General features: G+C 36.3%; 2 protein-coding genes and 2 long non-coding RNA genes across 17 annotated transcripts in view; 2 read left to right on the top strand and 2 right to left on the bottom strand.

Annotated features, from left to right (window-relative positions):
- The window catches only part of LOC101901611 (ribonuclease P protein subunit p20), a 38130-nt gene extending 21645 nt beyond the window's left edge, over positions 1–16485 (bottom strand). The window contains exons 1-2 of the mRNA XM_005175195.4: positions 16169–16485; positions 15926–16094 (exon numbers count right to left, since the gene is read on the bottom strand). Of these exons, the coding sequence (XP_005175252.1) occupies positions 15926–16094; positions 16169–16282 (283 nt within the window). The 5' untranslated portion in view covers positions 16283–16485. The remainder of the gene's footprint in view (positions 1–15925; positions 16095–16168) is intronic.
- A 37946-nt stretch (positions 16486–54431) lies between these two features.
- On the top strand, positions 54432–58570 carry LOC105261954 (uncharacterized). 6 transcript variants are annotated; one of them, XR_009341590.1, is made up of 7 exons: positions 54433–54791; positions 54841–54915; positions 54973–55121; positions 55355–55526; positions 55583–55750; positions 58180–58305; positions 58364–58570. It is a non-coding gene; the product is annotated as an uncharacterized LOC105261954 (long non-coding RNA). The 6 variants fall into 6 exon arrangements; XR_009341591.1 differs by having other exon boundaries at positions 54434–54791; positions 55608–55750; XR_009341589.1 differs by having other exon boundaries at positions 54432–54791; positions 55355–55750.
- LOC131800806 (uncharacterized) lies at positions 58184–60130 on the bottom strand. The gene is made up of 2 exons (XR_009341594.1): positions 60059–60130; positions 58184–59922 (listed from the first exon to the last, which is right to left on the bottom strand). It is a non-coding gene; the product is annotated as an uncharacterized LOC131800806 (long non-coding RNA).
- Positions 60131–60246: 116 nt separating this feature from the next.
- Positions 60247–125833, top strand: LOC101888456 (asparagine synthetase domain-containing protein CG17486). Of its 9 annotated transcripts, none has more exons than XM_059118504.1 (6): positions 60247–60440; positions 60524–60935; positions 60989–61206; positions 115124–115506; positions 115566–115749; positions 115828–116459. In XM_059118504.1, the coding sequence occupies exons 1-6, from the start codon at positions 60387–60389 to the stop codon at positions 116254–116256; spliced, it is 1680 nt and encodes a 559-aa protein (XP_058974487.1). In that variant the 5' UTR covers positions 60247–60386; the 3' UTR covers positions 116257–116459. The 9 variants fall into 9 exon arrangements, 6 of the variants coding, with proteins under 6 accessions (XP_058974487.1, XP_058974486.1, XP_058974489.1 ...); XM_059118503.1 differs by having other exon boundaries at positions 115097–115506; XR_009341583.1 differs by lacking the exons at positions 115124–115506; positions 115566–115749; positions 115828–116459 and adding exons at positions 91002–91787; positions 91860–92095.
- Positions 125834–144179: the final 18346 nt, after the last annotated feature.

The following is a 144179-nucleotide window of genomic DNA, read 5'->3' as shown; positions in this document are numbered from 1 at the left end:
AGAAAATCTCAATTTCATGATTTTTATCACTATATCTTCGGAGCTACAAAATTTATCAATATATATGGCACAAATAGGATAGGCAAGATTGTAGGCTATAATGTTGTATGTAGATTTTAATACCACATAATGTGTCTTTTTCGAAATACCTGTTTTTCTTTCTCCGGAACCGGCTCAAACAGCACTTTACGACTACTTGTTGGATAGGTACTTCCATAAGTTTTCGAATGATACTTATAGGTTTTGTACAACCGGATCTGAACTTTTGGGTCGAATAGATGGGTATTACTTTGCGGTAATCCGATTAAAGATACCTACATGTGATAAATGTGAGGACAATTCGAGCATAACCCCTATACTCAACTTAAGTTGCCGGTGTTGGAAATACCTAAAGCTTTATTCCCCGATCGAAGGGCGGCTACAGTAAAAGGACAAATTTAAGACACTTTCGTTCGCTCAATGGTAGACAACTTTTAAACGCCCGCTAAACTGGATTTGATATCTACCGGCCAGTCTACTTACTGGCCTTCAGACCTGCAAAAACGTCATGACATTATTGACTTTGCGGTAACAAGGATTATTACGAATTTGACTTGTCGCCAGACCATTCCCCAACTATAATAACATTAAAGGATATTCAATTCGCAACATGCCCGTATTATTTGCCAAATAAACATACAAACTGGATGAAGTACAAAAAAATGTGTCAGTACACGTGTAAATCTCAACACTTCCCTAAAGTCCGGAGAAGAAATTAGCAATGCAGTTAAAATATTTACTTTGGTATTCAACACCGCTGTCAATGTTGCCACTTCCTTTGACTTTCCTAAACCAGAGAAAAATTCCTACAATCCATCGACCATTCGAAAACTCGTGTCTGAATAAAGGTAGGCCAGAAGAGAATGGCAGAAGCACCGCTCCCTAGGCTTCAGAACAAATAAAAAGAATGTGAAAAACTACTAAAACAAGCACTCATATTAAATTAAGAGTGTTGGCAACCCTGTTGTGATTAGTGTCAACAATTGTGGTGCTCCGTGCTTTTGAAAAAATTATTAGTTATATGTTTTATTAAATTAATTAATCTGGTAAAAAAAGTGTTCAATATTGATTTTGTAACTCAAAGTGATAATTGGTGTAGTGTTTTAAAATCTTGTTTTGTCTTTTAAAGTAATATCAATTTTCAAATTGTGTAGTTTTACATTCTCCTTTTATCCTCTTTCTTTTGTTACATTAGCTAATTAGTTGTTGTAACATATCATCTTGTTTTGTTTGTCATCTCATAAGAGTTGCCAACATTTGAAAAAAAGAATAAAATAAATAAATAAAAAAAATCCAGCTACAGATCTAATATTCAAAAATATAGTTGTAACTTGTATATTAAAAAAGAAATAAATGTTGGTGTTCGTTGGTGTTGTGTGCAATGTAGGAAACCCTCTGCAGACTTTTATAATTTTGTAAAGGATTTGCAGTCGGAATTGACATCGATGAAAAAAGATTTTTACTCACTATCACTCCGAATTGAGAATTTATCTCCATTGTTTGAGAAATACCAAGAATTAGATGAGTTTGTGTCGTCACCGTCCAGAAATGCAAAAGGGCTGCAAAAAAGGCACCAGCTAAGGGAATGCCTAGTCGCAAAGCAATAGTTTCTGTTTTTCCACAACCGGTTTCAGTTAATATCACTGATACAACTGAGACTGGACGTGAACAGTCGTATGCCAGTGTTGTTACACACCCAGTTCTAGTAGATTCCGAGACTGCTACTGACAAAACTCAACCTGCAACAACAACAAGGTTTGCAACAGAAACAACGGCCGATGACATAAGCATTATATAAAATCAAAAATTGAGGGAGATTACTTTTTGAGATGTTATAAGCTCCGATCTGCATTTTCTGAAAGTAGATCTTCTTACAAAATCGTTGTACCTGAAAATATTTTTGTACAGTTGATTTTAAAAGAATTTTGGCCTGCTAGGGCATTTATTAAAGAATTTCAGGAGAGATCCGATAATTTAGCTCATTTGCCTTTTAGACCAAATTCGGTGCCAAAAAACTAAATGACTCATTTTCTATTTGCTATCAGAATGTAAGGGGGCTTAATACAAAATTAACCAGTTTATATACTGATAGCATTGGTTTCAATTATAATGTATTGGTTTACTCCGAAACTTGGTTAAAAATATCTATATTAAATAGTGAAATTTTATGTTCAAAATATCAAATATTTAGAAAAGATCGTGTTTGTAAAAATGGTGGTGGCGTCCTTATTGCAGTTGATACCAAATATAACACTAATTTAATTGATCTAAATGATTTTCTTAATATAGAATTTGTTGGTGTTTCCAATAAATTGGGCAAATCTAAATTGTTTGTAACTTGCTTTATATTCTCCTTTCATCTTCACTTGACATTTTTAATCAGCAGCATGAAGCTTTGATTCCTTTGCCATCCGAAATGAACAGTACCCAGTATACATTTGATGTCATAAATAGTTTGTGTGACTTAAATCTTTATCAAATAAACAGTGTGAAAAATTCCCACGTCAAAATTCTTGATTTGGCGTTTGTAAATATAACACAGCATTTTGATATATTCAGAATTCCTCCAATATGCACTCCTGAAGATATATACCATCCAACTTTATATATCTCCATGACTCACAGCTATGTAATTGAAGAAAGTCAGTCCGACTCATTTAAAACTGTCCTTAATTACAAAAAAAAAAACTAATTTTCGTAAATTGGGCTTCTGTGTGCCTGTGTAACAGCCAAAAAGATTTAGAAAATGTAATTGATAAATTTTATGATATTTTAAACAGATTTAAGCTGGAATATATTCCAACCACTAGAGTTAAAAATTCAAATAAATATCCATGGATAACCCCTGAGTTATTAAGTTTAAAAAATTCGAAAAATAAGGTTTTTCGTAAATATAAAAAATCAGGCTAATAATAGACTACACTAATTACTCTGTTGCTAGATCTAAATATACTTTGGAGTCTCATAGATTCTATAATCTTTACCTTAGACAAGATTAAAAATAATTATAAATTCAATCCCAATTCTTTTTATGAGTTTGTTAATCTAAAACGAAAAGTTTCCGCAAAGTATTGAAATATAACAATAAAGAATTTGTCACAGGCACAGATATTGCTGAATGTTTCGCAGATTTTTTGCCACAACCTATTCCATTACATCTTGCCAAATTAAAGATTCATATCCTCATAAGTTATCACAGGCTGATCAAATTTGTATGCCTTTTCTACAATGTCAGGATGTGTCCAATAGTTTGCGTAGTTTAAAATCGATTAAATGTCCAGGACCGGATAGAATACCTAATATAATTCTTAAATATTGTTCAGAAACATTAGCACTTCCGTTAACTATATTGTTTAAATTTGGTCACTTTCCTACTTCCTGGAAAAAATCTTATATTATACCTTTACATAAGTCTGGTATTCTTACTAATGTGTCAAATTATAGAGGAATTGCAAAACTAAGTGCCATTCCAAAATTGTTCGAAAAATTAATTACTATCCAAAACGATTAACGTACCACCAAATGGAGTTTTGGGTTTTGTTAAACGGTGGGCCAAAGAATTTTCTGATCCATATATAACAGTTATTTACGTCTCTTGTTAGACCTATATTAGAATACGGTTATGTCGTATGGGACCCTCCCTCAATATGCAATATAGTCAGATAAAATAGAATCCGTGCAAAAACAATTTCTGCTATTTGCCTTACGAGGTTTACATTGGAATAGTGATTTTGTTTTGCCTTCTTATGCTAGCAGTCTAAAATTAATTAGATTGCTTACACTTAAAATTATGTTGAACTCCATGTTTGTACTAAAAATATTAAATGGTAATATACCTTCAGATTTCCTAATCCCATATATTAGAATTAATGTTCCGTTTAGATCTAGTAGATACTACCAATTATTATATACTGATTTTCACCGCATGAATTATCCAATGGGCGAACCTCTTAGTAAAATGTGTGTTGACTTTAATTCTGTGTGCTGTAATGTAGATTTTGGTATGAGTTTAGAAGTTATTAAATCAAGAATAATTTTATTTTTAAACAATTACCATACATGTTTTATTATTTGACAAACTAGCTGATAAATTAGATTCTGTAGCTGGTTTTCAATTTCCTACCAAATTCCCATTATGATGCGTATCATGATGTGTACGCGATCCCTTCGTAAAGGGAGGTCGCCCCCTCGGTCGACAGGGGTAAGAATGTGAGGCGTGGGAACTTTCGACAAAAAAAGCGATATTTAAAAATATCCCTAAATAACCTAGAATCCTCAGAGAGAACTGATTACAGCTTACGGAAAACCACAAAAAACTTGAGAAGACCTATCGCCTACAAATCTTCAATTCGCCTAGAAAATGGGACCTGATCAAAAACTAGAGCAGTAAAAGTAGACGTAATTACCAAGCACCTTGAAATAGTATTTACTCCAAATACTGGACCATTGACATTTGTTAACCTCTTCTTGATGACATTGTTCCGAAACCAATACGATTTCCTCTAAAAGAAATCGAAAGTTCTATAGTCTCGACGAAACTAAAACAATCTCCTGGTAACATGCTCAATAAATTACCAACGGCTTGATACCATTCCTAGAGTAGGGTACTTCCCGTCTGCATAAAAAGAATCTCGAGTAGGGTATTTCCCACCTGCATGGAAAGAATCTGAAATAGTAATGATTCAGAAACCTAGAAAAGATCCAACGGAAGTCAAATCGTATAGACCCATCAACTTTTTACCTATACTCTCAAAGTTGTTCGAAACAACATTACTAAGAAAGTTAACTCCCCGTATTATATCTAGCAATATTATTCCCGACCACCAATTCGCTTCCCTAAGAACAACAGTACTATTGAGCAAGTGCGCCCCATAGTCAGAAACATTAGAATCGTATTCGTAAGGAAAGAATATTGTTCCGCGTTATATAGAAATTCCCAAGCCTTTGACAAAGCTTGCAATCTTGGAATTCTATAAAAAATTTGCGTAACTGTAGTTAAAAAGACACATACGATTTTTTGTGGCTATTGTTTTTGTTTATCGAAAAACGTACTTTACAAATTCAAGAAAAATATTGGCAGGAGTCCCACAGGATAGAATCTTAGGTCCAATTCTGTACGTGATATTTACTGCCGATATGCCCACAAACAATGAAACTCTCACCTCAACGTTTGCTGATGATACTGCTTTCATTAGTAACACAAGGATCCCATGATTGCGTCGGAAAAACTACAATACCATGTATATCTTCTCGGAAATTGGCTGACAAAATGGAGCATATCGGTAAATGCAAGCAAGGGTATAAACGTTACTTTTGTTCTAAGACCTGAACTTTGCCCCACAATAAAAATCAATACACAAGTTCCACAGAAAGATACCGTAAAATATCTCGGAAAGCAAATGGACTAAAGACTTACATGGAAGAATGGAACATCGACGCAAAAATCAAATTAAACTAAAAAGGTCAATGTTGACTGGTTAATTGGTATACGTTCTTCTATAGCATTTTCAGATTAAATGAAACCTTTTGCAATTCAAATGAAACTTTTTGCAGCGGAAATGAAACCTTTTGCAGTGGAATTGAAACCTTTTGCAGTGGAAATGAAACTTTTGCAGCGGGAATGAAACCTTTTGCAACCGAAATGAAACCTTTTGCAACCGAAATGAAACTTTTTGCAAATCAAATGAAACTTTTCGATTTTTAGAAGGAAAAATAACAAAACATTTTTATTTTTAGTAGGTTTAAAATTAAATCAACTAATTATAACTAATATATAGTTAAAGAGGAATTTTTATTGATTATAAATATCTACATTTATTTATATTATTTCTTAAATTTTCAATTATTGTAATAACAAATGGTTCTTTATTGATTTGATATAAATGCTTCCATATTATTAAATTCCAAATGCTTAACGCTAAAAAGAGAAATTTAAACAAATTTTGGCCTTTATAGGTATGGCCAGGACTGAAATGTGAAATTAAGCTTTACCACAATTTTTTATAGTTATAGCATACTATTAATCTTACCTAATAAAGGATTCCCGCTTCGCATCTTTATTGATTATGGAGATAGAGCAGTCGTGATTTCAAAAGACAGATAAGTGGAAATCATTAAATCAACTATGATCATGATTGTATATGCTTTATGGGGTCTACGACGAAAATTTAGAGGTGTTACAAACCGAATGACAAATTTAATATATCCTCCTTTCCATGGAGGAGATTATAAAAAGGTACCTAATTCGGGTCCTTTGAAAAAAATGCCTTGAAAAACTTTTTCAATCTATCTGCATCTACACTTGTGTTTTATGGAAGCTTTAAAAAAATTTATAAAAACATAGATATTAATAATCAATAAAAATTCCTCTTTAACTATATATTAGTTATAATTAGTTGATTTAATTTTAAACCTACTAAAAATAAAAAAGTTTTTTGTTATTTTTCCTTCTAAAAATCGAAAAGTTTCATTTGATTTGCAAAAAGTTTCATTTCGGTTGCAAAAGGTTTCATTTCGGTTGCAAAAGGTTTCATTCCCGCTGCAAAAGGTTTCATTTCCACTGCAAAAGGTTTCAATTCCACTGCAAAAGGTTTCATTTCCGCTGCAAAAAGTTTCATTTGAATTGCAAAAGGTTTTATTTAATCTGAAAATGCTATATTAAATTAGAATACAAAGACTTAATAAAGGCAATTTGGACTTATGGTATACAGCTAGTGCCTCTAACGTAGGTAAGCTACAAAGAAGACAATCGAATATTCTTTGATACATTACAGATGCACCTTAACGGACCTTAACGTACATACCGTTAAAGAAAAAATAAAGAAGCTTTGCCGAAAGTACTTGAGCAAACTATCCGTTCGCGCAAATAGTTTGGCCTGCTAACTCCTATTATTCGGAGGACACGATAGACTGCGTAGACGTGACACTCTTTCTATCACATACTTTTTATTTGTCTTACTTTTTCATTGTGTTTAGCTCTTGTCCTCGTCTACTTTTATACTTCTACAGGTAGTTGTATGCTAAAATAGAAGCCCTTCTGTGAAGAAATCCATTAAGACCATTACTAAAGTCCGCGAGATGATTAGATTAACTGTATCAACATGAAACTTGAAAAAAATAGAAAAAAAAATTAAAGCAAGGAAAAATTATAGAGTAATTGTTTAGACAACCCCCTATAAAAATAATAGTATTGAAAATATGAAAACTTGATATGTATCAATTATACATGAAAGATTCAATTAAGAACTAATATGTAGAAAAAAAGTTTATTTCGCGATTTTATTTGTTGGAATAATATATCTGGATTAGGAAACGTTAATCACAAATATTGTGGCATTTCGAAATGTTAGAGTGCTCAGCTATAATATAGCATGTATTGGCTTAAGTTGAGTTTAGGGGCTATGCTCGGATTGACCTGAAATTTTAAGGACGTGTAGATCTTTTTAACCTGATTACAGCAAGGTAATTTTTTGTGGGGGAAATACCCGGTTACCCAGTTATTGGACCCGAAAGTTCAGATGCAATATTCGGTTTTTATCCGGTTCTACTGAACCGACAATCTGGAGATCGTTTGAAAGCTTATGAAAATACCTATCCAACAAGGGGTCACCATTGAAAAACCCATCAAAACTTAAAAATGGACCCATTATGGGGTACTGAAAACTGCATACTACATTGTAGCCTACACTCTGGCCTTTCCAAAAAGGTGCTATTGGTATTGATATCTCTTATAGTTCCGAAGATATTAGTCTTGCAAATCATAAAATTGAGTTTTCACCCACTAATATGTATCTCTTATAGCTTTGTAGTTCCGAAGATATTGTCTTTAAAGTCGAATTCAAACTACTTACAAAAATTATAATATTTGGAAAAACAGAGTTTGGCTTGCTTGTTTGGGATACCATAGTATTTTGTTGTTGCAAAATCGTCAGGCGAAATCCCATTATTGTTGTTTTTATAAAAACAACGTTTGTTTATGAGTGGAGAACGATGGTAATGTTTACCAGGGGGTAAGGCAGGGAATACCTAGGTTTCGGAAAGAGCCACCAATCCTCATCAGTTCCCTTGTTTCTTGTCTGGGATATTCTCCCCAGAAGTTATTTAAAAAAATAACTTCTATGACAAAAAACATTTTTTTACCCAAGTGACGAGATCGTAAGCTCAATAGAAGAGGAACAAAAGAATCACATAAAACTAAAATTCTTTTGGAAAATCTTCTAAATCTTACAACCGCACTTATAAACATTTACATCTTTCTCCACTTTGTTATGCTTTCGTTCAACCTGAACGAAGTAACATAACCATGTAAGTTTGTTTTGTCTGTTACAACAAAAACCCCTTCGTCGACCGTGCCTGTGTCTATTAATAGAACAGAGTTTGGCTTGCTTGTTTGGGATACCATAGTATTTTGTTGTTGCAAAATCGTCAGGCGAAATCCCATTATTGTTGTTTTTATAAAAACAACGTTTGTTTATGAGTGGAGAACGATGGTAATGTTTACCAGGGGGTAAGGCAGGGAATACCTAGGTTTCGGAAAGAGCCACCAATCCTCATCAGTTCCCTTGTTTCTTGTCTGGGATATTCTCCCCAGAAGTTATTTAAAAAAATAACTTCTATGACAAAAAACATTTTTTTACCCAAGTGACGAGATCGTAAGCTCAATAGAAGAGGAACAAAAGAATCACATAAAACTAAAATTCTTTTGGAAAATCTTCTAAATCTTACAACCGCACTTATAAACATTTACATCTTTCTCCACTTTGTTATGCTTTCGTTCAACCTGAACGAAGTAACATAACCATGTAAGTTTGTTTTGTCTGTTACAACAAAAACCCCTTCGTCGACCGTGCCTGTGTCTATTAATAGAACAGAGTTTGGCTTGCTTGTTTGGGATACCATAGTATTTTGTTGTTGCAAAATCGTCAGGCGAAATCCCATTATTGTTGTTTTTATAAAAACAACGTTTGTTTATGAGTGGAGAACGATGGTAATGTTTACCATAATGTTTCTATTGAGCTTACGATCTCGTCACTTGGGTAAAAAAATGTTTTTTGTCATAGAAGTTATTTTTTTAAATAACTTCTGGGGAGAATATCCCAGACAAGAAACAAGGGAACTGATGAGGATTGGTGGCTCTTTCCGAAACCTAGGTATTCCCTGCCTTACCCCCTGGTAAACATTACCATCGTTCTCCACTCATAAACAAACGTTGTTTTTATAAAAACAACAATAATGGGATTTCGCCTGACGATTTTGCAACAACAAAATACTATGGTATCCCAAACAAGCAAGCCAAACTCTGTTCTATTAATAGACACAGGCACGGTCGACGAAGGGGTTTTTGTTGTAACAGACAAAACAAACTTACATGGTTATGTTACTTCGTTCAGGTTGAACGAAAGCATAACAAAGTGGAGAAAGATGTAAATGTTTATAAGTGCGGTTGTAAGATTTAGAAGATTTTCCAAAAGAATTTTAGTTTTATGTGATTCTTTTGTTCCTCTTCTATTGAGCTTACGATCTCGTCACTTGGGTAAAAAAAAATGTTTTTTGTCATAGAAGTTATTTTTTTAAATAACTTCTGGGGAGAATATCCCAGACAAGAAACAAGGGAACTGATGAGGATTGGTGGCTCTTTCCGAAACCTAGGTATTCCCTGCCTTACCCCCTGGTAAACATTACCATCGTTCTCCACTCATAAACAAACGTTGTTTTTATAAAAACAACAATAATGGGATTTCGCCTGACGATTTTGCAACAACAAAATACTATGGTATCCCAAACAAGCAAGCCAAACTCTGTTCTATTAATAGACACAGGCACGGTCGACGAAGGGTTTTTGTTGTAACAGACAAAACAAACTTACATGGTTATGTTACTTCGTTCAGGTTGAACGAAAGCATAACAAAGTGGAGAAAGATGTAAATGTTTATAAGTGCGGTTGTAAGATTTAGAAGATTTTCCAAAAGAATTTTAGTTTTATGTGATTCTTTTGTTCCTCTTCTATTGAGCTTACGATCTCGTCACTTGGGTAAAAAAATGTTTTTTGTCATAGAAGTTATTTTTTTAAATAACTTCTGGGGAGAATATCCCAGACAAGAAACAAGGGAACTGATGAGGATTGGTGGCTCTTTCCGAAACCTAGGTATTCCCTGCCTTACCCCCTGGTAAACATTACCATCGTTCTCCACTCATAAACAAACGTTGTTTTTATAAAAACAACAATAATGGGATTTCGCCTGACGATTTTGCAACAACAAAATACTATGGTATCCCAAACAAGCAAGCCAAACTCTGTTCTATTAATAGACACAGGCACGGTCGACGAAGGGTTTTTGTTGTAACAGACAAAACAAACTTACATGGTTATGTTACTTCGTTCAGGTTGAACGAAAGCATAACAAAGTGGAGAAAGATGTAAATGTTTATAAGTGCGGTTGTAAGATTTAGAAGATTTTCCAAAAGAATTTTAGTTTTATGTGATTCTTTTGTTCCTCTTCTATTGAGCTTACGATCTCGTCACTTGGGTAAAAAAATGTTTTTTGTCATAGAAGTTATTTTTTTAAATAACTTCTGGGGAGAATATCCCAGACAAGAAACAAGGGAACTGATGAGGATTGGTGGCTCTTTCCGAAACCTAGGTATTCCCTGCCTTACCCCCTGGTAAACATTACCATCGTTCTCCACTCATAAACAAACGTTGTTTTTATAAAAACAACAATAATGGGATTTCGCCTGACGATTTTGCAACAACAAAATACTATGGTATCCCAAACAAGCAAGCCAAACTCTGTTCTATTAATAGACACAGGCACGGTCGACGAAGGGGTTTTTGTTGTAACAGACAAAACAAACTTACATGGTTATGTTACTTCGTTCAGGTTGAACGAAAGCATAACAAAGTGGAGAAAGATGTAAATGTTTATAAGTGCGGTTGTAAGATTTAGAAGATTTTCCAAAAGAATTTTAGTTTTATGTGATTCTTTTGTTCCTCTTCTATTGAGCTTACGATCTCGTCACTTGGGTAAAAAAAAATGTTTTTTGTCATAGAAGTTATTTTTTTAAATAACTTCTGGGGAGAATATCCCAGACAAGAAACAAGGGAACTGATGAGGATTGGTGGCTCTTTCCGAAACCTAGGTATTCCCTGCCTTACCCCCTGGTAAACATTACCATCGTTCTCCACTCATAAACAAACGTTGTTTTTATAAAAACAACAATAATGGGATTTCGCCTGACGATTTTGCAACAACAAAATACTATGGTATCCCAAACAAGCAAGCCAAACTCTGTTCTACTAATAGACACAGGCACGGTCGACGAAGGGTTTTTGTTGTAACAGACAAAACAAACTTACATGGTTATGTTACTTCGTTCAGGTTGAACGAAAGCATAACAAAGTGGAGAAAGATGTAAATGTTTATAAGTGCGGTTGTAAGATTTAGAAGATTTTCCAAAAGAATTTTAGTTTTATGTGATTCTTTTGTTCCTCTTCTATTGAGCTTACGATCTCGTCACTTGGGTAAAAAAATGTTTTTTGTCATAGAAGTTATTTTTTTAAATAACTTCTGGGGAGAATATCCCAGACAAGAAACAAGGGAACTGATGAGGATTGGTGGCTCTTTCCGAAACCTAGGTATTCCCTGCCTTACCCCCTGGTAAACATTACCATCGTTCTCCACTCATAAACAAACGTTGTTTTTATAAAAACAACAATAATGGGATTTCGCCTGACGATTTTGCAACAACAAAATACTATGGTATCCCAAACAAGCAAGCCAAACTCTGTTCTATTAATAGACACAGGCACGGTCGACGAAGGGGTTTTTGTTGTAACAGACAAAACAAACTTACATGGTTATGTTACTTCGTTCAGGTTGAACGAAAGCATAACAAAGTGGAGAAAGATGTAAATGTTTATAAGTGCGGTTGTAAGATTTAGAAGATTTTCCAAAAGAATTTTAGTTTTATGTGATTCTTTTGTTCCTCTTCTATTGAGCTTACGATCTCGTCACTTGGGTAAAAAAAAATGTTTTTTGTCATAGAAGTTATTTTTTTAAATAACTTCTGGGGAGAATATCCCAGACAAGAAACAAGGGAACTGATGAGGATTGGTGGCTCTTTCCGAAACCTAGGTATTCCCTGCCTTACCCCCTGGTAAACATTACCATCGTTCTCCACTCATAAACAAACGTTGTTTTTATAAAAACAACAATAATGGGATTTCGCCTGACGATTTTGCAACAACAAAATACTATGGTATCCCAAACAAGCAAGCCAAACTCTGTTCTATTAATAGACACAGGCACGGTCGACGAAGGGTTTTTGTTGTAACAGACAAAACAAACTTACATGGTTATGTTACTTCGTTCAGGTTGAACGAAAGCATAACAAAGTGGAGAAAGATGTAAATGTTTATAAGTGCGGTTGTAAGATTTAGAAGATTTTCCAAAAGAATTTTAGTTTTATGTGATTCTTTTGTTCCTCTTCTATTGAGCTTACGATCTCGTCACTTGGGTAAAAAAATGTTTTTTGTCATAGAAGTTATTTTTTTAAATAACTTCTGGGGAGAATATCCCAGACAAGAAACAAGGGAACTGATGAGGATTGGTGGCTCTTTCCGAAACCTAGGTATTCCCTGCCTTACCCCCTGGTAAACATTACCATCGTTCTCCACTCATAAACAAACGTTGTTTTTATAAAAACAACAATAATGGGATTTCGCCTGACGATTTTGCAACAACAAAATACTATGGTATCCCAAACAAGCAAGCCAAACTCTGTTCTATTAATAGACACAGGCACGGTCGACGAAGGGTTTTTGTTGTAACAGACAAAACAAACTTACATGGTTATGTTACTTCGTTCAGGTTGAACGAAAGCATAACAAAGTGGAGAAAGATGTAAATGTTTATAAGTGCGGTTGTAAGATTTAGAAGATTTTCCAAAAGAATTTTAGTTTTATGTGATTCTTTTGTTCCTCTTCTATTGAGCTTACGATCTCGTCACTTGGGTAAAAAAATGTTTTTTGTCATAGAAGTTATTTTTTTAAATAACTTCTGGGGAGAATATCCCAGACAAGAAACAAGGGAACTGATGAGGATTGGTGGCTCTTTCCGAAACCTAGGTATTCCCTGCCTTACCCCCTGGTAAACATTACCATCGTTCTCCACTCATAAACAAACGTTGTTTTTATAAAAACAACAATAATGGGATTTCGCCTGACGATTTTGCAACAACAAAATACTATGGTATCCCAAACAAGCAAGCCAAACTCTGTTCTATTAATAGACACAGGCACGGTCGACGAAGGGGTTTTTGTTGTAACAGACAAAACAAACTTACATGGTTATGTTACTTCGTTCAGGTTGAACGAAAGCATAACAAAGTGGAGAAAGATGTAAATGTTTATAAGTGCGGTTGTAAGATTTAGAAGATTTTCCAAAAGAATTTTAGTTTTATGTGATTCTTTTGTTCCTCTTCTATTGAGCTTACGATCTCGTCACTTGGGTAAAAAAAAATGTTTTTTGTCATAGAAGTTATTTTTTTAAATAACTTCTGTGGAGAATATCCCAGACAAGAAACAAGGGAACTGATGAGGATTGGTGGCTCTTTCCGAAACCTAGGTATTCCCTGCCTTACCCCCTGGTAAACATTACCATCGTTCTCCACTCATAAACAAACGTTGTTTTTATAAAAACAACAATAATGGGATTTCGCCTGACGATTTTGCAACAACAAAATACTATGGTATCCCAAACAAGCAAGCCAAACTCTGTTCTATTAATAGACACAGGCACGGTCGACGAAGGGTTTTTGTTGTAACAGACAAAACAAACTTACATGGTTATGTTACTTCGTTCAGGTTGAACGAAAGCATAACAAAGTGGAGAAAGATGTAAATGTTTATAAGTGCGGTTGTAAGATTTAGAAGATTTTCCAAAAGAATTTTAGTTTTATGTGATTCTTTTGTTCCTCTTCTATTGAGCTTACGATCTCGTCACTTGGGTAAAAAAATGTTTTTTGTCATAGAAGTTATTTTTTTAAATAACTTCTGGGGAGAATATCCCAGACAAGAAACAAGGGAACTGATGAGGATTGGTGGCTCTTTCCGAAACCTAGGTATTCCCTGCCTTACCCCCTGGTAAACATTACCATCGTTCTCCACTCATAAACAAACGTTGTTTTTATAAAAACAACAATAATGGGATTTCGCCTGACGATTTTGCAACAACAAAATACTATGGTATCCCAAACAAGCAAGCCAAACTCTGTTCTATTAATAGACACAGGCACGGTCGACGAAGGGGTTTTTGTTGTAACAGACAAAACAAACTTACATGGTTATGTTACTTCGTTCAGGTTGAACGAAAGCATAACAAAGTGGAGAAAGATGTAAATGTTTATAAGTGCGGTTGTAAGATTTAGAAGATTTTCCAAAAGAATTTTAGTTTTATGTGATTCTTTTGTTCCTCTTCTATTGAGCTTACGATCTCGTCACTTGGGTAAAAAAAAATGTTTTTTGTCATAGAAGTTATTTTTTTAAATAACTTCTGGGGAGAATATCCCAGACAAGAAACAAGGGAACTGATGAGGATTGGTGGCTCTTTCCGAAACCTAGGTATTCCCTGCCTTACCCCCTGGTAAACATTACCATCGTTCTCCACTCATAAACAAACGTTGTTTTTATAAAAACAACAATAATGGGATTTCGCCTGACGATTTTGCAACAACAAAATACTATGGTATCCCAAACAAGCAAGCCAAACTCTGTTCTATTAATAGACACAGGCACGGTCGACGAAGGGGTTTTTGTTGTAACAGACAAAACAAACTTACATGGTTATGTTACTTCGTTCAGGTTGAACGAAAGCATAACAAAGTGGAGAAAGATGTAAATGTTTATAAGTGCGGTTGTAAGATTTAGAAGATTTTCCAAAAGAATTTTAGTTTTATGTGATTCTTTTGTTCCTCTTCTATTGAGCTTACGATCTCGTCACTTGGGTAAAAAAATGTTTTTTGTCATAGAAGTTATTTTTTTTAAATAACTTCTGGGGAGAATATCCCAGACAAGAAACAAGGGAACTGATGAGGATTGGTGGCTCTTTCCGAAACCTAGGTATTCCCTGCCTTACCCCCTGGTAAACATTACCATCGTTCTCCACTCATAAACAAACGTTGTTTTTATAAAAACAACAATAATGGGATTTCGCCTGACGATTTTGCAACAACAAAATATTTGGAAAAACTATGGATCGCGTAGCCGGTGTTGGACATACCTCAAGAGAAAAAATCTCAAGCCCCGGCTACATACAAAATTTTCAATGTTTACAAAAACTATGGATCGCGTAGCTGGTGTTGGACATACCACAGAGGAGAAAATCTCAAGCCCCGGCCGAAGGCCAGCTACTTACAACAACTATAATGTTTAGAAAAATTATGGATCGCGTAGCCGGTGTTGGACATAACTTAGAGGAGAAAATCCCAAGCCCTATAATGGGTCCATTTGAGTTTTTATGGGTTTTTCAAAAAGTACTAGTAAAAATATCAATTTTCTTGCATTACTCTGGAACCGGTTCTAGTATTTCCCCCACAAAAAATTACTTTGCCGTAATCAGGTTAAAAATACCTACCTGTGGCCCCTAAGCTCAACTTGCTCCAAATCGATAATTTAGATGAAGCTTTGAAAGCATTTAAGTAACACCATCAAGTTACTGTTCGTTGTTGGCTTTCAAATGACCTCAACATTGCCTATATCGGACTATAACCGAGCTTTAGGTATCCAGACCCCTCCCTGACGAAAATTTTAAATTTAAAAAAATCGGGTAGTTTTTACTAAACTAAAGTTGTTGTATAGATATAAATATATGTACAGAAATATACATACCTATTAGATGAATAGTGGATGTATTAATGGCGTAAGTTAAGGTATCATTTGAGTTTTGCACCAAGCTTAGTGCTAAGTTAAGGCCTCTGTTGATAGCATTGCCTAAACAATGCAAATATACTTCTTTCAACCCCGAATCCAAAAGATCTTTGCAATATTTCTGTTGAGCCTATTATACCGAACGAACAAGAAATAAATAAACTAGAGTTGTTCCAAAGTTGCTATAACTATACCACTACCTACTTTGAAATTAGATTTTGTGGTAATATATATATCGTTCTGTCGTTTCCTTGGCTTCGGAGGGTTTTTCTTCTTTTGGCGAAAGGACTTACTACTGGCCCCAAACTTTTTGTCCATAGTTCCAAACCCCGGTTGCACTTGGTAGATTTTTACCGAATTGGGTAACCTTTTTTAATGTTAGTAACTTGGTAAAATAGTTTTTGCTTCGATAACTTTTTTACTTTTCCGCATCCGACTTTCGCTTATTGATTCACTAAGCTAAGGAAAAAACAAAAACCAAAAGTGAAATGTCGACACCTGCGTGAAGTAAGTAACGTTGCTATCTATCGATAACATTGAATTTCACCAAAACTACAGGGTGACTCAGAACATCAAAATTTCATATTTAATACTTTCTTAACTGTGCGACAGATAAAAAAAATCTGGGCATCAATTCTTGTTCTATGAAAATGTTAAATGAAAAAAAACTATTATAAAGGAAAGAAATGTCAAATGAATAATTGTATAAAGGAAATATTTTTCATTTCTTATTTGCATAGAACAAGAATCCAGCCCCTGGAACCGATTTTAAAACAAAATTTATTTATAAAATTACGAATGAAAAAGTCCATGAAATAAACAAACGTTGTTCGATAGTGAGTTCTCATACCCCAGTTATTAGTTGTGTTTCAGAACCTACAAATTAGTACTAATTCTGCTACAACGCTTTCCCGTACTCCAAAAACTATCAAAACTTGCAGCTCTCTCTCTCTCTCTCTCTCTCTCTCTGCACATTGCATCTGCTTGTTTTAACTACATGAATTTGGCCGAGCATATATGTGCATATTGTAAATTTGACATTTAATTGGCAGGGCTAACAAGGTTGGTGAAATGTATTGATACATTTCAATGTTCGCGCGAGTTACATATACAAATACCTGCCAACCTGATAAATTCGAGGAATTTATTAACGAAATTAATAAAGCCAGAAAATAACCTAAATACCATTTCCGGTATTAAACATTTTCACATTGTACATTTCCAAATGAAAATCAGACCATAAATTATTCCAGGTAATCAGCTCATAATATTTTCTCACTTTAGCAAAACTACAATTTAGCCATGTAAGCACTTTATTTAACAATGTAAGTTAAAATATGATTTTCAATAAAGAAATACGTCAGTCTTAATTTGGCACTGACTTCGAACAAAACTAGTTTGATCTTTTTTTAATAACCGTCTCGTGGACTTACGTTGTTGGCGCAGTCGGTAGGATCCTCAAACAAAAAGTAAGGATTCAGTGATACGATCCTCGTTAACCGAAAAAAATAAATAAATATCGTTTAGTGAATAGGACAATTTGGTGAAGTGAATTTTTAAATATGTCCTTTGATTACACCACCAATAAACAGTGAAGTGTACAAACATATAAAAAAAAGACATCACGAAAATAAAAAATAATTTTTGCGCAGTGAATTTTTATACAAGGAGAAAGACACCGCAAAATAAAATTAAAAAGACAATTTTGTGCAGTGAATTTTTAACAAAAAAAAAAAAACCCAAACAGACTTATTCTTGAGTCTAATCTGATACGATCAAATTACGAAAATTCGGAGACAAAGAAGACAACAGAGTTTTGATAGAAGCAGAATGGCCGCGTTACAGACCCAACAACAACAAAATGAAGCTATGGTACAAGAGCTTGCTAGGCGGGAGCAACAACTAGAGGCTATGAGACAAGCATACATAGAATTCAAAAATAAAGCAGACAACGCAGACAGAGAAGCCTTGAGGAGAACAATAAACAATTTACAAACATTCACCGGAACGGAAGAGGTATCGATAAACCCCTTATTCAGCTGCATAGAATACCTTTTATCAACAATTACCAATGAAGAAACCGAAAAGGAAGCTGTACGAACAATCTTTTATAGGACTATTCAGGGTCAGGCGAAGAACACGATCATTAACATTCCAGAGACTGACAACTGGCAATTGATTAAAGAAACACTCAAACTAAGATACAGACTAGACGTGGAGCCGCATCAACTTTATAGAAGAGTGGGCAACCTGAAAGTCAATACGGTAAGTGAGCTTATGATTGAAGTCCAAGACATTAAATACAAGACGGACGAATTAACTGTATACTATAACGACGATCACTACATCGACCTAAGTAATATGGACGGTATACTAGTCAACACCATAAAGCAAATGACGCAAGGAGTTCTCTTAGATAAAATTTATAAAGAGGTCATTTTATATAACATTTTGAAAATAATGAGTAGTAGAAGATTTGAGAATAGCTGTATTATGCCATGTTTACGTTAGAACTTTTTGTAGGGTTAACATACTTTGAGAGGATTTATTTGAAGTAAAAGTAATGGATATGACAATTTAAATCCAAATCCAGTGGGTTAACCCTCATATATATAAACGTACTGTTAGACCCGAGTACAGAAAATCTAAACATGAAAAATTCAGGAATAATAACTATGACCATAAACATAAAAATGAAAATACAAATAATAATTCTGGACAGTATAGAAAATATAATAATTACAGCGAAAACAATTATAAATATTATTCGGGAAATAATAGAAATAGAAATAATAATAATGTTCTCCAAGTCTGTTTTGGCAGAACAATTTTTCCAATTTTCTTATATTCCGCTGGTTGTCAGGACGGAAATCTGGCTCTGGAAGTATGCAGATACGCGACGTTGAAATGAGCTCAATTCAAGGTTAGGTTACCAGGCTTTAGTTAGAACGTCGATTTAATGTTGTATCGACGAACCTTCTATGTTCGCCGTTATCTGAAATTGAAAAAAATATTAATGTTCTGACCCTGGAATATACATACTTACGTTTTATGAAGAACCTGAGTCACTAGCTGCCGTCAGTGTTCCACCCTCTTGATGCCCGCCATTAAAATCTAAAAACACAAGAAGGAAAGATTACTTTTCGAAATTAATTTGGAACATTTGCAAATTTTTATCCTTGTATTTTTACAATTCGCTGTTATTGGTTGTTAGTTTTTGATTTGAAATATGAATGAAATTGTTTTTCCCCAAATATCTATAATAGATTGAATAAATACGTACACCATTCGACTTAAAAAGATAAAAATGTTATCGGCTTAAGACCTATTAAAAAGTTGGCGGTTAGGACTTGAAAGCGGTAAGTTAAGGGACAAATATGGAACGTCAGAGGTTAGCAGACGTCATGACGAGAAGTGTTCTCGGTGGGAGTCTCCTGGTTGGTCAGCCGCCAGGAGTGCTGTTTCTATAGGAATAAACTAGGTTAAGATAAGTTTGGGATTGAGTGTAGTTTTGGTGAATGCTCTTTTGTTTTCTTTCTTTGACATGTTTCAGGTTCCTTTTACCCAATTTAATTTTTTTGCAAGTACGGTAGGATTTTTTTATTTGTTCAACCGAACATGGGACGCCATTTTGTAACAACCGCGTTCCAAGAAAAACGAATGAAAAATCGCTGTGTTGATCATTAAGTGGCAAAAACCAACCCACAATCCGACGAGTCATAGCCGCGCTAAAAGCCAGCATACCGTCAACGCCACTTAATGATCAACACAGCGACTTTTCATTCGATTTTCTTGGAACACGGTCAGGATGGAAATCTGGCTCTGGAAGCCTCCATACAAAAACGTCAAAAAAAAACTGTGAATGCCAAATATGTCTCCAAATAAAAAAACTTTGAATGCCAAATGAAAGTGGGAGCTTCTACGAGTATTTTGGCATATATAATGTTCTCCAATTCAAGGTTAGGTTGCCAGGCTTTAGTTGGATCGTCGATTTAATGTTGTATCAACGAACTAACAAACGAAACGAAAATTTTTATCCTTGATTTTTTTTCTTGATTCCTTGATTGTTAGTTTTTGATTCGAAATATGAATGAAATTTTTTTCCCCCAATATATAAAATAGATTAAATAAAAGTGTACACCATTGGTCTTAAAGAGATAAAAATGTTATCGGCTTAAGCCAAATTAAAAAGGTGGTAGTTAGGACTAGAAACCGGTAAGTTAAGGGACAAAAATGGAACGTCAGAGGTTAGTAGACGTCATGGCGAGAGGTGTTCTCGGTGGGAGTCTCCTGATTGGTCAGACGCCAGGAGTGCTGTTTCTATAGGAATAAACTAGTTTAAGATATGTTTGATGAATGTGTGCGAGGTTTATGTATTTTTTATTGAAACAAAGGCACATTTATATAAAAAATTAACAAAACTTATATTTGGTTTTGAAAGAAATACAAGAACTGAAAAAAAAGAAGAAGTGATGTAAGTTTACAAGCACAAACATTGTAAAGTGTACACCTACATTACCCCCTTCCTAGTGAAAACGATACAGATTTTTCTTTCGATTTGATAGGGGTGATTTCTTGATTTAAATCAATTTCTGAATGTTCAATTTCTGTAAATGCTGGTTTAAGTCGATCAATTGTGATGTTATCTGTCTTGCTTCCAATTTGAAGAGTAAAATATTTTGGAAATCTCTTCATCACTCTGTAAGGTCTATGAAACTTTTGTTCAAGAGGTTTAAGTACACGATCATTTCTTATCCACACATGGGAACATACATTCAATTCCTTGTTGATAAATATATTTGAACTGCTCTTATTTGAAGTTGTTGCTGGTTTAATTCTAGACATTAATGTTTGAAGATGTAATAGAAGATCATCTGAATCTAGAACGACATTACTTTCGGTGAACATTTGACCAGGAACATGAAGTGTTTTGCCATATACCATTTCGACTGGAGAACAATTAATAGTATCTTTTACCGAAGTTCTTAGCCCAAGCAATACTAAAGGCAAAATCCTTGTCCACTGAGTTTTGTTGTTGCATATCAATGCGGATTTAAGAGTTCTGTGAAGACGTTCAACTAATCCATTCGATTGTGGATGATAAGACGTCGAATGTTTTAATCGAGTTCCCAATAACTTTAATAGATTCCGAAAAGTATTCGATGTGAACTGGCGTTCTCTGTCCGTGTGAACAATATCGGGAGAACCAAAACGAGATACCCAGCCATTTAAGAAACTTTGGGACACAGTTTCAGTTGTAATATTCGGCATTGGTATTGCTTCCATCCATCGGGTAAATCGTTAAATGCAGGTAAGAATATAGCGATGACCATCTGATAGTGGAAATGGGCCAACTATATCTAAGTGCACCTCAGCAAAACGTCGCGATGATAATGGAAATGTCCGGATTGGACTTTTTGTATGGCGAGTTATTTTTGATCGTTGACAATCCTGACAAGATTTTGTCATTGTGCACAATCTCTTTTCATAAAAGGCCAGCAATAACGTTCAGTGACAAGTTTTACGGAAGATCTTGAACCAGGATGAGATAAATTGTGTAAACCGTAAAATACTGATTTTCGCAATTGAACTGGAACATATGGTCTTGGATTATTAGCTTGAGAGACATCACAAAATATCTTCGTATTTGAGGCAGGGATTGTAATGAGTTGTAAATTCATTGATGTTTCGGATTTCAACAAATCTTGAAGTTCTTGATCGCTTTGTTGAAGTTTTGAAAGTTCCTCAAAATCCAATAATGATAATGATTCTACACGGGAGAATGTATCTGCCACGTGGTTTTCATTACCCTTAATGTACCTTAAATCCCTTGAAAATTGGCCAATAAAATTTAATTGTCGAAGTTGACGAGGACTTGCTTTTTCTGGCTTTTGAGAAAAAGCGTAAATTAATGGCTTGTGATCAGTATAGATTGAAAACGAACGCCCTTCTAGGTAGTCCCGAAAATACTTAACAGCTTCATAAATCGCTAATAGTTCTCGATCGTAAGTACTATAACGTTGCTGAGTTTTGTTTAGCTTCTTTGCAAAGAAAGATAATGGTTGTAACTCACCATCGATTCTCTGTTCCAAAACAGCTCCTAAAGCATCAGAATCACTAACGGGATGAAATAACAACACTGCATTTGATAAGCTTGACTTACATTGCGAAAATGATTTTTCCGCTTCCTTAGTCCAAATAACAGATCGTTTATCATTTTTCACCACATTCTTGAGAAGTTGGTTTAGTGGGGCTTGTTCTGTTGCTGCATTAGGTAAAAACCGTTTATAAAAGTTTACCATTCCGAGAAAGCGTCGTAAGTCCTTTATAGTCGAAGGCTTAGGGATACTTTCAATTTCATCAACTTTGCTTCGAATGGGTTGCATTCCAGTTGATGATATTCGGAAACCAAGGAAATCAATTTCACTATTACCGAAAGAACATTTACCGTGATTGACGACAATGCCATATTTTTGAAACCTCAAAAACAATCTTTAGATGCTCCAAATGTTCAGCAGGCGACTTTGAAAATATAAGTACATCGTCAATATAGACAAATACAAAAGGTAAACCACGTAGTACTTCATCAATTAAACGTTGGAAACTTTGGGCGGCATTTCGCAATCCAAACGGCATTTTGACAAATACGTATAAACCAAATGGAGTAGTGATAGCAGTTTTTGGTACGTCGTCAGGAAATACAGGAATTTGATAGAATGCGCGTGCCAAATCCAATTTTGATAATATGCAGCTACCGGCTATGTTAATGTTGGCATCAGTGATAAAAGCTATTGGATAACGATCAGGTACCGTAATTTTATTTAAAAATCGGTAATCTCCAACACATCGCCACTCACCATTTTTCTTGGGAACCATATGAAGAGGGTTCGACCAATTACTACTTGATAATCTAATAATTCCATGTTCGATCATATAATCAAAATCCTTTTTGGAAATTTGAAAACGATTTTGATCTAAGCGCCGTGGTTTTGCATATACGGTCGTTTCAATATGATGATATATTCCATGTTCCGTTTTAATACCAGGAAGAGTGGCTTGACATCTGGATATTTCATTAACAATTTATTGTACACAGAGTCATCTTTCACCAATGTTGTTATGCCTAGTGACGGATATTTAGAAATTTTCGCTGAAACTTGCAGATCAGTTTTGCCATCAATCAATGCTTTACGCTTAAGATCAGGAAGAAGATGAAAATGTTTTAAAAAATCAGAACCAATAATGGGTTTTGTAACATCTGCTATAATAAAGGTCCAAGAAAAATTTCTCCGTAATCCAAAATCTATATGCATAACTTTCTGATTTTCTGATAATAATTCTGAAGAACCATTAGCAGCAAACATTTTAATACCACAGTCTCACGTTTTTGAAGTCTTGAAACTCGGAGGAATTACAGACACATCGGCTCTGGTGTTGGAAAGCTTATCTTTAACAAAAGGCGACACGAGATACCACTGTCGTCTGGAATTGTCGCAACTTCCGAGTGGTCCTCTAGTTCTTTGAGAAAGAGCATGGGGACACACACTTTGTTGCCTTTTCAGCGAACCGATTATGGTACCAACACCAGTCTCTGCGTCGTGATTTGCTGTTATTACCTGTCTCTGAACGAGTATTAGAGCGGTTTCTAGAAAAGTTGTTGAACTTCTTTTCTAAAGCTTCAGTTTGACGGGATATTTTGTTCAGATCAATACTGCAAGCTGCAGCAGTTACTTCATAAAGTTGTGGCGAACGTAGGCTCATGATCTTATCTGCTTGCAGAGCTAACGAAGACAAATCACTTACTTGACTTATTGTTAAAATAGACCAAACATCTTCTGGAAGTTGTTCCAAAAATAGCGTCTTTGAGAACAGCATCATTTAATTGACCAGAAGCAAGATTTTTCATAACTTGAAGCAAATGCGATGGTTTTTGATCTCCTAATTCTTGACTTTTCAGCAGTCTGCGGAGTTTTGATTCCTGAGATTCGGAAAAAGTTTCCATAAGGCGATTTTTAACGGCAACAAATCTACCATCAGCAGGAGGGGATTCCAAAATATCACAAATATGAGGAAGAAAATTTGAATCGATATTTTCTATAACGTATTGGAATTTGGCCTCATCGCGAGTGATACCAGAAATTGCAAAAATAGATTCAACCTGCATAAACCATAATTTTGGATTTTCTTTCCAGAATGGAGGCAGCTTGTGGACACTAGAAGCAGCAACATTACGGGCTTGAGATTTTTTATTCCGACCATCTGCTAATTGATCCGAATTGTCCGCGGAATTGGGCATTGTTACATTAGTTTTGTATTTGTTTTTTTGTATTCAACGGTTTAAAACGCGAGGTCACCAATTAATGTGCGAGTTTTATGTATTTTTATTGAAACAAAGGCACATTTATATAAAAAATTAACAAAACTTATATTTGGTTTTGAAAGAAATACAAGAACTGAAAAAATTATAATTTCAAAAAACAAAAAGTATTTTCTTGGCAATTTAAAATTCAAAGAAGAAGTGATGTAAGTTTACAAATACAAACATTGTAAAGTGTGCACCTACAAATGCTCTTTGGTTTTTATACCCTCCACCTTGGAAAGGAGGGTATATTAACTTTGTCATTCCGTTTGTAACATCCTTAAATATTCGTCTTTGACCCCATAAAGTATATATATTCATGATCAGCATAAAATTCTAAGTCGATTTAACGATGTCTGTCTGTTTGTCTGTTGAAATCACGATACAGCCCACATTATTTGACGTAGAGCGCCAAAATTTAGCAGAGCTATTTGCATTGTGTCTAGGATGGTTGGTATTGAAAATGAGATATATCGGTCCACGTTCTGGTATAGTCCCCATATAACGGTACCTCCCGATATTCGGTATTTTGATGACTTATGCCACATTTTTTCACGGATTTGTCTGGAAATTGGTATTTGTAGGCCATAACGGGTCCCTGAGCGTGTGGCAAAACATTGCATGTATAGGTCCACGTTGTGGTATAGCCCCCATATGATTTATGCACCATTTTTTCACGGATTTGTCTGGAAATTGGTATTTGTGGGTCATAATGGGTCCTAGTTCGTGTGGCGAAACATTGTAATTATAGGTCCACGTTTTGGTATAGCCCCCATATAACGGTACCTCGCGATATTCGGTAATTTGATGATTTTTGCCACATTTTTTCACGGATTTGTCTGAAAATTGGTATTTGTTGGTCATAATGGGTTCCAGCTTCGGTGGCGAAACATTGCATGTATGGGTCCATGATTTGACATAGCTCCCATATAACGGTACCTCCCGATATTCGGCATTTTTATGGTTTTTGCCACATTTCTTCTAATGTTTCTCTTACCCTAAGGTGGAGGGTATTAAAAGTTTGGCCCGGCCGAACTTAATGTTTTTTACTTGTTTTTCTTTGACATGTTTCAGGTTCCTTTTGCCCAATTTAGGTTTGTCGACGTCACGGCGAGAGGTGTTCTCGGTGGGAGTCTCTTGGTTGGTCAGCCGCCAGAAGTGCTGTTTCTATTGGAATAAACTAGGTTAACATAAGTTTGGGATTGAGTGTAGTTTTGGTGAATGCTCTTTTGTTTTCTTTCTTTGATGTTCTTTGAATGTTCAATTTCTGTAAATGCTGGTTTAAGTCGATCAATTGTGATGTTATCTGTCTTGCTTCCAATTTGAAGAGTAAAATATTTTGGAAATCTCTTCATCACTCTGTAAGGTCTATGAAACTTTTGTTCAAGAGGTTTAAGTACACGATCATTTCTTATCCACACATGGGAACATACATTCAATTCCTTGTTGATAAATATATTTGAACTGCTCTTATTTGAAGTTGTTGCTGGTTTAATTCTAGACATTAATGTTTGAAGATGTAATAGAAGATCATCTGAATCTAGAACGACATTACTTTCGGTGAACATTTGACCAGGAACATGAAGTGTTTTGCCATATACCATTTCGACTGGAGAACAATTAATAGTATCTTTTACCGAAGTTCTTAGCCCAAGCAATACTAAAGGCAAAATCCTTGTCCACTGAGTTTTGTTGTTGCATATCAATGCGGATTTAAGAGTTCTGTGAAGACGTTCAACTAATCCATTCGATTGTGGATGATAAGACGTCGAATGTTTTAATCGAGTTCCCAATAACTTTAATAGATTCCGAAAAGTATTCGATGTGAACTGGCGTTCTCTGTCCGTGTGAACAATATCGGGAGAACCAAAACGAGATACCCAGCCATTTAAGAAACTTTGGGACACAGTTTCAGCTGTAATATTCGGCATTGGTATTGCTTCCATCCATCGGGTAAATCGATCAATGCAGGTAAGAATATAGCGATGACCATCTGATAGTGGAAATGGGCCAACTATATCTAAGTGCACCTCAGCAAAACGTCGCGATGATAATGGAAATGTCCGGATTGGACTTTTTGTATGGCGAGTTATTTTTGATCGTTGACAATCCTGACAAGATTTTGTCATTGTGCACAATCTCTTTTCATAAAAGGCCAGCAATAACGTTCAGTGACAAGTTTTACGGAAGATCTTGAACCAGGATGAGATAAATTGTGTAAACCGTAAAATACTGATTTTCGCAATTGAACTGGAACATATGGTCTTGGATTATTAGCTTGAGAGACATCACAAAATATCTTCGTATTTGAGGCAGGGATTGTAATGAGTTGTAAATTCATTGATGTTTCGGATTTCAACAAATCTTGAAGTTCTTGATCGCTTTGTTGAAGTTTTGAAAGTTCCTCAAAATCCAATAATGATAATGATTCTACACGGGAGAATGTATCTGCCACGTGGTTTTCATTACCCTTAATGTACCTTAAATCCCTTGAAAATTGGCCAATAAAATTTAATTGTCGAAGTTGACGAGGACTTGCTTTTTCTGGCTTTTGAGAAAAAGCGTAAATTAATGGCTTGTGATCAGTATAGATTGAAAACGAACGCCCTTCTAGGTAGTCCCGAAAATACTTAACAGCTTCATAAATCGCTAATAGTTCTCGATCGTAAGTACTATAACGTTGCTGAGTTTTGTTTAGCTTCTTTGCAAAGAAAGATAATGGTTGTAACTCACCATCGATTCTCTGTTCCAAAACAGCTCCTAAAGCATCAGAATCACTAACGGGATGAAATAACAACACTGCATTTGATAAGCTTGACTTACATTGCGAAAATGATTTTTCCGCTTCCTTAGTCCAAATAACAGATCGTTTATCATTTTTCACCACATTCTTGAGAAGTTGGTTTAGTGGGGCTTGTTCTGTTGCTGCATTAGGTAAAAACCGTTTATAAAAGTTTACCATTCCGAGAAAGCGTCGTAAGTCCTTTATAGTCGAAGGCTTAGGGATACTTTCAATTTCATCAACTTTGCTTCGAATGGGTTGCATTCCAGTTGATGATATTCGGAAACCAAGGAAATCAATTTCACTATTACCGAAAGAACATTTACCGTGATTGACGACAATGCCATATTTTTGAAACCTCAAAAACAATCTTTAGATGCTCCAAATGTTCAGCAGGCGACTTTGAAAATATAAGTACATCGTCAATATAGACAAATACAAAAGGTAAACCACGTAGTACTTCATCAATTAAACGTTGGAAACTTTGGGCGGCATTTCGCAATCCAAACGGCATTTTGACAAATACGTATAAACCAAATGGAGTAGTGATAGCAGTTTTTGGTACGTCGTCAGGAAATACAGGAATTTGATAGAATGCGCGTGCCAAATCCAATTTTGATAATATGCAGCTACCGGCTATGTTAATGTTGGCATCAGTGATAAAAGCTATTGGATAACGATCAGGTACCGTAATTTTATTTAAAAATCGGTAATCTCCAACACATCGCCACTCACCATTTTTCTTGGGAACCATATGAAGAGGGTTCGACCAATTACTACTTGATAATCTAATAATTCCATGTTCGATCATATAATCAAAATCCTTTTTGGAAATTTGAAAACGATTTTGATCTAAGCGCCGTGGTTTTGCATATACGGTCGTTTCAATATGATGATATATTCCATGTTCCGTTTTAATACCAGGAAGAGTGGCTTGACATCTGGATATTTCATTAACAATTTATTGTACACAGAGTCATCTTTCACCAATGTTGTTATGCCTAGTGACGGATATTTAGAAATTTTCGCTGAAACTTGCAGATCAGTTTTGCCATCAATCAATGCTTTACGCTTAAGATCAGGAAGAAGATGAAAATGTTTTAAAAAATCAGAACCAATAATGGGTTTTGTAACATCTGCTATAATAAAGGTCCAAGAAAAATTTCTCCGTAATCCAAAATCTATATGCATAACTTTCTGATTTTCTGATAATAATTCTGAAGAACCATTAGCAGCAAACATTTTAATACCACAGTCTCACGTTTTTGAAGTCTTGAAACTCGGAGGAATTACAGACACATCGGCTCTGGTGTTGGAAAGCTTATCTTTAACAAAAGGCGACACGAGATACCACTGTCGTCTGGAATTGTCGCAACTTCCGAGTGGTCCTCTAGTTCTTTGAGAAAGAGCATGGGGACACACACTTTGTTGCCTTTTCAGCGAACCGATTATGGTACCAACACCAGTCTCTGCGTCGTGATTTGCTGTTATTACCTGTCTCTGAACGAGTATTAGAGCGGTTTCTAGAAAAGTTGTTGAACTTCTTTTCTAAAGCTTCAGTTTGACGGGATATTTTGTTCAGATCAATACTGCAAGCTGCAGCAGTTACTTCATAAAGTTGTGGCGAACGTAGGCTCATGATCTTATCTGCTTGCAGAGCTAACGAAGACAAATCACTTACTTGACTTATTGTTAAAATAGACCAAACATCTTCTGGAAGTTGTTCCAAAAATAGCGTCTTTGAGAACAGCATCATTTAATTGACCAGAAGCAAGATTTTTCATAACTTGAAGCAAATGCGATGGTTTTTGATCTCCTAATTCTTGACTTTTCAGCAGTCTGCGGAGTTTTGATTCCTGAGATTCGGAAAAAGTTTCCATAAGGCGATTTTTAACGGCAACAAATCTACCATCAGCAGGAGGGGATTCCAAAATATCACAAATATGAGGAAGAAAATTTGAATCGATATTTTCTATAACGTATTGGAATTTGGCCTCATCGCGAGTGATACCAGAAATTGCAAAAATAGATTCAACCTGCATAAACCATAATTTTGGATTTTCTTTCCAGAATGGAGGCAGCTTGTGGACACTAGAAGCAGCAACATTACGGGCTTGAGATTTTTTATTCCGACCATCTGCTAATTGATCCGAATTGTCCGCGGAATTGGGCATTGTTACATTAGTTTTGTATTTGTTTTTTTGTATTCAACGGTTTAAAACGCGAGGTCACCAATTAATGTGCGAGTTTTATGTATTTTTTATTGAAACAAAGGCACATTTATATAAAAAATTAACAAAACTTATATTTGGTTTTGAAAGAAATACAAGAACTGAAAAAATTATAATTTCAAAAAACAAAAAGTATTTTCTTGGCAATTTAAAATTCAAAGAAGAAGTGATGTAAGTTTACAAATACAAACATTGTAAAGTGTGCACCTACAAATGCTCTTTGGTTTTTATACCCTCCACCTTGGAAAGGAGGGTATATTAACTTTGTCATTCCGTTTGTAACATCCTTAAATATTCGTCTTTGACCCCATAAAGTATATATATTCATGATCAGCATAAAATTCTAAGTCGATTTAACGATGTCTGTCTGTTTGTCTGTTGAAATCACGATACAGCCCACATTATTTGACGTAGAGCGCCAAAATTTAGCAGAGCTATTTGCATTGTGTCTAGGATGGTTGGTATTGAAAATGAGATATATCGGTCCACGTTCTGGTATAGTCCCCATATAACGGTACCTCCCGATATTCGGTATTTTGATGACTTATGCCACATTTTTTCACGGATTTGTCTGGAAATTGGTATTTGTAGGCCATAACGGGTCCCTGAGCGTGTGGCAAAACATTGCATGTATAGGTCCACGTTGTGGTATAGCCCCCATATGATTTATGCAACATTTTTTCACGGATTTGTCTGGAAATTGGTATTTGTGGGTCATAATGGGTCCTAGTTCGTGTGGCGAAACATTGTAATTATAGGTCCACGTTTTGGTATAGCCCCCATATAACGGTACCTCGCGATATTCGGTAATTTGATGATTTTTGCCACATTTTTTCACGGATTTGTCTGAAAATTGGTATTTGTTGGTCATAATGGGTTCCAGCTTCGGTGGCGAAACATTGCATGTATGGGTCCATGATTTGACATAGCTCCCATATAACGGTACCTCCCGATATTCGGCATTTTTATGGTTTTTGCCACATTTCTTCTAATGTTTCTCTTACCCTAAGGTGGAGGGTATTAAAAGTTTGGCCCGGCCGAACTTAATGTTTTTTACTTGTTTTTCTTTGACATGTTTCAGGTTCCTTTTGCCCAATTTAGGTTTGTCGACGTCACGGCGAGAGGTGTTCTCGGTGGGAGTCTCTTGGTTGGTCAGCCGCCAGAAGTGCTGTTTCTATTGGAATAAACTAGGTTAACATAAGTTTGGGATTGAGTGTAGTTTTGGTGAATGCTCTTTTGTTTTCTTTCTTTGACATGTTTCAGGTTCCTTTTACCCAATTTAATTTTTTTGCAAGTACGGTAGGATTTTTTTATTTGTTCAACCGAACATGGGACGCCATTTTGTAACAACCGTGTTCCAAGAAAAACGAATGAAAAATCGCTGTGTTGATCATTAAGTGGCAAAAACCAACCCACAATCCGACGAGTCATAGCCGCGCTAAAAGCCAGCGTACCGTCAACGCCACTTAATGATCAACACAGCGACTTTTCATTCGATTTTCTTGGAACACGGTCAGGATGGAAATCTGGCTCTGGAAGCCTCCATACAAAAACGTCAAAAAAAACTGTGAATGCCAAATATGTCTTCATGTAAAAAACTTTGATTGCCAAATGAAAGTGGAAGCTTCTACGAGTATTTTGGCATATATAATGTTCTCCAATTCAAGGTTAGGTTGCCAGGCTTTAGTTGGATCGTCGATTTAATGTTGTATCAACGAACGAACAAACGAAACGAAAATTTTTATCCTTGATTTTTTTCTTGATTCTTTGATTGTTAGTTTTTGATTTGAAATATGAATGAAATTTTTTTCCCCCAATATATAAAATAGATTAAATAAAAGTGTACACCATTGGTCTTAAAGAGATAAAAATGTTATCGGCTTAAGCCAAATTAAAAAGGTGGTAGTTAGGACTTGAAAGCGGTAAGTTAAGGGACAAAAATGGAACGTCAGAGGTTAGTAGACGTCATGGCGAGAGGTGTTCTCGGTGGGAGTCTCCTGATTGGTCAGACGCCAGGAGTGCTGTTTCTATAGGAATAAACTAGTTTAAGATAAGTTTGATGAATGTGTGCGAGGTTTATGTATTTTTTATTGAAACAAAGGCACATTTATATAAAAAATTAACAAAACTTATATTTGGTTTTGAAAGAAATACAAGAACTGAAAAAATTATAATTTCAAAAAAAAAGTATTTTCTTGGCGATTTAAAATTCAAAGAAGAAGTGATGTAAGTTTACAAGTACAAACATTGTAAAGTGTGCACCTAATGTAGGAGATACCCAGCCATTTAAGAAACTTTGGGACACAGTTTCAGCTGTAATATTCGGCATTGGTATTGCTTCCATCCATCGGGTAAATCGATCAATGCAGGTAAGAATATAGCGATGACCATCTGATAGTGGAAATGGGCCAACTATATCTAAGTGCATCTCAGCAAAACGTCGCGATGATAATGGAAATGTCCGGATTGGACTTTTTGTATGGCGAGTTATTTTTGATCGTTGACAATCCTGACAAGATTTTGTCATTGTGCACAATCTCTTTTCATAAAAGGCCAGCAATAACGTTCAGTGACAAGTTTTACGGAAGATCTTGAACCAGGATGAGATAAATTGTGTAAACCGTAGAATACTGATTTTCGCAATTGAACTGGAACATATGGTCTTGGATTATTAGCTTGAGAGACATCACAAAATATCTTCGTATTTGAGGCAGGGATTGTAATGAGTTGTAAATTCATTGATGTTTCGGATTTCAACAAATCTTGAAGTTCTTGATCGCTTTGTTGAAGTTTTGAAAGTTCCTCAAAATCCAATAATGAAAATGATTCTACACGGGAGAATGTATCTGCCACGATGTTTTCATTACCCTTAATGTACCTTAAATCCCTTGAAAATTGGCCAATAAAATTTAATTGTCGAAGTTGACGAGGACTTGCTTTTTCTGGCTTTTGAGAAAAAGCGTAAATAAATGGCTTGTGAGCAGTATAGATTGAAAACGAACGCCCTTCTAGGTAGTCCCGAAAATACTTAACAGCTTCATAAATCGCTAATAGTTCTCGATCGTAAGTACTTTAACGTTGCTGAGTTTTGTTTAGCTTCTTTGTAAAGAAAGATAATGGTTGTAACTCACCATCGATTCTCTGTTCCAAAACAGCTCCTAAAGCATCAGAATCACTAACGGGATGAAATAACAACACTGCATTTGATAAGCTTGACTTACATTGCGAAAATGATTTTTCCGCTTCCTTAGTCCAAATAACAGATCGTTTATCATTTTTCACCACATTCTTGAGAAGTTGGTTTAGTGGGGCTTGTTCTGTTGCTGCATTAGGTAAAAACCGTTTATAAAAGTTTACCATTCCGAGAAAGCGTCGTAAGTCCTTTATAGTCGAAGGCTTAGGGATACTTTCAATTTCATCAACTTTGCTTCGAATGGGTTGCATTCCAGTTGATGATATTCGGAAACCAAGGAAATCAATTTCACTATTACCGAAAGAACATTTACCGTTATTGACGACAATGCCATATTTTTGAAACCTCAAAAACAATCTTTAGATGCTCCAAATGTTCAGCAGGCGACTTTGAAAATATAAGTACATCGTCAATATAGACAAATACAAAAGGTAAACCACGTAGTACTACATCAATTAAACGTTGGAAACTTTGGGCGGCATTTCGCAATCCAAACGGCATTTTGACAAATACGTATAAACCAAATGGAGTAGTGATAGCAGTTTTTGGTACGTCGTCAGGAAATACAGGAATTTGATAGAATGCGCGTGCCAAATCCAACTTTGAAAATATGCAGCTACCGGCTATGTTAATGTTGGCATCAGTGATAAAAGCTACTGGATAACGATCAGATACCGTAATTTTATTTAAAAATCGGTAATCTCCAACACATCGCCACTCACCATTTTTCTTGGGAACCATATGAAGAGGGTTCGACCAATTACTACTTGATAATCTAATAATTCCATGTTCGATCATATACTCAAAATCCTTTTTGGAAATTTGAAAACGATTTTGATCTAAGCGCCGTGGTTATGCATATACGGGTGGTCCGGTCGTTTCAATATGATGATATATTCCATGTTCCGTTTTAATACCAGGAAGAGTGGCTTGACATCTGGATATTTCATTAACAATTTATTGTACACAGAGTCATCTTTCACCAATGTTGTTATGCCTAGTGACGGATATTTAGAAATTTTCGCTGAAACTTGCAGATCAGTTTTGACATCAATCAATGCTTTACGCTTAAGATCAGGAAGAAGATGAAAATGTTTTAAAAAATCAGAACCAATAATGGGTTTTGTAACATCTGCTATAATAAAGGTCCAAGAAAAATTTCTCCGTAATCCAAAATCTATATGCATAATTTTCTGATTTTCTGATAATAATTCTGAAGAACCATTGGCAGCAAACATTTTAATACCACAGTCTCACGTTTTTGAAGTCTTGAAAATCGGAGGAATTACAGATACATCGGCTCTGGTGTTGGAAAGCTTATCTTTAACAAAAGGCGACACGAGATACCACTGTCGTCTGGAATTGTCGCAACTTCCGAGTGGTCCTCTAGTTCTTTGAGAAAGAGCATGGGGACACACACTTTGTTGCCTTTTCAGCGAACCGATTATGGTACCAACACCAGTCTCTGCGTCGTGATTTGCTGTTATTACCTGTCTCTGAACGAGTATTAGAGAGGTTTCTAGAAAAGTTGTTGAACTTCTTTTCTAAAGCTTCAGTTTGACGGGATATTTTGTTCAGATCAATACTGCAAGCTGCAGCAGTTACTTCATAAAGTTGTGGCGAACGTAGGCTCATGATCTTATCTGCTTGCAGAGCTAACGAAGACAAATCACTTACTTGACTTATTGTTAAAATAGACCAAACATCTTCTGGAAGTTGTTCCAAAAATAGCGTCTTTGAGAACAGCATCATTTAATTGACCAGAAGCAAGATTTTTCATAACTTGAAGCAAATGCGATGGTTTTTGATCTCCTAATTCTTGACTTTTCAGCAGTCTGCGGAGTTTTGATTCCTGAGATTCGGAAAAAGTTTCCATAAGGCGATTTTTAACGGCAACAAATCTACCATCAGCAGGAGGGGATTCCAAAATATCACAAATATGAGGAAGAAAATTTGAATCGATATTTTCTATAACGTATTGGAATTTGGTCTCATCGCGAGTGATACCAGAAATTGCAAAAATAGATTCAACCTGCATAAACCATAATTTTGGATTTTCTTTCCAGAATGGAGGCAGCTTGTGGACACTAGAAGCAGCAACATTACGGGCTTGAGATTTTTTATTCCGACCATCTGCTAATTGATCCGAATTGTCCGCGGAATTGGGCATTGTTACATTAGTTTTGTGTTTGTTTTTTTTCTATTCAACGGTTTAAAACGCGAGGTCACCAATTAATGTGCGAGTTTTATGTATTTTTTATTGAAACAAAGGCACATTTATATAAAAAATTAACAAAACTTATATTTGGTTTTGAAAGAAATACAAGAACTGAAAAAATTATAATTTCAAAAAACAAAAAGTATTTTCTTGGCAATTTAAAATTCAAAGAAGAAGTGATGTAAGTTTACAAATACAAACATTGTAAAGTGTGAACCTACAAATGCTCTTTGGTTTTTTTTCTTTGACATGTTTCAGGTTCCTTTTGCCCAATTTAGGTTTGTCGACGTCACGGCGAGAGGTGTTCTCGGTGGGAGTCTCCTGGTTGGTCAGCCGCCAGAAGTGCTGTTTCTATTGGAATAAACTAGGTTAAGATAAGTTTGGGATTGAGTGTAGTTTTGGTGAATGCTCTTTTGTTTTCTTTCTTTGACATGTTTCAGGTTCCTTTTACCCACCGTTCCATCGAACGTTTGTTCCACCGAACGTGGGGCGCCATTTTGTAACAACCGTGTTCCAATAAAAACGAAAAAAATCGCTGTGTTGATCATTAAGTGGCAAGAACCAACCCACAATCCGACGAGCCATAGCCGCGCTGAACGCCAGCATACCGTCTGACCATGGAATATAATTAAAAAGCTAAAATACTAACTCTACGTATATACTTACGTTTTGGGAAGAACATGAGTCACTTGCTGCCGTCAGTGTTCCACCCTCTTGGTGCCCGCCATTAAAATCTAAAAACACAAGAAGGAAAGATTACTTTTCGAAATTAATTTGGAACATTTAAAAATTTTTATCCTTGATTTTTTTCTTAAAAATCGTTGTTATTGTTTGTAATTTTTTGATTTGAAATATGAATGAAATTGTTTTTTGTGTTTGATTTCTCTTTCGAGACGAGCTTAATGATCTGAAATTTGTTTTTCCCCGAATATCTACAATAGATTGAATAAATGTGTACACCATTGGACTTAAAAAGATAAAAATATTATCGGCTTAAGCCCTATTAAAATAGTGGTGGTTAGGACTTGAAAGCGGTAAGTTAAAGGGAAAAATACGGAACGTCAGAGGTTAGCAGACGTCATGACGAGAGGTGTTCTCGGTGGGAGTCTCCTGGTTGGTCAGCCTCCAGGAGTGCTGTTTCTATAGGAATAAACTAGGTTAAGATAAGTTTGGGACTGAGTGTAGTTTTGGTGAATGCTCTTTGGTTTTCTTTCTTTGACATGTTTCATGTTCCTTTTACCCATTTTTATTTTTTTGCAATCTGGTATGATTTTTTTGTTTGTGCAACCGAACGTGGGACGCCATTTTGTAACAACTGTATTCCAAGAAAAACGATAGAAAAATCCATGTGTTTATCATGAAGTGGCAAGAACCAACCCACAATCCGACGAGCCATAGCCGCGCTAAACGCCAGCATACCGTCAACGCCACTTAATGATCAACACAGCGATTTTTCATTCGATTTTTTTGGAACCCGCTTGTTACAATTTTCAAATTTCTGATATTCCACTGGTGGTCTGGACGGAAATCTGGCTCTGGAAGCCTCCATATAAAAACATACAAGAAACTGTGAATGCCAAATGAAAGTGGAAGCTCTTACGAGTATTTTGGAATATACAATGTTCTCCAAGTCAGTTTTGGCAGAACAATTTTGTCAATTTTCTGATATTCCGCTGGTTGTCAGGACGGAAATCTGGCTCTGAAAGTATGCAGGTACGCGACGTTGAACTGAGCTCAATTCAAGGTAAGGTTACCAGGCTTTAGTTAGATCGTCGATTTAATGTGGTATCGACGAACCTTCTTTGTTCGTCCTTATCTGAAATTAAAAAAAATATTTTTAATGTTCTGACCCTGGAATATAATTAAAAAGCTAAAATACTAACTATACGTACATACTTACGTTTTGGGAACAACTTGAATCACTAGTTGCCGTCAGTGTTCCACCCTCTTGGTACCCGCCATTAAAATCTAAAAACACAAGAAGGAAAGATTACTTTTCGAAATTAATTTGGAACATTTGCAAATTTTTATCCTTGCATTTTTTCTTAAAATTCGTTGTTATTGTTTGTTAGTATTTGATTCGAAATACGAATGCAATTGTTTTGTTAAACACTGTCAGGACGGAAATCTGGCTCTGAAAGCCTCCATACAAAAACGTAAAAAAAACTGTGAATGCGAAATTAGAGTAAAGGTCCTAACGAGTATTTTGGCATATAAAAATGTTCTCCAAGTCAAATTTTCAATTTTCTGATATTCTTCTGGTGGTCAGGACGGAAATCTGGCTCTTCAAACCTCCTTATAAAAAGGCAAAAAAAAAACTGTGAATGCCAATTGAAAGTGGAAGCCCTTCCAAATATTTGGGCATATAAAATGTTCTCCAAGTTAATTTTTGGTAGAGCAACATTTTCAATTTTCTGATATTCCACTGGTGGTCAGAATGGAAATCTGGCTCTGGAAGGCACCATATAAAAACGTCCGAAAAACTGTGAATGCTAAATTAGAGTAAAGGTCCCAACGAGTATTTTGGCATATAAAAATGTTCTCCAAGTCAATTTTCTAATATTCTACTGGTGGTCAGGACGGAAATCTGGCTCTTGAATCCTCCTTATAAAAACGCCCAAAAAACTGTGAATTACAATTGAAAGTGGAAATCTGGTATTCTACTGGTGGTCAGGGCGTAAATCTGGCTCTGGAAGCCTCCATATAAAAACCCAAAAAACTGTGAATGCTTAATAAAAGTGGAAGCTCTTACGAGTATTAATTTTATATGCTAATAAAATGTTCTCCAAGTCAGTTTTGGCAGAATAATTTTTCCAATTTTCTGATATTCCGCTGGTTGTCAAGACGGAAATCTGATCTGGAGGTATGCAGGTACGCGACGTTGAAATGCGCTCAATTCAAGGTTAGGTTTCCAGGCTTTAGTTAGATCGACGATTTAATGTGGTATCGACGAACCTTCCTTGTTTGTCCTTATCTGAAATTGAAAAAAATATTAATGTTTTGACCTTGGAATATAATTAAAAAGCTAAAATACTAACTATACGCACATACTTACGTTTTGGGAAGAACCCGAGTCATTAGCTGCCGTCAGTATTCCACACTCTTGGTGCCCGCCATTAAAATATAAAAACACAAGAAGGAAAGATTAGTTTTCGAAATTAATTTGGAACATTAGCAAATTTTTATCCTTGACTTTTTTTTTCAGAAATTAGTTGTTATTGTTTGTTAGTTTTTGATTTGAAATATGAATGAAAATGTTTTTCCCCAAATATCTGTAATAGATTGGATAAATACGTACACCATTGGACTTAAAAAAATAAAAATGTTATCGGCTTAAGACCTATTAAAAAGGTGGCGGTTAGGGCTTGAAAGCGGTAAGTTAAGGGACAAATATGGAACGACAGAGGTTAGCAGACGTCATGACGAGAAGTGTTCTCGGTGGGAGTCTCCTGGTTGGTCAGCCGCCAGGAGTGCTGTTTCTATAGAAATAAACTAGGTTAAGATATGTTTGGGATTGAGTGTAGTTTTGGTGAATGCTCTTTGGTTTTCTTTCTTTGACATGTCTCAGGTTCCTTTTACCCAAATAAGGTTAGCAGACGTCATGGCGAGAGGTGTTCACGGTGGGAGTCTCCTGGTTGGTCAACCACCAGAAGTGCTGTTTCTATTGGAATAAACTAGGTTAAGATAAGTTTGGGATTGAGTATAGTTTTGGTGAATGTTCTTCTGTTTTCTTTCTTTGACATGTTTCAGGTTCCTTCTACCCAATTTAATTTTTTTGCAAGTTCGGTATGATTTTTTATTTGTTCCACCGAACGTGGGACGCCATGTTGTAACAACTGTGTTCCAAGAAAAACGAATGAAAAATCGCTGTGTTGATCATTAGGTGGCAAAAGCCAACCCACAATCCGACGAGACATAGCCGCGCTAAACGCCAGCATACCGTTAACACCACTTAATGATCAACACAGCGACTTTTCATTCGATTTTCTTGGGACACGGTCAGGACGGAAATCTGGCTCTGGAAGCCTCCATATATAATGTTCTCCAAGTCAGTTTTGGCAGAATAATTTTTCCAATTTTCTTATATTCCGCTAGTTGTCAGGACGGAAATCTTTCTCTGGAAGTATGCAGGTACGCGACGTTGAAATGAGCTCATTTCAAGGTTAGGTTACCAGGCTTTAGTTAGATAGTCGATTTAATGTTGTATCGATGAACCTTCTATGTTTGCCGTTATTTGAAATTGAAAAAAAATATTAATCTTATGACCCTGGAATATAATTAAAAAGTTAAAATACTAACTATATGTACATACTTACGTTTTATGAAGAACCTGAGTCAATTCGGGACAAATATGGAACGTCAGAGGTGAGCAGACGTCATGACGAGAAGTGTTCTCGGTGGGAGTCTCCTGGTTGGTCTGCCGCCAGGAGTGCTGTTTCTATAGGAATAAACTAGGTTAAGACAAGTTTGGGACTGAGTGTAGTTTTGGTGATTGCTATTTGGTTTTCTTTCTTTGACATGTTCCTTTTACCCAATTTAATTTTTTTTTTTTTTGCAAGTCCGGTATGATTTTTTTGTGTGCGCAATCGAACGTGGGACGCCATTTTGTAACAACCTGATATTCCACTGGTGGTCAGGACGGAAATCTGGCTCCATAAAAACGTCCCAAAAACTGTGAATGCCAAATGAAAGTGGAAGCCCTTCCGAGTATGACGGCATATAAAATGTTCTCCAAGTCAGTGTTTGGTAGAACAAAATGTTCAATTTTCTGATATTCCACTGGTGGTCAGGACGGAAATCTGGCCCTGAAAGCCTCCATAAAAAAACGCTCAAGAAAAACTGTATTTTGGCATATAAAAATGTTCTCCAAGTCAGTTTTTTTAAATTTCTGATATTCCACTGGTGATCAGGACTTAAATCTGGCTCTGGAAGCCTCCATATAAAAACGTCCAAAAGACTGTGAATGCCAAATGAAAATGGAAGTCCTTACGAGTGTTTTTGCTTTTCAATTATGATTCATTTTAAAATAAAAAAAAAACAGTAAGGAAAAGTCGAGAGGGCCGACTATGCATATTTAGTAGAGCTCCTGTAACAAAAGAATTTATTTGAAGTAGATCATGCCAACTATCAACATTTGACTTTAGAGCAGTTATAGTTTGGTTTCAGGGAGAACTAATATATAGAAGGCGTATCCAATTCTGAATTGATTTTCGCTAGTTTTGACGAAGACGTTTTAATCTTTTATACCAAATAACATTGCTATAGAGTGCATGATATCACTTAGAGAAGGTGAGTTCCACAAAATGGAAACGTATGTACCGAAATTCACTCTATTTGTGCTAATATTAGCCATTATTTGCACAATAAACTTGAAATCGGTTTAAGGATATATATGGGAGCTATATCCAATTCATAGCCGTTCTCGATAAAATTTGGCAAAGGTATTTCCGAGCTCTATAAGATATATGGTACCAAATATATTTGTTGTCGAATGCATATTACGAATATGAGGGACTTAAATATCAAATCGTATGAAACATATATATGGAAGCTATAGCTTTATCTGAACCGATTTTCTCCAAATTTTATGTACTTGCTTCTAGACTGAATTCGGTAAGATGTACCAATATTTAGGAATTTTTGACAGATGTTGGTCATTTGGTGCACAATTAACCCAAAATCGGTTGAAGATATAAATGGGAGCTATATCCAAATCTGATCCAATATTGATAAAATTTGACAGAGATATTTTCGAGCTCTATAAGATATCTGGTACCAAATATCATTGTTGTCGAATGCATATAACGAATGTGAGGGAATTAAAAACCAACTCGGATGAAACTTATATATGGGAAATATAGCTATTTCTGAACCAATTTTCACCAAATGTGCTTCTAAAATTCAGGTAATTTTGACTGATATTGGCTATTTGATGCACAATTAACCCGAAATAATTTGAAGATATATATGGGAGCTATATCCAAATCTGAACCAATCTTGACAACATTTGGTACACTTATTTCAGAGTTGTATCTGATATCTGGCCCCAAAGATCATTGTTGTGGAATGCATATTACGCGTGTAAAGGGCTTAAACCCCTAAATCGGATGAAACATATATATAGGAGCTATAGCTATGTGAACCGATTTGCACCAAATTTAAAGAACTTTTTTTGTAGGATAAATTCAGTTGTAACAGCCAACATTCAGTCCGTTTGGGCTGATATTAGGCATTTGATTCAAATAAGCCTGACATCGGATAAAGATGTATATGGGAGCTATAAGTAGTCTGAACCGATCTCGATAAAATTTGACAGAGGTATTTTCGAGCAGTATCTGATGTTCGGTACCAAATATCATTGTTGTCGAATGCATATTACGAATGTGAGGGACTTAAAAACCAAATCGGATGAAACATATATATGGGAGCTTAAGCTATATCTGAAGCGATTTTGATGTACTTGCTTCTAGACTGAATTCAGTGGGATGTACCAAAATTCAGGGCATTAGGACATATATTGGCCACAATTAACCTGAAATCGGTTGAAGATATATGGGAGCTATATCTAAATCTTATCCGATTATAACCAATTTCAATAGGGTTCGTCCTTGGTTGACATATTGATATATGCAAACAGTCGCAGAAATTTACGATCATGGTAGAATCTAGAAGGTATAGTCATGCAATCATATTTTTACATTTTTTTCAAAAATTATTCATTTGACAACATCTTATTGTTAAAATTTGTATTTATAAATCCGTTGTACATACACAATTCAGAGATGGGAACCTGTTTTTATGTAGTGAAAAGTTACGAGGCAAATTACAAAAAATGCTGAGATGGGAATGTCTTTTTTGAAATGTCTTTACCTTCTTAATTTTACCATGTTTACGATGATCAAAAACACATATCCTGTTTTGGGTCCTAAAAGATTATTTCTATAAATTACAAACAAAATGACAAACATCACATCCTGTTATTTTTCCTTTATTGACTTAGAACATACATATCATTTCATAGAAATCTGGGGACATGAAATTGTCTACTAATTTTGAAGGACAATTAATTTGTCGATCAAATGAAATGAATTTCTACTCCTAACTCGTGAATTCATATACCAATTCTGCCAAAGAGAATTCAATCAAAAAGATAAATCTTAGCAGTTGTTATTTTTACAACTCCGGAAATATTTGTTTCAAATATGTAGTAATTAAATTTATTTTTTTCAATTGTGTTGGTGAACACACAGACATCCCATGGGATACTCTTTGCTACCCCTGTTCTAGAGTATGGTATTTTAAGATATGGGCCTTGCATATTTGGGTTGTACACTACATCAAATTTGCGATACCGGCCTGCTGCGAAAAAAATATTTTTGCGAAAATTTTGCCAAAAATATTTAAGCTGGAAGGACGTTTATTTGTGTAGGCTTGCAGAACCAGATTTCCGTCCTGACCACCAGTGAAATATCAGAAAATTGGAAAAATTGTTCTTCCAAAAACTGACTTGAAGAATATTATATATGCCAAAATACTCGTAATAGCTTCCACTTTCATTTGACATTCAGTTTTTTGGACGTTTTTATATGGAGGCTTTCAGAGCCAGATTTCCGTCCTGACCACCAGTGGAATATGAGAAATTTGAAAAAATTTTTCTACCAAAAACTGATTTGGAGAAGGTTTTACATGCCAAAATACTCGTTAGGACTTTTACTCTTATTTGGCATGTAGTTTCTGTTGGACGTGTTCTTATGGAGTTGTGCCGGTGCCGTTTAATATTCCTTGGAGAAGTCAAAATTTTATTGTTAGTTATGCATATGTTCACAATTTCTGCTTGCGATGTTATGTATGGAATTAATAACTGAGGTATGAGAATTCATTATCGAAAAACATTTGTTTATTTTATGCACTTTTTATACCCTCCACCATACTATGGAGGGTATATTAACTTTGTCATTCCGTTTGTAACTCCTCGAAATACTCATGTCAGACCCGACAAAGTATATATATTCTTGCGTAGCGTAAAATCCGTCTGTCTGTCCGCCTGTCTGTCCGTCATTATTCACCGGAATTGTCTATGCAGCTCCAGGTCTTCGTATAGACCCCACATACCAGTACCTCCCTATATTCGGTATTTTGACGAGTTTAGGTACAATACCAACCGAAATTGTTTGAGATGCGTGTTTGAAGTTCGTCATGGAAAATTGTCTATGCTGGTTCAGGTCTTCGCACAGCTCCGATATAACGCTACCTCCCTATATATTTCAAGTTTGGAGTTTGAATATGGTAATAACTTATGACAAACAATGCCCATGTAGGTCCACGTCGTATAGACACCAATATAACCTCTACATTCGGTATTTTTAAAATTTTAATTTTTTGTATTTTTTAAGGAATTTATTTCCTAATTCGTTCCAAACGGTGGAGGGTATTCGGCCGGCCGAACATATTGCTTTTTAACGTGTTCATTTGTAATATTGTTTTCAAATCGTTTGCAGGTTTTTTATCTGACGCACAGTTGAAAAATGTATTCAACATGAACCCTGTAGTTTTGGAGAAACTCAGTGTTTTCGATAGTTAGCAACGTTGCTAACTTCATGCAGGTGACTTAACGACGTATGAAAGGAATGTCAGAGCCGCAATCGAATCCTGTCGCCATTTTGCCCTAAAAACATTGATGTCATTATGTCCATGGAACAAATACCTAGGAGCAGTATAGGCGAAAATTACAACAAAGGAACATTTCTCAGAATTTGATATGTCAAGCTTGTAGGCAAAGAGATTTTTTTTGACTACCTGTAGGAAGCCCCCAGCCTATGTGTCTCCATGCCTACAATTTATGAGACATGGTCAACACTTTGTCTACAAGCTGTATCTTTCTTCTAGTAAGAAGAAGCATAGGCAATGATAGCTGATGTACTCTCTTTCTTCTTTTTAGCGGCTGTGTACTTGTTTGTAAAAAGATGGTTTTAGAGAAAAGTTATACAATTTCTAAACGAAAGTGTGAACCATGTTACAATTAAGAAGGTAGAACAATGCAATTAAATGTTTACAATTTTTTCAAAATTATTCAGTTGACATTGCCAACATTTATATTTATAAATCCATTGTATCCACAGAAATCAGAGATGGGAACCTGTTTTTTTTTTTATTCAAATGATTTAACCTTTTTAATTTTAGTTTATTGGGGAAAAAGCAACAAGCGTTAATCAGAAAATTACTGTCACATAGAAATTGAAAGTCAATTAAGAAAAGTCGACGATGTTTTAAGAAAATATGATGAAATTCAGTTAGACATAAATATTGACGAAATCCCATTATTTAAAAATTCACGAATTCAAATGTGGCCAATTCTCTTGAAGGATGTTAATTCAACAGAGTAGGAATATCCCTGTAGGAATATTGTATGTAGGGTACATCAAGCCAAGTTTAGACAAAGATTTTTGCAGAATTTTTTGAAGAAGCACTCTTGCTGGAAGATTGCTTTATTGTAGGAAGATTGACAATATATATTGTGATGCGCTGTTTGTCATGCGACAAACATAAAAATTTTTTTAATGCACAAAAATACTTAAAATAATTTGTACATTTCAAATTTATATGGCCCACGTGAACTACTGCCTCCATATGACATCTCATGGAATACCGATTTACTAGTTCCAATGTATCCATATGACCACTCATGGACTACTGACTTACTAGTTCCAATGTCTCCATATATCCCCGTAAGATCTATCGACTTACTATTGAAAATGTCACAAGTGACTTTCGAATGACAAGCTCATACAAAATGGATACAAGAAAAAAACATTGCTTGTCTACTTTGTCGGTAGTACTGGTGACAAAGTCAAAAGTGTAATATGACGATTTTATCACATATATTAGTACGAACAAACAACCGCACCTATTGCACAATAGTAACAATAACAACGGCTACAGCAACCACGGACATAGTCAGACCACAATACGATAATACACCAGCCAACAACCACCGCATTCGTTGGGCGCGTAGTGAACAACTTAGTTTACAGCATAATGCTAAGAATTCTCATTGACTTGGAATGGCCGGTCACATATAGTTTTCCGTTTGCGGTACGATAAGACAGGCATGCTACAACAGGGGGCTTGCCAGAGGGTAGGTAGTGATTTTCTAAATCTTCTCCCGTCCTCCGACTAACAAAAGCTTTAGCTGGTATACTTTTTCCTTAGTTTCAAGACTGGCTCTCATTAAGTTCAGTGGCCGGTAATTCATTAACACAGGGGCTTAGGCTCGTTGTTCCACAGGAGCCTTGGCTCGCTGTTCCGCAGGAGCTTCGGCTCCCTTTTCTGCGGGAATTTTGGACCGCTGTTCCTCAGGAGCTTCAGCTCTCTGTTCTTGAAGAGTATCGTATCGCTGTTTCGCAGGCGCTTCGGCTCGATGTTCTGCAGGTGCTGCGGCTCTCTGTTCCGCCTTGCTGTTCCGTAGGAGCTCCAACGAGCTGCCGAGTCCGAAAGAATCTCAATCCGCCTTCGAAGACCTGTGCAGCTGCTTCCGAGGATTTTTACAGAGAAAAGCTAGCAATTTTTTTACCACAGGTCCCCAATTCGCCACCGAAGCCCTGTACAGACAATGCCTACGTGACCGAGCACAATCATAGTGACTCCTGATAATCAACCCGTCGAGAACCAGCAACCACAAGTTCCCGATTACCTTCAAACCGTCAACATACCGAACGTCAACATCACTATATCGTAATTTCCGAATACATTCATTTCATCGAAATCCGACTATCAGAAGTTGCCGATAACCTTCCAGTCGTCAACATTCCTGAACTCCAGCATCACCCGAAAACAAACATCTAAATTTCTGAAAACAGTCAAACCAACGGCCACATGTTCCCGATTACCTTCCCATCGTCAATATCCCGCATCATCGTAATTCCTGACAACAGGAGTGGACTCCTAAAATTAAAAATTATCATTTTGAAATGAGTCCCAGGTTGAAAATATATGAACAAATTTTGGAGTTGGGATTCAAATTGATTTCACAAATCGCACTCCCGTCCAAGCTCTGTTGGCAAATACAAAAATACCACATGTTCTCCATTATCATTTCTTTTACAAATCATAATGTAAGTAAAAAGGTTTCATATGTCCAAAGGATTGACTGCGCCATTGGTTTAGTTCTTTGACTTTAAGTGCACGTCTAAATGCCTGTTCCTCTACGTGTACGCTTAGTGAGTTTTAGCACAGTAGGGTGTCCCGTGCAGCTTGATGTGTGCTCTTGAATGTATCCGTTATTAGTAGGGATGCGGCTCGTTGAACTTTGCCAATGTGACGTAAGTAAGATGATTTATTCAGGGAAAGTCGCGAGACTAGAGCTACAATTGACTCATACACTGATTTAATGATGTGTGGTTTGGGGCCCAGCTTTTACCTATGGAGTTCTTGCAAGAATAGAGTGCAATCAAGCCTCTCTTTGCTCGCTCCTCGGTGTTCCTCTTCCATCTTAGTTGGCGGTCGAGGATAGTGCCGAGGTATTGAGCTTCAGAGGCGAGGTTTAGCGTGACCCCATCTAGAATCGGTGGTGTAAAGGACGAACATTTATGTTTCCTCGTAAGAGGACGAGCAATGTCTTTGACGGGTCAAAGCCTAGAGCATTGCGACGTGCCAACCTTGATAAGATGGCTAGAGCTCCCTGCATCAGATCAGAGATAGTTTGCAGGAATTTCTCAGCAATCTACAGGACAACATCATAAGCATAAGCGACTACCTTTGTGCCAGTTCTAAGAGTATATGGTTGATAACCAGAAGCCAGAGAAATGGTGATAGAGTACCGCCTTGCGGCCCTTGATGACCGATTTCCTGACTGAACTTTCCTTAATGCTTGAGTTGATAATTCTGCTACTAAGCATTGAATAAATCCAATTTATGAGGAGTTGGGGAACCTTAAGTTTTAAAAGTGAATCATGAATGGGTTCTAGTGTGACGTTGTTGAAGGCTCCCTCAATATCAAGGAAAGCTGCCAAGGTAAATTAGGAGCCATTCATGTTTTTCTCAATGAACCCTACTATATTGTTTTGCGCTGTTTTAACAGACTTACCTTTCATGTAGACATGTTGAGCAGGCGATTTTCTGGATGGTCTGAATATTAGAATTGGTGAATAGTAGTAAGTAGACATCGGATGTTTATTAGTAAGGTATGGAAGGTATTGGACTTTGTTCGAGGGCTACTACTTACATGTTTGGCTGAGATGAGCATGTTTCTAACAACGTGACGAAAACAAATTTCGCGTTGCGATTCAAACTGATTCCACAAACTCGATCACTTAATTACACGATAATTTATACCAACCATCGATAGGAAAAAATTGCAAATCAAGTAGATTTTTGCAGATTCTGGAACAGTTTATTGGAATACATTGATGCAGCCACCAAATTAACATGTATATACAATAATCTGCGAACAAAAACTTTTTTTAAAATTATTGAAAGAATATAAAACTTTTTACAACGATAACACATTTTTCCTTTATGATATCAGAAAAGAAAAAAAAATCTAGTGGATTCGTATTTTTGATGTCTCTTCGATAAATTTGTGCTTATATCCGACAAAATATTTTGTAGTTCTTACCCTTCTATGCCCTCAATAAGGTAAGAATGTAATCTATACCAGTAACATATTAGTTCCATAAGCAATTGTTCTTGGAAACCATTGTTCGTTGTCTTCGAAAGTGAATTTTGTTCCAGAATCGCATACAACTTAGAACATAATTCTTTACTTAATTCAATGAATAAATAGAATATATTTAATCAATTTTTTTAGTATTTCTGAAATTAGAGTGATTGTTTCAATAAAAATTCGTTTAATGTGTTTCCTTTTTTGGAGGGATTGGCTGTGATTTGTATAGATTTGGCAACAGTGTTACACCATTACACACGGTACAATTACAGAAGGTATAAGAACGCTACCTCCTAAATACAATTTTTCTTTTGGTACCTCTATTCTGTCAAAACATATACACAGGGGTTAGTAGACTTGGGAAACCGGCTACATTAGAACATCAGCCGTTTTAACAATTAAAAAGAATTAAAGTATCTAAACTAAACTACAGTAAAACTAACAATACAAATACTAAATCACAGAAACTAAGTCCGACAACTATTTTATAAATAATTTATTATAATCAGCACATAAACTTCGGTGAGGATTATTTATTTCATAGTTCGATTTTGCTAATGTTAGTTTGAGTGGTATGTAATAACGTGTGTTTCGCGAGGAGACATTGAATTTAATTTCACCAGTTAAAAACTCAGAATCAATTTGACCACGCAAAAGTTTGATGATAAAAATACATCTAAGCATTAATCCTTTTCTCTAGTGTAGGAAGATTCATAAGTTTAAGCCGATTCTCATAAGGTGGGAGAAGTCCATTTGAATTCCATCCTAAACTTCTCAGAGCAAACAAAACAAATTGAACCTGTACAGACTCTATCTTTTTTGAATATATTTTATAGAAAGGACTCCAAAGTACGCAGCCATATTCTAAAGTAGATCGAACAAGGCTGATAAATAAGCAATCGTCGAATTCCTTTGACCAACGTTTTATAAATCCTTGTAAAGACTTTTCTTTATTAACACAAGACTCTATATGTAAATTAAAACGTAATTTATTGTCTAATATGACACCAAGATCAAGAAACGAGTCAACATTATCCAATTTGTAAGAAATTATGAGAATTATGAGCAATGCCCCTATAATTTTCAATAACACATCTACTGTCAGAATAAATAAGAAAGAATAATAAAGTTCGAACTCCAAATAAAAGGAAAATACCCTAGGGTTAACAAAGTATTAAACATACTTGTTAGAGGAAGATATAGTTCATGTGCACATGCTTTTAAAATGAAAGACAGTAGACCCTTAGTGGAATGTCTGGAATACATACTTCTGCAAACATGTCTGCTTTTTTATGAGGTTCACATGATTCTCGACTACCGAATCGCATACTACTGGGAAATTCACGGACTTTTCTTTTTGAATTAACGAATTTATAAAAGTTCTTAGGATTTTTATAGAGGCTGTTTTTCATCTTGACTAGGTATTCAGAGTAACATTTAGAATTTTCAGCGTTGCATAAACTTCTAGCTTTTGCATAATTAGTAAAGTTTATGGTAGAATTGATTTTTTTAATTTTTTAAATAACCTGCTTTTTATGTTACGTATGCGCCTATGTTGTCGGGTAAACCAAACTGGACCCATATCACAGCACATTTTCACAAGTGGGACTGAGGGGTCTAATGCATTGTTAAATATTTTATAAAAGCTTGAAATACGAAAATCCAAATTACCTTCAAAACACCAATTTATATTGGATAATGTAGAACGCAGCAGATCAACGTTAGTCTTGCCAAAGGAGGGCTTCTGCACACATAAGAAGTTTTCTCCTGGGAACCATGCTATATCAGGCAGATTGAAATCCCCAGACAAATCATTTCCGCGTCGGAGGAATGATATAATGAAACCTCTTTTATTAAGGCTGAATGCATAAGATAAGTATCGATGTCTAAATTTGGAGGATATGAACAAGTTATAATAAAATTACAATTTAGATATTTTAATTTAACACAAACAAATTCAATCTTAGGTTGTTCTGTAACCAAAATACGTTCTGAGGCAATGGAATTATGAACGGCAATGAAAACTCCTCCACTAATTTTATTTAATCTGTCTTCTGTACATTTGGTACTGATTTGATAAAATCTCAGCGTCACGAATTTGTGGTTTTAACCATGTTTCCGTGAATACCAACATTTTGAAATCACAGTCAAAGGATTTTAAATAAATATTTCTAAGTTTAGAAATTTTAAGACCTCTCACGTTTTGATAAAGAAGAGATAGAGATTTAGTTAGTTTTTTGACAATGCTAAAACTGAAAGATAACCCGTAAATTAACGGGGTTTGTTCTTTCCCTAAATACCTCCTTTCTTTACCAACAATCCATCCGGCCAGAACTTTCTATTAACTATTAAATTCAAAAATTTAGCATGAGTAATGATTTTAAATGATGAAATATCGCGAGGTTGGGACGTGTTAAATTTAAAAATGTTTATGCTATTATCAGGTAAATTTGGATTCTTTGTTTTTATCAGACCGAAGGTTATCAACTGTAGTATCGGGATGCAATCGGGACACAAATATAGTTTTACGCGGCGCTACAACAATAAGTTGATCCATAGGCAAAGGCATAGGGAGTTCATTATTATTGTCTGCAGAAACAGACTTTTCATTTAAATCAGAAGGCGTAGGGATTACTTTGTTAATGTCTGCAGAAACAGATAGATTATTTTTATATTTATCTGCAGATTTTGTTTCTATAACCGCTGGAAGCTTGGCCAGAACGAAAGGCTTATTAGATTCTGCAGTAACAGAAGCTTCCTTAACGGTTCTGCCGAACGTGGAGAAGATAACGTTTGCTTATTAGTGTTATCGGTATAAATTACAGGAATAGTATTAGCTATTGTACTGGACGAGTTAACAACAATTGCAGGCGCTAAGAATTGAGAAGCTGTAGGTACGGTTTTAAAAGATTGCATTTCGACCGGAGCATTTCCTGTAACAATTTCAATAGTTTTATCATTAACAGAGGGTGGGATGTCAGAGCCAAAAGATTTGGCAGCGTTGTGTGGCTGAGCCACAGCTGGTGAATTTAAACGGATCAAATCATCACCAGGTACAAAAACTGAGGATTTCTTTCGTTTTGGAGATCCATCCAGGAATTGAAAATTATTAATTTTTTTCAAAATTCTGAAGCTTTAAATATGCTTCGTCGAAAACCTTCTTCAAATCTGCTAATTCAATTTTAGACTGCTTGAAATGAGTATAAAAGCTAATTTCTAAGGGCCTACAGTCAATACATGCCCAACGTAAACCATATTTTTCGCGATCAGTAAGAACATCAAAATGGCGGCCATTAAGACCTGCACATTTTAAATGTTCATGCTTATTGCATATCCAACATGTTAGTAAACGTTCTTTAAAAGTAGTAATTTTGCAATTTTTATTCGAGCACTCCATGTTAATTCGAAATACTAAAGAAACAGTGTATTAGGGAAATAGTGTAGTAATCAATTTACAGTAACAGCCTAAAAGTATGCTCAGGAAAGCTTATTTAATATTTAATACGTTCAGGACAGCAAAAGGGAATCAGGCACAAACGTAAAAGAAATAACACTTCGTTGTAAATAACAAACAAAGAAAAAAATACTAAAAACACCAATAAGATTATCAACGCGCACAAAATTAAATTTAGTAAAATAGTATAAAAACACTATATTTCACAAAAACTTCACACTTTTGCAAACTATTGAAATGTATATATTTAAAAAATCACAATTTAAAACTTCTAAAAACACAATAACTGCGAAAATTTAATTAAATTTTAATTTGCCAGACTAGCTTTTGAACATGGTAGAATTAAGAAGGAAAAGTAATGTAATCATATATTTACAATTTTTTTTTCAAAAATTTGCAGTAAAAAAAACTATAAGAGCGACACGGATAACGCAGCTTATTGCTACCGTAAAATAAATAACTCAGTGCAATATTTACAACGATGATAGTGAAATCCTATCGTAGGTTTAAGTAAAACTTGACATTTTTATGGATTTTTTACATGTAAGCAACATATATATTTTCTGTTTTTTTTTTTCTTTTATAATGAATTACTGTGATAACATCAAATATACATAAACATCAAAATGTATTTTTGTAGATTTTCACGAAGATACGTTACAAACGTGTTCCACGAAAATAAACCAAAAATAGCTGTGTCTGTCCTTAAGTGGCGTTGCCGGTATGCTGGCGTATAGCGCGGCTATGGCTCGTCGGATTGGGGGTTGGTTCCTGCCACTTTTCAGACGTTTTCGGTTGAACAAAAACAAATAATCATATCGGACTTGCAAAAAAATTCAAATTAATTTGATAAAAGGAAAGTGAAACATGTCAAAAAAGTGCGAAAGAAAAAAAAAGAACATTCACCAAAACTACAACCAAATCACATTTTACTTTCACCACAGAAACAGTGCTCCTGGCGGCTGACCGACCAGGAAATAGCCCTCCCTCCGAGAACACCTCTCGCCATAATTCAATATATTTCACGTTCAATTTAATTTAATTATATTCCTTTTTCTTTCAATTTCAGGAAAGGACAAACAATGGATTGAGGTCGATACCACTTAAAATCGAAGAGCGAAATAAAATGCCTGGTTACCTAACCTTGAAGAGAGCTCTTTTCAACGTCGTAAACCTGTGCATTAACCAAAAAGGTGGGTAAAAATTTAAATCTAAATTCATTTGTTTATCCCTTCTAATTTCTATCTTTCTTTTCTTCACAGGAAAACCGCGGAATTTAATTTTTTAGCTTCGTCGTCCGTCTGTCTGTCCGGAGTTTAAAGTAACAAATGTCGCTTGGGAATATACCAAGGCATGCTAGTGCAGCAATGGCATAAGATCCTCCCTCGATGGATTGGATGGGCGATGGTGTGGCTCGTATGCTTCAATTCTTTATGAATCTTTAGGATTAAGATTTATTTTCTTGTTTTCGATTTTTATTTTATTGTTTTGTTTTCAAACTTTGTTAAATTGTTTCCAAATTTTGTTAAATTTTAAAATAAGTTTAATTTTGCTTTTAAGTTTCAAATTTTCATGAAAACTTTTTATTTATGTTATAAGTTTTCAACTTTTGCCTTTTGTCTTTAAATTTTGTTTAATTGTTTTAAGGCTTTCAGTTTTGTTTAAAAAGAAGTTTGTATTTTGTGTTGTTTGTTTATATGCTTCAAACATATAAAAAAATTGGATTAACTTTTCAACAAGTTGTTCATCACAAATACTTTTGCTGGTTGTTTCCTTTGCTGGTTACGGGAAGCAGGTAAAATCAAATAGGAAATATTTTTCTGAAAATTTTGGCCAGGAAATTCTGGTTGCCATTTTCTTGATTTATTTTTTCCTTTTTATTTTCCCCTTTGTTGACACTTAGGCAACTGGAATGCTCAGCTGTTTGCTAAAAATGGTTGGCAACACTCTTATTATTATTTCGTTGCCATTTATTTTAATGGTAAACCCTTTAAGAGGCGCACACCACAGATACAATGTAATCCATTGCGAAACATCGGATAAAATCGAATAAAGAAAAAAAATCAGACCTAAAGCTCAAAGAAAAACTTTATTTCAATTATATTGGACAAGGTCGAATAAAAACAAACTTGAATAATATTTTGTTTATTAATCAAGACAATACAAACACATAAAAACTGCATACACGTTATGGCATTACAACCTACCAAAAAAAAAGAATTGTATTCAGGTGATTGGCATGCCCTACTTTGTCATTGTGCCATACATGACACCACGTAACTAATTTAATACTAAAAAGATTTTAATACGTATTCTATTTTCTTAAAAATTTGTAAGTTTAAATCCGGAACACCTCTTGTCTCGCTAAATTTTAATGAACTCGATAACTTATTGCTATATTTGTACGTGAGAGAGAAAATTCTCTCAGTATTTTTTTTAATATTTTCTACTTGAAAAGTTATCGTAGTCGTTATCAAGTCGTCCGCGCAAGCCACAGTTATCTGCGACAAGATGAAAAGTAGGAACAAGGTCCTCAAGACGCTAGCCGGCAGCTCTTGGAGTGCCGACAAAGAAACCTTGTTTACCTCTTATAACGCGATAGGTCTGTCTGTGGTCAGCTATGCGGCTCCAGTGTGGTCTGCGAATACTAGTGCTACGCAGTGGAAGCATATCCAGACCTGCCAGAACTCTGCCCTGAGAACTGCGACAGGGTGTCTTCTCATGACACCAGTGGACCATCTACATGAGAAGGCGAAAGTCCTTCCCTTACGTCAGCATAATCATATGCTTTCGTTGCAGTACCTGCTTGGGTGTTAACGTGAGAGTCATCCCAACCATTATATGGTGGATGAATCTCCCCCCAGGCATGTCAGGAAGGACATACATGATCTAGAGAGGGAGGTCCAGCGCTACAAGAGAGAACCTCTAGATCAAGAAGCCTATAAGGCAGGTCTGAGTGGCATTCACACCGATGCAGTCGCGGATGCTATTAGTAGTTATACAGTGAATGCCGTCCTCGGAGTCCACCCCCCCCATCCATTGCAGCTGAAGAACGTCAGCTGCCTAGACAATCCAGGGTAGTTTTGGCGCAATTACGTTCAGGATGGTGTAGTCGTCTCAATTCGTATTGGGCACGAATTGATGAAGATGTGCGTGACGCCTGCCCGGCGTGCGATACAGGCCCGCACAATACGCTACACCTCTTTAATTGCTCAGCCAAACCCACCCAACTCACTCCAGAAGATCTCTGGCTACAGCCCGTTAAAGTAGCCGAATTTCTAAACCTGGAGCTGGAACCAGATTAGCAGAGCGCAAACACATACATGTACTACTGCTACAACAACAACAACACAGCTGCTGGGACAATGATCTGTCAAACCAACTTTGGAATTGAATGTTTGAATGAAAAATTATTCAAATTTGTAAAATATATTAAAAAATGTACATCATATCAAAACATATCCATTCCACTTGGTTATGAAGAAACATTTTAAAAAAAAATTGACATATCAATGTTCCTAAGCGTTGGTGCATCTACCTGTATTCTTCTACCATGGTACATACCTTTTTTTTTTTTTGTGATTCTCTTTCTCCTTCTTCGTCATGGTTGGCAGGTACCCGAAGTACACATATGCCAAATTACTAGGTTATTGATTACTTAATAATCGTATTCTTTGTTTTGTTTATGTTTCTGCTATCACACAAAGAAAATCAGAGTTGAAGATTGCATTTGTGAATGAAGTTTGATAGTTCGACGAAATTTTCTGGCGAGAAGGTTTTTAAAATTGATGGTAAGTCCTTGTACCTTTCGAAGATTTTAAATTGTTTCCTTTCGTTACAGAATTTTGGGCAAACAAAAATTTGGTGATCCTCACTTTCAGTGATTCCACAAAGTGTGCAGATGTCTGAGGCCTCGACTTTAATGCGATGTAAGTATGTTTTGCCGTAAGTGTGTCCAGTGAGTAAACGATTTATTAGCTTTATATTACCAGGTGACATCTTTGAGCCAGTGAACCAGTAAGACTTTGGTGGTGTGTTGAAGAATTGTGAAAAGTAAGTACCCTTAGTTTCGGATGCATCCTTGTACTTATCTACCCATTCTTTCCATAGATGATCATAAATTGCAGAGTATGCGTCTGTAATTGAAGCATTGGTGGTAATTATACAGCCAGCTGTGGCTGCGTGTTTGGCGAAATAATCTGCGAGTTCGTTTGCTGGTATACCAATATGCGAGGGAGTCCATATGAAAATAAGAGATTGTAAGTTAGAATTGTTTATTTTGTGAATTATGTCGTTTGCTAGATAATTATGGTGTGTGTTTGTCTTGAGTGTAAGACAGGCATTTTTACCGTCCGTAAGAATGACTGCTTTGAGCGTGTTTTCCTCAATCATTATATCAATTGCTTTATTTATGGCGTGTAGTTCTCCCATTAGAGAAGAGGTTTTTGATGTTATTCTGAAAGCATAATTTTGTTTCATTGATATGTTGCAGACCGCACAACCTGTACTACTGTCTGTGACTGATGCATCAGTTGACCATATGGAATGACTCTGGTTTTTTAGACAGACTAGTTTTTCTTGAAGAATTGCTCTAGAGAATTCATTGGACTTGGAGTGCTTTAGTGCCTTAAAGAGATCATCTAAAAAGCTTATTTTCTTTGAAGGTATCCTTTTTTGATTTACCATAGTTCGGTCAAGGATGTGTTTAAATTTGTTGTAGATAAAACCCAAACTTGTTTTTACAGAGGAATCTGTGGTGATGCAGTTGTACAGCGTACTGTTATACATTTTGAATTTTATTAGTTCTTTAGCTGCAAGATACTGAGAACGTTGTTCAGGAGGAAGCATAACAGCCAGTGCATAGATGTTGTGTATTGGTGTGGAAGGGGTAAGTCCAAGGCTTCTTCTAAGCATTTGATTTTGAAAGCTAGTTAGCTTTTTGTTGAGATATTGTGGCATGTGGGCCATAGATGATATTGCGTATTCTGTCTTAGAGAACACTAGGGATTTTGTTAAATTTATTGATATGTTTGGGAGTAATCCGTTTTTAGCGTTGTTTATCATTTTTAATGCGTTTAGTGAGTTGGTACAGGAATTCATTACTTCATCATAGTGTTCCTTTAGCGATAGACTGTTTTTAATATATCTTCCCAGAAATTTTATTTTTTCAACAGAGTTTATGTTTGTATTTTGTAACTTTATATTTGGGATTTTACGAGGGCCTTTTGCTACATACATGACGAAGGTTTTATCAGGGTTGTATTTAAGATTCAAGCGGGATAAAATATGGTAAAAATGATTTGCTTTATGTTGTAGATTTTCATTTGCCATTTCAAATTCCTTGTGAGTGGATAGTAAAATAAAATCATCCGCAAATTGAAATAAATATGTGTTTTGATCTGCAATCCCATGTAGACCAAGCGTATATATATATTAAAAAGTATTGGACTTAAGCAGCTGCCTTGAGGTAATCCATTATAGATATCTATCATTTCATTGCCCATAACAATTGTGCGTTTTTTAAGAAAGTTTATTGTCCAATCTTTGATATCTTCCGGGCAGTTTATCTCGGACAAAATTTTATAAAGAATTAATAGATTTACGCAATCATAGGCCTTTTCAATATCTATAGACAGTAGAATTACTTTTTCTCCTTTTTCCTTATGATAATTTATTGTGTATAGTAAATGATTGATACACATGGATGAAGAGAAGTTTTTCCTGTATGCGTATGTGTTGGTCGGAAGAATATCTTGTTCCTGAAGAAATGGCTGTAATCTTTCTTTGATCATAAGGTTTATAATTTTGAGAAAAACTGATATTAATGATATTGGTCGAAAATTTGTGAATATTTCCAGATCTTTTCCTTTCTTTGGGATTGGAACAATTTTGATTTTTCGCCAATTTTCTCTTAATTCACATTTTTTCCAAGCTGTATTCATTGCTTGAAAAAGATTATATTTAGATGATTCTGATAAGTTATTTATCATCTCATATGTTATGCCATCTAATCCTGCTGCTGAAGGTTTTTTCTTACTGTTTAAGACATATGAGAATTCTTCCATTGTGAGTTCGACGGGTGTTCTTTGCGTGTTTGGAGGGAAGGTAATATGGCTGTTGTTCAACACTTGATCCCTTAGGTGTATTAAAAATATTTTGTTGTTTTTCGGACCATTTCCCACCGTTATTGCATGACAAACTGTTCTTACATCCTTTAACCAGACGAAATAATGATTTTGAGTTAGGCTCCATATTTAAAGTTGTAATTTTTGATTTAAAAGATTGTCGTTTTGCATATTTTGTGGCGTTTTTAAAATTTTTAATGGCTTGGAAAAGATTAAGAGCATTAGTGTCATTGCTATGTAAATCATATTTCTTTTGCGCGGCTACTTGCAATCTAAATTGTTTTTCGACAAAAGGGTCCCACCAAGGTTTTGGATTTCTTTTGTTATCAATAACATACGTAGCTTTTTTGATTTCAGCTTGCATGGCGAAGTTGATTTCCTCGAAGTCCGGATTCAATTTTAATATTGCAAGATTTTTATGAGCTTTTTTTCGCTAAGAACTTTTTGCCGTTGGAAATAGTATCGCTCAATTTCAGAATTATTGGGAGATGGTGACTTCCTCCAATTGTTGTTTTTTGAACTTTCCAAGATAGTGACAGAGTTGAGTTGGTAAATGATAGTTCTAAAACAGATCCCGTATTGTCATTGATTCGTTTTTTAAAAGTGTAACTTCCATCATTTAAACATCGAAAGTTTGAATAGTCAAAAAATTCTTTAAGCATTTTTCCACGTTGCGAATCAAAAAAATCACCAAAGGCCGAATGTCTAGCATTAAAATCGCCACAGATAAATGTATTTGGATTAGAGTTGAGGAAGGATGTTATTTTTTCAAGTTCATTTTTAATGGTTATGCTTTTTACGGAATGTGGGAAATAGACAGCAACTAAAGTGAGATTATTGTTTAAATTAGTGGTTTGACAAATTAGTATGTCAAGTGTTGATTGAAAAGAGATTCTTTTAAACTGAATATTTTTCTTTAAAATTATCGCGACCCCACCATAATTGTCTTTTCTCTTTTTTGAAACTATATTATAATTTTGAAAAGTTGTTGAATTTTGTTTTTCATCTATATTGAAAATTTCACTCAGGAAGCATATATCGATGTTAAGTTTTCTTAAATGGAAGTCCAGAGAGTTTTTGTTTTTTTTTTAAGACTTTGTATATTGTATTGTAAGATGTTCATGGATAATTAAAAAAATTATTATTATTTATTTGCAGTTATTTCAGATTGATCACACTTTATCTTTTTCAGGATGTTACTAATTGGCTTTCTTCATTGGCTTCTGATGTATATGGGCTTTGGTTGTTTGCTGATGCTGGAATGACTATTTGTTGAAATTTCTTTAAAACATCAAGACCTTCTGTGCAGTTAAGAGACGTAAGTATTGTGGACATTTGCCTTAAAAATGATGCTCTTTCTATTTCTGTCACTTTAGAAAAATTTTGATGATCAAATACTGCTTTGGTTGGATTTACATGGATTGGGCTTGCAATGGCATGTTGATTTTTCGTTATTGGAGCCGCAACTTTGCTATATTTAATACTTGTAATTTTTTTGTTAATTGCATCATGTATATTAATTTTTGGAGTCCTGTTTGTTAAGAGAGGCGGGAACTCATTATTAAAATCACGTTCAGAAAGAATTTGGAAACGATTTCTTGTCTCTGGGTAATTTTGGAGAATCTCCCTTCTAGATAGGTTTGTTAGGGCCATAATGCTGCTAATATTTCTTTCAGACTTCCACTTCAAACAATTTTTGGAATCTGTTGCAAGATGATCTATTTTGTTGCAAAGTATACATCTTGGAGACGTGCATAGTTCTTTACAGGTTGTTGTAGAACGACAATCTAAACATCTATTTTCCTTACTGCAATTTGTAGCACATAGAATATCTTTTCCACAGTTTAGACACTACTTCGTCGACCTGCAACGAAGAGCAATGTGGCCTAAACGGCCGCAGTTTAAACACAGCCGAACAGGTGGTACATACAAGTCCGGTGTTATTTTTGTTCCACACATATATATTTTCGTAGGAATTCCATCAAAAATAATACCAATCTTTATAGTTTCTGTGGGTACGATTAAACCAGAATCATTTTTCCTAGTAAAGCGATAAATTGAGACTACTTCCATACATTCATTGTTTTGCATAATTTCATCCTTTATAATATTTGCAGAAAGGCACGTAGGTACATTTTTGATAATATAAAAACGTTGAACAAATCTCTCTGGGATGTATGCCTTTAATCCAACAGTTTTTAAATTGGGATTTGTGGCAAATAAGTTGGCAGATTCAAAATTGTTGAACGTCATTCTAAAAGTGTTATATCCCACACACTTGCAAGCATAGTTAGTGAGATTGATTTGCTTTAGACGTATATACAAATGGAGTTCGCAGTTTTTCCTCCTAGAGCTGATTGGCGTTTCTGACGACACTATGACATAAAATGGCCCTGGATGGTTTGGTGTATACAGTACATTTCCATCATTTAGCGAATTGTAATTGTATTCGGTGTCCATTTTGTCCGTGGTTTTGGATGAAATTATTTTATTGGTGTTGGTATTTTTTATTGGTTGGCCATTATTGTTTTTAAAACTTTTATTATCATTTTCAATGTTTTTGGCTCTTCTTTTATTGGTATCCCCAATAGGTGGTGGGGGAACAGGTGGAGGAGGGGGGTCTCCGACTCCCTCCATAATTGTTTAAATAAAAGACTTGGCAAAAATTTCGCAAAAAATTTGTTTGATCAAGATAAAAGAAAAAAATGGAGTTTTGTTTGTGTTTTGATTTTGTGTTGATTTGTTGTGTTTGTTTGTGAAAAAAGCGACCAGCGCGAAAAAGTCTAGTGTCAACAAAGGTTGATAAGCGACTGGATGGTACATACCTTATGCTTTGAAACCTAATACAATTGTTCATACACCCATGGTAGAAGTCTGTGTCGATGCGACAGTTGCTGGGACAATGAACTGTCAAACCTATTTCCGAATTGAAGACCTTGAATGAACAGTAATAGAAATTTGCAAAAATTTTTAAAAGTTACTTATCAGAACAACCTCCGATTTTCGTCGTGTAAGAAAGCACATAAAAGTCTACTTATTTTTGACAAAACATTTTATAAATGTTGACATACCAATGTTATCAAGCGTTGATACATCTACCTGTATTCTTCTACCATGATTACACCTTGCAACTTTTGCCAAGGAGTGTAGCTTGTACTCAGTTTAATATTCTTAACGGCGTCAAAATGACGAACTTCGTCGAATTGAAGGAACTTACTCCCGCGGTTCATTTAATGAATGTGTCCAGCGGTTCGATTTCCTCATGTCTCATTCGTAAACAACAGAGGTCCCTCGGGGATTTTGCTTTTTTATAGGGCATTCCTTTTTGATTTCGTATTTGTTTCGTTGCGGACGACTTTAATTTTTGTTTCCCACGCGCTTGCACACTGAAGGAAGGAAATGTGCGGAATATTATGTTGTTTTTCCAAAACGGATCATGAGTGTTTGAGCAAAGTATGGGTTTGAATATTCTAATTTATAAAAATTAAATGTTATATTAGAGGCATAAAAGTAAATGACGAATTATTTATTTCAAGGAGTTGATTGGAATACTCCACAACCGTGGTCCAAATTCAGAATCCATTCTCACTGTAAATGAGATTATTTTTGCCGGTTTTGTATTGCACCATCAGGGCACTGAAATGTGTCCACAACCAATAAAAACTGATCGTCACATATTTATTTTTAATGGAGACGTCTTTAACCTGCCCAGAAATGCTTGTGAAATATCAGATACTAATTGGATTTTCAATAAGATTTCCGGGGCTAAAGACGAACGTGCACTTATAAGTTGTTTTCGATCCATCGAGGGGCCATTCAGCTTTATACTTTACGATAATCGCCTTGGAAATCTATTCTTCGGGAGGGATAGCTTGGGTCGAAACTCTTTGCTCATGGAGAATAGCAAGAGTCATTTACGAATTCTAAGTACCTCGTATCTGTCGCAAGGTATGTATTTATAATTATTTTATGTATTACAATATCATAAAACACTTTTTTAGATAAAAGAACAGAAATTGCTGCTGTCGAGCTGCCACCGCTAGGAATATATAAAATAAATAAGGATAACAACAAATGCTGCGTTGTATTTCCTTGGCAGCAACCGGAAGAGCATTGGATAGCGCAAGCCAGATCGTTGGAGGCTACTATTGGTGTTAGAGTTCTCGTGGAATGCCCAATTGAACCCTCTTGGCTATCTATTAGCACCATCAATCATAAAGTAAGTAAATATATTTTTATGCTCTCCACCCATGGTAGAAAAATACAGGTAACAGCAAGTGTTGTTGTACAACAATCGTAACAACAACCACATACAAATTTGTTTTTGTACGTAATACAAGTGTCAGAGTTATATGTCGAAAAATGCAAACAAAATAATTAATTCTCAATAAATAATTTTAATTTTAAAAATATACATTTTTGGAATTTGGATTATTAAATTTAAAATGCAGAAGAATAGTTCCTGAATTATTCAGTTTGAATGCTTTCATATCATTCTCCTGAATGTATAGTTTTTAGCTGTATGTCCTAATCTCTCAACACTTCTAGCAATCGCTAGAAAATCGTGGAAAAAACAACATCCCTTTCATATTGAAACCAAACTGCATACACATATAAAGTATAAAGCATACATATATAAAGTATTCGCAGTTCACATTTTGTTAAGCACTACGGCGATTTTTTCTATTATTATGAGCCAAAAAATGTTCACATTGCGCTGCAGTGCAATTTTATATTTTAAGATGGTATACCTATTGTATGTCGAGAAATGGAATTAAATCACAAAACGTCTTATCGAGTTTGACACCAGCATTACTATAGAGTGAAATCAGCTGGGACTTGCTGCTACCTGTAATAATTATACCATGCTCTCCACCATAGAGATATGACAACTAAACCAATGACAAAACTTTTTTCTAATTGGATATACTTCAAACAAGTTTAAAATTAAGTGCATAATTGTTCAAACTGTCGACCCTTTATGTGTGGGTTCCAAAGGAGTGGGTCTATATTGTCCATTTTGTATCTGACCTATGTCTGATATAACTATTACAACGTGCCAGACTTGGACTTGGATCGACTAATTCTAGATATGTGATAATTTTTGTAAAATGTTGAAATATTCGTGATGTACCATATACAGAGGGGCGCTTGCTTGAGGTAATCGACACTTTGGTAATTTTTAGTGCCAACCTTGCTTTCCAAAATACTCCAGACACAACAGTTCAACGGATTGGTATCCGGAGATTTTGGTGGCCATTAACTAACCATTCTTGGGTGGCGCGTGCTGAGTGTGATGGTGTTGAGTCTTGTTGGAATGTCCAAGGTCTGCGGACAAAATGTTTGCGTGCCCAAGGCTTCAACACACCCTCCAGAATATTTTCGCGATAATATTCGGCATTTATTCCGATGCCACGGTCTATTAATACGAGCGGAGAGCGACCATCGGCTGTTATGGCGGCCCACACCATCACCATGGTCGGCGGTTGAGTTCTGTTGGCCAACCGAAAGTGCACATTTTCAGCTGACCTGCTCAATTTCTCTATCTATTTTCTTTTTGTTGCGGTGTAAGTTCTTGCACTTTTTGAAATTTCAATGGCTTTACCCCGAGCTCATTTTTCAATATTTGCCGAATGGAATATTGCGATATGTTAGGCTCACGGGCCATTTTTCTTCCACTGCGACGCGGGTTTCCATCAAGTCGCTTCATTACTTTTCGTACCACTTCTGCTGATGATGATGTTTTCTTCCGTCTACTTCCTTGAAGTTCGGTTACGCTACCAGTATCACGGTAACAAACGATGGTACGAGACACAAAAGATTTATTCACATTTAAATGCTGGAGTGCTCTAATGATAGCCACTTGTGGTTTTCCAGCCAAATATAAAGAAATTACAATATCACGCTTGAATTCCATCACAAATAACTTTTTTCTGAAAAATTCTCACAAAAATGCTTTTATGAAGTTGGTTGCAGTTGTTTTCATCTCACCCTGTATAGTGGAACGAAGTATTCCACTTCATTTAATGCTGATAAACATATTGTTTCGCACGTTATGAGGGATATAAATATTGAAAATTGTTATTATTGTGGGGTAGGTACCAGAAGGAATGGACCGATAAACAGATCATGTGTTAGAAAAATTTTGATGCGTGAGGTTTAGAATGAATCAAATGCGAATTTCACATTTCATGAGAGATATCATCTTTTTAAAAAATGTTGACCCTATTTGGTGGAGGTACCAGATGTGGTAAACCAATTTATACCATCTTCACTCCAAATCTTGTCTCCTAGTACAGTATTCATTGTATATCCTTCCATGAGTTCTCCGCGTCTGAGTGAATACCATACAGGCCTGCTGGGTATACCTGTTAATCTAGAGGTTCTCCCTTGTAAATCTGTACCTCCCTCTCTAGATCATGGAGGTATTTTCTTACGTGCCTGGGCAGAGGTTGCCTATCCACCAAATGGTGATTCGGATGGCACTATCTGCAACACCCAAGCAGGTATTGTATTGACATCATTTTATTATGCTGCCTCGCCGGTAAGACCTTCGCCTCCTCATGTAGTTGGTCGACGGGTATCATGAGAAAGTAAACTGTAGCGGTTCCTTATCAGCTCCCCAAGTGCTCCGGCCAGAGACTTGAGAACATTGCTCCTACTTCTAATCTTATCGCAAATAGCTGTGATATGAGCGGACAACTTGAATATTCAAAGATAGCCCCATCTCCGCAGTTCTTGTGGTGGAAAGTGTGGCCGTCGATTTAGTGGCGGATATCTTCATATTCTTCGCAGTGAAAAAGGCGGTTAGATCAACTATGCTACTGGTAAACACTCTCTTATGCTGGGGAGGAGTAAAGCCTCAAGCGTTGTTGTTGTTGTAGCAGTAGTACATGTATGTGTTTGCGTTCAGCTAATCTGGTTCCAGCTCCAGGTTTAGAAATTCGGCTACTTTAACGGGCTGTAGCCAGAGATCTTCTGGAGTGAGTTGGGTGGGTTTGGCTGAGCAATTAAAAAGGTGTAGCGTATTGTGCGGGCCTCTTTCGCACGCCGGGCAGGCGTCACGCACATCTTCATCAATTCGTGCCCAATACGAATTGAGACGACTACACCATCCTGAACGTAATTCGCCAAAACCACCCTGGTTTGTCTAGGCAGCTGACGTTCTTCAGCTGCAATGAATGGGGGTGGACTCCGAGGACGGCATTCACATTATAACTGCTAATAGCATCCGTCGCAGATAGTTGTGGCTTGCGCGGACGACTTGAACATGCTGTCGAACGTGACCCTAAGAATCTTGGGGTAGTTCGTGGTCGGTATTAGATTCCCCTCGACCTGAACATTCAGCTGTGTTCTCATCTCCGCAGACCATGTGGTAAAGAGTGTGGCCGTTAATTTCGTGGCGGATATTTTTATATTCCTCGCGTGGAAGTATGCGGCAAGCTCCGTGAGATAGGGGTTCAACCTTTCGCATATGTCATCGACCACTGGGCCTGACGCCATGATCGTACAATCATCCGCATATGTTACGATCTCAATGCCTTCTGGAGGGCGAGGAATTCCGGAAAGGTAGAGGTTAAACAGTTCCGGAGATATCACCCCACCTTGGGGAACTCCCTGTTTCACTCTACGGGCTTTGGACTTCTTGTTCCGGAATTCCACGTACGACTGGCGTCCCCACATATAGTTGATTATCCAACGTTTCAAACTTGGCCGGAGGGTAGTTCTTTACACGTCCTCAAACAGTGTGGCATGATTGACCGTATCAAATGCCTTTGATAGGTCAAGGGCTACCAACACTGTTCTGTCACACGGCCTGTTCTGGTTCAGTTCTCTACTAAGATGTGTGGAAATGGCGTGTAATGCTGTTGTGGACGGAACTGGTGCTGGTGGTTGGCAACTGTATAGCTTCCTCTAATGCTGGGGAGGAGTAAAGCCTCAAGAGTCTTTGCTACTGGCGACAAAAGCGAAATCGGCCTGTACGATTCGCCTTTACTGGCATCAGTAGCGGGACCACCCGGCCCATTTTCCAAAAAGCCTCAAGCGTCTTTGCTACTGGTGACAAAAGTGATATCGGCCCCTATAAGTCACTTTTGCTGGCATCCTTACCTGGCTTCAGTAGCGGGACCCCCCTGCCCATTTTCCAGGCATCGTGAACCATAAGTGTGACTAACAACAGGTTGAGGAGTTTGTTGAGATACTCAACTTCTGGTTCATATAGTTGCTTCAACATCACCATAGAGATTCCGTCAGGACCAAGCGCTTTGGACGACTTTGCGCTTCAGATGACATGTGCAACGGCTGGAAGAAATCGTACACGGCGTAGGATTCTTCTCTTAGCCCTGCCACTCTCGGGGTGCTCTATAAATTGCCGTTTGAAATAACACACGCACCTCTTCGGATCTGTCGCTTCTACGTCGTTAAATGAGACAGATGTCCGATCATCCTTTTCCAGGGTTCGAGATCGACCGTTGCCCACAATTTACTCGATCCGGTACTTATGTTGCAATGCTTCAGATGGTGTAGCCACCCTTTCCGCTTATGGTCATTGACTAACCTGTTTACCTCCAGAGTAAGTTCCCTGACATGGGGTAATTACGGTGAGTATGACGAAGCTCACCTCGCGCATTTGCTAATCCCGCTGCCTCTGCTGGGAAATTTGGTCTTATTTCAGGTATTCGACTATCTGGTATATAGCGAGCGGCTGCAGCTTTGATGATGTCCAAGAAACATTTATCTGCTACCTGAATATCAGATGGGTTGGGCAATTCTCTGAAGCGGTGATTGGTATATTCTCTGAATTCTCGCCAGTTGGCTTCCCCATGGTTAAGGGAATTACGGCGTTCAGAGCGTATGAAATCGGATGGTCTGTTGATGGCGACAATAATACGGAGCTGACTGGTTGCCACGTTATGTCATTTGTCAGACCTGGGGACATGATGTATATGTCCGGCGAACTGTGGCAGTCTCCCCTTATTCTTTTAACGGCGGTATGTACAATTTAAGCACCTCTACCTCGACGTTTCCACACTTGACCGTACATTCCATGTACGGGTCACTAGGGTCAATTTCAGGCGATATAGGTATATGATGGGTACTGGGCAGAGTGGTGCAAAAGGAACGCTTATCCTCCACCTCTGGTGCCATCCTTCCTCAAAACGTTGTATCCATCACAACTTTGAAGCCTGCGTGTGGTACTCAGCTTCGTTTCCTGGATCGCTGCGACCTTGATATTCTTCAGACTCATGAAGCTTACGATTTCGTTGATCTTACCTCGGAGACCATCACAGTTGAATTGGAGAAACGATGCATTGTCCGGAACTTGAACAGCAACATGTGGCGTTAGGTGCTTCGGTAAGGGTTGCTTTTCTGCAGACTGCGGGGGAGTTCCATACTCCGACGACGACCGGAAGTTGACGACGAGGTCGTGGACTTACTGGGAACTATGTTGATACAGCACGATGCAAAATAGTCCCTATCGCTATAGTCTCGCAAGCGGGTTGAACCTGAACAATTCCAAAATGCACCCATCCTCCGCATCCATTATATAGCACTGAGACTGATCTGTGGTGGATGATGTTTTGGAGAACCGTACAAAATCATGGTCCGGGGTTTCCTCAATCCCGGCACGGACCAAAAGAATCCGGAGCAAGTATTCCAGGTTGTGCTGCTACCAATACAAAAAATAAACACGAATATGTATACACTGGGTTGACATCCGCTGGCCGAAACTGGAGTGTTTTGGATTCGGGTCAATCCGGTGTCGTAGAACCCTCTGCCGTGGGATTTATGTGTTGTTGTAGCAGTAGTACATGTGGATGTTTGCATTTTGCTAATCTGGTTCAAGCTCCAGGTGTAAAAATTCGGCTACTTTAGGGAAGGACTTTCGCCTTCTCATGTATATGGTCCACCCTGTCGCAGTTCTCAAGCATTCTGGCAGGTCTGGATGCGTTCCACTGCGTAGCATTAGTATACGCAAACCACACTGGAGCCGCATAACTGACCACAGACCGACCTATCGCGTTATAAGAGGTCATCAAGGTGCAAGGTCCAAGTGCTACCGGCAAGCGCCTCGTGGATCTTGTTCCTATTTTTCATCTTGTCGCATATAGCTGTGATTCGCGCGGACGACTTGAACATGCTGTCGAATGTGACCCTTAGAATCTTCGGGTAGTTCGTGGTCGGTATTACATTTCTCTCGACCTGCACACTCGTCTGTGTTCTTATCTCGGCAGACCATATGTTAAAGAGTATGGCCGCTGATTTCGTTGCGGATATGTTCACATTCCTCACTCAAGATAAGGGGTTCAACTTTCCACATATGTCATCGACCACTGGGCCCGACCCCATATGTTACGATCTCTATGCCATCTTGAGGGCGAGGAATTCCGGAAAGGTAGGCGTTAAGCAGTTCCGGAGATATCACCCCACCTTGTGGAACTCCCTGTTTCGCTCTACGGGCTTTGGACTTCTTGTTCCGGAATTTCACGTACGACTGGCGACCACATTTATAGTTGATTATCCATCGTTCCAAACTTGGCCGGAGGGTAGGGTGGGAGTGTTGTACTGCGACTACGAAGATGATGACTGTATCCTGTTTAAGTCAGAAAAATTCCAGAAATGCTTCCACCCCATGCATCCCTTGTATCTCACTGAGACTGATCTGTGGTGGGTGCGATTATGGAAAACGCAGCAGAACCATGGTCCGGTGTTTGTCTCGACCCCGGCTCGGATCCACTTTGGACCAAATCGGATACTCCCTCGAAAGTTATCGTGCGCACTAGTCCGCCAGATAGACATACGGAGGGACGGCTCCTGAAATGCATTTTATCCAAGGAGACCTAGTGTCTAAAACCGTTATTTCATGATAAATGATACATACGCTCTGTAGCCATATGGTTGAGGTTGAAATTCGAAAAATATTTTTGTAAACCACTTTTATTAATGATGCAGTTATATCTATGTCTTACAATGTCATCCTAAGGAACTACAAGTAATGAACATTTCAGAAAGAACCAGTCAAGGGTCGAGAGTCGGGACGATATATTGTCTTAATTTTTTTAAGAGGTTTGTGTGCAGGTTTTTTTTTATCACTTTCGAAGTGTGCAATAAAATTTTACGAAAATGATTTAATTCAAATTTGTAATCGTGTGTATTTTTTGTGTTTGCCAAGTGTTATATTTTTAAATTATAGGCGATGTTCTAGAGTCCATTAAAATAAAAGGGCTTTTAAACGCATTGGCGGTTTTTATGTCTGTCCAATGTTTCCGATCTATATTAAAATTGTCATTTCGTAGTAACTCATAGGAATAATTTTTTGGACTATATGAGTATAAATACAGTACAGGCTGTACTGTTACTCGATATTTTAAAGTAGTAAACACCCTTTCATACCGATTTCACTGGAAGTTTGGCTCGAATACTACACCGTTATATTCAAATATGTTATATACCCTCATGTTCAAAGGCAAAATAGAAAGGCGCAGATGTTGTTGGTTGTTTTTGAGAATATTTATTCCGACCACGCATTCGTTTTAAACCTTTGAAAAAAACCTTTCAAGTAATTTGTGTTTTAATTTCCAAATTTTTAATATGATAAAAAAAATTATTTTTATATTGTTATTTGATCAGTAATCCAGATATATAAAAACGTCTCTCCGAACTAAAAAGACTAGAATCTTAAGCTGATCAATAATGTATATATACTTTGTTGGGTCTAAAATAATTATTTTGATGAGTTACAAACGTAATTACTATCTGAACCAATGCTACTAGTTGTTTACTATCAAAAAAAAAGCAATTTGTTGCATTGATTTTGAATAAATAAACAAAAAAATGCAAAAATTGAATGAAAGGTCACAACTTCTTTTCAAAATCATGTTCTATATTTCTCAAAAGATTTATTTCGCGACAAAAATGTTAAATTTTATCCATTTCGCTTGTCATTCATGATTTTAATTTTTTCTAGCACATATCCTGAGAGTTATTTGAATTGAAAGTACAAAAATTGTTTTTCGCTCAGAACATTTTGCTTTCTCAGAACATTTTGCTTTCTTTGAGAAAATGAGCGATATCATTTCAAAATGTGCATACTTATATTCACTTTATTATTCCATTTGTAAAACAGTGTGTTTGTAAATACAAAGTTGACTCCGAGGATTCATATTATAATTATTGACGGCATCAGTGATTGCTTCACCCCGATCGTCTTGAACATGCCGTCGAATGTGACCCCTAGGATTTTGGGGTAGTTCGTGGTAGGTATTATACTTCACTTGACCTGCACATTAAGCTCTGTGTGGCCACTGATTTAGTGGCGGATAGTATCATATTCCTCGCGAGAAAGTAGGGGGCAAGCTCCGCTAGATAGGTGCATATCTCATCAACGACGGGGCCCGACGCCGTGATTGTGCAATTATCCACATATGTTACAATTTCAATGCCGTCTGGAGGGCGAGGAATGCCGGAAAGATAGTGGCTAAACAGGAGGTATCCACCAGATTCCACGTTGGGGAACTCCCTATTTCACTCTACAGGGTTTGAACTTCTGGTTCCGGAATTCCTTAAGAATCTTTGCTGATGGCGACAAAAGCGAAACTAGCCTGTATGATTCCCCTTTGCTGGGATCCTTGCTTGGCTTCTGCAGCGGGACAACCCTGCCCATTTCTAGGCTTCGGGAAGGTATTCAATCAATAATTTGTAACACAGAAGCCTTTTTAGGCCAAAAATAGCATTACATAGTAAACTTTCCAAATAGAAAATGTCTTAGTACTTTATAATTCCAGGCTCCCAGCCGCAATTACATTATGAATAAACATGAATTATAAAACAAACGAAAATTAGCAGAAACAGCAAGCAAAAACGAAATAATATAAAGCAAAGATAAGATTATGTAAAGTTAAAATTTTGTACAAGATAAATAGTTACATAACCTAAAACGAAGCGCATTATTTAAATGCGAAAAAATACGTAGATGTAGAAAGAGCACCTTGCAACGAGAATTACGAATGACTTGCGAGTTAAAAATCCGTGGCAAAACAACTTGTGTATTTCTTGTGGAGCGGGTAAAATTGAACATATTACACAAAGTCAGAGGTATACCGGTTGTTATAATTTTGTAAAAAAAGAATAAATTACGTGTATCAACATATCGTTTGACAATTCCAGAAATAGTTTAACAAATGAGGAAATATGATCACGCCGGGGAATTAGAGTTAACAAGGCATTTTAATTTAAGAATATTGCGTATGACAGTTCCAGATATTTTTTTTATTGTTTTATTTATTGAATCTTTCATATATTTAATGAAAATAACAATAAGGTTTCATATCTTATATACTAATATTTTTTATAGGGAGGTTTTCAATACAATCACCCCATATTTTTTCATGCTTTAATTATTAATTATTCATATATTTTTTATGATATAGATGTGTGTTATTTTGTGGGCTTGTGGATACAGTTATATCCGTGAATTAATTGAGTGGTAGTTAAGATTAGTTTAGATACAGTTATATCTAAGTGAATCGCGGACTACAGAAGTAGTCTTACGGATATAATGTTGCTTTGTCCATTAAAATAAAAGGGCTTTTAAACGCATTGGCGGTTTTTATGTCTGTCCAATGTTTCCGATCTATATTAAAATTGTCATTTCGTAGTAACTCATAGGAATAATTTTTTGGACTATATGAGTATAAATACAGTACAGGCTGTACTGTTACTCGATATTTTAAAGTAGTAAACACCCTTTCATACCGATTTCACTGGAAGTTTGGCTCGAATACTACACCGTTATATTCAAATATGTTATATACCCTCATGTTCAAAGGCAAAATAGAAAGGCGCAGATGTTGTTGGTTGTTTTTGAGAATATTTATTCCGACCACGCATTCGTTTTAAACCTTTGAAAAAAACCTTTCAAGTAATTTGTGTTTTAATTTCCAAATTTTTAATATGATAAAAAAAATTATTTTTATATTGTTATTTGATCAGTAATCCAGATATATAAAAACGTCTCTCCGAACTAAAAAGACTAGAATCTTAAGCTGATCAATAATGTATATATACTTTGTTGGGTCTAAAATAATTATTTTGATGAGTTACAAACGTAATTACTATCTGAACCAATGCTACTAGTTGTTTACTATCAAAAAAAAGCAATTTGTTGCATTGATTTTGAATAAATAAACAAAAAAATGCAAAAATTGAATGAAAGGTCACAACTTCTTTTCAAAATCATGTTCTATATTTCTCAAAAGATTTATTTCGCGACAAAAATGTTAAATTTTATCCATTTCGCTTGTCATTCATGATTTTAATTTTTTCTAGCACATATCCTGAGAGTTATTTGAATTGAAAGTACAAAAATTGTTTTTCGCTCAGAACATTTTGCTTGAGGAACTAACTCATTCTTTGAGAAAATGAGCGATATCATTTCAAAATGTGCATACTTATATTCACTTTATTATTCCATTTGTAAAACAGTGTGTTTGTAAATACAAAGTTGACTCCGAGGATTCATATTATAATTATTGACGGCATCAGTGATTGCTTCACCCCGATCGTCTTGAACATGCCGTCGAATGTGACCCCTAGGATTTTGGGGTAGTTCGTGGTAGGTATTATACTTCACTTGACCTGCACATTAAGCTCTGTGTGGCCACTGATTTAGTGGCGGATAGTATCATATTCCTCGCGAGAAAGTAGGGGGCAAGCTCCGCTAGATAGGTGCATATCTCATCAACGACGGGGCCCGACGCCGTGATTGTGCAATTATCCACATATGTTACAATTTCAATGCCGTCTGGAGGGCGAGGAATGCCGGAAAGATAGTGGCTAAACAGGAGGTATCCACCAGATTCCACGTTGGGGAACTCCCTATTTCACTCTACAGGGTTTGAACTTCTGGTTCCGGAATTCCTTAAGAATCTTTGCTGATGGCGACAAAAGCGAAACTAGCCTGTATGATTCCCCTTTGCTGGGATCCTTGCTTGGCTTCTGCAGCGGGACAACCCTGCCCATTTCTAGGCTTCGGGAAGGTATTCAATCAATAATTTGTAACACAGAAGCCTTTTTAGGCCAAAAATAGCATTACATAGTAAACTTTCCAAATAGAAAATGTCTTAGTACTTTATAATTCCAGGCTCCCAGCCGCAATTACATTATGAATAAACATGAATTATAAAACAAACGAAAATTAGCAGAAACAGCAAGCAAAAACGGAATAATATAAAGCAAAGATAAGATTATGTAAAGTTAAAATTCTGTACAAGATAAATAGTTACATAACCTAAAACGAAGCGCATTATTTAAATGCGAAAAAATACGTAGATGTAGAAAGAGCACCTTGCAACGAGAATTACGAATGACTTGCGAGTTAAAAATCCGTGGCAAAACAACTTGTGTATTTCTTGTGGAGCGGGTAAAATTGAACATATTACACAAAGTCAGAGGTATACCGGTTGTTATAATTTTGTAAAAAAAGAATAAATTACGTGTATCAACATATCGTTTGACAATTCCAGAAATAGTTTAACAAATGAGGAAATATGATCACGCCGGGGAATTAGAGTTAACAAGGCATTTTAATTTAAGAATATTGCGTATGACAGTTCCAGATATTTTTTTATTGTTTTATTTATTGAATCTTTCATATATTTAATGAAAATAACAATAAGGTTTCATATCTTATATACTAATATTTTTTATAGGGAGGTTTTCAATACAATCACCCCATATTTTTTCATGCTTTAATTATTAATTATTCATATATTTTTTATGATATAGATGTGTGTTATTTTGTGGGCTTGTGGATACAGTTATATCCGTGAATTAATTGAGTGGTAGTTAAGATTAGTTTAGATACAGTTATATCTAAGTGAATCGCGGACTACAGAAGTAGTCTTACGGATATAATGTTGCTTTGTTTAGATACAGTTATATCTAATCATCCCGCGGACTACAGTAATAGTCTTATCGATTTTTTCACAAATCTTCCCGCGGGCTACAGCAATAGTCTTTTCGATTTCTTCACAGAAGCGGCTTCCAATTTAGCATACTACTACCTGTAGAAGCATAACAGTGGGCGATGTTCAATTGGCCAGACAAGAGCTGAAAATAATGAGAGCGTAAGACAAACAAATAAACTATATGATAGACAGAGTGTCACGTCTGCGCAGTCTATCGTGTCCTCCGAATAGTAGGAGTTGGCGGGCCAAGCTATTTGGGTGCTCGGATAGTTTGTTTAAGTACTTGCGGCAAAGCTTCTTTATTTCTTCTTCAACAGTAAGTATATTTAGGTCCTTGTGGATGTTTGCGTTCCTTATGTACCATGGTGCACCTGTAATAGATCGAAGAATATTCGACTGTTTTCTTTGTAGTTTACTTACGTTAGAGGCACTAGCTGTGCCCCAGAGCTGTATGCCATACGTCCAAATTGGCTTTATTACAGTCTTATATAATAGGACTTTGTATTCTAATTTAATAAAAGAACGTAAACCAATTAACCACTCAAGATTGGCCTTTTTTAGTTTAATTTGCGTGATTTTTGCATCGATGTGTTGCTTCCATGTAAGTCTTCGGTCCAGGTGCATTCCGAGATATTTTACGGTATCTTTCTGTGGAACTTGAGTATTAAAGATTTCTATCGTGGGGCAAAGCTCACGTCTTAGAGCCAAAGTAACGTGTATGCACTTGCTTGCATTTACCGATATTCTCCATTTTGTCAGCCAATTTTCGAGAAGATGTGCATGGTATTGTAGATTTTCCGACGCAATCAGAGGATCTTGTGTATGCTAATGAAAGCAGTGTCATCAGCAAACGTTGAGGTTAGAGTTTCATTGGTTGTGGGCATATCGGCAGTAAATAACACGTACAGAATTGGTCCTAAGATGCTACCCTGTGGGACGCCAGCCAATATTTTTCTCGAATTTGAAAGTATGTCTTTCGATTTAACAACAAACGTACGAATTGACAAATAACTACAAAAAAGTGTATGAGTTTTTTTAGGTAGGGTTTCACAAATTTTGTATAGAATTCCAAGATGCCAGACTCTGTCAAACGCTTGGGAAATGTCTATAAATAACGCGGAGCAGTATTCCTTCCTTTCGAATGCCATTCTAATGTTTGTGACTATGCGGTGCACTTGCTCAATAGTACTGTGGTTCTTACGGAAGCCGAATTGGTGGTCGGGAATAATATTGGTACTTGTAATATGGGGAGTTAACTTCCTTAGTAATGTTGTTTCGAACAGCTTTGAGAGTATAGATAGAAGACTGATGGGTCTATACGATTTTACCTGCGTTGGATCTTTTCCAGGTTTCGGAATCGTTACTATTTCAGATTCTTTCCATACAGACGGGAAGTACCCTACTCGAAGAATGCTGTTAAATATAAATAACAATAGTTTAACGGCCGGTGTTGGTAATTTCTTGAGCATGTTTGAAGTAATTCTATCTTTACCCGGGGATTTTTTTAGTTTTATCGAGGCTATAGAACTTTCGATTTCTTTTAGAGAAAATCGTATTGGATTCGGAACAATGTCGTCAATTAAAGGTTGAACAACTGTCGATGGTCCGGGATTTGGGGTAAATACAGATTAAAGATGTTCGGCAAATGCGTTTACTTTTTCTTCTGTAGATCTTGCCCAAGTCCCATTTTCTAGGCGAATTGGAGATTCGTGGGCGATAGGTCTTTTCAAGTTTTTTGTGGCTTTCCATAAGCTATAGTCAGTTCTCTCTGTGGGATCCAGGTTATTTAGGAATATTTTTAGGTTTCGCTCTTCATTTAATCTGAGTGCTTGTTGTAAGAGTTTTTCACATTCTTTTAGTTTTTCCCGAAACCTAGGTGATCGGTGCTTCTGCCATTCTCTTCTGGCCTTCCTTTTATCAAACACGTGTTTTCGAATGGTCGATGGATTATAGGAATTATTTTCTAGTTTTGAAAATTTAGTGGGAGTGGCAACATTGACAGCGGTGTTGACTATCGAAGTAAATATTTTAACTGCATTGTCAATTTCTTCTCCGGACTTTAGAGGAGTGTTAGAATTCACATGTGTACTGACATATTTTTTGTACTTCATCCAGTTTGTATTTTTATTTGGTAGATAATCCGGGGAAGTTACGAGTTGAACATCATTTAATGTTATTATAGTTGGGGAATGGTCTGACGACAAGTCAAACGAGGGTACCACGGACATTTGTTCCCTCTTAATATTCTTTTTTACCGCAAAGTCAATTAAGTCAGGACGTTTTTGCAGGTCTGAAGGCCAGTAAGTAGGCTGGCCAGTAGATAACACGTCCAGTTTAGCGGACGAAATGGAGTTTAAAAGCTGTCTACCTCGGGGTGTAATTAGTCTAGATCCCCAGAAGGTGTGTTTGGCATTATAATCTCCAGCTGCAATAAATGTACTACCAAGAGATGAGAAAAAGTGTTCGAATTCGTCTTTGCTTATACTATGTCTCGGAGGACAATATATAGCTGTATTCGTTGAAGATAGTGCTACTGTTGTAGCTTGTAGGTGGTCAAACTTATATTCTGGCATGGGGTAATGCTGAATTTTATTAGAAATCATCACCGTGGTGCCACCGCAAGCTCTCCCACTAGGGTGTTTAGTGTCGTATGTACTGTAACCGTTTATTCTAAAACAGTTTCTAGAAGTGAAATGAGTTACAGATACCAGTAAAATGTGTATGTTGAGTGAGTGAATAAATTTTTCGACCTCGTGTTTATGTTGGCTTAAGCCGTTTGCGTTCCCAAAACAGATTCGAACTTTATCTATTTTTGTTTTAAAATATGACTTCTAAAACGTAGGAAACCAACGACGTTAAAAGCGCATAAGCAATTCTGATTCATATTGCAAAATTATAACGAGTTGAATAGAGTCGGCGCAAAGTTCCATGACCCTTGTCAACAGAACAGAGTCAATGTGAGGTCCACAATTAAGATTTTTTCAATAATTACTCCCAAGCACCAGTGCTGATCTAAGAAATGTACCATTGTTTGTTAATCACCGTATCATTAGACGCAAATCAAATTGCTTTGTTTAAGGTTTTATTGCCGAGAATTGTTACGAATCCATTGGGTATTGAGTTAAGGCACCCATTTGTATTATTTTCTAAAACGGTCTATCTGTTATCATTAAACAGTAAAATAATATTGTGCATCACATTAGTTTGGATCCAAGCACTCAGATAAATCATTAATATAAAGTATAAACAAGAGTGACCCTAAAACCGAGCCCCGTGGTACACCAGAAGTCAGGCTTGTAACACTTACACCATTCAATGAAAACTATCATTCATATAATCCAAAAACACCTTACACGCTGTATTGGAAAAGTTAAAGTCATACCTTACGCATCATAGTGGCATATCATATCGAGTTAAATGCCTTAGATAAATCTAAGCAGATTAAGATGCTGTCTTTGTTTTTATTCATATTGCCTCGGATAGATGCAAGAGTAAAAATGTGTTCGAAAATTTTATTCCTTATAAATGACAAAATTTGATTTGATATTCAAAGCCGCATATATCACCGCAATGTACAGTAGAAGTTTTCGGGATTGGAACTTCCCTGCAACAGGGAAAACTGATGTACATATAATTGAGTTCAACTGGTGTTATATCAAGTGAGAAATATAAGGAAACAAAATCTTTAAAAACTCGAGTGGTATTTCATCACATTTTACCTACGCATTTGCAACATCCTCGCTTCTAACACACTTATGTGAGTGTGCATTATTAACATCTTCAATATAATCAACATAAATTACTCCAACAACATCAGGACCAACACCTGATGCGAACAAGTTATTCGGCGCATCCACATCACCGTCATAACATGCCTAGAATAGAATTGACGCCTCACTTTTTTAATCACGTCTTTAGCCCTGTTGCGATATCTTTTGAAAATACTCCAATTCTCATCAGTGCTATTATCACGAAATGTTTTAAATGACACATATCTTATGGATTGAGCGAATATAATTTCTCTCCTACTCATCCATTTATGATCAAACGAGGGAATTTTTCTTTTAACAGTTTGTACAAACAGAAAAAGTTATTTAATCAGCGAATCAAGTAGAAAACATTTAGCTTTACGTCAAAAGTTGAGTAGAATAAAGAGGTTTTCATATTAATTTCAATTATAAAAGCATGCTGTGGTAATGAGGGACATTGTACTTGATTAGAATAATGAGGCTTTAAAGCATCACTTCCTATTCGAACGTTCCCACGCCTCACATTCCCACCCCTGCCGACCGAGGAGGCGACCTCCCTTTACGGAGGGATCGCGTACACATCATGATCCGTATCATAATGGGAATTCAGTAGGAAAGGAAAGCTAGTTTGTCAAATAATAAAACATGTATGTTAATTGTTTAAAAATAAAATTATTCTAGATTTAATAACTTCTAAACTCATACATAAATCTAACTTCTAAACTCATACATATGAGATTAGGAAATCTGAAGGTATATTACCATTTAATATTTTTAGTACAAACATGGAGTTCAACATAATACTTCTGCTTTTAAGTGTAGGCAATCTAATTAATTTTAGCCTGCTAGCATAAGAAGGCAAAACAAAATCACTATTCCAATGTAAACCTCGTAAGGCAAACAGCAGAAATTGTTTTTGCACGGATTCTATTTTATCTGAGTATATTGCATATTGAGGATCCCATACAACAGAACCATATTCCAATATAGGTCTAACAAGAGACGTAAATAACTGTTTTGTTATATATGGATCAGAAAATTCTTTGACCCACCGTTTAACAAAACCTAAAACACCATTTGCTTTATTTACAATTGTTATTACATGGCTATTAAAATTTAATTTTGGATCCATCAAGAGGCCTAGATCGACAAATGAATCTACAGTTGATAATGAATGACCGTCAATATTATATTGTAATATCAGAAAAGAAGATCTGGAGAATCACATATGCTTACATTTGCTTAAATTTAACTCCATACAATTTAACCTGCACCATTTAAAAAGGCTATCTAAATCGTTTTGAAGTAAGCTAGCTCGTTTATCACAATTATGGGAAATGAATAATTTAACATCATCTGCGTACATTAACAATTTCGAGTAATTTATGGAATTAGGTAAATCGTTGATAAATAAAAGAAAGAGGACCGGTCCAAGGTGACTTCCTTGCGGAACACCCGATGGAACGTTAATCGTTTTGGATAGATACCCTTCAGACAAAACTAGTTGTGATCTATCTTTTAAGTAAGATGATATCCATTTGACTAAGTTTGTGTTGAAACCCATATAATTTAATTTATATATTATGTTCATGATTAACCCTATCAAAAGCTTTACTAAAATCAGTATAAATTGTATCAGTTTGTTTACGCTGAACAAATCCTTTTATTACTGTTGACGTAAATTCTATAAGATTTGTTGTAGTTGAAAGACCACTACGAAAACCATGCTGATATGGACTCAATATAGATTGAATTTTCTGTGAAATTACTGCAGTAATTAATTTTTCAAACAATTTTGGTATGGCACTTAATTTTGCAATTCCTCTATAATTTGACACATTAGTAAGACTACCAGACTTATGTAAAGGTGTAATATAAGATTTTTTCCAGAAAGTAGGAAAGTGACCAAATTTAAGTGAATAATTAAACAATATAGTTAACGGAAGTGCTAATGTTTCTGAACAATATTTAAGAATTATATTAGGTATGCCATCCGGTCCTGGACATTTAATCGATTTTAAACTACGCAGACTATTGGACACATCCTGACGTTGTAGAAAAGGCATACAAATTTGATCAGCCTGTGATAACTTATAAGGATACGAATCTTTAAGTTGGCAAGATGTACTGGAATAGGTTGTGGCAAAAAAATCTGCGAAACATTCAGCAATATCTGTGCCTGTGACAAATTCTTTATTGTTATATTTCAATACTGAGGGCTTTGAGGAAACTTTTTTTTGTTTTAGATTAACAAAATCATAAAAAGATTTAGGATTGGATTTAAAATTATTAAAATTATTATAATCTTGTCTAGGTAAAGATTATACAATCTATGAGACTCTAAAGTATATTTAGATCTAGCAACAGAGTAATTAGTGTAGTCTATTGTTAAGCCTGATTTTTTATATTTACGAAAAAGCTTATTTTTAGAGTTTTTTAAACTTGATAACTCAGAGGTTATCATGGATATTTATTTGAATTTTTAACTCTAGTTGTTGGAACACATTCCAGTTTAAATCTATTTAAAATATCATAAAACTTATCAATTACATATTCTAAATCTGTATGGTTGTTACACAGTCGGTGTCGGACTGACTTTCTTCAATTACATAAATGTGAGTCATGGAGATATATAAAGTTGGATGGTATATATCTTCAGGAGTGCATATTGGAGGAATTCTGAATATATCAAAATGCTGTGTTATATTTATAAACGCCAAATCAAGAATTTTGCCGAGGGAATTTTTCACACTGTTTATTTGATAAAGATTTAAGTCACACAAACTATTTATAACATCAAATGTATACTGGGTACATTTCGGATGGCAAAGGAATCAAAGCTTCAGAATCTGGCATTGGAAGCCACCTAATGGAGGGCATATTAAAATCACCAAGGATCAGAATGCGATCGGAATCTTTCATTTTTTCAGTGATTAAATTTATTGTGATAAATGCTGATTATAAATGTCAAGTGAAGATGAAGGGGGAATATAAGAGCAAGTTACAAACAATTTAAATATGCCCAATTCAATGGAAACACCATTAAATTCTATATCAAGAAAATCATTTAGATCAATTAAATTTGTGTTATATTTGGTATCAACTGCAATAAGGACACCACCATCTTTTTTACAAACACGATCTTTTCTAAATATCTGATATTTTGAACATAAAATTGCACTGTTTAATATAGATGTTTTTAACCAAGTTTCGGAGAAAACCAATACATTATAATTGAAACCAATGCTATCAATATATAAACTGGTTAATTTTGTATTAAGCCCCCTTACATTCTGATAGCAAATAGAAAATGAGTCATTTAGTTTTTTGGCACCGAATCTGGTCTAAGAGGCAAATGAGCTAAATTATCGGATCTCTCCACAAATTCTTTAATATATGCCCTAGCAGACCAAAATTCTTTTAAAATCAACTGTACGAAAATATTTTCAGGCACAACGATTTTGAAAGAAGATCTACTTTCAGAAAATGCAGATCGGAGCTTATAACATCTCAAAAAGTAATCTCCCTCAATTTTTGATTTTATATAATGGATTATGTCATCGGCCGTTGTTTCTGGCGCAAACCTTGTTGCAAATATCATTTTCATGGCGGGAGCCATAGATAATGATCTTTGGACAGGTTGAGTTTTGCCAGTAGCAGTCTCGGGACGATCACTAGTGGTAAGTGAAGGAAGTGATAATTCCTGTATGTCACGAGTAGATTGTGAGGTTTTCTTAGAAACCTCACTATCAATACTCATAACTTCAGACCAGAAACTGACGGTGACGACACAAACTCATCTAATTCTTGGTATTTCTCAAACAATGTAGGGAAATTCTCAAATCGGAGTGATAGTGAGGAAAAATCTTTTTTCATCGATGTCAATTCCGACTGCAAATCCTTTATAAAATTGTAAAAGTCTGCAGAGAGTTTCCTACAATGCACACAACACCAACGAACACCAACATTATTTCTAATTGTGTCTACAACTTTTGCATTAATCCTAGTACATTTTGCATGCCATTGATTAAGACAAAACCAACAGGTAACACACAATTCATCCTCTGCAACAATATTACACAATTCAAAAGGGCACGACATTTTTTATTTTAATTATAATTATTTCTTTTTAATACACAAGTTACAACTATATTTTTCAAGATTAGATCTGTAGCTGTATTTATTTATTTATTTATTTTATTCTTTTTTAAATTCTTTTTAAATGTTGGCAACTCTTATGAGATGACAAACAAAACAAGACGATGTGTTACAACAACTAATTAGCTAGTGTAACAAAAGAAAGAGGATAAAAGGAGAATGTACATCTTTAATCACATTTCCGATATACCAAAATTATCAATTCGAGACCCAGTCAACATTGATTTAACAGAAGAATCAAATTTAACATAATTTTTTTGGAGGCCTTCTACTTTGCTTGAGGAATAACAGATCTAAAGTACGTAGTGCGAGATTCAATATCATCAATTCGCTTGCTTCACCCATCTTCTTTCATACCATTCAAACATAAAACCATTCGGTTTTTATGTTATCAAAATCACTTTTAATTGTATTCTATTCAGCTTAATTTGTCGTAAGAAAATGGTCAAATTCCTGATTAAGCTGGCGAATATCATCAGCAATACCTCTACCACCTCTTGACTGCTCACGATATTTCCTATAACATTTATACCCTGGAATACTAATCGCTTTTCTAGGTACAACAGAACTTAACCACATCTCCGTTATATCAAAAGCATAAATTCGACACTCAACCAACATTGATTTAACAGGAGAATCAAATTCAACAGAATTTTTTGGAATACTTTGGCAATTTATATGAACCACTTTAAATCTCAATTTGCTTGCACAAAAAACAGATCGAAGAACAACTTTCAGGTCTCCAATAACAAAATCTGCCCGGTTAAGCCTCCGATGAGGATTTATATTTTCAGTTTCCAAAGATTTTATTTTTAATGTAGTGCGAGATTCAACATCATCAATGCGCTTGCTACAGCCAACAATATCTTCTTTCATGCTGTTCACAGATAAGTGAACATTTTTTATAAGATTATTGCAGTTAAGTAATGAAGAGAAGAAAATCTATTTTGAATAAAGCAATACAGTGTGATAAGAAAGCATCGTGGGATGTCTGTAAAATAATTTCATTTACTTCATGTGGTATGTTTGAGTTAGATTACGGGATGTAATCTTTACTCAGACTGATAAGCAAGTGTAGCATGTTTGCTTACCACAACTTAGATAGCTATGCATCTTTTATGACCTCACCCTAGGATTTATGACGGTGTGGTGCACAGGCATTGTACATGTATATCTCTCTTTCGCTTACACTTCATGCTAGACTAGGTTAAGAAAAACTATCAAAAGTAATACTTAAGAATTATTTAAAATGAATAAAACAGTGTAGTAAAATTAGTCAAACGGTGCGTACATTATTCCGCGTACATCTAGTCCATCGAACCTTAAAATAAAACAAAAAAAGAATCAGCAAAATAAAAAAGAAGCATAATAAAATGGGCAAAACTGAAACCATGATTAAGAACCAAAGAGACATAGTCGATTGTCTGGTGAAAATTAAACAGCAGCTGGAAGATCCAATGCGCACTTGTAGAGTGTCCGTAATGGAAAAAAACTGCTAGAGGAAAATGGGACATTTTCCTAAAAACCACGAAAGATTTTCCTAATGTTGAAACCTTTTAAATATGGTGACTATTACAAAAAAGATGTATACGGCTACACCCGAGAATTGATGCAGGAAATTGAAAAAGCAATTGATGAAATTAAAACCGGAGAATTAAGATCCCAAAAATTGCTTTCGGAAGACTCAACAGAAGCTGAAGAAACTGGAGCAGACAATAAATTGATGGCGGCAGACAACAAGAATGATAAAGGAATGGGGACTCAAAACCTACATCCCGAAACAGAGGAAAAAGAAGAATTGGGTGCAAGGAGCATTCAATGGAGTTTCCCTAGTACGCGGAGTCAAAAGGATATTGCGGCAAAAGAAACGGCGGTGACGGGGAGCAAACACGATGAGGGGGCTTCACATCTGGGCAAAAAGGCGTCAGACAAAAGGGATGTGGCTGTGGGGTCATACTCCCTGGAGGACAATTCGTTTGGAAGCTCGGCATCGACCAAAATCAAGTTAGAAGCTAAAGGAATCATTCGAGAGATTGAATGTACAATGATACAGATGGATAGCCTAGAGACAGAAAATGATATAGAGTTAGCATTTGATTTAATCGCAAAACTTGTGAAGACCGGGGAAAGGGAGATACTAACCGATCCAGTAATTCAAGAACAATTGAGACGATGTTAATGAAGAAGTCCAAAAGTCAGCTGCGATCAGAGCAACTCAGCCAAAAATAGCAAAAAGGGTGGAGCAGCCGTACAGCATCATCAATAAAAAGGAAATTGAAGTTCCCACATTCAGTGGTGATATAAGTGAATGGGAATCGTTTCACGATCTTTTCAAGAGCCTAGTGCACGATGCACCGAGAAGCGAGTCACATAATTCAACACCTAAGGACGCAGGATAACACATATGAAGAGGCGTTTCAGTTGTTGAAAGAAAGATACGAGAATCGGAGGGTGCTATTCAATAAGATGGTGGATGCCATTTTGGATCAGCCAACAATGGATAGTGAGTCCACTACCAGCGTTAAGCTGATGCTGGACACAACAAAGAATAGCATTCAAGGGCTTAAGACCATCTATATAAATTTGAAAAACAAAGAAATATTTTTTGCAAGAGTAATTTTGAGGAAATTTGACAGAAATGGATTAAGGCTGTACGAACAGCAAATAAGAAAGCCAAGAGAAATACAAAATTTAACTGACGTTATTCAGTTTTTGGAACAACAACATTTGGCGTTGGAAGCAGCAGCCGAATCTTTTACGGCTAACAATGAAATAAAGGTCGAAAAAAGGTACAACCAAATGCAAGATGCGTGCCTTGTCTGTAATGGTGTAAGCCACAAAATGATAGAATGCAGAAAATTTTTATCCATGACACCGGAGGAGAGAAAAAGCACGGTCTAAAGGCAACGATGATCACGCAAGAAAGTCAAAGCACAAGTCAAAGTTCGCTTTATAACAGGAGATTACGTAACAATGAGACCAAGGATCTCAACTTACTTCTAAAGAGTGATTTGTTAAGAGCTTGATAAGTTTTTTTTTTAAAAAAACGCATAAAATTTGCAAAATCTCATCGGTTCTTTATTTGAAACGTTAGATTGGCCCATGACATTTACTTTTTGAAGATAATTTCATTTAAATGTTGACCGCGGCTGCGTCTTAGGTGGTCCATTCGGAAAGTCCAATTTTGGGCAACTTTTTCGAGCATTTCGGCCGGAATAGCCCGAATTTCTTCGGAAATGTTGTCTTCCAAAGCTGGAATAGTTGCTGGCTTATTTCTGTAGACTTTAGACTTGACGTAGCCCCACAAAAAATAGTCTAAAGGCGTCAAATCGCATGATCTTGGTGGCCAACTTACCGGTCAATTTCTTGAGATGAATTGTTCTCCGAAGTTTTCCCTCAAAATGGCCATAGAATCGCGAGCTGTGTGGCATGTAGCGCCATCTTGTTGAAACCACATGTCAACCAAGTTCAGTTCTTCCATTTTTGGCAACAAAAAGTTTGTTAGCATCGAACGATAGCGATCGCCATTCACCGTAACGTTGCGTCCAACAGCATCTTTCCACCAGCGTACAAACCACACCAAACAGTGCATTTTTCGGGATGCATGGGCAGTTCTTGAACGGCTTCTGGTTGCTCTTCACTCCAAATGCGGCAATTTTGCTTATTTACGTAGCCATTCAACCAGAAATGAGCCTCATCGCTGAACAAAATTTGTCGATAAAAACACATTTCGAACCGAACACTGATTTTGGTAATAAAATTCAATGATTTGCAAGCGTTGCTCGTTAGTAAGTCTATTCATGATGAAATGTCAAAGCTTACTGAGCATCTTTCTCTTTGACACCATGTCTGAAATCCCACGTGATCTGTCAAATACTAATGCATGAAAATCCTAACCTCAAAAAAATCACCCTTTATATCCGAGGAAGCTTCTCAGATTCTTGGACTTGCGCGAATTAAAACCAATACAGTAATTCATGGACTTGGCAGTACGCCCGTTGGAGTTTCCAAATATAAGTTAAAAATAGAGATCAAACCTAGATTTCTGAGCAACGATTTCTTCCGCACAGAAGCTTTAGTGCTGACAACGGTCATGAGTGCTTGGTTGGATTTTGTCTGGAAATGTACAACTTAAAAATAAATGCCGAAAATATCATACAGCTGTGACAAATTTGAAAAGGTTGTGGGAGCTAGAGGAAGTGGAAAGAGCAGCAGAGATGATAGTTGGAGATGACTGGTGTATGCAGTTGTATGAGGAATCAACCGTGGTAGAAGACGATGGCAGAATAGTGGTAAAATTGCAGCTAAAAACGGACACATCACTAAGTGAATCAAAAAGCCTGGCATTAGCAAGACTCCTCTCAATGGAGAAGAAACTACGCCGTATCCCTAAACTGCGAGACTGCTACAGAAAATGTATGAAGGAATACGGGGAATTGGGTGCAGCAGATGCTGAGCGAAGGAAGCTTGACGGCGAAAGTGCGGATTATTTTTGACGCATCAGCAAAGACAACACATAAAAGAAGTCTTAATGACATTATCTATACGGGGACTAAACTAGGCATTTTATAGGACCCAGTCAGAGATGAATTCAAATTTGAAATAAAGTTCCAAAAAGGAAAATATTGTCGCATATTGCGAGAATTTTTGATCCGCTGGTGTGGCTGACACCAGTGACAGTTGTAGCAAAACTGCAGAAGTTATGGATGATCCAATTAGGCTGGGATGAAACAATTCCAGCAGAGATAGTAGCAGAATAGAAGGAGTTCGTCAACGCAATTGCCACGCTGCATACATTCTGGATGCCAAGATGGGTGTCAACAGCAAGAAATGAGTCCGTTCAACTGCACAGTTTCTCAGATGTGTCGGAGAAAGCTTATGCGGCTGTGGTCTATGTTAAGTGCAATGGTAACGTACATTTACTGACATCAAAAAACGAAGGTGAAAAAACATAAAAACATTGCCAAATTTGGAGCTTTGTGCGGCGCATTTATTGGCAAACCTTTTGAAACGGGTTATATGTAATTTGAGACAAAATTTTACAATGTATGCATGGAGCGACTCTACAATAGTGTTGAGTTGGATAAATAACAGAAAGAATTCCAATAGATTCATCCGAAACAAGGTGAATGAAATCAGCGAGCTGTCTAACACACAATGGAGTTAAAGAAACCCCAGCTGATCTTGGCTCTAGTGGAGTATTATCTATAGAAAGAGGCAGTATTTGGTGGAGGGGTGCCACATGGCTCCAGAAGACATCGGAGGAATGGCCGTCAATACCACAACAAAAGCTATAAGTATTGGTAAATACAGCAGATAATAATAAAATTCATTTTTTGGACGCAATAACGGAGAAATGCTCAAGTTTTGCTAAGTTGAGGAGAATTGTGTCCTACGTTCTGCGATTTGTTGAAATGCTGAGAGGAAGGAAACCAAATTCGCTAACACTCACAGTTGTAGAATTGGAGAAGGCCGGATTACGCTGGGCCTATATCAATGAAATGTTCAAGAGGAAGAGGGCAAACAACTATTAAAGGCTACATTGCAGTATTCGTGTGTATGGCAACGAAAGCCATTCATTTGGAAGCAGTAAGTGACTTGACAACCGAAGCCTTTATAGCTGCCCTGAAGAGATTTTTGGCCCGGCGAGAAAAGTGTGCGGTTATCTACAGTGATAATGACACTAATTTTGTGGGCGCTAGTCGCAAATTGGACAAAGATTTCAAAGCAGCTATTAAAAACAACTGCGCAGCAATGAGTTTTTTGACGAAAGAGAAAGTGCAATGGAAATTTATTCGACCTGGAGCACCTCACCAAGGAGGGATTTGGGAAGCAGGCGTTAAATCAATAAAATATCATATTAATAGAATGATTGGAGAGTCAAAATTAACGTACGAAGAAATTAGTACGTTGCTATGCCAAATTGAAGCAATGTTAAACTCAAGACCCCTAACGTAAGAAAGAAAGAAAGTGAGGATATCGAATCACTTGATATTTTATCACCAGCTAACTTTTTAATAAGCAGGTTCTTTGTGGACGAGCCAGAGCACACGGAAAATGTGATTGGGTCCTTAAATCGATGGAAGCTTATTCAGAAGATAAAAAAGGACTTCTCAAACAAATGGAAGGATGAATATTTAACCACATTACAACACAGAAGAAAGTGGCCCCAACCTCAAGATAATTTACAGAAAGGAGATGTCGTTATAGTGAAGGATGAAACAACGCACCCAGCGAAGTGGTAAAGATGGAAAGGTGCGAGTAGTATCTATAAAACTGCAGAACGGTTGCTTGAAGCGGTCAGTGCAAAAAGTGTGTCCATTGGCGAAAGCAGAAGAGTAAATTAAATATTTTAAAATATTATTAAGCCGCCAGGGAAGTTGTTCACAGATAAGTGAACATTTTTTATAAGATTATTGCAGTGAAGTAATGAAGAAAAGAAAATCTATTTTGAATAAAGCAATACAGTGTGATAAGAAGGCATCGTGGGATGTCTGTAAAATAATTTCATTTGCGGCATGTGGTATGTTTGAGTTAGATTACGGGATGTAATCTTTACTCAGACTGATGAGCAAGTGTAGCATGTTTGCTTACCACAACTTAGATAGCTATGCATCTTTTATGACCTCACCCTAGGATTTATGACGGTGTGGTGCACAGGCATTGTACATGTATATCTCTCTTTCGCTTACACTTCATGCTAGACTAGGTTAAGAAAAATTATCATAAGTAGTACTTAAGAATTATTTGAAATGAATAAAACAGTGTAGTAAAAATAATTAAACGGTTCGTACATTATCCCGCGTATCAAAATCAAAAGCACTTTTAATAGTATTATGTGTAGCCTGATTTATCGTAGAAAATTGTCAAATTTCTGATTAAGCTGGCAAATATTATCGGCAATACTTCCTGGATTCAGAAGTGTGTTTTCACACGTACTTCAAACAAATGCTGCTACTTCAATCGACTTCAAAACTGACAGTTTCTTCTGAGATAGCTGGGCACATAATGCATGTACCCACTGTGAGCAAATCATGTATTTTATGTTTTCACTCTTCCCAACAATTTCTTTGCATACCCCACATACAAATGTTGCAGCACCCGGTATACTGAAATTAATAGAGACCGCAACAATTTTGTATTTAGATGTCAGTGCAACAAAAGCAACAACAAACAGCAACAAGTAGGGTATGACAGCAACGCGATTACAGTTAAGCTCCAATTCAGTAATGTATTGTAATTTAAACAATGACACAGGCAAATTATGCAGCACAGAAAACTCCGGACAAAGTTTTGGTGTATTTTTTTTTTCACAAAAACTCAAAGTTGATCTTCAAAATTTCAATTTCTCCACTGTGCTCTTTCAATATTAAAAACAGCGAACGCAAATTAAGATATGCAAAATATGATCAGCTGCACTATTTCTTGGCGGTGCCAGACCTTTAAAGTTCAAGAACTTTTGTCGGGTACTCAACTCCCGGCGCATGCAGTTGTTTCAACACTACCATTGAGATTCCATCTGGGCCCAACGATTTGTATGACTTAGCGTTTTGGGGGACATTTGCAACATCACCCATCGTAAACCGTTGTTGTTGTGACAGTGGTGTATGTTGTGTTGTTTAAAGAATGCTAAACTGGCTCTGCTTCGATCTCCAGATTTTGGAATTCTTCACAGAATTTCCGGACGTAGTTGGATAGGTTTGGCAGGACTTGCCGATGCAACGTATTATTCGGGCCTGTATCACACGCTGAACAGACGTTCCTCCCATCTTCATCAATTCATGTCCAATACGAATTGAGACGGCGGCATCATCCTGAACCACAGACCAACATATCGCTTTATCAGGGGTCAACAAGGTTTCCGGGCCCCAAGTGCTGCCGGCTAGCGCCTTGAAGACCTTGTTCCTGCTTTCCAATTTATCGCAGATAGCTGTGACTTTCGCGGATCACTTGCATATGCACTCGAATATGACCCCGCTGCCTCTGCTAGGAAACTTGGTCTTAACTCGGATATTGGACCTGCTGGTATATAGCGAGCATTTGCAGCTACCGGCAATGATGTCCCGGAAAATCCATACCGCTACTCAAACATCAGAAGGCTTGGGCAGTTCTCTGAAGCGAAGGTTGGTTAACTCTCTGAATTCTGGCCAGAAGGCTTTCACATGGTTATAGAAAGTGCGGCGTTCAGAGGACAACATGCTAATTGAGACGATTATCGGAATATGGTCTGAGCCAAGGGAATTGACGGGTTGCCAAGTCACGCCATTTATCAGAGCGGTTGACACAATGGTCGTTTACCGTGCTCTTCCAAAGCTGATCTCCTCTGACCATTACCTAAGATGGAATGCCAAAAATCACGGTGGGCATTAAAATCCCTAGTACCAGACGGTTATTGCCTATCAACACCGGTCTAATATCTGGCAAATAACGCGGCTCATAGCTATTAATAGGCGGGATATACACATTAAGCAGCTCTACCTCGGCAGTTCCACACTTGACTGCTACCCCTATACATTCCATGTATGCGTCACTAGAGACTACCTGAAGCGAGGTAGGTCTGTATTGTAGAGGATGGTGTAACAGGAACGCTGCTTCAGGTGCCATCTTTCTTCAATACATCGTAACCATTGCAACATTCTAGGCTACAATTTTCTCGTTTTTATGAAATCCTCTATCTCATCAATTCGATCTGGGAGTCCGTTACAATTAAAAATTTTAAAAGTTTATATCGATATTATTTATTGTTTGAGTTGAGAAAAGCTGCTGAGCTGTGTTATTTACCATTTTCAGGGCCCACGTCAATAAAAAACATGATACGGAAATGGTAGAAGTAATAGATCGGAATAGGTCATATGTTATGTCTTCATATAAAAATTTGTTGAAGACAGAATGAAAATGCGAAGTACATAAAAAGCGAAAACTAAGTCTCTACGCATTTACATAAGATTGTCTTATGTTTAAAGAAATATTGTGTGACAGACGATAGTAAAAACAAGGCAAAAAGGTTGGCTTGATACGGTGCATTTGATTTAGATTCTGTAAGTTTGAAAGTTATACTTATTTAACAATTTATATTTATAATTATACTTTTTAAATTTCGTTTTTTGATGCTGGTTACGATGAGAACAACATCTGTCAAATTTCTATTGAATCGGCAAAGATATAGATGTAGCTCCCACATATAACTTTCATCCGATTCGAGATTTAGGCCCCTCAGAGTCGTAATATGAACTCTATTATAATGATATTCGGTGCGAGGCACCTGATACAGATCAAAAATATTTTTGACAAATTAGGTCGAAATCGGTTCAGATTTACGTATAGCACCTATATATATTTGCCAAGATTAACCATTATATGTTTCATTCGATTTTATATCTAAGACTACTCAAAGTCATAATATAACCTCTGAGGCAATGACATTTGGCACGAGAAGTCACTACAGCAATAAAATATCTCCATATAATTTAGTGGAAATCAATTCAGATTAGAACATAACTAACAGATCTGTGGTAAATGACGTCCGAACAAACCTAAAAGAACTTAGTTCCGGGGTTTTCTCGATACTGACACGAACCAACTTTATTTTGTCAGTACTTATTAACCCTCCGATGAGTGAGAAGATCCCTGGGACCTTTTTGCCTTTTCAAACTTAAATTACTCCTACTTTAGCGACTAAAATCTCCCAACCCTCAAAGTTGCTCTGTATTCCAGAGTATTTTGTTGCGCATCTTTTGAAAGAAATCAAGCCGATCGGAACATTACTTTAGGAGTTATTGAGGTTTTAATGACAATTGTACTCGGACGTTGAATAGGTCCACATGGACTTTGTACTGAATTTCATTAATAAATGCATGTTTTAGCTCATCATTGTATTTTTTATTGTTTCAACATATAATTTACTTGTTCTGGACACAGAGACCTATGCTGAAACACATTAGGGATGATTATAAACAAAATCTACGAAAAATTAACTTTATTGTTCTTAGAATTGTTTTGTTTTTATCATCATCGCTAATCTCTTTGAGTATAGATAGACGTACGAAATAGTATAAAATAAGTTGTAGTTTAATCAGTCAAAATTTAGATATCAAAGAGTAAAATCGTGTGTGATAGAAACAAAAATATAAATATGGCAGATGCAAGTAATTTGGACGTTGCTGAAATTGTTGTACGCCGTAGTAGACGTTACCAGCAAATGACTGTGGATGAAAGACGTGTAGCTGATAATTGATTTTATGAACGAAAACATGGATGAAGAAATTGATATTGCTGCAATCGATAATTATGAAGTTGAGGGTGATGAAGATCGCACATACCAACCTGCCACAGAGTCAGATGCCGAAACTGAAGGGAAAGTTACTATATTGGTGACATATAAGATGACAGCCAATGGAGTAAAAAAGCATCACTCACGCAATCGTAAGCATAACGTGATCGAGAAAGAAACCAAGAAAAGAAATAATACACAGGAAGATTACAGCTGCATGGAATTTGGCGAATCCTACGAAGAAGCCAGTGAAAGAGTTTGACGCTTTGTAGCTATTCTTTTGTATAATGGACTCACAAGGACAACCCATGAACCAGATATGGAATTATGGGACGCGACGCGTTACCCAATATACAAAGCAGTGTTGCGTATGATCGCTCTATGTGTATAAAACAATTTTTTTCGATTTGACAATAGAAATACTCGACAACAGCGGAAATTGGCCATGTTTGATAATATGGTAGAAGTCGCTGCAATGTCTGCTTTTACGATTTACAACGAAATGAAGCCTATAAAAAGGAATGAAAGACGGCAGTCGTTTTTGTTATTGTTAACGAAGCAATTGGCCACACCAAATATCGAAGAACCTGTCCTGAACAACAATATAACCTCATATCCAAGGATACGCAATGCGATGGAAGCATTCGATGTCAGGGTAAGAAAACATATTCAAATTCAAGAATAGAATATAAAGTTATTTGTTTTTTTATTTTTCTTTTCATTTCAGGTATTAAAAGACCGATGAAAGTCAATGCCCCGTCGTTTGCGGCTAGGTCAAGAAGACCGTGATGTCGCCTATGCCGTTCTGAGAATTGACGACAGAAAACGCTGGAATTCTGTTTCGGCAGCGGCAGCGCTGTTTGCGGAGAACATAGCACAATATAACATCGCTGCAACACAGGAGGTTGGGCGGATGATCATTTTGATAAATTTCGCTTGGAAAGCAATTGGAGCAATGTGTATGTATGTGCTAGTAAAATGCAACTCTGATTGAAGACAATTTAAAAACGCCAGGTTGAGGAATACTTGTAGGAAATGTTTGCAGTAATTGGCGACTGGCTTATTATTGACTTTACCACCATTACTGTTGACCAAGTATAGACAAGCAGTGTTTTTTTTTCCTATAGACATTTTGTATGAGTTTATCATTCGGAGTTAGTAGTGACATTGTCAGTAGTTCATATAGGGGCATATGTAGACATTGGAGCTTGTGAGTCAGTGGTCCGTTGGGGGTTTTTACATACATAACGAGCTGAATCGTTCAGTAAAGTTACTTCAAGGAAAGACTTAAACATTTGTTTCAGTTGCACATATAACAAATTAAAACTTAACATATTTTATTAAAATTAAAAACAGATACAATTTGTTTATTACAGTCTTTTCTTTCATTAAAAGGATTTTATATTTTAGAAGGTTAGGCTCAACTTAAATAAGCAATTATTTAAAAATATATATTTTATTTATATTGGGAATTGAGTAGTTCTTAGTTTGGTTTTCGGTGGCGACACAGTAAGACTACAAACTTCTATCTTCTATCTCTCACTGATATGATTAGAGATGCATTTAATGCGCCGGATTTTGATTCAAAGGCTTTTGATTTGATCAGTCATTTTCTTCTACCTAACAAGTTGAGGTTTGGTTTGGGTTTTCATCTTCCCTATATCATTTAGTGGCTTGATGTTTGGACGGCAGTTCTCAGTTTGTTGTTCATTAAGGTGTTTCGTCTGAAGTTTGTGGTGCCCAACGTGGAGTTCCGCAACGTTCTGTCTTGGGACCCTTGTTATTTATTATATTTATTAATGACATCGTGCACTCAGTTGTTGATGACAGATGTTGTCTGTTTTTTATGCAGATGATATCTATGTTTTCTTCAGAGAGATATTAACCTCTCTGCTGGGTTGGGAAATTTGGTTAACTCCATTGTCTTGTCTCTTTCATCGTGGATGTGGTTATATGGTCTTAAATTAATGGAAATAAAACTAAAGCTATGCATGATCATTGATCATGGTAATGGTGGTGGTACATTAATATTGGTGTGGGTTCTGTGATTGTGGAACTTGTTGATGCGAAAATGTCTTGGTATTGTAGTAGATCGGAAGTTGGACGTAAAAAGAAACATTGAAACCTTCCTTTGTCGTATAAGGTTTCAACTAAGGGGAATGTATTGTCTTGCAATTTCATATCAGGAAGAGAGTGGATGTGTCCTTGCTGTTGTCGCAGGTTAATTATTGTCTGGAAGTCATCTTTGGCACCTCTTTTGGACAAATGAAGCGTATTTCTAGAGCAGTAAATTCAATTGCTCGTCTTGGTTTTTCGTGACAAGTTTGTGTTTTGTAGATCATCTCGTAATCCCCAACTATTATGTCCACAATTTTTAACCTCCATTGGTGGGACCTCTTTCTTTTTGTAAGAGCTGTGAGATTATGGAATAAGCTTCCTTTGGCTTTACGTAATTTTGATTAAACCAGTTCTCTAATTTTGCTTATACAGGACGATCTAGGATTTTAAACGTCCATTGGTGAGAGGTCCCTTTTTTGTAAGAGCCGTGAGATTATGGAATAAGCTTCCTTTGGCTTTACGTAATTTTGCCTATGCCAGTTCTCTGTTCTGGATTAAAGAAACTGCCTAATTAGACTTTTGTTTATTTGGAGATGGTGAATCTGGTTTTTTTTCGAACGTTCCCAACGCCCCTCATTTCCCACCCATGCCGACCGAAGGGGCGACCATCCCCATGCGTAGGGATCGCGTACACATCATGATCCGCATCAGGATGGGTTCTCTGCAAGCGTTAGTTATTCCAGCTACAGAAAATCAAAATACAATTATCTAAATAAAATCTATTGATCACTTAGAAACATTTTAAAAATAAATATAAGATTTTATTGATCTATATTCATACAAAAATCTACATTAGAATATGAATAATTGAATTTAGCACTCATTTTACTGACACGATCACCCATCGCATAGTTTGAGCGATGTAAGTCAATAAATAAAAACTGATAATACCTACTAGTTCTAAAGGGGACCCATATTCTAATATCTTAAATGAGAAAATCATATGGTACAGTACCGTGTAAAATATTTGACATCATTATAGAATTAAACAAAATGAGGGTAGAACAAAATTATTGTTCCAATTTAAACCTCTTAACCTAAAAGCAGGAATTACTTCTGTACGGATTTCATTTTGTAGGAATATAGAGTATATTGAGGGTCCCACGCAGAGGAATCCTATTCTAATATTGGCCTAACGTTTAAAAAACGTAAGACACCAGATGCATTATTCACAATAGAAATAATACGGCTATTAAAATTCACTTGGGGTCCATCAAATGACCCATTTCAGTGAAGCTATCTACTGTTGATAGCACATACCCATTTATACTATGATGATTTAATATAGGGTTAGATGTAAAAAACACATCAGCTTAATTTTTTTTAATTCAACTCCATGCTATTTAGTTGACACCTATTAAAAAGGATATTTAAGTCTCTTTGCAGTAAGTCAACATTTATTTGAGATTTATGAGTTATGAATAATTTAAAATCATCAGCGTAAATTAATAATTTATAATATTCAATTGAATTTGGTAGACCATTAACAAGCAATAAAAATAGAACTTGTCCAAGATGACTTCCTTGTGGAACACCATATGGAACATCGATAGATTTAAAATGACAACCTTGAAACCAAGTTTTTTTGGAGCTTTTTTTCGATTTTTGGAATACATCCATCGAAAAATTTGTTTAAAAATTATAAGATTAATTTACTACTTCAAGTTCATTAACATTATTACAACAACATATTCAGAGATTGATATATACACTGTTGGATGATAATTATCTTGGTAGTTGATAGCAGATAGCAGGGACTCTTAACATTTCAAAATACTATGTTATATTAACAAATGCTAAATCAGGAATTTTTCCGTAAGTATTTTCTATACTATTTATTTGATGAAGGTCTACGTCGCAAAAGCGACCCACAACATCAAATGAAAAATTTTTAAGATTCCCAAGTGAGGTTATAGGAGTCATCGATATTGAATCTGGCAATTAGAGCCACTTAATGGATGGCAAATCACCATGGACCAAAATATAATCCATAACATCCATTTTCTGAAATATTGATTATTTTGCTGAAATATGGCGAAAATATAAGACAGCTTCTGACGATGGAGGTATATAAGAGCATGAGACAAATAATTTACATTTGCCCAATTTATAATTATCGATTGGGGCAAATGATAAATTTAATAAGAACTCTCCACCTTGTTTATTTATGTGATCTTTGCGATATATTTGATATTTTGGACATGAAATATCGGTATTTAATATAGATGGCTCAACCAAGTTTCGGAAAATTAAAAAAAATAATTTAGATTTTTTCCCCTTACATTCTGATAGTAGATTGATAAATCATTATTTAGTTTTTCTAAAGTAGAAACTCGTAAGTGAGGTATATGAGCTTAATTATCTGAATTTTCTACAAATTCTTTTATAAATGCCCTAGCTGGCCTATCATTCGTAATTACCTTATCAAGAAGATTTTGTGTTAAAATAACTTTAAAAAAGATCAGCAAGTAATCTCCTTCGATTTTCAACTAATGTCCTCAGCAGATATATCTGGTGCTAATCTCGAGACAAAAATGTCAGCCAAAATGTCAGGTGCGTTGATGGGGGTTGATCTAGACACTTTTTTCCGATAAGAGGGAGCAGATGTACTCGCTACATTCATAGGAATTGACGAATCTTTTAATGTTTGCTTACTTCTAACAGTGGGGGAAGAAATACCTGCTAAACTTTTAGGATTAACAAAACTTTCAGTAACTTCCGTTGCAGCAATCGTGTTTGGCGGGACTCCTTCGGCCATAGCGTTTGCATATGAGTTCGCTCTATCGTTTTCTAAGTTCGTAGAAGCCGGCCGAGGAACTAATATACAATCTATGCAGTTCGTTTACGCTTCGGATCAGATGCAACTGTCGAAGAAACTAATCCATCCAAATTATGAAATTTTTCGAAAATTTCATTAAATCGGGACATCTGGAGGTAAATGTTCCAAATAGGGATAATAATTTGACGAATATACGCAGATATTTCTTTCGAAAAGTTATAAAACTCTACGCTAATATTACGGCATTTAATACAACACCACCTTAATTCATTAAAATCTAAATTAAGGGTATTAGCTACTTTTACCTCAACTACAGCACAATGAGCATGCGACCGGTTGAGGCAAAGCCAACACTCAATTGTTCCAAGAGAATCAATAGGATTCTTACAATTTTCGTACGAACAATACAAAATTAACAAGTAAAAAAGTTGTAAGTTCGGCCGGGCCGAACTTTGAATACCAAAAAAAATAAAATCCATTACAAATGCTGTTAAAATGTAGCCGTATATTAGGGTTTATACGACGACATGGACCTGCATAGGCAACTTTTGTCATAAGTTGTTATAATATTCAAATGCTTAACTTGAAAAAATCTGTTTATAATGTAGCTAAAATAAATAAACTACCGAATAAAGGGAGGTACAATACGTATACCTGCACAGACAAATATCTGGCATAGGCTGTTATATCCATTACGAACTTCAAATACAAAAATTATCCAAATACCGAATATAGGGGATACCATTATATGGGGACTAAACGAAGACGTGGGCCCACATGGCTCATTTTCTGTCTTAGGCTGTAGTATTCATTACGAACTTCAAATACCAAATTTGAAACAATTCCGGTAAATAATGTCGCTAAAATCATCATAATACCGAATATCGGGAGTACAGTTATATAGGGGCTATAAGAAGACGTGGACCTACATAGCTAAATGTCCAAAATGTATATTTCTAGGTGTTACAAACAGAATGACAAACTTAATATACCCTCAATACTATGGTGGAGGCTATAAAAACAGGAAGTATAAATTAATGCTAAAAGTGAGCAAACAAATTATGTACTTAAATGACATAATTTACTGTAGCGGGAATTGAAACGAGAAACTTTTGAAAAGAACAAAATAGATTAGTAAATAATTATATGGCAACTCTGTTTTGTAACAAGACAGCATGTAGGAAAAAGGAATTACAAAAATTTACATTACCAACAATTCTAATTTGATCAATTGAAACAATAATAATTCCAATCACACTAATATGCACATAATACACTACACCAAATCAGTAATAAGTACGTTCGTAAGAAATATACTTATCTATGTTTTTATATTAATTTGTCACACAAATTCAAATTTAGAGTACCAAAAAAGTTTAATTCTTAAGATAATTTTCTAGTTTTAAATATTTTAGGTAGATAATATAAGTTACGAGCCCTGTCGCATTATTTATATTCACTTGCTCGTTACGTCGTGGTGATCATGATTCTTCATTTCTTTTGTCTCGGTTCTTCGTGACAAGTTTGTGTTTTGTAGATCATCTCGTAACCCCCAACTATTATGTCCACAATTTTAAACCTCCATTGGTGAGAGGTCCCTTTTTTGTAAGAGCCGTGAGATTATGGAATAAGCTTCCTTTGGCATTACGTAATTTTGCCTATGCCAGTTCTCTGTTCAGGATTAAAGTAACTGCCTAACTAGACTTTTGTTTAGTTGGAGATGGTGCATCATGGTGTAGTCTTCGGGTTTTTTTTCGAACGTTCCCAACGCCACTCATTTCCCACCCATGCCGACCGAAGGGGCGACCATCCCCATACGTAGGGATCGTGACACATCATGACCCGCACCATGATGGGTTCGTTAGTAATTCCAGCTACAGAAAATCAAAAATACAATTGTGTAAACAAAATCTATAATCTATAAAATCATTCTAAAAATAAATATAAGATTTTATTGATCTATATTCATACAAAAATCTACATTAGAATATGAATAATTGAATTTAGCACTCAATTAACTGACAGGGTCAATATATAAAAACTGATATTACCTACTAGTTCTAAAGGGGACATTTATTCTAATATCTTAAATAAGAAAAACATATGGTACAGTACCGTGTAAAATATTTGACATCATTATAGAATTAAACAAAATGAAGGTAATCGATTTAATTTTTATCCGCTAGTATAAGAGGGTAGAACAAAATTTTTTTTCGCATTTAAACCTCTTAACCCAAAAGCAGGAATTGCTTCTGTACGGATTTGAATTTATAGGAATAGAGAGGTTCCCACGCAGAGGAATCATATTCTAATATTGGTCTAACGTTTAAAAAACGTAAGACACCAGATGCATTATTCACAATAGAAATAATATGGCTATTAAAATTCACTTGGGGTCCATCGAATGACCCATTTCAGTGAAGCAATCTACTGTTGATAGCACATAACCATTGATGATGATTTAATATAGGGTTAGATCTAAAAAACACATCAATTTAATTTTTTTTAATTAAAAAGGATATTTAAGTCTCTTTGCAGTAAGTCAACATTTATTTGAGATTTATGAGTTATGAATAATTTGAATTTGGTAGACCATTAACAAGCAATAAAAATAGAACTGGTCCAAGATGACTTCCTTGTGGAATACGATATGGAACACCGATAGATTTAGAATTTAGGAATACATTCTTCGAAAGATTAGATTAAAAATCACAACATTAATTTACTGCGGCTCCAAGTTCATTATCATTATCTTGGTTGTTGAGATAGCAGGGATTCTTAACATTTCAAAATACTTTGTTATATTAACAAATGCTAAATCAGGAATTTTTCCATAAGTATTGTCTATACTATTTATTTGATGAAGGTCTACGTCGCAAAAGCGATCCACAACATCAAATGAAAAATTGTTAAAATTCCCAAGTGTGGTTAAAGGAGTCATCGATTTTGAATCTGACAATTAGAGCCACTTAATGGATGGCAAATCACCATGGACCAAAATATAATCAATAACATCCATTTTCTGAAATATTGATTATTTTGCTGAAATATGGCGATAATATAAGGCAGCTTCTGACGATGGAGATATATAAGAGCATGAGACAAATAATTTACATTTGCCCAAATTATAATTATCGTTTGGGGCAAATGATAAAGTTAATAATAACTCTCCACCTTGTTAATTATCTGAATTTTCTACAAATTCTTTTACAAATGCCCTAGGTGGTCTAAATTCATTCGTAATTACCTTATTAAAAAGATTTTGATGTAAAATAACTTTAAAAGAAGATCAGCAAGTAATCTCCTTCGATTTTAAACTTATGTCCTCAGCAGATATAACTGGTGCTAATCTCGAGCAGAGATTATGTCGCTGAGTTGGAAGAAGCCAACTTAGGTGCGTTGATGGGGGTTGTAGCAGATGTACTCGCTAAATTCATAGGAGTTGGGGAATCTTTTAATGTTTGCTTACTTCTAAGAGTGGGGGAAGAAATACCTGCTGAAATTTTAGGATTAACAAAACTTTCAGTAACTTCCGTTGCAGCAATCGTGTTTGGCGGGACTCCTTCGGCCACAGCGTTTGCATATGAGTTCGCTCTACCGTTTTCTAAGTTCGTAGAAGCCGGCCGAGGAACATTCATAGGAGTTGAGGAATCTTTTAATGTTTGCTTACTTCTAAGAGTGGGGGAAGAAATACCTGCTAACATTTTAGGATTAACAAAACTTTCAGTAACTTCCGTTGCAGCAATCGTGTTTGGCGGGACTCCTTCGGCCACAGCGTTTGCATATGAGTTCACTCTACCGTTTTCTAAGTTCGTAGAAGCCGGCCGAGGAACTAATATACAATCTATGCAGTTCGTTTACCCTTCGGATCAGATGCAACTGTCGAAGAAACTAATTCATCTAAATTATGAAATTTTTCGAAAATGTCATTAAATCGGGACATCTGGAGGTAAATGTTCCAAATAGGGATAATAATTTGACGAATATACGCAGATATTTCTTTCGAAAAGTTATAAAACTCTACGCTAATATTACGGCATTTAATACAACACCACCTTAATTCATTAAAATCTAAATTAAGGACATTAGCTACTTTTACCTCAACTACAGTCATTGCGCTGTTGTTCCAAGAGAATCAGTAGGATTCTTACAATTTTCGTACGAACAATACAAAATTAAAAACAGAAAATATATAAATTAATGCTAAAAGTGGGCAAACAAATTATGTACTTAGATGATATAATTTACTGTAGCGGGAATTAAAACGAGAAACTTTTAAAAAGAACAAAATAGATTAGTAAATAATTATATGGCAATTCTGTTTTGTAACAAGACAGCATGTAGGAAAAAGGAATTACAAACAATTCTAATTTGATCAATTGAAACAATAATCACATTAATATCACAAAACACACTACACCAAATCAGTAAGAAGTACGTTCGTAAGAAATATCTAAATATAAATATACTTATCTATGATTTTATATTAATTTTGTCGCACAAATTAGTTTAAAAACTTCAAAATGACACTTTTATTGATTTTAAATTTAGAGTACCAAATAAATTTTACTCTGTCGGCTAAAAGCGGCTCTAAAACATGTTTCTACATGTTTTACTAAGAGTTGCCATAATTTGTAGAAATAAAAAAAATATTTTAAATTGAATAAAAAATCTTTATAATCTTTTAACATATTATGGCGGCACCTCCAATCCTTCTTCCTGTAGTTTTGTAGCGGCTTCTCCAAACATTTTCTATAAGGTACTGTTTCAATATACAATACAAATCGGGTTGGCTGCACCATCTGGATTTCAATTGGGCAAAAACTTCTCGGATTAGTCGAGGCAGCTATCGTTCTTCAGCTGCGATAGTAGAGAATGTTCTCCGAGTACGATATTCACATTTTAGACCATGACTGCGTTAGATTGAATACTGATCTGTTTGATCTGATCTAGAGTCTCTTTCTTATACCTCTATACCTCCCTTTCAAGATCATGAATTTCTTTCCTTACATGCTTGGGCGGATTTTGCTTTTCCATCTGATTGTGATTTGGATGGCTCTGTTTATAACACACAAGTAAGTAGCGTTTCGCTCACAAGAAGTCACAAAATTTTAAAAGTGACAAAGTGAGTTTGAGGTGGACAAAACTTAGTCCACAAAAAAGGATTAAAATAACTTATTTTGATACCAAACAACTTTTTGCATTTGTTTTGATAGTAAATCTGACCTTACAATACATTCATGTAGGTCACTTTACTTGCAACTCGCTCTAACTAATTCTACCTTGTCTTCATGTACCATGGACAAAACTAAATCTATAATAACGAATTGAAAATTCCAAACTATCGTTCATTTGACTGGAAAATGTTTCCAAGCACTTAACGATAATAATTACTTAGCTGAGCTGTTACATGGATTGACTTTGGTTACAAGCCCACTTTTTTGGTAGAGTCCAAGCTTTGTAACAGTTGTAAGGTTACATCGTATATGAGGAAGCTCATTATGGTCTCAAAATATGCATTTAACAACAAAACTATGGGTGTACAACTCGGCCGGGCTATTTAATAAACAAATATTGTGAACAAAATAAACAACAAGAAACAACTCGGGTTTAAGGTACGGGATTACCTTTATTATATTTTTGGTATGTTCACTGTAACACCGGTAGGCTGTAAGTTTCCGAATACAATTTCATCAGATATCAATGTTTCGTATTTATCTGTCTATTGACTATTTGTTTTTTTTTTTTTTTTTTTTTTTTGGAAGCCGATGATTGCGCTGTGGGTATCATTGGGATGAATTTGAAGTCCTGATGGCAAAAACACGATTTTTTTATGTCAATTGCATACTTTGTTTGTGTTAGGATTGCGTTTGACACTATATTTATGTATAATTTTTTACAACATGTAATGTTTGAAGAGAAATAAATATAGACGTTTGCAGTATGGTGGCCCGTCCAACTCGGAAATAGTTCCTCATGTGAAAAAGATACCAGAAGAAGTGGAACACCATTTTTCATGAGAAAACTTGGGCTTTTGGGGAGAGACACAAGGGCCGTTCTATCCTATCTTAATATCAAATCTCTAATTATTATGAATACTGGAAGCGCGAAATTTGAAAACAATCACCTATTATTTCATATGTTTTAAATAACTTGGGCCTGATAAAAAATTTAGATTTTTCATGCTTGAAGGAAGTCGGATACTCCCTTGCTCTTTGTGAGATATTCTAATTTTATTATTTTGTCAATTTTTTACCATTTATAGAGGTACAAGAAGGAAGGGGTGGAACATAACACATTTTCGAATTTGATCATATTTAACAATAAGTAAAAAAGCAGCTAAGTTCGGCCGAACTTTTTATACCCTCAACCATTCGGAAGGAACTTAAAAATTACAACAAGTAAAAAAGCAGCTACCCTCCACCATTAGGAAAAACTTGAAAATTTTCCAAAAAAAAATCAGCCGGAAAATGCACCTCATATTGGGGTTATACGAAGGCGTGGTCCTGCATAAGTAATTTGAGTCATAGGCTGTAGTAACTGTTCCGAACTTGATATACGAAATTTGAAACAACTCCGGTGAATAATGTCGCAAAAATCATGAAAATACCGAATATCTAGGGGTACCGTTATATGGGCGCTATACTTAAACGTGGAACTATTTCGATAATTCTCTTCTAGGGGGTAAAGTACTCAGAAGGAACCCCTTGTGTGGAATTTCAGACAATTCTATTGAAAAATTATATACGGGATATACGATATCGGGGACCTATACAGACTTTTCTCTTTTAGGGGTAAAGTGCTCAGAAGAAACTTTTTGTGTGTATTTTCAGATTCCGAACTGTAGTAACGATTCCGAACTTTAAATACGAAATTTGACGTAATTCCGGTCAATAATGTCACGAAAATCCTGGAAATACCGAATATCACTGGGTAGCGTTATATGGGTACTCTTCGACAATTCCATTGAAAAATGTGGTTAAAAGCATCAAAGTACCGAATAATGAGAAGCACCGTTACATGGGGGCCTTTTGATATCGTGGACTGATATAGCCCATCTTCGAACTTGACATGCCTGCACACATAATACCGATTTGTGCAAAATTTTAGCTTCCTAACTTAATTCGATTTGACTCTAGCGTGATTACATCAGGCGTCTTAGAATTTTTCGCTGATCAAGAATATATGTACTTTGTCGGGTCTAAAATTACTTTTTCGATGAGTTACAGACTGAATGAGGGCTAAAATCATCAAAATACCAAATATCGGGGGTACAGTTATATGGGGCTATACGATATCGTGGACCGATAAAGCCGACCGATATCGAACTTGACCTGCCTGCAGACAAAATGCAGATCTATGCAAAATTTTAGCTTCCTTTCTTAAATCGTTTTGACTGTAGCGTGATTACAACAGACAGATTTTGTCATTCCGTTTGTAACTCCTCAAATTACTCATGTTGGACCTAACAAATTCTTGATCAGCGTATAATTCCACCTTCCGTGACACAACATTGTCCATATAGGTTCACGTTTTCTTATTTACCCTATATGATTGTACATCCTACTATTCGATATTTTGATAATTTATCACATTTTCTAACAGGATTGCCTTAAATTCGGTACTTAGAGTCTGCAACGGTTCCACCTTCTGTGGCAGAATATTGTATAGGTTCACGTTTTCCTATAACCCATATTTTTCGTACTTTCCGATATTCGATATTTATAATCGTTTAAAATTTTGTGTGTAGAGTTTGTAATGGATTATGTCTTCTGTTGCAAAAGACAGCTTGAATAGGCTCATTATTTATTTTATGACTCATAAGACGTTAACTCTAAATATTTGGTATTTTGGCGATTAAAGACATTTTTTAATTTGGAATTTGAAGCTAGATATACATCTCAACCGCAAAGCTTTACGGAATTGTTTGTATTTTATCAACTGATTTCACAGCAAAAAATGGAAGTGGAAGCATTTGTACTGTATTTTTTAGTTTTAATTTTTTAATTAAAGAATGAAAAGAAATGTATACTAAATACTTTTATTCACTAAATGAGATTTTTTTACTTCACAAAAACAAATTTAAACTTTTTATTTCATATTTTCATTTTCGAATTTTCCTACTGCTTGCAAATTTTTTTCAGTATATTTTCGTTATTAAGAATTGAAACCTTTTTCTATTGAGTAAGTGTCCGATCTCTGCCCACAATTTTGTAATATTTTCAAAGAATATGTTATTACGCGAATATTTTATGGATAATAATATTGTTGAAGAATTCTGGTCTTTACTCAGAATTCCGATGTTGAATTCCCAAAAAATTGAAACAATCAAATTTTTGGGGGCAGTGAAGAATGGGATGCTTTCTAGCACGTTCTTTCAACTCGCCTTCAGGGGTGTGGATGGCTAGGTCAAGATTTGATACATTGCCAGTCTTCTGGTTTTGATGAAACATTTCTCCCACGCTCTCTCGCCAACCCATGATTTTGGCACTTGATTGAACCAAGCTACTGTTACCACCTTCTTAATGCTTCCTGCGGATAGTTCACACTGTATTACAGCTTATATGTCAGTGTCGTACTGGAAAATGGTTCTTTGTGACGGCATGTAGCTCCTTCAAACATTGTGGCCATCATGTAGAAGGTTACCACTTCGTCAGCAACGTCATATGTCAGGGAGACATCCCTTTCGTGGTCACTTTCTTTGACCACATTCTTATGGCTGGAGTTGTGTAGAATTCGGCCATGATGGATCATTGAATGATGCTTTGTGCTGCAACGTTCACATCTGTGGGGCGAAGGGCATACTGAGCGGTGGTGACCATCTCCTTCTGAGAATAACTTTTTTTTCGGAATGTCAAACAATACTCCAGCGGATGGTTCCGGCCACATAGGAAACACCGTGGTTTTGGGTTGTTGGAATCCATATTGTATTTGTGAATAGAAAGAAAGGAAAAGACAAACAAATCTAGAGAAAGTAGCCAGGAAGGCTAAGAGGTCGGAGCAAGCCTCAAGATGGACAGCTCGAGTACAAAAACTGCGGCGTATCCTTTCAGCGAAGTCCACTCCCATGAGCTTGTAAATAATGCACTTCGTGCATTCTCTTATGCACTTTCTTATGACACTTGGAATATAATTCGCCTGTTTTATGGGTCTTAGCATAATGTTGTAATGTTTGAGTGAAGCAAAGGTTCGTGTGTATATTGGATTAAAAGTTTTGTTAGGCCACATTTTATGGGTAAAAGGACAGGGTGTCTCATCACAACTCAACCCAGAGTTATTCAATCTTCCTCCTACTCGAATGAGACCGTTTTCATCTAAGAAAGTGTTTAAACGAAGAAATGTACGATTATTACTAATTGGCTTGTCCGAAAGAGGTGTTCGTAATCAAGAGGATAAAATGTTTTTCGCGTCGAAACTATCATTCTCCGCTTAGCATCCATAATTTCTGCAGTCGTAATTGGATTTTCGGTAGTAAAAGATACCCCAGAGTGGGTTCGGCATCGACGTCGTTAAAAAAGACGAATAACTTGCACTATAGCTCTGATAGATCTATTGAAAGATAAAACCCGTTTGAATATGTCTTTCTCTGACCATGAAAATTTCTGGTCTTTATATTTAAAAATAAGAGCGAAGGTTGATTTCTTTTTCGTTTCTAGAGTTGGCGGTTTGAAAATTCTTGCTTTTTGCCATTCTTCTAATGGTTTCCGAAGCCAGGGTGGCCCATGCCACCATAGATAGTTTTTTTTGAGTTCGTATGGTGTGCAACCACAAGAACCAATATCTGCGGGATTTTCATTAATACTTACATGACGTCAATCTTCGCTGTTGCAAATTTCTTTAAGTGCCAAAATACGTTTTGCTACGAATGTTTTAAGTGACTGTGGATCTTTCTGAAGCCATCCAAGCACAATCGACGAGTCAGTCCAACAAAACTTTGTATAATCGTACCAAATATGCAAACCATTTATTAGCAGCGCCAATATTACAGCTCCACAAAGCTCAAATTTAGGGATTGTTAAACTCTTTGTTGGTTCGACTTTTGTTTTCGCTACCAGCAGGTGCCTGGTTGTCTTCGTTGGGTACTCAATTCGTATGTACACAACTGCACAGTATGCTTTCTCAGAGGCATCTGCCTATCCACCTCGAAAGGCTGCTTTCCTTAAAGTTCCAATAAGTTGAATTTGCTTCTTAAGAGCTTCCTCTAGACAATGTCCTCCAGAAAGCACGTCGTCCACATAGGACGCATACCTCAGAACCTCAGAAGACAGACTATCTGTCAATTTGCAATCTTCTCCAAAATGGTTTAAAGTCCTTATGGCCAAAAAAGGCGCACAGTTAATGCACAAATCAACTGTCTTCAATTGGTAGGTTTTGATGGGTTGCTCGCTGCTCGGACGATGAATTTCTATCTTTCGGATGCACCAATATCTACCAGTATATTTTTGTATATCACCGGTGAAGATATATCCATAAAATCTCCAAGAATTTATAATTTGCATTAAATCTGATATCAAAGTTGGTCCAAGGAGGAGAACATGTTTTAAAGAGTAGCCAAGAAAACAAATCATTGACCCATTTAATACAAATCTTTCTTTTGCAGACATGCTGTCAGGCCTTACAACCACATGGTGCGGCAAGTAAAACGATGATAGGTTCTCGTCCCCTTTCTCACGATGCTACACAGGCTCCATATGATCCAATTCAATTTATTCCTGTAGAACACGATTATACCCAGCTTTCAGCTCCGGAGACTTCCCTAAAGTTTTCTCCATACGAAAGTATTGAGCACTGGCACTATTCCTTGCACGTAGTTTTAATTCCGACACACCACTCAAATGATCAATGTTCACCTCTTGGGTCAAATCTTTGGCCCATTAAATACAAATCTTACTTTTGTTGACATGCTGTCAGGCCTTACAACCGCATGGTGCGGCAAGTAGGACGAGGATTGCTTCTCGTCCCCATTCTCACGATGCGACACAGGCTCTATATGATCCAGTTCAATTTATTCCTGTAGAACCCGATTACCTAGCTTTCAGCTCCGGAGACTTCTCTAAAGTTTTCTCCATACGAAAGTATTGAGCACTGGCACTATTCCTTGATGAACCTAAATAAATATCCTCTGGGTATTTTCTCGACGAAACGGAAGACGAATATATCGACCATTATCTTCTCGACAAGTTGTCTTATAAAAATCCTCGCAGTATGAATCATCATTTGTGTTAGGGATTCTTTCAAAATTTTAAACTTCCCAAAACTACCCAAATCTAGATTCTCTCGCTTCCAATTCTTTAGCGATGTCATATGGAATTCCTTCCATATTAATATTAGGCAAATAATCACATCCAATAATCATATTATGGTTTATAATAATTGGAATCAGCTCCGACACGCCAATCAAATGATCAATGCTCACCTGGTAGAAAATGCGATAACTTTGAAACTATTATACATCTTCAGGGAGAAGTCCGAATCTCTTTATTTCACCAACACACTGCTAAATCTAAGCGAACTCTCCACAAAATTTTCACGTAATCCACATATCTGTGTATCATGTCTCACTGTAGGAATGCTAAGTTGTTCCTGTATTCTTTTTGACAAAAAAAAACTTCGTTCTGAACCTCCATCTAATAAAGCTCGAACCAAAAACTTTTCACCAGCATGAAGTACTTCCACAACGGCAGTCGGTAGCACCGTTGTGCTATTATTCTGAGATAAAAACAGACGAACCGAATCTTTTGTAGAACTACTATTCCCAGGATGGGAGGAAGTCATTGGACCGTGATCTGAACCTCCATTACCTTTCTTATCGTTGTAATTCTCATTATTATTATTAATAATAAATTAAGCATTGTGTGATGCTTTTGTTGACACTTTGCACACGAACTTTGACTAGGGCATTTCTCTTTGGAGTGATTCGGCGATAAACAGTTCACACAATATTTATTTGCATACGCGAATTTCATCGTTTTATAGGGCGACAACAATTTAAATTGGCTACAATGCCTAAGAGAGTGATTCTGTTTACATTTTTTGCACACAATTTTATCATCGTTCGATTGGGAGTGGAATGTTTGAGAGCTCGAAAAACTTCGGCTTTCTTTCTTACTTGCTCTTTTTAAATGGCTTATAAACTCTGCTCGAAAAATATCCCTAAAAGCGGGCCAATTTGAATAACCTCCTTAAAATGGCTGTATGTCACAAGGCGGAAGTTTAAAACTGGTCGCTCCTTGATGACCCATGGTGGATTCTACCCGAGTGCTCCCATTTATCTTTGGTTGTAATTTACTTTGAGTTGCCTCAATAAGTTTCACTCTACATTCCTGAAATAATTCATCAAATGTGGCTGTTATCTCAACTGGATCTCCAGCTAAATTACTATCACCATCTTCCCTCATATAATTCTCGATACTTTCGACTAAATTATTCCAACGCCGCTCCAGCTCATCATGCTGCAGCTCCAACGCTGCTGCGCTATCAACTTTTTCAAAATTCGCGTTAAATTTCTTAACGAACCCTCTTAATTGAGTGTTATCAAACGATAATGATAATGAGTGGTGCGACTCACTTTCTTCTTCTTATTAGTCATGTTGATGTTCCTAAAAAAGCCAAATAAAGCTTATTACTGATTATTTTATGTTTTTGTGTATTTTGGGCTCTATCGATTCCTTCTTTATTAATTTCAAGGAGAAATACGTGGCAACACTCTTTTCCCAATTTGTTCACTCACCTCTCACAATTATCTTATTTATTTATTTTATGTATTTATGCAGTGTTGCCAACATTTTGAGAGCTAGAAGCGTAATTAAAAACCAGAAAAGCGTAAAGGCGTAAAAACTCCTTAAAAAAGCGTAAAAAGCGTTATTTATTTTTTTTTCTAACCAAAATGGCAAAATTGTCAATAAAACATTTTTTTTAAACTAAATACTGTTTTATTCAAAAATTATTTCGCATCTTTTATAAACATTTCATGTATATAAGTGCACACATATTTTTAAAAAATATGATAACTTTTGACAGAGATGTCACATCGCTTAATGACATACCGCGTTTGCATTTGTTCCCGTACAAAATTCAATTGACGCAAAGAATGTTGTATTAACAACATTTTACATGTGGTTAAAACTTACAGACATATACATTTTTACAAACAATTATGTTCACCTATAAAACCCATAGCTTCAAATGCAGTTGGAATGTCTGCATCAGTTTCTTCATTTTGCCATAAGACAGTTTGTAAAAAATAGTTTGACTTTTTGTAAACTTCCTGTGTAGAAATCTGTTTACAGACATTTGACGGCAGGTCATATTTGTCACAGCACGTATTCTCTCGACGAAGGCCATATTTAATATGTAAAATAGAATTGTTCTGATTTGTTCTGAATTCTGATTTTCGATTTATATAAATTCATAGCTCTGAATGCTCTTTCTACTTCTGCATTTGAGTATGGGAAGTTAACCAGTCTTATAACGAATTCTGATAAATCTTGGGATTTTGCCCTATGGAATCTTTGAACTCATTTACTTCTACCCATATCTATCTATTGTCAATCTTAGTTCCATATTAGAAATGACATCCGCGTTTTTTTCTTGTTCATTTTACTTTTCCTTCAATTGGTTTATAATACACAAAATTCTTCGTTTTATTTTGGTTTATTAAAAAAGAGTTACATGTAAACAAAAGAAATTCAATGAAGGAATGAAAGACACCTAGAGAATTTGCAGTAAAGAACTTGTGTAGAACTTACCATAATATCAAAATATTCGAATGTATAAACATTGCCACATTTTAAAATCTAAAACCCGCTAAATGCACCAACAGAAAAGATGAAAAGCGTACGCACAGTGCTTTTTTTCGTTACGCGCTATGCCCACTATTTTGGCGTTTTGGGCGGTCTAAAAAGCACCATAAATAGCGCGAAAAGCACTAAGTTGGCATCGCTGTATTTATGTATTCGCGAACCGTTATCTTTTTACTGCAAAAATCTCAAAATTCCAAAATAAGATTTTTTCGAGTTTTGCAACAACAAACATTCTTCACAAGCAATGTTCAATATTATGTTATTGTTATACGACGCGATTTTATTTTTTTATAATGTTTTAATTACATCAAAACCAAAAACATTTTGGTCAAACATCGTTTTAAATTTTGCAACGCAATGTTGACGTAGGTCACGTACACATATCTTTACCAATTTTGTGGTAAGTTACAGCCAAACATTTGTAAATTATATCCAAACATTTGTAAATTATAGCCAAACATTTTCGTAGAAATTGTATCTTGATGTAATTTACAGGAAAATAACTCACCTTATTCGTTGTTTATTGCAGCCTTGTTGCTGTTGATCAGCGTAAAATTCTAAGTCGATTTAGCGATGTCCGTCCGTCTGTCTGTCTGTTGTAATCACGCTATCTTTCGAATTGAATTGAAATAGAAGGCTAAAATTTTGCACACATGTTTATTTTTCTAGTAGGCAGGTTAAGTTCATAAATGGATCATGTAGGTCCACGTTTTCATATAGCCCCCGTATAACGGTATCTCCCGATATTCGGTATTTTGATGATTTTAGCGACATTATTCACCGGAATTGTTTCACATTTGGTATTTGAAGTTCGAAATAAATACTACAGCCTAAGACAGAAAATTATCTGTGCAGGATCACGTTTCCGTATAGCCCCCATATAACGGTACCCCTCTATATTCGGTGTAAATTTGCGTATACCGAAAGAGAGTATTTGGGATACAAGGTATCTCGAAGAGGTAGAGAGCCTTCGGAAGGACACGTTGAAGCAATTAAACAGTACCTAAAACCAAAAAATTTTAAGGAAGTTAGTGTTTCGCCATGATCGCAAACCCCTTGTACGAACTGACGAAAGACGGAGTTAATTATGCGATAAGTTAACCTTAACCTGTATTCCGAACTTAGCGATATACAGCCCTCGTAGCTACATTTCGGGTCGATATTGTTGCAGAAACAGTACGATTGTATTTTCCACTCAGTGACTTACTTCTTGAAGAGAACTCAAGATGCGGAAACGAGATACCACAGCTTCGAGTTAGAAATACCAGCTACTATCTTTTTTCTAAGGAGCGTTAGAGTATATCTTGAGTGAATAAAATTTAAGATTGTAACAGATTCCCATTCGCTTAAATAAACGCTTAATAAGAGAAATATTAATATCCGAATAGCAATGTGGCCTTTGGATTAAGAAAATTATATCTACACAATTGCACATAGCCCAGAGACAAAAATGGTTCACTTGGACGCAGTGTCAAAAATTGTAGCGACTTAAAAGGTAAAGTATATCGATTTTCAACCCAGGTTAGAGGCAGGGAAATATGTTATTTGAAATCAAGATAGGAAGAGGGGACCGTGAGTAGATATGCATAACACATACATAATTCCTTAATAGGAATGCAAGCCAAGCTTAGTGATTAAGTAGCACATTCTGATTAGGTGAAACAACTGAGTATGTTAGAGGTTGCATTTAACAATACAGTCAACAGGTCGATTGGAGATACACCGAGTTGGGTTTTGATTGGAGTTTACCAAAGAGGAGAAATCGTAGACAAATTATACGCATACCTAGAAGAAAACTTTTTGGTCCCTGTGGGGGTTGGGGGAATATAAAGGAGAACAGGGGCTGATAATACGAGGTCTTAAAAATATAATGAGCAGCGTTCTCTAGAAAAGGGGGTAGTGTGGACTCGTTTAAGGCCGGCGATTACGTGGAAATCAAAAATTTAGGCACAACGGTAGGAGTTAATAACTTAACCCCAGTCACTATTGCCAGGTTGGCTGAGCTGTCGATAATAGTAAGAACACAACTATTATATACGAAATAGCACAACCATGTAGTTGTAAGAGATTAATATATGTATCCTAAGATAGAAAACATTGGCGAAGAATAAAATACAAAACGATATCCACTTCAGTAATTTTAGATGCCCTTGTCATATCTGAAATGAAATGAACCTTCTACCTAGATTCCCATTATTTGTGTTTCCTGTTCCTTGTTTCAATTGGTCTGTTTTTAGCCCCTATTTTCGAAACTCATCCTGAATATGTTTCTTTTTTAAATCACTGGTTATTATAGAACCTTTAGATCCAAATTCTAAATTAGAACTGATTTAAGAATATCTTTCATAAATCGTATTCTTATGCGTAGTGGCGATAATTCAAATTCATGCAACTCCAATTGTCTGTCCGTCAAGTTTTATTTCGGTGGGCTGCAATGATTCGATTTGTATCTTCGCATCACTGACGGTTTCGCCAATTGTTCCCGAAGCTTACTTTTGAAATCCAATTTTAATTGGTCTGAAAAATTGTTTGAGCTTTCGACCAGCACTATTCACACAGAGGATATTTGGGGGAACATAATACCATTTGTGTCACCAAATATCCGCTGGCGTTGTTCGTCAAAGATACAAATGACAACTTGATCATTTCGGTGTCAGTCAGTCAGTTTCACATACAAATTGTTTGTATTGTTTTTGTCCAGATGCAAACGAGAGTTACTATACTGCTTTAACACATTTTATTTAAATGATTGTAGCAGTCGTTGAGCCGTATTATCGATTACCTCCTGCAGTTGTGGCTCTGCTGAACTCGGCGTAATTGCAATTGTGCTCTTTGGCAAACTCCATTTTAAAAACAATTATATTGAGATACGACGGATACAGATTTGAGCCCTTTTCAATCGCACGTAATCTGGGCTATATATATTTGTGCTTTGTTAGCTTTATATCCAAGAACTTTGCTAACGTTTTTTCATCGCTTGTAGTAGGAATACTTTTTACAATGCTCTAGCCGTACTAACGTTCAATACCTTTAGGACGAAATGGGCTTTAGTTATCTGTTGTTTTGACCGCAATAGGCGGTTTGGCAGAAACAACCTCTACATCTGTTAATATCTGGATACTAAGTTCGCATTCCTTACAAATGCATTTATTTCTTTATGTAGATTGATTGTATATACTTGGATCAATTAAATAAATAGATTGCATATACTTGAACATGTTTTTGTTAATGAGTTTGTATTTAGATTCCGCGGCAATATTATCCTTTCGAAAGAGTAATGTTGTACATTTTTTTTGAAAAATACTGCAAGCTCAGGTAAAGGTGCAGATTTTTAACATTCATAACTGTAGCATATGCACATCGTCGCTGTGGCGCCTACATGTACAACAGTAAGTAAAACGAATTTTTGATGTTCTACTTTTTTCAAAAGTTTCACAAAGTCAGGTAAAAAATAAACAAAAAAGTAAAATTGTAAAAAATGTGTATTATTAGAGTCTTTAACAAACTGTATGACATACACAGCATCGTTGTATGTCCATGCATATAAAACGGTAACAAAAAATCGCAATGTCTATAGCGTACGAAAATAGACTTTACCAAACGTTTGCAATCGTTTTGTTCCGTATTTTCTTAAAGAACGAAGCGAAACACAACCGATATAAAGATAACAGAATTTCTTTTGTATTTTGTTCTGTTTGTGTAGATGAGTTGAAACAAAAACCAAACTGAAATGTACTCTGCTGGATGACGCAACATTGGAAACGAAACAGTACAAAACTCATTGCAAACGTTTCCCTGTATATTAACTGATTACAAAAAATTAAAAACTAATATTAATTTAAATTTATGTCTTTTTATTTATTACGTCCATAATACAATGGAAAGAGAGTAAAAAAACAATATTTACAATGACGACTCTAAATATGCAGTCATCATTCCGGCGATTCGTTCGCAAATGATACAGCTCGGCAAACTACAAAATAATGAAAATAATTTTAAAGTTTGTGACTTCGCGTGAGACGTACGTTATTTGGTTCGTTTGTTTTCGTTCGCTGATTTCTACATGGGAAAATTCAATAAATTAAAAAGTGCTAAACGAAACGGGACGGGTACCAAAGTATATATAGGTTGAAAGAGAACCCTCTCAGCTATATTTCTGCCAAAATATTGTCTCATATTTTTCCATAAAACCTTAAGTCCACTAGAGTTTGTATTTCTTAACATTTTAGTACTTGAGGAAAAATAAAATATCTTCATCTTAAAAGCAACATGCAGAATTGGGAGAATTTTTGTTTTTTAGGAGCACGTCATGTCGCCACTTGCCAATAGTTTGATCTTATATTTTGGTTCCTTTACTTTCTGTATGATTTTAAGTTGACAAAGTCTGTGTGTCGAAAAATGCAAAGTTCACACAATTTGTCTTGTTTACCTTCCTTTAAATCTCAACAAACATTATGCAGTATTTTTTGTTTCTGTCTACTGAAATCATGATAGACCTTAAATTATATACATTATTGATCAGCGTAAAATTCTACGTCGATTTAGCGATGAACGAATTAAGATAGAAGGCTAAAATTTTGCACACATGTGTATTTTGGCAGTACAGTACAAATGGTGTATATCGGTCCACTCAATATTCGGTATTTTGATGATTTTAGCGACACTATAGATCGGAATTATTTTAAATTTCGTTTTGGAAGATCCTTATGGGTACCTCAACCTATTACAAAAATTGCGTATGCAGGTCCACATCTTCGTATAACCCACATACAACAATACCTCCCTTTTTCGGTATTTTGATGATATTAGTGACATTACTCAACGGAATTGTTTCAAATTGTGTATTTAAAATTCGTAATGGGTATTACAGCCTATAAGAGAAAATTGTCTCCGTATATCCCACATATAAAAGTTTTCATTTAAACGGTATTTTTCGAATATTTTTTTTTTTTTTTTCAATTTTTAAAGTTCCTTACTTGCAGTTTATTAAGAGCTCGGCCCGGGCGGACATGGGTGCTTTTTTACTTGTTCAGTTTGCAAAACTTATCGTGTTGAAATATTTTGTAAATGTCATCCATCCACTATAATTTTGAGTCCACCCGCTGTGGCCACAATTTATGAGTTCCTCATTATGGGTGGTATAAAGAGTTCGGCAAATCCGAACATAACACTGATTTTCTTTACTTCAAAATCCCTTCCATTGAATTAATAAAAATCCTGTTTTATCATCTTTAAAATACATTAATTTGTTTATATTTTCTTCAGTTTTCGTTCAATTTTTATAATATACAGGTAGAAAAAAATTCAACAGCTAGAGAGATATATGAAACCTTGTTAAAAAATTGTGAAGTGCTGGAAGCAATAGATGAGTTTACTCAACTGCTGGAGTATTCTGTGGAACAACGAGTGACGAAAACGACGAGTTTCTGTGCAATATGTCATCATCACAAAAGCCTGAGTTGCAACCACTCCAAAATTGCTATACTTTTTTCAGGAGGAATTGATTGTACAATTTTAGCAATTCTGACTAACAAATTTGTTAAAACTACGGATCCAATCGATCTTATCAATGTTTCCTTTGAAGCATTAAACGCACCAATTGCGAATTGGAGCGTGCCTGATAGACAATCAGCTATAAAATCCTTTGAATCATTGAAGAAATTATGTCCTCATCGGTATGTTTTTTTTAATATTTAATATTTTTGCACTCAACCAAACTTTTTTAATAAGCAAGAAAGTGGAACTTTATTGAAGTGAATGTTACCAGAAAGGAGTTGTATACTAGACTTTCCAACCATATCAAACATTTAATATACCCTCTTAACACAGTATTGGATGAATCAATTGGTTGTGCGTTCTGGTTCGCCGCTCAAGGAAAGGGTGTAGTAAGCGGAGAAACATTTGAATCTACAGCAAAAGTGAGTATAACAATAAAATTGATACGGAATCAATAAATGAATAAAACTCCACTGTAACTTCATTTCTGTTTGATGAAGGTTGTTTTAGTTGGAAGCGGTGCTGATGAATTATTTGGAGGATATGTTAGACATAAAAATGCATATAATCGGTGCATTGGTTCACATGATGAAAAAGAAACATCCCTACTTATGGAATTGGAAAAAGATTGGCTGAGAATTCCGACGCGCAATTTGGCGAGAGACGACAGGGTTATATCAGACAGCGGCAGAACACCGAGGGCCCCTTTTATAGAAGAAAATGTTGTGAAATTCGTTCGAAGCCTAAAACCGTCTCAGAGATGTTGTTTCCTATACGAGGATGGTGTGGGCGATAAATTGTTTTTGCGATTGTTGGGCTATAGAATGGGACTAAAAGACACCGCATTTCTGAAAAAAAGAGCTATTCAGTTCGGTTCGAAAATTGCAAACAAAAAGGACAGCGCAAACGATCGTTCAAAGTATTTGTAATCCTATCTTATGTATTTTATTCAAATGGTGTAAAAACAATGTAAAAACATGACTGACTTCCAACAAGCCCTTTTCTTTGAAACGTTGTGTAATTTAGACGAACAATGAAGTCACAATTTAATTTAAGTGTTACGATCAACATTAACATATAGCAATAGTATGCAAAAAAATAAATAAAAAAGTACAACAGTAAGTAAAACGAATTTTTGATGTTCTACTTTTTTCAAAAGTTCCACAAAGTCAGGTAAAAAATAAATAAAAAAAGTAAAAGTAAAAGTGATAAATTATAATTGTAAAAAGTATGTATTATTAGAGTCTTTAACATTCCTAACTGTATAACATACACAGCATCGTTTTATGTCCATGCAGATAAAACGGTAAGAAAAAATCGCACATGTCTACCAGCGTAGACGGCCCGTAGTTTTTGTCTATTATGCATATTTGTCAAAGCATTATTATTCACAGATATGACTGATATAAGTGTTCACGTACTGCTCGATTAAAAGTGTTTTAAAAATGTTTTAACATACCTGTACACATATTTAAGCCGTGGGCTTCAATATTTAAACCTTGGACTTCAAATGTGTGGATGTGCTATTCAAATCTTTTAAAAAGTATATATCAATCGTATCCCGATGTAAGGGATCAAATTAATTTTAGTGTAGTAAAAATCGTAGCAAAATTTTCCAGTCAAATGAGCAGTAATTTGGAATTTACTGTATTTTGTACACCTCATAATTTAGGGCTGAATGATTTAAGAATAGTCAAAGTTAATTACTTTTTTAAACCAATTAGCACCTCAGATTGTGCATTAGAGCCGTCATCAGTCCCCCTGACCATGTCGGTCTGTTTGTCCGCCAAAAGGTGGACTTGAGGGGGTTCTATTATATGGAGAAAATTCTATAATTTGTAAATATATTGAAATTTTTGTGTAAGATTTCCACCACCAATATACATTTTTAGCCAAATCCTTTGAAATATGGTAAAATCAGAAGGGACCTTTATATGGGCACTACTCCGAAACATCGACCTACATTGAAAACTTTCTTCTACCCCTTATAATCCAATATGACAAATAAAGGCCAAATCAAAAATATAGCTATTTTACACCCATTACCGAAAGATGGGAATTTATTTTATTTGCCATTTAAATTGTAAGTTGGAGACCCCATAAAATCCATATTTTTTCATCAGATAGTATAACTCAATGGCGATTTAACAAATATTCGGTCCCGTGCTACTTTCTCATATTTGTAATTTGTTCATGTTTTCACAATTCATTTCATATAGATGTACATCTCAAATCTACGTTCCCAACCAATATTCTATTGGGGGTTACAAATTCAATGCAATACAAGATGTGATAGTGGACTTGGGGATACTCCAATGTGGGGACTTTACTTCCCTACCCCAAGGTAGCATATATACAATTTTTTAGCCAAATCAATTGATGAATGTGGTCAAGACCCTACTCTGAAAATTTCAAATTTTATGCGAAGAGGTTCTCTACCTCCTTAGAAACAAAGATGCCAAATAAGGGCCAAAAAACAATGAAAAAAGTTGCCAAGACCCCAAAAATAGCTTAAATCATACGATGGTTATATAAATATGAAATCGGGTTGTACACTTATCCGTGAGTTATGATCGATATTCTGACCTGCAGAAAAAAAAGATACCTTAGTCTTGATGTTTTTTTGGTGAAAAATTGTATATAGTGAAAAATTATTCTTTATTTTGTTCCCAAAAAATCTACTGAATTCAATATGATAATACAAATTGAAAAAAATTGACAAAAGAAGAATAACAAATTGAAAAAATCTTCAACTTGTTCGCTGTTTTTTTACAACAAATGTTTAAAGATCCTTACAAAGCTTGTCAATAGAATGTACTATTATTTTAAAATTCGATTCCATTGAATTTTTTTCGATTTTTTTCCCGATTTGAGAATTTTTGCAATGAGATCTCTTTTTTCGTGATTTTTAGCGATTTTGAAAAAGTAATTACCTATTTACTTTTTTGTGACCGTGTTAAATTATTTCGATATCATCTATTCCGTTTCGCCACCACATAATTCGGTACTACACTTCCATGTAACCGACATCAATTTCAGTTCTAAAGAAATCAAGTCAATTAAATAAATTGTTATTAATATTCGAATTCAAAAATTAAATTATAAAAAACATTACAAATGTACATTAGAAAAAAGTAAGTCAAAATGAAAAAAAACATGCAAAATAAAACATTACTATTGTACATTCCAAAAGTCAAAATGAAACTGTTGAAAACAGGTCCACATCTTCGTATAACCCACATACAACAATACCTCCCTTTTTCGGTATTTTGATGATATTAGTTGTTGTTGTTGTAGCAGTAGTACATGTGTGTGTTTGTGTACTGCTAATCTGGTTCCAGCTCCAGGTTTAGAAATTCGGCTACTTTAACGGGCTGTAGCCAGAGATCCTCTGGAGTGAGTTGGGTAGGTTTGGCTGAGCAATTAAAAAGGTGTAGTGTATTGTGCGGGCCTGTATCGCACGCCGGGCAGGCGTCACGCACATCTTCATCAATTCGTGCCCAATACGAATTGAGGCGACTACACCATCCTGAACGTAATTGCGCCAAAACTACCCTGGTTTGTCTAGGCAGCTGACGTTCTTCGGCTGCAATGGATGGGGGGGTGGACTCCGAGGACGGCATTCACTTTATAACTGCTAATAGCATCCGCGACTGCATCGGTGTGAATGCCACTCAGACCTGCCTGATAGGCTTCTTGATCTAGAGGCTCTCTCTTGTAGCGCTGGACCTCCCTCTCTAGATCATGTATGTCCTTCCTGACACGCCTGGGTGGGGGAGAGTTATCCACCATATGATGGTTGGGATGACTCTCACGGTAACACCCAAGCAGGTACTGCAACGAAAGCATATGATTATGCTGACGTAAGGGAAGGACTTTCGCCTCCTCATGTAGATGGTCCACTGGTGTCATGAGGAGGCACCCTGTCGCAGTTCTCAGGGCAGCGTTCTGGCAGGTCTGGATATTCTTCCACTGCGTAGCACTAGTATTCGCAGACCACACTGGAGCCGCATAGTTGACCACAGACCGACCTATCGCGTTATAAGAGGTCAACAAGGTTTCTTTGTCCGCACCCCTTGTTCCTACTTTTCATCTTGTCGCAGATAGCTGTGGCTTGCGCGGACGACTTGAACATGCTGTCGAACGTTACTCCAAGAATCTTGGGGTAGTTCGTGGTCGGTATTAGATTCCCCTCGACCTGAACATTCAGCTGTGTTCTCATCTCCGCAGACCATGTGGTAAAGAGTGTGGCCGTTAATTTCGTGACGGATATTTTCATATTCCTCGCGTGGAAGTATGCGGCAAGCTCCGCGAGATAGGAGTTCAACCTTTCGCATATGTCATCGACCACTGGACCCGACGCCATGATCGTACAATCATCCGCATACGTTACGATCTCAATGCCGTCTGGAGGGCGAGGAATTCCGGAAAGGTAGAGGTTAAACAGTTCCGGAGATATCACCCCGCCTTGGGGAACTCCCTGTTTCACTCTACGGGCTTTGGACTTCTTGTTCCGGAATTCCACGTACGACTGGCGTCCACACATATAGTTGATTATCCAACGTTTCAAACTTGGCCGGAGGGTATTTCTCTGTACGACCTCAAACAGTGTGGCATGATTGACCGTATCAAATGCCTTTGATAGGTCAAGGGCTACCAACACTGTTCTGTCACACGGCCTGTTCTGGTTCAGTCCTCTACTAATATGTGTGGAAATGGCGTGTAATGCTGTTGTGGACGGAATCCATGCTGGTGGTTGGCAACTGTATAGCTTCCTCTAATGCTGGGGAGGAGTAAAGCCTCAAGAGTCTTTGCTACTGGCGACAAAAGCGAAATCGGCCTGTACGATTCGCCTTTACTGGCATCCTTGCCTGGCTTCAGTAGCGGGACCACCCGGCCCATTTTCCAGGTTTCGGGCACTATGTGGGTGGCTAGCGACAAATTGAAAACTTTCGTTAAGTACTCGACTCCCGGCGTATCCAGCTGCTTCAACATTACCATTGAGATTCCGCCCGGGCCCAACGCTTTGGACGACTTAGCGTTACGGATGACATTTGCAACATCACGGTGACTGATCCGCGCACCTCTTCGTATCAGTCACCGTTACGTCGTTAAAAGTGACTGAGGTCCTATCATCCTTTTTTCCAGGGTTCGAGAGCGACTTAACCGTTACCCACAGCTTACTCATATCGGTTCCAATGTTGCAGCACTTCAGATGGTCTAGCCACTTTTTCCTCTTATGCTCCTGTACCAACCGGTTGACTTCCACTGTCAAATCACTGATTCTAGGATCAGTAGGGTTGGTACGACGGTGATCATCACGCTCGTTTGCTAATCCCGCTGCCTCTGCTGGGAAGTTTGGTCTTATCTCGGGTATTCGACCAGCAGGTATATAGCGAGCGGCTGCAGCTCTTATGATGTTTCGGAAAATCCTCAGAAGGGTTGGGCAGTTCTCTGAAGCGGCGGTTGGTGAATTCTCTGAACTCTGGCCAGTGAGCTTTCCCATGGTTAAGGAAAGTGCGGCGTTCAGATGTTATGAAATCGGGCGACCTGCTTATGGAGACGATTATCGGGAGATGGTCTGAGCCAAGAGAAATGACGGGTTGCCAAGTCACGTCATTTATCAGACCGGGTGACACTATGGTTAAGTCTGGCGAACTGTGACACTCTCCTCTTATTCGGGTGGGGGCATCCTCGTTAACCGTGCAGAATGTGGAGCAGTCAATCTGCTCTGCCAGCACTGATCCCCTCTGGTCATTACCTAGGACGGAATGCCACAACTCATGGTGGGCATTAAAATCCCCTAGTACCAGGCGGTTATTGCCTACCAATAATGGGCTAATATCAGGCAAATAACGCGGTTCACAGCTATTAATCGGCGGGATATACACATTAAGCACCTCTACCTCGGCAGTTCCACACTTGACTGCTACCCCCATACATTCCATGTATGGGTAATGTGACCATTTATATTTTTCGTCAGAGCGGGACGCCTGCGGAATTTTGTAAAAAAAAATTATGCATTTAAAAACAAATTTTATTCAAAAACGGAGAGAATACGTATAAATCTAATTTATGAAATTAATCTTATGTCTAAGTATTTGTTTTATATTTGTCAGCAGAGCAAATTAGTTTTAAAATATCGGGTCTAGTTTTCAAGTAGGAATGGAGCTGATTACATTGTTTGTTGATGTTAGTCTTAGTAATTAAAATAGCTTTTAAAACTATCACACTTAACTGCGATTTTTCACTTGTCCATATTTTATTCATTAGGGAAAAAACTCTTTCGACAGGTGCGTTACTTCCAGGCATACATAAAACATACTCAATAATTGTGCGAAAGTTTGGGCAGTTGAGATTATTAGCACGGAAGTGTTTAAACAGCTCCACCCAACGGTCTTCAGTAGCAACATTTTCATCGTTCCAGCTTTGATTTTTTCAACTGTGACGTAACTGGAAATAAGCGAACACCTCCGTATCTTGGCTACTGCTAAGAAATCTTTGTGTGATCAGCAAATCCGTCACATTCTGTACGTCTTCCCAAGTAGGGACTTTTCTCAAATTTGACCATTCAAATACTGCTAGTTGTGCATTGAACTGGCACCACTGTTCCAAGTATTCTTTACTTGTCTTATAAAAATCCGCTACCGCAGTTTTCACATTCTGCTCATCAACAGCAACGTCATTTTTTTGTAATTTTACCAGTAGATTGCGGACGGAATGAGGAAGGAAAATCGAATTCTCTTTAAGTTCTAAGTTATCTCGGAGACGATTAATTTCATTCGCAGACTCTATTGCGGACACGTTTTGTCCCTCGATTTTCAACACGGCTTGATGAAAAATCGCTGTCTGTGCGTGCAAAAAATATAACCACAATTCAGAGCTGGGATTTTCGAAAAACGTTTTTAAAATAGTAGGGCATTTATCTATGCTCAGAAAATAGGTTTTAAAGGCTGAAACATTTTTAAAATTCTCTCAAGCGCCGGCATTAAAGCAAGCCACCTTGTTTTACTGTAGCCCAACAGTTTCTGATACTCTGTGTCGGTGGAATCACAGAACTCTTTCAGAACTTCTACCGAATGCTGTAGATGTAGAAGAATGAATAAATTTTCACAATGATGCATTCGAAGTCAACAGGGAGACAATCTGCGGCTGTTTTGATAGCATTATGAATTATATGGGCTCCACACCCAATCCCAATGAGCTGCCTTCCGACGGATACGTTCAATTTCGCGTAAACATTATTTATCCCTTTTCTATTCTTTCCTCCGAAATTGCAGTTTGTATTGTCTGCCCAAAATGCCACAATTTTCTTATTCAAATCATTGCAAGATAATACTTCTTTCAAATAATCCACAATTATATCAGATGATTCGCCTGGCTGCTTTTGAAACTCTAAAATCCTGACTCTTACGCCTTCATATGGTACAAAATAGCGAACTAAAACAGGGAATAATTTTATTGAGCCATGATTGGAAGCATCGGTTAATAAAGATATGCAGTGGGCTTCGTGAAGGTGTTCTTTCAATTCGTCCTTGTGATTTTGTACGGGCACATCTAAATTTTTGCTCAAAACATGTTTGTATTAGATTTGAAGTACAGTCATTCGAACGAAAACTGTGGTTTTCTTGCACTGTGTGGTACGCCCACGCACCCTCCACTGCAGCTATATCCAAGTCTTTGGAAGTCGCCAAATTTGTTCTTTTAAAAAAAGAAAGCATTGACGAGCTTGAAGCGGCAGCTTGATCAGAAAGCTTGTGTTTTTCCGATTTTAAATGCTTCTCAATATCACTGGCACCACCATGTCCAACACTAAAATCAGTACGACATTTTTCACACGCAACGTCTGATTCACCACTTCTTTGTTTTATAAATGGATACTTATTTTGCAAAGAAATGTTAAAAATACACTAGCGTTTAGGCATTATTGTAATGTTACAATCACTAACATTGAAAATAAATTGTTTGACTTTGCTCGCCTTCTCCGACTCCGCGATGAAAAGATACCAGAACAATTTAGAGCGTCTATGCTTGGGGTACTGACAGAGTGACAGAAACTTTTTCTGTTTTTATAAGCATTTTTAATTTGGTGATTTCCCTTGTTATGCTGGAGTTAATGTCAACGCCGTCGACGACGCCGAAAAAGTTGAAACAGATTGAACTTTTTCGGCGTCGAATTTCTTACGGCGTTAAGATTAACTGCTCTCATAAAATTTCATACGATTCAATTTTTTTGACATTTGACGCCGTCGACGACGTCGACATTAACTCCAGCATTAGCATTACAAAATCTTTCGAGTTAATTTTAATGTTAATGTTGCTTGAAAAAAACTATGCAAATAAATTATATGTTCACGGGGAAAAAATAACTCATGTATTTTTCATCAATATCAATATCCAGTATTTTCGAAAGCGGGACATTTTTGCTCTCGCTGGGGACAGCGGGACAGATAACCTCAAAGCGGGACTGTCCCGCCCAAAGCGGGACGTATGCTCACGTTATGTATGGGTCACTAGAGACTAGCTCAAGCGAGATAGGTCTGTACTGAACAGAATGGTGTAACAGGAACGCTAATCCCCCACCTCCACTTCTGGTGCGATCCTTCCTTAGTACGTTGTAACCATAACAACGTTGTAGGCTGCAGTTTTCATTCAGTTTGGTTTCCTGCACCGCTGCGATCTTAATATTCCTCCGACTCATAAATGCCACTATCTCATCTATTTTGCCTCGAAGTCCGTTGCAATTGAATTGCAAGAATGATGCACAATCCGGAGTTGAAACAGGAACATGTGGCGTTAGGTGCTGCGGTGTTGGTTGCTGTTCTGGAGACTGCGGTGGAGTGCCATACTCCGACGACGTCTCTGACGATGACGACGAAGAAGAGGACTCGCTGGGGACTACGTTACTGCAGCAAGTCGCAACATAATCCCTTTCGCTGTAGTCTCGTAAACGCCTTAATCCGGAACAGTTCTTGAAGTGCACCCACTCTCTGCATCCATTACATCGCACCGAGACAGATCTGTGGTGGATGACGTTCTGACAAACCGAGCAGAACCAAGGTCCGGGGTTTTCCTCAATCCCGGCACCGTCCAATAAAATCCGGAGCAAGCATTCCGGGATATGCTGCTCCCAATGCAGAAAAGTAAACAAACACAAACATGTACATACTGGGTTGGCAGCCGCTGGCCGAAACTGGAACCTTGTTGTTTCGGGTCAATCCGGTGTCGTAGAACCCGCTGCCGTGGGATTGTATTATTGTATTGTATGATATTAGTGACATTACTCAACGGAATTGTTTCAAATTGTGTATTTAAAATTCGTAATGGGTATTACAGCCTATAAGAGAAAATTGTCTCCGTATATCCCCCATATAAAGGTTTTCATTTAAACGGTATTTTTCGAATATTTTTTTTTTAATTTCCTAACTTGGAGTTTATTAAGAGCTCGGCCCGGGTGGACATGGGTGCTTTTTATACTCTCCACCATACTATGGAGGGTATATTAACTTTGTCATTCCGTTTGTAACTCATCGAAATGATGGTTCCCTACCCCAAGGTAGCATATATACAATTTTTAGCGAAATCAATTGATGAATGTGGTCAAGACCCTACTCTGAAAATTTAAAATTTTATGCGAAGAGGTTCTCTACCTCCTTAGAAACAAAGATGCCAAATAAGGGCCAAAAAACAAAGGGTATTTTGATGACTTTAGCTACATTATTCACCGTTTATTTCATGTTTCGAATTTGAATATGGTAATGGCTTATGAAAAGCAATGCCTATGAAGGTCCACAAAAAAATTCCAAATTAGTTCCAAATGGTGGAGGGTATTCAACTTGTATTTTAACTTGCTTTAATATTTTTGCACTAAACAAAACTTTTTTAATAAGCAAGAAAGTGGAACTTTATTGAAGTGAATGTTACCAGAAAGGAGTTGCATACTAAACTTTCTAACCATATCAAACATTTATTATACCCTCTTAACACAGTATTGGACGAATCAATTGGTTGTGCGTTCTGGTTCGCCGCTCAAGGAAAGGGTGTAGTAAGCGGAGAAACATTTGATTCTACAGCAGAAGTGAGTATAACAATAAAATTGATAGAGAATCAATAAATGAATAAAACTACACCGTAACTTCATTTCTGTTTGATGAAGGTTGTTTTAGTTGGAAGCGGTGCTGATGAATTATTTGGAGGATATGTTACACATAAAAATGCATATAATCGGTGCATTGGTTCACATGATGAAAAAGAAACATCCCTACTTATGGAATTGAAAAATATTGGCTGAGAATTCCGACGCGCAATTTGGCGAGAGACGACAGGGTTATATCAGACAGCGGCAGAACACCGAGGGCCCCCTTTATAGAAGAAAATGTTGTGAAATTCGTTCGAAGCCTAAACCGTATCAGCCTTGTTTCCTATACGAGGATGGTGTGTGTTTTTGCCATTTAGTTTTGTCAATACATCATCCACCACAGAAATATATCGATGTTATGTAACGTATGCAGAGAATGGGTGCCTTTTTTAATTGTTCCGGATTAACCCGGTTGCGAGACTACACCGAAATGAATTATGTTGCGACGTGCTGCAAGAAAGTAGTCCCCAGCAAGATCACGTCCGAGTCGTCGCCGGAATAAGGAACTTAACAGCAGTCTCCAGAAGGGCAACCCTTGCCATTGCATCTAATGACACATTTTGCTCTTCCAGTTCTGACTCCGAAGTAAAATTAATGAGATAGTTGAATTTATGAATCGGAAAAGTGAAGGTGGGGAATTACCGTACATGTAATTTATGGGGATAGCAGTCAAGTATGGAACTACCGTGGTAGAGGTTAAGGAAATGCAGTCGTTCCTCGGGGTGTGCTCATTTTTCCGGAAGTTCGTGAAGGGATTCCCAATGATTGCAAAGCCCTTTTACGAACCGACGAAAGACGGAGCTAAATTGCGGCGCGATCACTTCCGGATTCGGGTCGATCTTGATGCAGAAACATGACGATGGTATTTTCCACTCAGTGGCTTACTTCTCGAGGAGAAGAGAACAGGTACGAGATACCACAGCTTCGAGTTAGAAATACTAACTTTTATCTATGTGGTTTGAAATCAAGATTGGTAGAGGGGACCGTGTGTGGATATGATATGGTAAACGCGTTGTATACAAGAAGGTGAACGATTCTTAAAATTGTTGGTCCCGAGAGACATGGAAACGTAGGTAAATAGAAATATTGATGAAAAGGTGGGACATTTTGGCGTGGGCAATTGTTACCCGAAAATGAGGGACCTCTACTGGTTTCCAGAAATGAAGCAGAAGATAGTCAAATGCCATCACTGCAGTCCAAAAAAGTGCTATTGAAGTATTTTGACTTTAACAGTCGGCCTCTTAGATGCATAACAGATGCGGGAAGTTGTTTCACATCAAAAGGGATTTTTTAGAGGAGAAAAAAATATTAAAAATCATATATAGGTAACAGTGCACTCGCCTCAGGCGAATGGACAGGTAAGCACAACGGTAGGAGTAAACAAGAAGTTATTGCCGGCGTTCAAAGGGCCTTATGTTGGTGATATTGATAATTGCTAGATAATTCAAATTCCTTTTGATGGAGAGATAGAGTCTTGTAACTTGAAATTATGGAAGGAGAAGAGACCCAGGGTTGCTCTGCCCGGTTGTGTATATGGCATTAGCTTAAGTAAAATAATAATGTAGTTCGACAGTTTAAATACATTCAGGTATGCCACAAAATCGTATCGAAATGGTTTGAATTTCGCAATTCAAAATCGTACGTTTTTGTTTTAGCTTCTTCAGATTTCGTACGATTTGGTGAACTACGAATTCAGTCCAAATAAGGCAACATTATGTATTCAATATGGTAACATTAGGAGAATTAAAGAACGAATGAATGATTCAAAACAAAACACATGATTAGAAAATATTGTAGAAGTGTAACTTGTGAAAAATATTCTCTTAATAAAGTTTTTTGTGCAAAAAAAAAACTTCATTTCATTATTTTTTACGCAATGCCGGGAGTTTCAATTATTTCTGTAATTGAGGAGCAAAGTAATGAACACAATACTGAAAAAATATGCTGGATGGATGTAATAGATACTTCGGACCGAATTCCTGTGCCTGCCCCAAAAATATTAATTAATGATTAATTGATTAAACAGCATTCCACAATTCATAATTCCCATATTTCAAGATACTTACATTTTTGTAAAAAAAATTTTTTTGCGTTCTTTTTCTTTTGTTTTTTGTCTTTGCTTCAGTTTATTATTCGTAATACCACATTGTTTGGTTTTCACAGACGAATATTTTTGGCAACACTTTATTAACAATTGCCTTCGTCAATTGAGAAATCTTTTAAACTGGCTAATTATTTTGAATAAAAAGATTAAAAAGTAAAATTTAATTGTGTATTTGTCATTAAGACAACATTTTTATTACTTAAAAGTATTTTAAGAGTGTTTTAAAGTCACAAGTTTGCAAAAAAAAACAATTTCACTTGCAAAAACATGTGAAGAAGCTAAAAACGAAATTAAAATCACTTACGTACCGAATTCATTCTTGTGACATGCCTGATTATTTGATTAACTTCGCCTAATCCGCGAAGAATAACTTACAAAGCTAGATCTGAAATGAACATTCTAATACTAATCCCATAATTTTTATTTCCCGTTCCTTGTTTTTGTTGGTCTATTATGAATTCTTAATGGTTGAATTCACGAAATTTATCCTGAATCCATTTAACTTGCTATATATAACGCAGTTGGATAAGACTTTAGTGCCAGACAGGACCTGGACAACTTTTCCATTTACCATATTAAGCACTAATTTAATTCTATTTATTTCATACAATACAATATAAATAAGCCAGCATAGACAAAATCTTAACATATAACACCATATAAACTATATATAACTTAAATAAAACTATATATATTAACAATAATAGTAATAATAATATACCCTCAGACTCATTCTTCAGAATCCTGTAATGACACCATGGTAGAATTAACAAGTAAGTTCGGCAGGGCCAAACTATGAATACCCTCCAGCATTTGGAACGAATTTGGCAATTTTCAAAAAAATAAAATCCATTAAAAATTCTGTTAAAATCTTAAAAATACCGAAAGTAACCGTTATATTAGGGTCTATACGACGACGTGGACCTGCATAGGCAATTACAATATTCAAATGCGAAACTTGAAAAAAATTCGGTAAATAATGTAGCTAAAATCACCAAAATACCGAATATGGGAAGGTACCATTATATGGGGCTATACGAAAACATGGACACTTTTCTGCAATAGGCTGTAGTACCCATTACGAACTTCAAATACCAAATTTACCAATCCCGGTGAAAAATATCGCTTAAATCAACAAATTAAGGAGGTACCATTATATGGGGGCTATACCGAAACGTGGACCTACATGGCCATATTATCAACCTACTTCATTTCGTTCGGAAGCCAGAGTAATTTCCACAGACGGACGGACATCTCTAAATCGACATAGAATTTTATGCTGATCAAGAATATATATACTTAGTGTGGTCTAAAATGTGTATTTCGAGGTTTTACAAACGGAATGCAAACTTAATATACCCTCCATACTATGGAGGAGTCACGCAGTCATATGTTTACAATTTTTTTCGAAATACTGCATTGTCCACATTTATGTTTACAAGTCCATTGAGACAAATAATCTTGCAGACTAAAGATCCTCCTGCGCTGAAAACCCACACTTAGCTGAGATCTTTCAACAAAATGAGATCTTTATGCATATGCATCATTATTACCTAACACTTTAACAAAATTTGGTTGAGCCTTCGACCAGCGCTATTCACTCAGGATATTTGGAGAAGCAAAATGCCATATGTTTCTTCAAATATCCGCTGTCGTTTTTCGAATGATCCGCATCTTCAAAGACACAAATGTCACCTTGAACATTTCAGTGTCTGAAACGTTTTCACATGGAAATTGTTTGTATTGCTTTTGTCCAGATGAACCATCTCATCCAATTTGAAAACGAGAGTTACTTTATAGTCCGTCCCCATAGTGCTTTGGGCCGTATTATCAATTACCCCCTGAAGTTGCGGTTTTGTTGAACTCAGCGTAATTGCAATTTTGCTCTTTGGCAATTATATTGAGATACGATGGATACAGATTTTAGCCCATTTTCAATCGAAAAAGGGCTCCTCGAAATACTCATGTCAGACCCAACAAAGTATATATATTCTTGATCAGCGTAAAATTCTAAGTCGATGTCCGTCTGTTGTAATTACGCTATCTTTCGAATGATTTGAGATAGAAGGCTAAAATATGTTTATTTTGCCATATTCGGTATTTTGAGGATTTTATAAGCCGGAGTAGTTTAAAATTACTTATTTAGAGTTCGTAATGGGAGCTACAGTCTGTGACAGAAAATTATCTATGCAGGTACAAGTCTTCGTATAGGCCCCATATATCAGTACCTCCCTATATTTAGGTATTTAGGATTTTAGGTACAATACTTACCGAAATTGTTTGAGATGTCGTATTTGAAGTTCGTAATGGATGATACAGTCTGTGACAGAAAATTGTCTATGCAGGTCCAGGACTTGGTATAGCTACGATATAACGGTACCTCCCTATATATATATATATGTTTTGATGATTTTAGCTACATTATTCACCGTTTATTTCAAGTTTCGAATTTTAATATGGTAATGGCTTATGACAAACAATGCCTATGTAGGTCCACGTCGTATAGACCCCAATATAATGGCTATATTCGGTATTTTAAGATTTTACCAGAATTTTTAACGAAAATTTCCTAATTCGTTGTAAATGGTGGCCCGGCTGAAAAAGGACACACGTATCCATATTTCTGCGAAAACATTGTTTCAAATTGTTCCCTAAAAGAGTTTGAATTTCTCAACGTTTCAGTACTTGAGGAAAAATAAAATATCTTAAAATCTTAAAATACCTTAATCGTAAAGGCAAGAAACAAAATTGGGAAAATTTTGGTTTTTCCTATCACGTCATGCCGCCACATTCCAATAATTTGACCTTATATCTTGGTTCCCTTACTTTCTTTATGTTTTTGAGTTGCCAAAGTCTGTGAGTCGAAAAATGCAAAGTTCACACAATTTGTCTTGTGCTACCTTTAAGTCTGAACAAACATAATGCATACTTTTTGTTTCTGTCTACTGAATTCATGATAGCCCTTACGGAATCATGATGGACCTTAACGTATATATATTATTAATCAGGGTAAAATTCTAAGTCGATTTAGCGATGTCCGTCTGTCTGTCTATGTAGAGGGCTAAAATTTTGCACACATGTGTATTTTGGCAGTATGCAGTGTACCTCAACCTATGAAATTTTTTTATTTAAACGGCATTTTTGGACGATTTTTTTTTTTAATGTTTAAAGTTTCTTCCAATTGGTGGAGGGTATTAAAAGCTCGGTCCGGGCGGACTTGGTTGCTTTTTTTCTTGTTCGTTTTGCAAAACTTATCGTGTTGCGATATTTTGTAAATGTTACCATCAACTGTAATTTAGAGTCCCCCGCTGTGGCTACAATTTACGGGTTCCTCATTGTGGTCTGTTATTGTTATTCTTATGAGAAACTTTCATTGTCGCACTGCATTGAAAAAATAATAACACTACATCTCTACACCAAAAATAACAAAGGTGTTATCGAAGTTGTAGAGAGCAGTAGTAGACACAAAAGCAGTCTGAAGTAGTAGTAACTTCAGACTGCTTTTGTGTCTCGTACCATCGCTCGTTGCCGTGATACTGGTAGCGTAGCCCGACGTCAAGGAAGTGGACAGAAATGGTTCAAAAAGTAAAGAAGCGACTTGATCGTTGTCCAGCAGTTGTCCAGTTTGTAATCAAACAAAATGATCGTGTTTACTTACCAAAGAGGTCAGCTGAAAATGTGCTCCTTTGGTTGGCCACCAGAACTCAAGCGCCGACCATGGTGATGATGTGGGCCGCCAGCTGATGGTCACTCTCCGTTCGTATTAATCAACCGTGGCATCAGAATAAATGCCGAATATTATCGCGCGATATTCTGGAGGGTGTATTAAAGCCTTGGGAACGCAAACATTTTGACCGCAGGCCTTGGACATTCCAACAGGACTCAGCACCATCGCAGTCAGCACGTGCCACCCAAGAATGGTTACAAAATGAGGTTCCTCACTTCATTACCAGCGCACAATGGCCACCAATTTCTACGGATACCAATCCGTTGGACTATTGTGTCTGGATTTTTTGGAAAGCAAGGTTGGCACTAAAAAATACCAAAGTGTCGAACACCGGGAATGGGCCAAAATACCTCGGAGCAGCATGTGACGGTTTTATTGGCCGTTTGAAGACCATAATTCGTGCCAAAGGTCACCAATTCGGACAAATCCAAACTTATTCCAAAATTTGATGCTATTTCCGACATATTTTCAATACATTTCATTCAATAAAATTTAAAAAAAATCTAAGAATAATGGCGTTTGAACTTGTTGCAGTTTTTTTATCTCACCCTGTATATATAAAACACTGAGTGAACAATATGTTAAAAGATAGAGATAAAACCAAACGGAGGAAGCATCAAGTTATAAATGACAAACTTGGATGTGACATCAGCGTTAGCAAAGTTTTTGAATTTCAATCTAACAAAGCACCAATAAATGTTGCTGTTTATGCTAGTCCGGCTCTGCTTCAATGTCCAGTTGTATTAGGTCAGCTACTCTTATGTGTTGTAACTAAATATCCTACAGAGAGGGAGTGCTTCAAAATTCGATTTTCTTCCTCAAGACTTTATACATTATCGTTACCGATTTTTAATTTCAATATGGGATTCGGTAGTAAACATATAGAAAGTAAGGAAACCAAAACATTAGATCAAATATTGGTAGGTGTCGGCGTGACGTGCTCCTGAAAACGACTATTTTCCCCAATTTGTGTAGCCATTAAGAATCGTTTTATTAAAATACGTAGCGTTTACATAAGTTTGTAAATTATATTTTTTCTCAAATACGAAATTTTTCAGGAATTCCAAGTTAAGTGAACTAGAACTTTTACGGAACGGTGTCGAAAAAGGTTCTGTGTCCTGGACAAAACAATGCAAACAATTTCTATGTGAAAATGTTTCAGACACTGAAATGTTTAAGATGTCACCTATTGTGCCTTTGCGCTCAATAAGGAAATTTTAAGATACCGAGCTTGCGCAATCAGTGCCAGCGGATATTTGGAGAAACAAATGGTGTTTGATTCTCCAAATATCCTCTACGTGATAAGTGCTGTTCGAATTAAAAATAAAACCTGTAGAAACAAATTGCGAGACCGTCAGTGATGTGAAAATACAAATATAATATAATTCGAAATAAACATTGACGGGCAGACAATTGAAGCCGATTATCAGTTACTGATTACTAAGTTGTAAGGATCCTGTCTGCTACTAAAGCTTAATCGGGCTGCGCTGTATGTCCGAACACAACAAGCAATCCGAAGTCCCCGAAAAAGTTTTAGGTAATACTGACGCATATGGATTTGGATTATCGCCACTACACACAAGAATATTGAACATATTCTCAAAATCAGTTGTGATTTGGAATTTGGATCTACAATTCAATAAGAACCAGAGAAAAGAATTAAGAAGAATAAAAAACAAACATATTCAGGATGAGTTTTATAAATATGGGCTAATAACAGACCATCCAAAACAAGGAACGGAAAACAAAAGTGATGGGAATACAGCTCCAAGGTTCATTTCAGATTTAAAATAACTGGAGAGAAAATATATCTAATTTTATAATTTAAAACGATTACGATATAGATTCGCATTGTCGTATTTGAGTGGAAGATCTCAGATCTCAAAATAGAGGTTTTGAGTGCGATGTTTGTGTTGTTCGTTGTGGTGTCCCACAATCATTTGTACTTCACCCATTACTGTTTATTATGTTTATTAATGACATTGTTGACTCTGTGTCTTATCGTAGATGTAAGGTCTTCATGTATGCGGATGAAATTCCTGTTTTCTTTAGAATTGCAGATCTCTAAACTTCTCCAGCACTATGTTGCAATTACTATAATGGTTTGGCATTCAGTTACCTTGCATCTGTGTGGTCTCCTTTCTTATTAATTTTGTGGATAGGATAATATGTTAAGATGAAGTAAAGCTTGGTTCCTCGGCGCATATTAATTCTCTGCTGTTTCGTGTTCGATTTCAGCTTAGGAGGATCCGTAGACTCTAAACTTATTTTCCTCCTTGTGTTAGGATAAAGGTAGCCAATTATTTATTAAAGTCTCATGTCAACTATTGGTTGGAGGTCACTTTTGGGACGAATGCTTCTTAAGTTCTACGTGTTCGCAACCTTGTTCGACAAGTATATTGAATATCGCCTACTTTTATATCGTTACAGGATTATGAAGAATGGTAGATTCGGTCTCATGTAATATAATCATTGTTGTTCCCAGGATTTCTTAATTTGAATTGTCCTATGGGTTTGTGTAGAAAAAGATGTTTCAAATATTGCTCTGTTTATTGAGTCGCTGATTGATGATTACTGTTTTCTGATCATTGGTTTGAGAGCCATTTCTATGGTTATTTGTTTCTCATAAAATAACTGATTTGTTCTTTTGTAAGAGTTTTTCAGTAGTTGATACATTGCTCGATTGATTACGAGTGATGAATAGCGGTGTAATGTATTCATCCTGTTTAACTCATGAGGTTGGGGGAATGGCTTAGATAGCGGCAACGATAGCAAGAGCTCCCCAGACTTTTTTGTGATGCAGTGAATGAGAAATGATATAAGGGTGATTTGAGCGTGTGGTGTGTGATAAAAAGAGAAAGAATTTCAGGAAATAATTATAATTTGTAATAATTCTACATATATTTCGTGGTTTTATTGGTGCTTCTTTCTTTTCTATACGACAAATTACATTTAGTAATTGTGGTGATGACAGAGAGAAAACCTACAACAAGCATTAACGTTCTACGGTCTCCACCCAGGATATGCCCGTGGTGTCAATCACCATCAGTGATTGATTGAGCGCGGAAAGTCGAAAGCCAACGTGTCTTACTTATACAATGCCTCCCTCCTTGAGACAGTTAGATGTGTCAACAAAAGCAAACGTATTCTAAATATCATTAGAATCATAAAAGTTAGGACTATATAAACACAAGTAGGAACTTCAGTACAGTTTTATTTGCGAAATTAATTCATATACATACATATTCATTTCTACAAAATAATTTGTGCATACTTTTTTCTTACCGTACTTACCGTTTTGATGATGCTGTGCATGACACACAGTTAGAAATGTTAAAAACTTATTGAGTACATATTTTACATATATATCATTTCAATTTTATTTTTTAATTATTTTTCTACTTGATTTTGCAGTAATTTTGAAAAAAGTATAACTTTGACTATTTGCGTGTTTTCTCTTACAATTTTACCTGTATGCGTGTACAGTGGCGCTGTATATATCCTACAGTAAAGAATGTTAAAACCCTTAATCTTTTACCTGAAAAAATAGATAAATTTCGCTTTCCAAAGAATGAAATAGCCATGTTATCCGAATAACAAAAATGTATTCAAGTGAGAAAAATCTCTTTAATATATAAAAAATCCGTGTGGCAACGATGTGGAATATGGGCAGTAAATTCATGTAAAAATATAGGTGGAAATACATAAAGCGCTTATCTGGCTGGCTTAAGTCATCGACTGGCTTCTTCGGAAATGAACAAAGGAGCCTAGGGCCAAAATCGAACTATGTCATCCTAAAACTCCTTTGTTCGTCTACGAAGAAGCCAGCCGATGACTTAAGCCAGCCAAATATTTAATTATTATGTATTTCCAGCCTAAGGTACAATTGGAATAGATCGACATATTAAATAATTTCATCAAATACTGTCTCAGGTACCACAAGACAGACAGGGGTCACAATAGAAAATTTTACAGCAAAACCGAAATGGTAAACTTAGTATCCAGATATGAACAGAGAATCAATACCAGCCGTTTTGTGACAGATCATCGAAACCTTCGAGGATAGAACCAAACGCGGGAAACTTCAGGATATAAATGACTAACTTGGATGTGACACCGTTGCCAAGGGCTTTTTTCATCAATTCAATCAATCTTTCATTCAAATTAATTGCTTATGTCCAATTAAAAATTAACAATAAAACAAGTAAGCATAGGCTACAGTCGAGCGGGGCCGACCGTTGAATACCCTACAACACTATAATAAACGATACAGTTTATATAGGCGAGAAACTCGAACGAATTCCACAAGATATTGTGACAAATAATAAAAGAAAACCATCAGGTTTCGTTTAAAATATTCGCGATTTAATGAAAAATTTTGATTTTTTTCAATACAAAACATATGGTCTATTTTACCCGCTAAATATTATCCGATGACCACCCAAATTGGTAGGCTTCTTCTCCGCCCTAAACTCTAGCTACATGCGTAATTCCTCGTCGATTGGTCTATAATTGCGATCTGTAGAGCAACTGCAAAATCAGGAATTTTTTCAGTTTTTGGTCCATTTCAACCCCTAAATATTATGCGATCATCTCCAAAAGAAATAGGGTTCTATTCTGGCCTTAACCCCACCTACATTCTAAATCTCGTGAAGATCGGGCCATAATTGCGACCTGTAGAGTGATTACAAATTAACATGGACAGACGGACGGACGGACATTTTTGGCCCAATCAAACTTATAATACCCCCAACACATAGTGTTGTAGGGTATAAACAATGCTCGATCGTAAAGAAGGTCTATATTTAAATTATTGTAGTATTGCACAAAATAATATAATGTAAATGGCATTTATGTTTTTTATATATTAAATACCTATGAGTCGATAAACTATTGACGTAATGACATTTTATTATGGTTAACATTCTCCGCCACGTTGAGCGAAAGATTAAAATTGTTTATTTTTATAAAAAAATGAGAATAATTAGTAATTTATAATTAAGTAAAGCGAGGATAAGTTGATCGAGGCTCTTTTGTGACATTTATTTTTTCGTATCGATTTTAATTTATCGACATTTTTTTTTGAAGAGGAATGAGGTATCCGTCATTCCTCTTGGAAGCTCTTTAAAGTCTGACAGCTGTTTTTGGGTGGTGAATTCACCACTAATTTGGCATTCAAATCGATGTTTGGTGCTAGTAGCCTCTTGAAATGTGAGTAGTGGTAGCACTAGTTTCATGTCCATGGATGGTAATTAAATACCCTTTGAGGATGCAGGCTCGCTTCATGGGAAGTTTGATGGTAAATTGTATTGTATGTATAGTCGCACACTGCAGTAAGATCTAAAGGATTTGGTGTTGCATAGAGCCAACGATTGATAGCGTTCATTGCGATAAAAGAAACCTTGTTCTCTATTTTCCCGAAAATACATTGTAGGGATGTCTTGCTGTTAAACAGAGCAGTTTCTCAGGAATAGCTTCTTGAGTCATGATCAATGCTGACTTTTAATGCACTGCAATTATATATGTCGCTATTTGCTTTATTTATTATTTATTACCGAAGTTTGATTTTTGAGCAGCAAATGCAAATTATCCTCTTTTGATTTACATTAGCTAGTTTTTAGCCATTTCATCTGAGTAATCCTAATCCAGGACTCCAAATGAATGAAGATGTTAGCGTTCGGGTGGTGAGGGTTGTTGACGATTTGAAGATAATCGGAAGCAGCTGTCCAGGTCTCCGTGGGCGGATTGAGATTTTTTCGGGTTCGGCAGCTCGTTAAGGGGGATTCTGCAACCGATGCGTTAGGCTTTGTAGATGGATCGGGGCTCGTTCGGGTTCTGCAGCTCGTCGAGGGTAGGTTCTGCAACCGATATCTGGGTCTTCGTGAATGTATCGGGCCTCGTTCGGGTTCGGCAGCTCGGGTTTTGTTATTTGGGTCGCCTACAGGAGCGAGGTAACTAGTCTAGCTACGGTTTATAACTACGGCTACTCTACTACCAATGTTTGACTATAATACGGAACAGCGAGTCGAGCGAGTGGTTTGTGCTGTTGTCGCATTGTGGGCTGCCTAAGCCGTGTTGTGTGAACATTGTGGTGGTGGTCGGTTGGTGCTGTTAGCGTCGCACTGCTTGGATTCTTGCAGTGGCCGTTGTTGTTGTTATAATTGTGCAATAGGTGCTATTGTTTGTTCGTACTAATGTACATGATGAAATCATCATGTTGAAGTTCTTGTGATTCCAATGCAGTAGTGATAGAGTCGGCTCCGCTTAGGCAATCGTCCACATAAAAATTATCTCGTAATATTGATACACCCTGTGAATATTCTTTATATGGACCTGAGAAGGTGCCGTATGTGACAGGTTTGAGACGGTAATATTTGGTATCTTGATGTTTGTTATATCTCCAAAAGATAAGCTAGAATATCTGGTCTGCATCATTTACTTGAATTTGTCCGTACTTTTTCTCGATATCTGCAGTGAAGACGAATTTATGCATCCGAAATCTCAGCAACACTGAAAATAGTTCACTTTGTGCAGTTGGTTCTGCATGAAGAATGTCGTTATGTGAAGAACCGCAGAAATTTGATCTGTAGTCTGTCATAAAGACACTGTCATGAAGGAACTTGTCATAAGTGTCCATCACTTCCAGGTTTAATCAAGTGGAAAGAAGCAATAAATGTTATCATGTCTACAGAAGCGCGGATAAAGTAAGTTAATGATGCAATATAATTTTTTTTATTGAAAAAATTAAAATAATAGATTTGTCCCAAATTGTAAATTAAAGTCTACATACAAGTAATTTCTTAATAATTCACTAGGGGCAAGTGAAAAAATAAAAACAATTCTTTTTAAATTCTAAAAATAATCGAAATAATATATTTGGTAAAATAATATATTGAGTAAAATAATATATTTGGTAAAATATTTAAATATTTAAGAAATTGTTGAACTTTGTAAAATATACTTAGCAAGATGCAAGATTATTTTGGCAATTAACAAAAAGCTGTATGTACCTGTCCGTGATTGCCAGATAGCAGCGGAAGTGTGGGAGGCCCTCAACAATCTTTTTCAAGACACTGGATTGGGCAGACGAATTGGTTTGTTGCAAAAATGGTGTTCGGTGCAATTAGTGGAATGTTCTTCAGTGGAAGATTGCGTTAACAAGATTATCGCAACAGCCCAAAAGTTGAACGATATTGAATTCAACGTTAATGACAATTGGATTGGAAGTTTGTTGTTGAAAGGACTTTCTAGTGAATACAGTACAGGTAAACTATTAACAGCAGATAGAAGATGAAGCTCATGCAAGATGTAAAATTCGAGCCTTCACCGTCAAATAGTGCGTTGCTTTCCAAGAAAGGCAACTTTGAAGGAAGCAAATATGTGAAGAAAAATATTTCAAAAGAAGACAAAAAAGGAAAGTCACGATGCTTAGTTGTGATGGAATTGGCCATTATGCGTCCGAGAGCCCGTCATAACTAAAGAAAGAAATATAACAGTAAAGAAATTGCAATGTTTGCAGCATTTAAAGTGGAATCTTCAACGGAGGAATGGTACATTGATAGTGGTGCTACCAATCCAATCCGTTCCAGATTTAGAAGTAAGTCTGTTGTCCATAAGGAATATTGTGGATCATCAAAATAGTATTTTATTTGATCGATCTGGTTGCCGTGTTATAAATTCCTCAAAAGAAGTTATTGGAATAGAAAAGCAGATGAAGGGCTTATACAAATTGAATGTGCATTCAACTGAAACCGCATACATGACAAGTGAAAACTCATCGGAACGTTGGCGTCGTATATTTGCACATATAGGATATGAAAATTTGAAGCTTCTACCCAAAGGATACGTGAAGGGTGTAAATTTTAGCAAGGATATGTGGAAGCGTGTATATCCTGTGCAGAAGGTAAACAACATCGTCTCAGTTTTCCCTCAGAGGGCTCCAGAGCATTTAATATGTGAGAAATTATTCATTCTGACGTATGTGGTCCAATGGAAATGAAGTCAGTTGGAGGAAATCTTTACTTTGTAACTTTTGTGGATGATTATACTCGTGGGGTTAGAGTATACTTCATGAAAAGAAAAGATTAAGTTGTGGATTGTTTTCTGGAATATACAGCTGAAGTGGAAAATGAAACTGGAAAATCAAATAAAATATTGAGAACTGACAATGGCAAGGAATGCGTAATTAAGAAACTGGTTGCTAAATTAAGAAAAAGTGCTGTGTGAAGCTTTATATTGTACAAGTCATGCCATAAATAGATCACCACCTAAAATGTTGAAGACTCCGGAAGAAATTTGGTCTGGACACAAGCCTAACGTAACCTATTTTAAAATATTAGGATGTACCGCTATGTGTCATGTTCCTAAACAAAAGCGACGTAAACTTGATTCTTAATCGGAAAAGTGTATATTTGTCGGTAATTCGACTACTTCAAAAGGATACCGTGTATACAGTTTGATTCAATCAAGTTCTTGTGTGCCGAGACGAAATATTTTACAAAACCCATTTTCATTATTCGCGAACAGATAATAAAATGGACAACAACAGTGCAGTTCCGCTTCAAGTGGGGGAACATGATGCAAATATTCCTGATGAGTTTGGGCTATATTCATCAGTAGCAGAAGATGCACATGAAGTCGCGGATTCGGGAGAAGTTCAATGCGATCAACATGTTTTTTCTGCTCCAACTGATTGTGTAGATAACACGAACAATTCATCCGTCCCGCGCAGTCGAACCAATTAGCCTAGAAAAGGCCATGAATAGTCCGGAGAAGTTAAAGTGGGTTGAAGCTTCGAAAAGCAAATTAAAGTCCCTGGAAGACAACCATATTTGGAATCCTGTAGAAAAGCCGCCTGGAGTAAATGTAAATAAAACCAAATGGGTATTCAAAAAGAAAAAGGAACCAATTAACAATATCCGATATTAGGCCAGATTAGTAGCGAGGGGCTACACACAGACAAAGGGAATTGATTACGATGAAGCTTTTCTGCAAATCGAGTCGGATCTGAAACTTGCATACAACTGAGCCAGACCAAGAGGTCTTAACGTTAACCCGCAAAAAACTGAGATATTTATTTTCACTAGGAAAAGAAAATGGTGGCAATTCGATGAACCGGTCTTCCCGAATAATACAATCAATATTTCCAATAAGGTTAAATATCTGGGTGTGATTCTAGATAGGAAACATAATTGGAGAGACCACATCCAAGAAAGAGCAAACAAAGAGCTCATAGCTGTTGGGCAATGTGTATAGGGCTACAGACTCAAACTGGAGTTTTCAAAAGCGTAATTTAACCTGTTCTAACATACGCATCAGTAGTATGATGGACAGCTACGGATAAAAAATGTAATACCAAAATATTACACAAAGTCCAACGAATGTGCTGCTTACGCATTTGCGGCGCAATGAGGACGAGGCCAACAAGTGCAATAGAGACAATTCTATTTGTGCACCCAATATATATTCAGATACGGTATTAAGTGGACGTCGCGGCCTTAAGGCTCAGGGAGACGGGCGAGAGGATAAGCAAAGGGTATCAGGTATCAAAGGGAGAATCAATAGACATTTTTTTGTCATGCGGAAGTTAGAGGTAACGATATAGTTAATTCTCTCGCCGAAGCAAGTAGGAAATTAGCAACAATATACGTAGACAATGCAGTGTCGCTTGTGTTAAAGACATGGGCAAAAACGCCCACATATCCCTATGGAACAATGAGAACGTAGGGAAAGCAACAAAAATCCTATAGGCCGATCCCAATGAGATAAAAACGAAGAACCTTTTATTACTAGGGAAGAATGAGGAAGTGAAGAAGTGAGCGGTCGCTAATCAAGAATCAAAATTTGTGCCACTACATACAGAATTACTAGGGAAGAAGGAGATTAGTGAGCGGTCGCTAAGCAAGAAGAAGCAAGAATCAAAATTTGTGCCACTACATACAGAATAGTTTTGACGATAAAACATAAATATAGACCACCAGAGTTTTTTAATTAAAACAAGTTTTTTTATTTACCTTCATTTTACCGAGTTTCTAATTAGCAACACGTTAGTACGCTTGTATACTTGATGTGTTATCTAGTATTCATAATTATTGTTGTTCGTTTTTGTGCAACAAATACTTTCGGCTCTAAATCTACTCTGTAGATTTAGACCCCTACAAGTCCATATGCCTGTATCGGAATGTGTATAATAATCTCTCCCTGCAGATAATGTTTATAGTATCAATAAGCATAAGTAAGATTAAAATATACTGGTTGTTCATAAAACTATAAACATGATAGCAGATAATAATATATTTGATCTTTAAGTGATTTAGGCTACACATTTTTATATATTTTTAGCCCAGCATGTTAGTGTACTTGTAGAAGTGTGCGCATGTATGATAGGAACTCAAGGGATGATAACATTTAATGCTGCTGGAGACGCATTGATAATAAAGAATATTCTCAGATAAATATACGCTCGGCTGGGGAGTAAATATAGATCACCATAATTGTGTCTTGTGTTAGGCCTATGCATAAGAATAAGAAATGTCTAGTGTAGTAGTCTTAAGCAGAAGCATAACATTAACCACTCCTATGAGATATGTTGTGTCTTAGCACTTAAGAATTATATATTTCACAATAAAATTAGAATTAAACTGAAAAACGAACCGACAAGTCGTATAATTTGATTCTCCTGCTAACACTGGTAAGTTAACATTTTAAATATTTGCTCATATTTTTCCTTTTTTTTTTTTGGATCAGCAATATATAAGGTGTGAATGGATCCTATACTTCATTTCACACAAGGTTCGATTCTTTAAACTTTAGATTTTGCGACTTTCGAATTTCTTAACACCGAAAACTGATTGCTCTGGTCGGGTCTTTTATTTATTCCTACCTTGTAATATTATTGTTGTAGTCAGTTGTGTCAAATTTTTAACTTGAAAACACAGACAAATGGGACTGTTCTCCAAAATATGCTGATGTTAAGCACCTACAATGCTACCTTGTGCCAAAAGAAGTAAAGGTAGGATCCATTTCATACCTTATATATTGCTGATCTTACCTTATGAAGGTAAATGAAACACGTTTTTTAATTAAAAACCTCGGGCGGTATATATTTATGTTTTATCGTGAAAACTATTCTGTATGTAGTTTCACAAATTTAGATTCTTGCTTCTTCTTGCTAAGCGACCGCTGACTAATCTCCTTCTTTCCTAGTATTAAAAGGTTCTTCCTTTTTATCTCATTGGGATCGGCCTATATGATTTTTGTGGGTTTCCCTACGCCCTCATTGTTCCATAGGGATATGTGGACGTTTTTTTTTCACATGTCTTCGTATTGTGATCGGGCAAGCAAAAAGAGATTTCGGTATTTAGCTCTTCAATAATGTGACTATGGGCATATATATACATATTTGATGGCCGTCCGGATGATCAAGTAGTGCTTTCCTATATTTTCTATTGTCTGCTATTCTACGACGCCTAAGAACGATAGGTGTGCAGATGTACTGTTATTATTTTTTCAATGCAGTGCGACAATGAGAGTCTTGCATAAGAATAACAATAAGAGACAATATGAGACAGAATATCAGGAGCTCCTCGATGGGCTCAGTTCTTTCAATAATGCCCTGCGTGTTCTATCATATGTGCTCCGTTTCGTTAAAAATTCACATCCGAGATTCATGTTGCTATATCACTACTCGACTACTGTTTTAACCCACAACAAATTAAATCTGTCAAGACGGATTCTATTAAAGCTCAAAAAGTTCACTACAGCGAGGAATATAATTCTTTATTGCTTAAACGAGCGCTACCAAGATCTACTTTGCTTCTTCCCTTAACTCTTTGATTCTGAGGGAGTAATGTAACTTAACCGACGCTTAGTGAAATCACCCAGTTTGTCATACAGGGGGAGGTTGCCTATAATTTTGCCTTATGCCAGTCGCTTTACTCACCTCCTTTTTGAATATATACATTTGCTTTCAATTCGTGGTGGAAATCAGTTAATGTTACGCATCGTTCGCATTGAATATAGAGTTCCTCGGAACCTTTGAAAAGTTTCAAATTACATTTTCGCCGGCATGCGAAACAATTGCTGTTCACATTCGAAGAGTTTAGTACTCATCCCGGCGATAATGAAATGGTTCGCGTAGTTGACGTCAAGACAGCACAAGGGGTGGTATGACGGCCAATAACAAAATTAGTAATACTCCAGAACCAATTTATTCCATCATACATGATGTTTTGCTTAGTTACGGAACCTACTTTGACTTCGCGGATACCCCAATGTCTGATGAGGAGCGAATGGATATTTCCAGCATAAGCTCAGTGGCTATCAGGGTCAACCTGAAGCCCGATCGGAACCCAATCCCACGCAAGTACCTGAAAAAGTCCCCGAGACCTCTAAGTTGCAGCCTCCAACTTACACTCATCAGACTTTGGTCAGGGCATTAGCGGGTGCAGTGCCAAAGTGATGACATAACGATGTGTTTCGATGCGCAGTTTTCGAAGGATGTCTGTTGATGCGAGAATCCTATATGTCTGAGTGAATGGATACTGCCAAAATTGCCTCTTGATGAAACATATAGGAAATCAGTGTGGCAACTCCCAGCGTAGTCATTATTGCCGTCGAAATCATCATTCCGTACTGCATTCCCGCCTTCCTAACGACCAATAAAGCACCAGCCGCTCATTGTACATCGCCACAGTTCGTTGAGCTTGTATCTTTCCGTAGTCCGCCTATGTTTCCGTTTGTTTCGGCTCAATCTCTCCCATTCAGTCGTATCGTCATCCTTTCCCCGACATTAGTTGTTCGTCTGTTATTGCCTAACTCCAGCATCCCAGTCAGAGCGTTGTTGGATCCTTGCTGTCGTGTTAGGCATATATGCGAGAACCTT

The sequence above is a fragment of the Musca domestica genome, unplaced genomic scaffold (genome assembly GCF_030504385.1).
Source record: "Musca domestica strain aabys unplaced genomic scaffold, Musca_domestica.polishedcontigs.V.1.1 13, whole genome shotgun sequence".
NCBI lineage: Eukaryota > Metazoa > Arthropoda > Insecta > Diptera > Muscidae > Musca > Musca domestica.
This window is presented reverse-complemented; position numbering and strand designations above follow the sequence as displayed.

Bases quoted from the DNA above. Each gene is read 5' to 3' on its own strand.
- LOC101888456 (XM_059118503.1), top strand. From the start codon at position 60,387: ATGTGCGGAATATTATGTTGTTTTTCCAAAACGGATCATGAGTGTTTG. The intron at 60,936-60,988 runs GTATGTATTTAT...ACACTTTTTTAG, and splicing joins TACCTCGTATCTGTCGCAAG to ATAAAAGAACAGAAATTGCT. The intron at 115,507-115,565 runs GTATGTTTTTTT...TTAATAAGCAAG, and splicing joins AAGAAATTATGTCCTCATCG to AAAGTGGAACTTTATTGAAG.